Source organism: Populus trichocarpa, chromosome 17, assembly GCF_000002775.5.
Source record: "Populus trichocarpa isolate Nisqually-1 chromosome 17, P.trichocarpa_v4.1, whole genome shotgun sequence".
Taxonomy (NCBI): domain Eukaryota; kingdom Viridiplantae; phylum Streptophyta; class Magnoliopsida; order Malpighiales; family Salicaceae; genus Populus; species Populus trichocarpa.
This window is the reverse complement of record NC_037301.2, coordinates 12,830,905-12,971,073: the sequence shown is the minus strand read 5'-3', so window position 1 is coordinate 12,971,073 and position 140,169 is coordinate 12,830,905. Positions and strand designations below refer to the sequence as shown.

At 32.7% G+C, this 140,169-nt stretch overlaps 16 protein-coding genes, 1 long non-coding RNA gene and 1 pseudogene across 31 annotated transcripts; 11 read left to right on the top strand and 7 right to left on the bottom strand.

The window, feature by feature from the left end:
• Positions 1–1,592: 1,592 nt before the first annotated feature.
• LOC18099380 (transcription factor MYB1) lies at positions 1,593–4,445 on the bottom strand. Its single transcript, XM_024588956.2, has 3 exons — positions 4,231–4,445; positions 3,834–3,963; positions 1,593–2,222 (listed from the first exon to the last, which is right to left on the bottom strand). The coding sequence occupies exons 1-3, from the start codon at positions 4,346–4,348 to the stop codon at positions 1,634–1,636; spliced, it is 837 nt and encodes a 278-aa protein (XP_024444724.2). The 5' UTR covers positions 4,349–4,445; the 3' UTR covers positions 1,593–1,633.
• Positions 4,446–12,299: 7,854 nt separating this feature from the next.
• On the bottom strand, positions 12,300–15,085 carry LOC18099381 (protein C2-DOMAIN ABA-RELATED 4). 2 transcript variants are annotated; one of them, XM_006383260.3, is made up of 3 exons: positions 14,737–15,072; positions 13,558–13,653; positions 12,300–12,891 (listed from the first exon to the last, which is right to left on the bottom strand). In XM_006383260.3, the coding sequence occupies exons 1-3, from the start codon at positions 14,845–14,847 to the stop codon at positions 12,601–12,603; spliced, it is 498 nt and encodes a 165-aa protein (XP_006383322.3). In that variant the 5' UTR covers positions 14,848–15,072; the 3' UTR covers positions 12,300–12,600. The 2 variants fall into 2 exon arrangements, with proteins under 2 accessions (XP_006383322.3, XP_024444665.2); XM_024588897.2 differs by lacking the exon at positions 13,558–13,653 and having other exon boundaries at positions 14,737–15,085.
• Positions 15,086–20,063: 4,978 nt separating this feature from the next.
• Positions 20,064–26,645, top strand: LOC18099383 (protein PTST, chloroplastic). Of its 6 annotated transcripts, none has more exons than XM_024589415.2 (9): positions 20,064–20,194; positions 20,905–20,935; positions 21,421–21,730; positions 22,516–22,605; positions 24,633–24,701; positions 25,360–25,465; positions 25,869–25,957; positions 26,092–26,204; positions 26,302–26,645. In XM_024589415.2, the coding sequence occupies exons 2-9, from the start codon at positions 20,916–20,918 to the stop codon at positions 26,402–26,404; spliced, it is 900 nt and encodes a 299-aa protein (XP_024445183.1). In that variant the 5' UTR covers positions 20,064–20,194; positions 20,905–20,915; the 3' UTR covers positions 26,405–26,645. The 6 variants fall into 6 exon arrangements, with proteins under 6 accessions (XP_024445183.1, XP_006383327.2, XP_052304629.1 ...); XM_006383265.3 differs by having other exon boundaries at positions 20,152–20,286; XM_024589416.2 differs by having other exon boundaries at positions 20,164–20,258.
• Positions 26,646–28,336: 1,691 nt separating this feature from the next.
• On the top strand, positions 28,337–30,415 carry LOC18099384 (uncharacterized). 2 transcript variants are annotated; one of them, XM_024588947.2, is made up of 2 exons: positions 28,337–29,217; positions 30,168–30,415. In XM_024588947.2, the coding sequence occupies exons 1-2, from the start codon at positions 28,944–28,946 to the stop codon at positions 30,257–30,259; spliced, it is 366 nt and encodes a 121-aa protein (XP_024444715.2). In that variant the 5' UTR covers positions 28,337–28,943; the 3' UTR covers positions 30,260–30,415. The 2 variants fall into 2 exon arrangements, with proteins under 2 accessions (XP_024444715.2, XP_006383328.2); XM_006383266.3 differs by having other exon boundaries at positions 28,348–29,217; positions 30,103–30,415.
• A 6,859-nt stretch (positions 30,416–37,274) lies between these two features.
• LOC18099385 (DELLA protein GAI) lies at positions 37,275–39,701 on the bottom strand. Its single transcript, XM_006383267.3, has one exon. It carries the CDS (start codon positions 39,398–39,400, stop codon positions 37,541–37,543), a length of 1,860 nt encoding a protein of 619 aa, XP_006383329.1. The 5' UTR covers positions 39,401–39,701; the 3' UTR covers positions 37,275–37,540.
• Positions 39,702–59,491: 19,790 nt separating this feature from the next.
• LOC18099386 (glutathione S-transferase DHAR3, chloroplastic) lies at positions 59,492–64,046 on the top strand. The gene is made up of 6 exons (XM_006383268.3): positions 59,492–59,876; positions 59,963–60,053; positions 60,951–61,094; positions 62,126–62,243; positions 62,695–62,835; positions 63,667–64,046. Exons 1-6 carry the CDS (start codon positions 59,645–59,647, stop codon positions 63,751–63,753), a joined length of 813 nt encoding a protein of 270 aa, XP_006383330.2. The 5' UTR covers positions 59,492–59,644; the 3' UTR covers positions 63,754–64,046.
• Positions 64,047–65,816: 1,770 nt separating this feature from the next.
• On the top strand, positions 65,817–69,560 carry LOC18099387 (uncharacterized). Of its 3 annotated transcripts, none has more exons than XM_024589460.2 (6): positions 65,817–66,023; positions 66,162–66,247; positions 66,753–66,888; positions 66,962–67,693; positions 68,093–68,285; positions 69,044–69,560. In XM_024589460.2, exons 2-6 carry the CDS (start codon positions 66,171–66,173, stop codon positions 69,067–69,069), a joined length of 1,164 nt encoding a protein of 387 aa, XP_024445228.1. In that variant the 5' UTR covers positions 65,817–66,023; positions 66,162–66,170; the 3' UTR covers positions 69,070–69,560. The 3 variants fall into 3 exon arrangements, with proteins under 3 accessions (XP_024445228.1, XP_006383331.1, XP_024445227.1); XM_006383269.3 differs by having other exon boundaries at positions 65,817–66,027; XM_024589459.2 differs by having other exon boundaries at positions 65,817–66,247.
• Positions 69,561–69,735: 175 nt separating this feature from the next.
• Positions 69,736–71,722, bottom strand: LOC18099388 (uncharacterized). Of its 2 annotated transcripts, XR_002978800.2 has the most exons (3): positions 71,151–71,722; positions 70,867–70,953; positions 69,736–70,532 (listed from the first exon to the last, which is right to left on the bottom strand). It is a non-coding gene; the product is annotated as an uncharacterized LOC18099388 (long non-coding RNA). The 2 variants fall into 2 exon arrangements; XR_008057819.1 differs by lacking the exon at positions 69,736–70,532 and having other exon boundaries at positions 70,544–70,953; positions 71,151–71,714.
• A 2,254-nt stretch (positions 71,723–73,976) lies between these two features.
• LOC18099389 (1-(5-phosphoribosyl)-5-[(5-phosphoribosylamino)methylideneamino] imidazole-4-carboxamide isomerase, chloroplastic) lies at positions 73,977–78,823 on the top strand. Of its 2 annotated transcripts, XM_024588598.2 has the most exons (9): positions 73,977–74,176; positions 74,305–74,372; positions 74,816–75,026; positions 75,551–75,636; positions 76,296–76,397; positions 76,697–76,830; positions 77,523–77,571; positions 78,176–78,290; positions 78,490–78,823. In XM_024588598.2, the coding sequence occupies exons 1-9, from the start codon at positions 74,017–74,019 to the stop codon at positions 78,528–78,530; spliced, it is 966 nt and encodes a 321-aa protein (XP_024444366.1). In that variant the 5' UTR covers positions 73,977–74,016; the 3' UTR covers positions 78,531–78,823. The 2 variants fall into 2 exon arrangements, with proteins under 2 accessions (XP_024444366.1, XP_006383333.1); XM_006383271.3 differs by having other exon boundaries at positions 78,176–78,823.
• Positions 78,777–79,943, bottom strand: LOC18099390 (geranylgeranyl pyrophosphate synthase, chloroplastic). Its single transcript, XM_006383272.3, has one exon. The coding sequence runs from the start codon at positions 79,916–79,918 to the stop codon at positions 78,860–78,862; it is 1,059 nt and encodes a 352-aa protein (XP_006383334.2). The 5' UTR covers positions 79,919–79,943; the 3' UTR covers positions 78,777–78,859.
• A 938-nt stretch (positions 79,944–80,881) lies between these two features.
• Positions 80,882–82,256, bottom strand: LOC18099391 (geranylgeranyl pyrophosphate synthase, chloroplastic). Its single transcript, XM_006383273.3, has one exon. The coding sequence runs from the start codon at positions 82,053–82,055 to the stop codon at positions 80,961–80,963; it is 1,095 nt and encodes a 364-aa protein (XP_006383335.3). The 5' UTR covers positions 82,056–82,256; the 3' UTR covers positions 80,882–80,960.
• A 2,610-nt stretch (positions 82,257–84,866) lies between these two features.
• LOC18099392 (valine--tRNA ligase, chloroplastic/mitochondrial 2) lies at positions 84,867–98,385 on the top strand. Of its 3 annotated transcripts, XM_006383274.3 has the most exons (27): positions 84,867–85,105; positions 85,908–85,998; positions 86,154–86,280; positions 87,505–87,588; positions 87,949–88,043; positions 88,685–88,776; positions 89,049–89,102; positions 89,359–89,411; positions 89,502–89,563; positions 89,828–89,903; positions 90,595–90,678; positions 90,874–91,022; positions 91,116–91,233; positions 91,348–91,464; positions 91,828–92,048; positions 92,611–92,700; positions 93,644–93,755; positions 94,000–94,110; positions 94,256–94,393; positions 94,505–94,555; positions 94,632–94,744; positions 95,572–95,719; positions 96,041–96,145; positions 96,226–96,327; positions 97,109–97,181; positions 97,368–97,534; positions 97,797–98,385. In XM_006383274.3, exons 1-27 carry the CDS (start codon positions 84,949–84,951, stop codon positions 97,923–97,925), a joined length of 2,919 nt encoding a protein of 972 aa, XP_006383336.1. In that variant the 5' UTR covers positions 84,867–84,948; the 3' UTR covers positions 97,926–98,385. The 3 variants fall into 3 exon arrangements, with proteins under 3 accessions (XP_006383336.1, XP_024444974.1, XP_024444975.1); XM_024589206.2 differs by lacking the exons at positions 84,867–85,105; positions 85,908–85,998; positions 86,154–86,280 and having other exon boundaries at positions 88,685–88,768; XM_024589207.2 differs by lacking the exons at positions 84,867–85,105; positions 85,908–85,998; positions 86,154–86,280; ... (1 more) ...; positions 87,949–88,043; positions 88,685–88,776 and adding an exon at positions 88,836–88,854.
• LOC18099393 (5-oxoprolinase 1-like) lies at positions 98,046–102,059 on the top strand (annotated as a pseudogene).
• A 5,636-nt stretch (positions 102,060–107,695) lies between these two features.
• On the top strand, positions 107,696–112,767 carry LOC18099394 (uncharacterized). The gene is made up of 10 exons (XM_024589204.2): positions 107,696–108,330; positions 108,487–108,624; positions 109,031–109,219; positions 110,444–110,581; positions 110,661–110,782; positions 110,902–111,034; positions 111,116–111,245; positions 111,334–111,413; positions 111,524–111,658; positions 112,100–112,767. The coding sequence occupies exons 1-10, from the start codon at positions 107,806–107,808 to the stop codon at positions 112,325–112,327; spliced, it is 1,818 nt and encodes a 605-aa protein (XP_024444972.2). The 5' UTR covers positions 107,696–107,805; the 3' UTR covers positions 112,328–112,767.
• A 4,929-nt stretch (positions 112,768–117,696) lies between these two features.
• Positions 117,697–118,927, top strand: LOC18099395 (protein RSI-1). The gene is made up of 3 exons (XM_006383277.3): positions 117,697–117,849; positions 117,970–117,997; positions 118,353–118,927. Exons 1-3 carry the CDS (start codon positions 117,772–117,774, stop codon positions 118,532–118,534), a joined length of 288 nt encoding a protein of 95 aa, XP_006383339.3. The 5' UTR covers positions 117,697–117,771; the 3' UTR covers positions 118,535–118,927.
• Positions 118,928–121,882: 2,955 nt separating this feature from the next.
• Positions 121,883–123,523, bottom strand: LOC18099396 (putative UPF0481 protein At3g02645). The gene has a single exon (XM_006383278.1). It carries the CDS (start codon positions 123,521–123,523, stop codon positions 121,883–121,885), a length of 1,641 nt encoding a protein of 546 aa, XP_006383340.1.
• Positions 123,524–127,764: 4,241 nt separating this feature from the next.
• On the top strand, positions 127,765–128,708 carry LOC18099397 (agamous-like MADS-box protein AGL62). The gene has a single exon (XM_006383279.3). It carries the CDS (start codon positions 127,794–127,796, stop codon positions 128,706–128,708), a length of 915 nt encoding a protein of 304 aa, XP_006383341.3. The 5' UTR covers positions 127,765–127,793.
• A 2,443-nt stretch (positions 128,709–131,151) lies between these two features.
• Positions 131,152–137,550, top strand: LOC18099398 (uncharacterized). Of its 2 annotated transcripts, none has more exons than XM_006383280.3 (12): positions 131,152–131,392; positions 131,465–131,605; positions 131,730–131,789; positions 133,067–133,196; positions 133,761–133,990; positions 134,100–134,192; positions 134,270–134,341; positions 135,326–135,358; positions 135,988–136,128; positions 136,413–136,469; positions 137,037–137,132; positions 137,197–137,550. In XM_006383280.3, exons 1-12 carry the CDS (start codon positions 131,297–131,299, stop codon positions 137,254–137,256), a joined length of 1,209 nt encoding a protein of 402 aa, XP_006383342.3. In that variant the 5' UTR covers positions 131,152–131,296; the 3' UTR covers positions 137,257–137,550. The 2 variants fall into 2 exon arrangements, with proteins under 2 accessions (XP_006383342.3, XP_024444194.2); XM_024588426.2 differs by having other exon boundaries at positions 131,177–131,392; positions 131,475–131,605.
• Positions 137,551–140,169: the final 2,619 nt, after the last annotated feature.

Here is a 140,169-nt window from a genome sequence, read left to right as displayed (position 1 = left end):
ATTTTGTTATTGTTGTTGTTGTTGCGAGTTTAGGTTTTTTAAAAAATACATTTAGTATTATAACAACTAAACAACATAAAAACAAAGTGTGAAATGCCAATGAAATTGAAATTTCATCGGCAATGTTTGCTCTTATTTTGTCAAAAAGTTATTAAAGGTTTAGGCATTTTCGATGAAATTAGCGACGAAATAATCCATTAGAAATTAAGGTGCATTTTTGTTAGCAATGTTCATCAAAAGTGTCAATAGAATTGGTGACTAAATAGTCCATCAAAAGTTAAAGTTTCTAATGGATTTTTCGATGAAAATGGATGATAAAATCTAATTTTTTGACTTGAATATTTTGTCAACCATTCCATTAGCAAAAGAAGTTACTGGTAGAACCACCAACAGAACTCAAATCCTCGATAATCAACTTGTTAATGACATGTTTTCTTTGGCAATGCTATTGGTATTTAAAATGCTAATTTTTTTTTTTAAAATACCGATGAAATATTTTATTGGTGTTTTCTAATATTTTTATGGTTAATTATGGAAACAAAAAAAAAAACTATTCAAAATGAACAATAAATCCCATTGTGAGGGGATAAAGTGAAACCCATTTCATTTAGTATAGTATATATGTAGTAATATGATGCGGACCTTTCTCTATATTTTTTTATTTATTTTATTGATGGGTATTTGAGTTTTACTAAAACTGCACCAGCTCTTAACAAACAAACAACGTGTCAAATCTATTAAAAAGATATGCAACCCTTTAAATGCAAAGAAAGGACTAAATTCCATATCAAAAGCTTTGTGCATTTACATGGAGTTTGGGAGTGATTTTTAAATATTTATTTTTTTGTTAAAATTTAAAAATTGTTTTTCATCAAATTAATTTTTTTTGTATTTTAAAAATTTTAAAATGTATTAATATTAAAAATAAATTTTAAAAAATAAAAAAATTATTATTTTAATATTTTTCCAAACAAAAAAATACTTTAAAAAACAATCACAAATATTTTAAAATATTTTTTTAATAGACATGGCACAACAACCAAAGAAACAGGCCCACCGCAACAACTCTCCCCCTAGTCCACCTGCCATCAACTAAGCTGCTCGATCGCACAATGCCCATGCCACAGGCTTAGCAATGACCTCAGAAGGTCCCAGACGCAGAGAAGCCACCCAAGTAGCTCGGCCCACCACGCAAGAACCAAAAAACCCCCCCAAACAACGCACCCCAAAATGAAAAGAGCAAGAGAAGAAATTGATCAACAATGACAAAATCCATGGCGCCCAGTGTATTTATTAACTTAATTCTTTTCAAATATTTAATGTTCTTTTTCATTGTATTTTAAAAGATAGGAAATGTAAAAAATAAGTAAACTGAAGGAGAATTTAACTAGAATTATTGAATTATCCATGAGCAACATCATTTAAAAAACTAATTAATTATTTTTTATACTTAAAGAACTAATTAGTTATTTTCCTAAACTCTTTTCTTTTTCTCCTCTACTTGCATTTGGAATTCATAAAAAGAAAAAAATATAGTGTACAGAGAGTGACTAATATATCCTATTAGTTACTTTATCTACTTAAACTACAAGGAGAAGGAAGAATAATATATTAATGTGGCATGCACCAAATATTACAACATTATAGACTGAAGTCCTTCAGGTTGCTGTTGATCTAGTTCTGTATTGATTAGATTCCAAAGGTCTGCATCCAAAGAAATGTCACTCCAACAATTTTGTCCTTGTTCATAGAACACGTCCCCAGTTTTTATCCCTCTTGGTGCGTTGTTCTTTACAAAATGACTTTCGCTGGACTCTAGGTAAGCTGCTGCTGCTGAAACAGAACCCAGACAACTGCTGTTGATCGTTGGATTAATTTCTTTGTCATCTAACGAGCTTTCTAACGAGCTTTCCCACCATATACTTTCAACTTCATTAATGTCGGAAGGTGGCGATACTGTTGAATAACATGGCTTACAAAGATCGTCCCCATATTGAGAACCAACATTAATAAGTGGAGTACTTTTTCCTCTTAACCAGAATAAATTTCTGAACTTCCAAGGTTGAGGCTTTATTATGTTGTCTCTTGTGATTGATTTTGCTTTTGGTTTTGATTGAACTTCATCAGTGCTAGAAATCACCTTCTTACGCTGGTTTGAGTTCCAATAATTCTTTACATCATTCGCTGTTCTTCCTGAAAGTCTACCAGCTATCAATGACCACCTGAGTAACAAAAAACTAATTAAAATCAATATTCAAAAAATAGTTAATGATTTGAAATTAGCATAAAAAATATATCTTTAATAAAAAAATTTGACGCTTATTGAATATTTAAGGTTCGTATATAATATATTTTACAATCAATTGTTAATATTACAATAAGAAACAGTAATATTATTTGTAAATAATGGCATAATTGGATAACTATTTAAACATAATTTTAATAATCTCTTTTAAAATGGTTTAATTATAAAATACAAAAGAAAAAATTAATAAAATAAAAAATTGATGGGCTAATCATTCATGAGCTAGAAGTTTTTGACCTGTATGCCTCGTTGATAATTATAGCCCAAGCTTGCACCTGACTTTTTTATTTTTAAAAATGGATGATATATTATTTGCTTTTTATTTTATTTTTTTAAGTGAACGGGATGCATCACTGATGTAAAAAGATGACATGTTGTCTGTTTATAACTTTTATAATTGTTGAAAAATTAAGGTCTAACTTTTTAGTCATTAAAATCTAGATTTCAAGCATTTTCACCCAAAAAAACATCCTATGAACATTCAAGCCACGTGTTTTAGAACGAAACACATTCTAATCATCCTAAAAATAAAAATTCAAATCAATTAAACAAAAATGTTTAACCCCAATTTATTTTTTCAGCATCATTAAAAGTGAAAATCACCTTTATTAAATTGTTTTTTCAAAAACCAATCTATATATCCAAATTAAAGTTATTTGTGATTGAAATCTACCCACATAAGAACTTAAAATCTATTCACCCGAGAGTTTTTTTTCTTCTAAAATCTAAATCCCTTTTAATTTAGGAACTGAAATGAAGAACAAATTGGTACTGAATAAAAAAAATCCCAAATGTATAGGACCAAATATAGAATAAAAAAACTATTAGGATTAAAGTGTAATTTTATATGCATCTTGAATAGTATACATGGGGAAAGGCTTTTATGTTTTGTCAATGTCAATTTTAATCTCTATTTTTATTTTCTAAGAGGAGGAGAAATTAAATAGTGGAAAATTGACCTATGATTTAACTCCATAATAATATCCTGAATCATGATACCTATGATTTAACTCCATAATAATATCCTGAATCATGATAACATGCAACTTAATGAGAATAAGAGGTTCAAGAGCGACTAAATTGAAAAAAAATAAAGGTTAATGATCAAGTTAAAATACATAAAAAAAAATTGAGGGGCCTAGGAAGGAAATTTGCCCAACAAATAGTGCTATGAATGGTGAAATATGTTAATTTGTTAATAATGTTATAGCACAAAATCACCAATCTCTTTTACTTTATTTTTTAATAACGTTAATACTCTAATATGTTTAGGCTGGTGCAAGTAATGCAATATTGTTAATTAATTTGCAAAACTCTTGATAAAATATCTTTTTTTCTAATATAAATTCTTGAGAAAAGTTATTGGCATGCATATGCTCATTGATGTTAGAAGTATCTTTTTATTATTATTATTATTTTTTAATATGTTATCTGCTCATCATTTTGTCATATATATGTGCACGCCGTATATAGTATAAATGACCTCAGCCGACACCAATAGTTCTGAGAGAGAGACATTTTCACTTGCCTATTGCCAAGCAACTTGTGTAGTCTGATAATCAAGTCCACTTCGTCCACCGAAAACTGTCCTCTCTTGACATTTGGCTTAAGATAATTCAACCACCTCATTCTGCAGCTTTTCCTGCATCGATTCAAGCCTGCAAATGAAAATTAAGAATCAATGAATACTTTTTCGAAGCGTCCAGCTAGCTAGTTGACTATTCTCAAACACGAGAGATTATATATACTCGATATATACAGCATATAAACAAGAGAAAATCTCTCGTGATCAGAATGATCTCCCCATATGTTTGTCCAAGATGAGGGAGAGACTTAGAGACCTTGGACTAGAGGATGAGGATAGCCCTCTCCCGTCCCTACAAACCCACATTGATTTGGAAGCATGAACGAAGTCATTTAGTTACCTGCTCTGGAAGGAACTTCATGCCATCTTCCTTCACCATATTTCTCAACGCACTTCCTTAGAAGTATATCTTCCTCCTCCGTCCATGCACCTTTCCTTACTCCTAATGAGCCTACCATAGTGCCTCTTACGTAGTCTAAGCCCACCTAATTAGATCTAGCAAGTCTGCAAGATAGTAAATGCAATCAAGCGTACATTTGCATGTTGATCACTGACTCCAAAATATCATATATATACTGCTTTTGTCAGCTCAATTTTGTAGTTTCTAACTACATCGACGTGCATGGTTTGTAACCACGAGGTTTCACTTGAAAAGGTGTATGGTTCAAAAGATGGAAACGGTTAATTTTTGCATTCATCAGCTACCAATCCAACAATTCCGTACATTGATTGGAGTCTTCCATTTGGTTATGAGTGCTCAATAAATACTAGGAGAGAAAATTACGTGATCCTTTTATGTGTAAATTTGCATATTTGATTTAATGTTATGATTTTGTCTGTGGATTTTTTTGTTCATATTCTATATATATATATGGTTTTGTGATTTACTTTTTATGTTATAATCTTTCAAAAAAGGTTTTATTTTTAAAAGAAACTGGTAGAACTATTCAGAATAGGAGCCAGTAGTTTCTCATTCATCAGCTACCAGTCCAACTATTCCAAACCGTTAATTAACAACGTTTTCACTCCTCGACTGGAGTCTTCCATTTGGTTATCAGTACTGCTCAATGAAGACTAGGTCACAAAATTACAAGATCATTTGGGAGAACCCCACTTCCAATCAATTCTCTCTTATTATATCAAGCTTAAAATAATAATGGTTAAAGTATCAATTCAATACAAAAGTTTAAATTATTAGGTGAGGTTATAAAATATAATTTATATTATTCTCTAACACACTCCTTCAAGTGAAAGTTTTTTGGGTTAGAAATTAACTTGTTAAGACTCATTTTATCTTATGTTTAATTTTTATAAAATGAATAAGAATAGTAAAATTTGAACTCGTGACCGCTTGATTATCAAGGCTCTGATAACATGTAAAATAATCAATTCAACCAAAAAACATAAAATGTTAGATAAAATTGCAAAATATAATTTATATTATATTCTTTAACAATAGTGAATATATACAAGTTTTAAATCCAAATATAAAATTATTCATTGCAAATGGATATTGAAAAACAATGCCAAGTACCCATAAAAATGTTGGAATATCAATGTAAAACATTGCAAATTTGATGATTTTTTTTTCTAAATCTCACCATATTCGTGAAAGAACTAGGAAAAAAAAATCTGAATTCATTGTGCTTTATTCAGAATTGAAAATATGCGGACAACCGACATCAATGAAAATATGTCATCATCAAATTAATGGTGATTAAATTTTTCAGTCAGTGCCCATGCAATAAAAGCATGATATATATATATATATATATATATATAATCAGTATGCACTCGAGAATTCTGAGCTTATAGAATTTTCAAAATCATAAAAAAATCAGTATATAAAAAAATATCGAAATCTCACTAGCTAATAGTTTCATGCCAACTCTAATAGATCGATATAATTTGTATGGTCGAGCACTTGAGTTTGATTTCAAGGTATCATCACTCATCAAGATTACAGATGTGGACTTCCTGTTTTGTTAGCTTTTATTCACAATTGGAAAGCAAAAATAGTTTCTTTATGTGCTCTTTGTCCCCTTTTGTTTAATTTTTTTTTTTTGATTTACGTGGGTGTCCGGGCCAGCTTGCGCGCACCACGACTAATCCCACGGCCCACTGAACACCCTGCAAACCCAGTGGGCATGTAAGGCACCGCGGGGGTGACAGACGTGCACATGAGGACTCGAACCCAGGAGCAGCAGGAAGAGACAAGCCCCTCCTACCGCTAGGCCAAGACCCTCAGTGCAATTTTGTTTAATTTCTTTCTATTGTCTTGGCCTATTATAGGCATAATTTTGCATTGACTTTGACCCTCCTTCAGTAACTCTCAACTGAAAAAGAAAAGAAAGGGACAACAAACAACTGTGCCAGAGCAATAATGTTTCATCTCCCGAGAGGACCAGCCCCTGCTGACACACAAAAAAAACACTCATTCATGATTGACGGACCACGAAAGCTTCTGAGCTGTGCGGTGCAGAACCTATGGTGCAAATTGTCTAACGTTGTTGTATATGGAATTGCGGTTCATTTCAGTTTAAAGTTTTTTCTTTTATTTAAAAATATATTAAAATAATATTTTTTATTTTTAAATAATTATTTTAATATTAATATATCAAAACAATTTTAAAACATATAAAAAAATTAAAAAATATATAATTTTCAAATATCATGGGGTATTTAAGAGTGTGGTTGTAATTACTTTTAAAAATGTTTTTCACTTAAAAATATATCAAAATAATATTTTTTATTTTAAAAATTATTTTTTATATCAGCACATCAATATAAAAACACAAAAAATATTAATTTAAAATAATATTTTTTAAAAAATATTTTTAAATCACAAAAATAAACAAGATATTTCAAATAATATTACTGGAATCAATCGGTAGGATTATGAAAACATGGTTAAACAAAAAAGAAAAGACTTTATTGATACATTTGCATTTTGGTCTTTATGTTATAGTTTTTTTTTTATGATCACATTCTATAATATTGTGATTTCTTTTTTTTAAATATATAGTTTAACTTTGATTTTATATAACCTTTATCGGTGAATATTTAAGAAAATAAATTAAGGTTGAACTTAGTACTTACTGTGTGTCTGATATTTTGGTTTAAAATGTTTTTTGCTTAAATATACATTAAAATAATTTTTTTATTTTTTAACATAAACACATCAAAATTATAAAAAAACACTAAAAATAATAAATTTAATATTTTTTTCAAGTACAATACACTTTCAAAACACATTAAAATATATAAGTTACTGTATTCCCAAACATTTACTATATAGACAGTCCTTCACCAATCTGAACTAATCTAACAAGATGAAAGGATGTGCACTGGTTTTGGAGTTTGATTTTATATGAACTTTTTTATCATTAAGTAATTATTTTAATTCTTTATTTTAAATTATTAAATAAATCCTCATAAATGATTTTATAGGAACTTAGAATCTTGGAACTTAGGATGTGCACTGGTTTTTTTTTTTAATTTATTATGTTTTTTTCAGCTATTATTTGAATAGTTGATTTATTAATAAATCAATCGATTATTATAAGAGAAAAAATTGAATCCCAAATTAATAAAAGGACGTGGTTAAACATAACTTTAACAAACAGAACTCGGTTTGTTAAATTTCTACATGTCTACGTCAAATCTCTGGCGTGGAGTGCTGAAACACATGTTGCCACGTCACTTTTGTATCCTTTCCATCGAATATGGTCATGGCAAGCAGTGACACATACTGCCATGTCACTTTTGAAACCTATTCATATTAACTGTCTTTTGATATTACGAGGTAAAGTATTTTAAAAAAATATTTTTGTAATTAAAAATATATTATAATAATTTTTGTAATTTTCAATATTAATAAATAAAAATCATTAAAAGTATATAAAATTATTAAATTAATTTTTTTCATGAGAAAAATATTTTAAAATAAAAACTACATTAATACCAAACAATCTGAATGTAGTCTTTCAGCGGTTTTTAGTTGGTACTATTTCTTTCAAAACAAAATTTTAACCAATGCTATTTTTAAAAAACTTTCTTAAATGTCAGTTTGAAGAAACACTGATGTTTGGGTATAAATGCTCCACGTACACAACATGCACGTAAGAGGCAGCAATCCAAAATAGATATAATTAAAAGACAACATACATTTAAGATTCTTTCTTCTTCCATCGACAATACATATAAAAGACAGCGTACCAGGAGGTTTGCTCCCCTACGTTGTTAGAATTTTATAGAGGTTTATATATTGGTAATTGAAGATTTATATAATCATTAATTTTAAAATTTATAAAATTAATTAAAATACATATAAACTAGTTTGAATATTCATATTAATATAAAAAAATACGGTGCAACTATAAAATTATTTAAATCTTATTAGTTGGCTGGTGATGGCAAACGTGGTCACTCTTGATTATTTTTTTTTGAATTTTTTTTGTTCGAGCTGCTTATAAAAATAATTGAGATAGGAGCTATTGAAAGTTGAATTATACATATGTAGCCACAACATATTTTAAATTGATTTATTTTTTTCTAATTATTTGAGCCATTTGATTGCGGTTAGTTTTGTGAAATGATTCTGGATGTATTTGGAAATATAGTAGCGGTTCAAAGTGATTTTTACTTAAAAATATATTAAAATAATATTTTTTTTAAAAAAAATTATTTTTAATATCAACACATTAAAAAGATATGAAAATATTAAAAAATTCATTTAAAACAAAAAAACTTTTTGAAAGTGTTTGAGAATATGATAGCAGTTGCGGTTCAAAGTTATGCATTAAAATAATATTTATTTTTATTTTTTAAAGATTATTTTTAAAATCAGCAAATCAAAATGATTTTAAAATATTAAAAAAAATTAAAATTATATATAAAAAATTATCATTCAAACCATATTACCAAACAAACTATTGAAAGTTTGCAATCATTTGAGCCATTTGATTGCGGTTGGTTTCGTGAAATGATTTTATTTCTTGAAGCTACCAAACAAACTAGCCAACTAGACTCCCAACGTAGTAACTTTTCTTTTATGTTTTTGTTGGCCAGCCTGTCATGGGAATCTAGCAGATACAGGTTTACATCCAATACTTCAATGATTATACATCAATTCTAATATCTTTTTGTCTGACCTTTTTGTTGCCTAATTGAGACGTCCGAAATTATGTGACATACTCTCATCAACGATACAGATGGCTGTGTCCATTTGCCTAATTGCACGTCCACCAAGTCTTTTTGTGTGGTTTTAGATAATGCCGTGTGACCATATCCATGGAAAAACGAGGGCCTCATCTTACATTACATCATCCGAAGTTGGATCAACATAGCAATAAAACATTTTGTGATCCTTTATTATTGAATAAAAAAGTTATTTTGTTGATCAAATGTTAATATTATCAAAGAATCATCTTAATTTAATAACTTAAACTGTTAGGTGAGGTCTCAGGATATAATTTATATTATTTTTTAAAATTTGCACAGATTCACGTTACCTTGTGCTTAATTTTTATCAAATAAATAGAAGATGGTGAGATTCGAACTCGTGACTGCTTGGTCATCAAGGCTCTGATACCATGTCATCTCAACCTAATAGCTTAAGCTGTTAGGTGAGGTTTTAGAATATGATTTATATTATTCTTTAACAAACACTACAGCAAGCTCGATCATGTTTTTTCTACTATTTTTAATGACAAAATGAATTTATATGTGACGAAATTTGTTCTGAACAAAAACTTTCTTGCAAATCATTATGATTTGCAAAGCGAGAACATGATTTCAAATTATTCTCTATTTTCCTTTGTTTCAATCATTCGAGCTAATAAACCATAGATCATTGAAACCTCACGTGTTTCCTTTTTTTTTTTGAATTACGACCTCACATTTTTTAAAGCCTACCAGTCAGCACAACAAGTCACGCTAATATGATAATTTGTCAACATCAATATGTCTCCCCTTCAATAGACAACTAAACCCAATATAACAACCAATTATGTCGAACTTCAATACTCATATTAAAATTTATAATTGTTTTTTATTTTTTTAAATTTATTTTTGACATCAATATACTAAAATAATTAAAAAAACATTAATTTCAAACAAAAAAAAATTATTTAAAAAAAAAATATCACCGTAAAAACAAACACCATTTTATTCCGTGCATATAGGAAGCTTGGTACTTGTATATTTCAGTTCACTTTCAAGAAAATGTCTGATAACGATTTTGCAAACGACCAGCTGAGCGCAAGATCCACAAATAGCGTCCTGCCTCTTTGAGTTTTTTCCTTGTCAATGTGATTTCTCTTCAGTTCGAGCAATGCAGAAGATCTGTACTATTATACTTGTATGAGTAGTTAGTTTGATGCAGAAAGAAATAAAAGGTGTACCCTATCAAGCAATTATTGCTAAATTGTACCAGAAAAGCGCCTCTATCATTACGTTTTTGGCAAGTTTGAAAAAAAAAAATATGGTTTTTTATCGTTCTGTGCTTCAATGATAATTAGTCTCTTTCTTCTTGCTTTATGAAGAGTGGGACTTGCAGAAAGAGATAAGCGACAAACAATGGGGGCGTCCTCAAGCCGCAATAGAAAAACTGGTGAAAGTAAAATTTCCATGAAAAACAAGAAGATTATAATTATTTGTTTGGTTTGGTTTTTATTAAAAAAAAAATTATTAAACCGGTTTTTTTAAAAAAAAAACTGAAATTTGTTCAAACCGACCAGTTTTGTTTCGGTTATTTTAGAATAAAAATTGGTCTTTTCAGTTTGACTTGGTTTTTTTAGTTTGGCTCAGTTTTTTCCGGTTTGGTTTCGGTTCGGTTTTTTCCGGTTTGGGTTTGGTTTGGTTTTTTCAGTTTCAAACTTATATAACCGAAACCGAACCGATTTTTATTCTAAAAAATTGAATCCTCCATCACAATCAATTTTTTTCTTTTAATTTTAATATCTTTAGGCTTTGGAGCCTAAAAATATTTTTGACCCAATCAACTTTTTAGACCTCCTTTTCAAGGCTTTATTGCTACTATGTTATTCTATAACTTTTTAGAATATGTTTGATATGATTTATAAGAAGTAATTTTTGAGTTTGAGTTATAATTCAAAAATTATTTTTTTATAAATAATTTATAATAAATTAAGTTAAAGTAACAAAGTAATTTTGATAAAAATGATTCAAAAATACATTTTTAAGGATATTAGTATAAGAAAGAATACAATGTTAAAAGTAAAAAATTTAACTTTTGATTTAATTAAAAAATTAATTTTTTTAATAACTTGATAAAAAAATAATAACAATCGAGCAAGCAAGAACAACAAAATCACTCAATACAATTTTTCAATCAGTATTTGATATTAAAATATAATATCACTCTTCTACATGCACTAAGATTTATGGATAATTAAAAAAAAAAAATTATTTTAAAAAATATTACTCTGATCATTCTATAATTTAGCTATTTTTACTTTTATTCTTTGTGTTTTGAAAAATTACAATTTATATAAGAACTCATCAAGAATATTAACTGTAATTTTTCAAAACACAACGAGTAGAAATAAAAACAAATTGTCAGTTGATTTTTTCTATTTAGAATAACTGCATTACATAGATTAAAGGACAAGAACCATCCTTCTGCAACATCACCTCTTGGTTGATGGTTGATGGTTGATGATGAGGTTTCGAAGAAATCCAACTAAAGAACGGATCATTAAATCAATGATTCCAACAACAGTGGTCCAATTGGAGATTGCATAGGGCCATATAGATCTCTTTGGTCCACCTGAGTTATTGAGTTGCTCTTGAAAATAAACATGTGTTCGTAAGAGTCCAAGTCTGGCTTATCCTTGATCATTGGTTCGATTGAGCTAGGCCCTTGACAGGATTGCTTGAACTTGGAACTCATCGGTAAGTCGAGTACAGGCCATCTCTTAGGTGCCCCCTTCTCTCTCCACTCTTCTATCTGTTTTGTTTACAAAGAGAAGAGATGGATTGAAAGTTATGATCTCAGTGCAAAAAGTCGAAAAGAAAAAAGAAAAAACCTTAGCAGGCATGCTTCCACGTCTCCTAGAATACAGTATGCGAAAAAAAAATTCATTGCACTGTGTAAATTCATAGTAACAATAAGTCTATGTGAATGGTAAAATTCTGAGCAGTTTTAGTTTTTTTTTTTTTTTTTTATGTTAATGACTCTAAAATTTCTTGTAGTACTAGAATCCTTGGGCCTTTTCTCACGACAATAAAATTTGTTCTTCCTTTTGTATTTTTTGTTTTTACCTCTTGTTAAATTATGTAAATCTAGCAAGCTGTCATACTTGATCAGAATTCCCTCCCTGCATTAGCCCAGAGGAAAAGGATTAGATCAAATCTAGTCTAATTTAACACTATATGCACATAGCATGTCTCAAATGGATTTATTCATGAACCGTATGAGCTAGTACATTCTGCAACCACTGAAGAACATTCACTACATGCTTAGGAAATTCCTCATTTTCCCATGTGTTGCAAGAAAAATTCAGAATGGCACAAGCCGACATCTCTAGCAGAGTCAGATTAGCAAATACAAAAGATTTAAATAGCAAAATTTGACATTCAATCACCATGAATAGAATATGAACATCATCATAGAAACTTGTTTACGGCTGAACTATAGTGTTCTGAGCTTCAACTGTACACTATATAAAGCATACAGATGGGCAATCTACATGCCCCTTGAACCAGGAATATCAATCCACTCTAGCTGGAGTTCAACTTCGCCACTCTCAACATGTCGAAGTCTAAGAAACATGTTTTGAATCACTTTGCCATTAGCCCAGACAATGCAGCTCTCTTCAGCTAGGCAGTTTTCCCTGCTTGGTTGAATTTTGCTTATAATAGTTCCAGTAGGGAGGTTATCCAATTGCATCTTTACGACTTCTATGAATTGTCTGATGTCGAATTCTGCATCTCCCATCTTATCATCTAAGCTGAATGTGTCTTTGTCATACACTTTCTGCAGTTACAATAAACGAAGCACTTTGTCACAAAGAATTCAACCAGCAGCAGCATGTAACATAGTTAAATGTACGTAAATCTTGTCCTCATTACAACAATGAAATGCATTTCATTCTGCTAATCGGATGCATGTTGATGACAAACTACGTTTTCTTGTACCCTAAAATGCACCAACAATGAAATTCTTTTGTCTTGTTAAATAAATCCTCCTATAGCAGCCTAGAAAATATTGTGCCAAAGCACAGAATAATTCAGCATGAAGAAAGACGTGAAACTTTAAACATGTTGACTTTATATTTGCATTAATATTGCAACAAGATTTTGCTTAAAAAGGTTTCCCGGCAGGGGAATTTCAACCGGGTCACGCCTATGATAATGAGTGATTCTGAGCAGTCAAGTGTTAGTCTGCTATAACTAGATAAGAATCTGTCTTCGATAAATTACATGGATAGCATAGCAGATATATTTATAGATCAATACGATAGGTTTAGTTCCAAGAAAAGGTCTAGTAGCACCAAACCAAAATAAAATATTGTAACTTTTAATTTAAATCTAAATGCAGAAGCAAAGAAGCCTAGTTGATGCCTGCTAGACACATTGAAAATTAAGCAACTTAAAACATTCAGTTCTTCGGATGAAAAAAAATACTATTATATATACTCACTATCAAGACTGGAAGATTTGGATCCACAACGGAAAGAGTTAAATCATCATTCCACTCAGGATTGATATTTTGCTTTATAACACGAGTCTTCAGTTTCTGTAAGAGAACACATTGATAAAAATCAATTCAAGAAAACAAAATCACAGAGTATTCAAATTCTTGATGTTATGACAAGGCTTCGCAAGCACAAGAGAAGATTTTAACCACATCAAAATACAAGAGACCAGCATAACCATTTTCTTTCCATTTCCAGTCTTTTAAATTCCTTCTTGGGTTAGACTTTGTGGGTGTGGAGACCCAAAAAAATATAGTTGGATGGATTTTAGTGCAGGACACTCACTCTCAACTCTCATCATTCAACAACAACTTAAGCTAGTAGCTAGCCAACAACTAGTGCCAAGAATAAAATAGACAAACAACCAAACATTTTGTTTGTTAATTATCTTTCTATCTTGACGATGAAAGTCTGAAACATAAGTTTCTTATTGAAAGCAAGCCTTATATATCTTTAAAGGACAAGAGTAATTAAATAAGAAGAGCAACTTTTGAGAGAATAAATTTCAAAGTGGGAAATCAATTTGATAGCTCCCGTAAAAGAAATTGATCAGGGTGAGTCTAACAACAAGAACCCTACCTGCTTGGAGAGAATTTATAACGGAAGATAGGATTACAAATCAGTATTAATTTTGAAGGTGTGAAAACAGGACTTAAAAACTAAGGGGAACAGAGTCCACGTCAAGAAGACTTTTTTCATTTTTGGTTTTAACTGTTAGATATACCCAAGACTAAGTTCCTTGCTGGTTGAGTTTTCGGATTCAGCAGAAGAAATTCTCTTTTTCTGCATCCCCTTGAATTTGAATTAGAGATGATAACAACAAGATCAATAACAGCAATCCAAGGGTAACAACAACAGGACCAGTTCATGAGTTTTAAATACTGATTAATCCTAATAACAATCGATAAACCAATAATTAATGCCATGACACCACCACCGCACACAGGGGTAAAACAATTTGCACAGCAACACCTAAGTAACTCATAACATTAAAAATCACAGTAAACAAACTCCAAACCAATCCAAAAACAAGAAACAAAACTGAACAGAAGCAAAAAGTCAAAATGATGCAAGAAATGAAACAAAGATACACAAGAACCAGTACAAGAGAACATATGTAATACCTGTTTGCCCATCTTGACCACAACATAAGGGTCACTGCTGCGGATATCTCTGATAGCAAGGTCGATCCCTCTGGTCACATGAATTCTAAGCAAACCTAACAAGTTCTCCATGACTAGAAAAAGATGAAACAAAAGAAACCAAGAAAACTGATTGGTTTCAGAAACAGAACTGAGGAGAAGACAAGAGTTGTTACGTCTAAAGTTCTTGTGATTTCTTGTTTTTGCAAGAGGGGGGAAGTGTAGTGGATGGTCTCAAATGACAATTGGTCTTGTATTTATTGATTTAGAATAATATAAATAATTTCTCGTGATTTTATCTCATAGATTTTAAGTTATTGAGTTAAATTAGATTTTTAATATAGTAATATCAAAGTGGTGACCAAGTAATTATAACTTCAAATCTCATCATCCCAGTTTCCGCGTGAGAAGATTCTATGACATTTATCGTACGTGTCCAAAACATGAAGATCTTATTCTCGGAAGCTGCAATGCCATGTTAGATCATATTTCTTTCTGGGGTTTTAAGGTACAAAATGTGAGAAATATGTCAAATATTATATTTCTTTGTGAGATCATCTATAGCTCAAGTTTTTATGTAAGATGATTTTTTTTTACATTTATCATGTCCAAAACATGAAGGTTTTATTCTCGGCAGCTGCAATGCTATCGCTATTTTAGACTCATTCATTCAAATTTTCTCGTTTATCATGTCAAACTCTTAAATGATCTTCATGGAGAGGTTGACTTGGCCAATAAGGAGTTTTGGGGATTGGACCTTCCCATCCCCGTGTTCTTCAAGTTCTTAAACTTTTATATGGTCACTCATTTTAAAAATAGGGTTTACTTTGATGACAAAAAAAAAAAAAACTCTTTCGAGATTTTAATTATATTTAATTTTTATAATTAATGTTTTATTGAAACCCTATATATTTAAATATTATTTTCTCATGTGAAAATATTTTAATTTTGAATTATAATTATTAGATATGATTCAGGTTATAAATCATGGATCAACTTAAATTAATTTTTTTTATAAATCATTTAAAAAAAACAAAATTGGTGTTGATCAAGTCTAATTTATATTTGGGTTGACGTTAATCTATCGTGTTAATTGAATTTGATTGGACAATATCTTTGAACTCAATCCAAGCTTTAAAAAATAGATTCCGAGCTCAACTAACCCATGAATTTTATAACTATTTTTCCTTCTACGTGCAATTACAATGGGAATTTCGTTTGAAAACGTTATATTTTCTATAAGTGGGTTGTATTTTGTAGTTCTATCTATATAACCATATTGTTTTCGACAAAAAGAAAGGAAAAAATAATTTTTTTGTGACAGTGAGATTCGAATAATGAATTTTCACTATCTGCCAATGCGGTGTTAATGGCCGGACGATCATTGGAACATGGTGAGAATACCAAAGTCCAGATTTTTTTTTTTTTAGAAGATAAACCAAAGTCCAGATTGTTAATTTAAAGCAATATGGCTAAATTTCATTGAGAGGAATCGGAAAAGAAAAACGAGTCAGCATCGTAACGTGTATTTGAGAGATTGTCTCGGTGAAGAAGGGAATTGAGAGCATTGAAAGTGACGAAGAATTTACCCCAAGAGGTAAAGACACTCTATGCCAATCGAACAAAGTTTGAAGAGATCTTCGGATGGGGTCAGCTAGGATCGGAACTCTGCTAGCTTGACCTTACCGAGCTGATATGTGAGATAGTGCGGTTAAATCTGACTCGTAGTTAAGAAAGAGAAGTGTAGAGAAAACCATATCTGATCAGTTCATGTTAATTTATGTTCAACTCAGTAGTGATACACTTTTCATAAAATAAAGCAAGAGACGAGAGATTTATTTAATATGAGTCTTTCGAAATGTTGCATGGTAAATATATAGAGACTAGGAAAGAAAGGCCTGCTACTGAGAGTATGATTGATGACTTTTCTCGGTAGGGAAGTAGCTAGACCTAGATCGAAGTTGGATGGCCATTCACTAAAGAAAATGCCATTTCATCGGTTTGCATGTCTACTCAACAATTTTGTTGACAAAAAGCAGATGGATGGATGATCTCATTAGGAATTCATTGATATAATAGGGATCTAATTGAGATAAAAATAGGTTGAGAACCCAATCAATACTATCCTCAAAGGAGGAGGACTTCTCTCAAGTTTTTCCAGGTATTATCTTCTATGTTTTGATTTTATTTTTGGAGAGAAATATTGAGGCCATAAGCATATACGTAACTCGTGACAATGGATAAATCCTTCTCTAGTAAGAATTTCACCAGATGTAAATGTGGTTTAAGATGGACAGGAACCTAGTTGATCCTCTAGAAAGTCAACTAAATCCTCCATTTTCATGCTTGGTCAAGACGGACCATGTCATGATACAATAAAGAAATTAAGACCATATATTACGATTAATGCCCAATGAAAAGGGTATCTCCAAGATACAACAACACCTTAAAAAAATGTGGAGAAAGGAACAAAAACATCTGGTGAAAACAATTTAATGTAGCTGTTGGATTTGTGCACAAGTCTTTGACATTGTACATTATACCTTATCTCTTTATTTTATTTTTCACTCACCAACAGTGTCCTCTCCAGTCTCCGGTGACTTGTACTATGCTCGAACGGGGAGTGAATTACTATATATGGCGTCCTCTCCACTTACTTGTACTCCTGAAAGCAAGTCAAATAGCTTTACTATGCTTGAACAGAGAGTGAATTAATTTGGGTCGAATGTTCTGCTTTGTAACGATTACCCTGGCGAGTGATCTGCTCTGCAACCTAGAAGTTAGTTTTTTTTTTTAGAGTGTTTAGCACAATAACCATGAGGGATTTATTTAAGGGATTTATTTTAAGGGTAAAAAACAAATGACTACCGAGGACAAAAGATAGGCATTGCCTCGCGTGCGTGGGGGCAATTAAAAGGTTTTTTTTTACTTAATTCAATCTTATACGTGCAAACATATCATTTTTTTCCTTGTTAGTTATCAGTCCATATAAAAGTTTATTATATAAATATTAAAATAAAATTTTATTTTTAATATGAGATTGGAAATTCATCAATATATATATTTTATATTTACAAAAAAAAAGTTATATTTTTTCAATGCGGGATAAGAAAATTTTTTAGTTTAAATATTTTAATTTAAAAAAAGAATATAATATCTTTCTAATTTGAAATAAAAAAACATTTTAAAATAATCTTTTAAATTTTATTCTTTATAATATATACATAGAGGCTACATTTACATAAATTATTTTTTAACTTTTTTTATATAAGATATTAAAATCTCAAAAATAAACTTTTTTTTAATTTTTCTAAGTTAATCAAGTCAATCTATATATTCCACAAATCTGCCCCTTAACCAGGACAATTCCAAACCGAGTTTATCAACTATACAAAAAAAAGTTTCTTCAGGGAAGAAATATGAGAAATATATATATGTATACCCAGTCGTTACATTTGGGTCTCCTTTGATTGACGTAGGCATGCAGGCCGTGTTGATGGGAGGATCTGGTAACCGGCAAGAATGTAGACCAAGCTGAATTGATGAACACCGTTTCTTTTTCTTTTTCTTTTATGAAGATCTTTCCCTGAAAATTCCAGTGGACAAGGAATTCAGTGAGTTAAGATAGCGTTTGGCTCCATTTTTAATTATTTTAAATTGTTTTGTTACGGTAATATTAAAAATAAATCTTAAAAAATAAAAATATTTTTTTTTAATATATTTTTTTTTTTTTGGTAATGAACACCCACTAGTGAGAAAGTCACGTGCCTCTTTAGTGTACCTGTATTTAATATATGTACTATTTATTTTATTGGTAGATGAGGCAGAGATCTAGCTAGGTTGACCCACAAAGATATGCACAGGTTCGGCCCGTGGGTGGGTCTCCTTGGGGCCGCTTTTGAGGAGGGATGAGTCCTACTGCTCATCCTGGCACGAGAATCCTGCATGGTGTGACTGTGACTCTCTCCTGGTGTGTAAATGCATCAAATCCACAAGGTCCCAAAGTTGTTCACATGTGTACATCAAATGGGATCCAGAGACCAAATTATAATCACAATTACTTTTAGAAATGGGTCATGTGAATTCTCCTCTGAAATGTTGTGTTTGGTCTCTACTCTTGTAGAAATGACACCCGTTTTGATATGGATATCTCGTAAAACGACCACAACATTCCTTAAATGGGTCTAATCTACTTTGAATCGAAAGCATGATTGGCGGTCGTATATATCAATTATCAAGTGTATGCTTTCCTTTCATGTTATCTCTAACATGAGTACTGGAACTAATCAATGCCTTTCTTTTCTAGTGGCAGACATGGATTTAGCATTAAGGAGATTAATAAGTCTTGATATTTTGATTTAATAATTTGAATAGACCTTGTATTTGGTGATGAATTTGATTTTTTTTATTTCTTATTTGGTTTGCTTATTTTCTAGTTTCTTTAAGTTATATAAAAAAAGGAGAACCATATAAATGAATTATATAAATGAATGAAGAGGAGGTTAAAAATTAGAGCTTACATTGATAAATCCTAGTACCTTTTATGAGACTCTATATCATGAATAATGGCTATATTTAATGAAATTTTTCTTTTTCATTAAAAACAATCTCAAACATGATCTAAAATTATAATTGTCTAAGCAGTTTAAGATCTTATATAGTTTAAAATTTGGATTATCGGATTAACCAAAATTTATTATTTTTGTTCAAAATGATTTTGTTCTTTAATTTTAATCGAGTCACGACTGGACGAGATTTAATTAAGTCACCCAAATATAATCAGCATGTAAAAAATAATTCGAAATGAAATTTAGTCCGAGTCAAACTCTAATTTCGAATAAATTCAATCTTGCATGAGATTTTTTTCTCTTTAATTTTATTTAATTAATTTTATATGTATTTCTACTATCATTTGATTATCGAGCAAAGAAAAAGAAAGATATGATAGTGAAGAAAGTGCATGGAATATATAACAATTTGCATTGACGACAATAATAAATGAACAAGCTATGAGTTTAATTTATGTTTGTTTTCATCAAATTATGTGTTGAACTCATTTTAAAATTTCCGTTTAATCTTAATAATTATAAAAGAGATGCAATAAAAAAAAATTATACAAGGAATAATAAAAAGTATCCCACGTCAAAATGAAATTCTTTTGAATCTCAATGCATTTGACAAAGATTATAATAATTCAAGATCAAAGTGTGGAGATGCTACACAAGTAGCCAAATGATGATTTGTCAAAAACGAGACCAAAAGCCCATAAAAAGAATCCAGATGTTCATCAAGTGATTGGTGAATCAAAACCTCTAATCCCTTTTGACTTGAAACGTGGACTAATATTTTCATAACACGTGTCAAGATGCACGGTTTTCCCCCTCTCTCTGCCACCCAAAAATCCACACTTTCTATCCTCAAGACCGCTTTGCTTTGCTTAGTGAGCAGCCAACATTTTTTTTTTTTTTTCTACGTAGTACACTTCAATGCATTCATGTATTAATGTAAACCCATGATTTTTTCTGTTGAAAGGTTGAATCTTTATGCAAAATGTTACTATGATTCTATTGTTGTGTTCGCTTGATGTTTCCGCTCTATGTGTTTTGTTTTGAAATTTGCGACTCTGTGTAAATAGACTTGCTAGTTAATTCTAGTATTTTTGTGGTTTAGCAATACGTAGCACTTCTTGGATTTTGGAAAGTTGGTTTTTCTGCTCCTTTTCTGTTTTGGAAGATGGATAATTGTAGTCTTGAACTCCCTTTTGCTTCTCTTTGTGTCGGCCATTAGTTATATTTAATGTATGAGGTGAGAAATGTTTTGAAGCGCGCCGTGAGGATTCAAATGTTATGATCGAATCCAATGAATGTACCAAAGCATGGGGGTTCTTGGTATGAAAATGGGTTTTGTCTTGATGAGTTCAATAGAGTGTTTTTGAGGATTTTCATCAAATAGGATAGGTGCATATCCAGTGGATGTAGAAATGATTGTGTGGCCGTGCATCTTAAGTTTTTTATAGGTAACCATTTATTGTATGATTAAATAATGGGGAAGCATGATTTATTTTATTGCTTGTGCTATGATTTATTAATCTTTCAAGAAGAATGAAGTTCCTCCTAATGTTGGACTTTCTGTTCCCTTTCCTTACCACAGGACCCTTCAACATGGAGATAGGCACTACAAGGTAAGCATTCCTGATTGACCTTTTACAGTTATTTTACCTTTTCCTTTTCGGAAAAACTGATGTCATAAATTAAGCTGAGCTTATGATCATGGTATGATGGGCTTATAGTTTCTCGATAAGATGCTTTCTGCGATGCCCTTACCAAGATTACAATAGCATCTTTAAGTTGATACGGCAAAGAGGGGAGACAAAGCCAACTGTTATGTGTGGATAGGATCTTCCAATTCAAAAGGTTGAAACTGTTGGCAATTGCCCAAAAAGGATATTTCAGATTTGCTATGCCGAGAATGTTTTACATCGGCAACCTCTTCTCTTTGCTTTTAAACTGCAGAAAAGGACTCAAGTTTTTTCTGCCAGTTACCAATGTTTTTGTTCGCACCCCCTTTTGTTTGATTTTTCTGTAGCTGTCACCTCATTTCCCTATTGTTCAATGCATTAGTTTACCTCTTCCTGACCATGCTTAGCTTTGTTATGATTGGTGATAGGTGTTGTATTGGCAAACAAGTACCATGGTTTTCACGGAATTCACGAATGTTAGATGTGGAAAGCATCCATAAGCTTCCTTATCATGTGTTTGGCTGCACCATTAAACCAAGCAACCTAAGGTTTGCTCATTCTTATTGGGGCTCTGCTAGGAAAAATTGGATGAGCAATGTATTGTGGAGAACATATACCATGCCTGTTAGTTTGGAGGAATCTTCGTCAGAACAGCCAGAAGACTATTCAGATGATGAAGGGAGTTCATCCGAGGATTTACCAGAAGAGCCTCTTGATCAATCATTGAGCAGTGATGAGGTGAGCTCACATTTTCACTTCTGTTTGGTAAAGTATGATAATATCAGTTACAGAGTGCTGAAACAGCAAACAGGCATGGAGCAACTAGCATTCTCTTCCAATCGAGACCTTCTCTTTCTATACCCCTAGAATTCAATGATCAATACATTGAACCATAGATAAATAAATAGAGAGCGAATATCTTTCAAGGTTGGACTGGCATCTGTTCCTTAAAGACTTTTAATTGCATACTTCCTAGCAATGCAACAATTAAATGAAAACATGAGAAGCATATAAGCCAATAGCGTACACTTGCTGGCATCCTCATAAACATCGAGTGGAGTAAACTGCTTTTAATTATGTTCAGCATGTGATTGTGTGTTGACCTCAAATGGATTAGTAGCTTCCATTTTGATGTTTCTTTCTTTGGCTGGGTAAAATTATATTGGTATATTTGACATGAGCATTGATATTATTATTTTGTTTGTTCTGTCTCATTTGCCATATTCTTCAATTTACATGTGAAGTTCTATTTCTTGCTATAGCTCTGCTTCATTTGAAATTGGACGTTAGTTTTCATCAGGATGTGCTGGACATTAACCCCATTCCTGAAATTCTGGTGCTGCCAAAATTGAATGTGCCTGCTAAGGTCGTAGCTGTAATCTTTAGTACAGTATAACAATGAAATTGCCAAGTGTGGACTCTGTTAGGCCAATTGACATGCACTATAAGAAAAAAAAAATGTCTGGGTTGTGGTCTATCCTTTGAGAAAGAAACGTGGACTGATATTCTATAGTTTTTGACAGTTGAAGGCACTGCTGCTTGATTCTCAGAGAAAAAACCTTACAAAAAAACTAAGTGAAGCCAATCAGCAAAACCGGTTTCTCAAACGACAGGTTTGTATTTGTGGAAACTTGGGTATGTTTTGGAGGAAAACCTGATGTTATACATAAAAATTCCTTATGCATTTTGTTGGTGGTTTGCTTGCATTCTAGCTGCATATGATTTATATCTGATATCAGGACTATAACACATTCTTGGTCTGACTTTGATGGATGATTTGCCATCTTGTTGCAGTTTTTTTTTAATCAAGCCCCAATACTAGACACAAGTAAATCCCTGTCCCAAAAGTTTTGGGTCATTTGGATGGATCGTTTTTCTCCATTTAACTATCATAAAAAGTTGTTATTCTCAACTCACTTGCCCCCCGGCCCGCCCTTTGCATGATGACACTAGGTATTGAAAAATGTTAACTTTGACACCCCTGCTCCACACAGACACACAATCCCTTCAATATGTTGTGTATCTCTAAAGTTGCAATGCATATGCTAGATTTCTGCATATCCCAAGTACTCTGGAGTCTGGACTCCAGAATAGCTATCTGAAAACTTTCGGTATATACAACCTTTGGTTCCTTTGTCAGAATTACATCAACAAAGAGAGTGCAATTTGGAATATCATCGTGACATACATGGTAAATTCATCCATGCTATCAGAGGAAATATGGTCTCTGCAAATTATAGAAGTTGTTTAGAAATATAATAATACTCAAATTTTTAAAAAAACTGAAACTTATTTAAATACAATATTTTTTTGCATGTGGAAAACTAGGGGTGTGTTTAGTAACAAAAATATATTTTCTTTTTCCAATATTTCTTTTCCATTAAAAAATTGAAAAACATGTTCATTTATTGAAAACGAAGACAAATTTTTCATAAACAAATGCATCAAGATTACAAATATTTTTAATAAAAATCAAAGTTATAATTTATAATAGTAATGTTAATATTTTGTATTCATGATATTCTAATTATAGAATATTAATTTTATTTAATTCAAATTAAAAATTTTCTTGAAAATATTAAAAAAGTAATTTTAATCTTTTACTTTGCTAAAAAAAACATGTATATAAAAGAAAATAATTGTATTATTAACATCATTGTTTTTCATTTGAAAAATAGTGAAAACTTGTAAAAGAAAAATATTGAGAACCTTTAAAATGTGTTTTCCAAACTCAGTATAAATTTGAAAAACTGAAAAAATAGTTTTCTATTTTTCTGGATGGAGAAATGTTGTATTTGAATGGAAAGTTCCAGTTTTTCAGAAAATTAGAATGTACTTTGTTTCTGAATAGCTCATAAATTTTTAATTTTTTAAATTTGTACAGGGCAGAAATTATTCATTGCTTTTCACTATTTTCAATAAAGAAAAGACATGAGCAATACAATTTTTTCTTTTGTATAGAAGCGCTTTTTAGCAAAGTAAAAGATATATATTTTTAATATTTTCATATTTTGTTAATGTCATAAATTTAATTTCTCTTATATATAAAATAAAGATGTTTTTCAGTTAACAATACAATTTTTTATGATAATTTTTTATTTTTTTAAAAAATAAAAATTCTATAATTAGATTATCATGAATACAAAATATTAAAAATTAGATTATCATGAATTTAAAATATTAAGATAGCTATAACAAATTATGATTTTGAGTTTTATGAAAAACAGTTGTAATTGTGATATATTTCTTATATTTTTTGGTGAAAAAATTTGTTTTCTTTCTTAAAAAAATGAACACTTTCTCCAAATTTTCTTTGAAAAAAGAAAACAAGAAAACTGAAATAAAGGAAAATAGTTTTTTATTGGTGAAGTTCATATTACATGACTTGCTCGTTGAAACAATGTCACCATCAGATGCATATATCTGGTTTGGATTGTTTACATGGCAGATGTTCGCCTTGAAAAGATACACATAAAGTTTACGATGCCGTGTCTCAATTTTGAAAGAGCCCACACATCGAACTCTGATGCTATATGAAAGCTTCCAAAAGCTGTGTTTTTAGTGGGATGTCGTTGTACGAAGCCTTTGGTCTAACATCCTCTGTTTTTTTTTTTTTTTTTTTTAAATAATAAATTTGCAGCTGCATGTAATGGAGGATGCACTGGTAAACTTCAAAAGTGAACTTGCTGTGATGGAACTTGAAATTCAGGTTAACAGTGGACTATTTGAACAATTGTCTCGTTTTCTGAATCTCCCATTTTTCATATGAGAAATATCTCCTTTTTCTTCACCTGAAGCTTATTGAAGAACTGCTATGTTTTATTACCATGTATAGCATGAGTCAGTGTCCCCAGCAATAAAAAAGTGTCGCACTCCTCGAACTGTGGATGCGTGACACACCTGTCCCTCAAACCACTCTTGTATGGATGGCTCTGATCCAGGCAATTCAACAATCAGTGGTTAGGGATATGGCCCAGCCTTGGGTTAGCATTATGTTTTGTGTGCAAGTAGTCTAAGCCTCTATGGGCATTATTGCTCGAAAGCTCTATTATACATGTATTTTGTTAGTAATTCAAGCAGAAGTTCTTTAGGATCTTCTTTTACTTTGGAATGAGCAAAGGGCTTATTTTAGTAGTTTGGTTATTTATATTTGCAGAACCATAATTGTTTGCATTTTGTTGAATACAGATCAAAGCGTCTAATTGGTTGATCTAAAGGCTTTGTTGAATGGATTTAGGCAGAATTAGCTGCACGTGCTCCCTCTATAAATCAGATATTGTGAATCATAAAAGGCTCCATGTACCTTTTCCATATCTTGGTGATGTCAACCAAATATAAGTACTCTAATTTTTTCTTTCGATGGGCAGGCTTTGGTCACGCTGTCAGAAGAAATAGCTCAATATGAAATTCCAGAAGGGTCAAGAAAGATAAATGGGAAATACGTACAATCTCACCTGCTTTCACGCTTAAGAGGTACATAGCTTTTTGCATGCATGTTTTATGATTGTAATTTTGGTCCTTTTGAACAAGTAAATTTTGTGGCTTCTCCAAATGCATGGCAAGTGCAATGCAGCAGTCTTGCAAGCAAGGTCAAATTGCAAATCTTAAAAATTTAAGGTTTTCCTTTTATAATTTCGTCAGTTTCTTGTGGCTTGAGCACATGGTGCTAGGTGCATCATGCATGTTTTAAGATCAACTTTGTTGTGTTGCTTAGCATTGTGAACCAGCATGTAATTACGTCTCAAGACAGCCATCTTAGTTTTTTTTTTAACACAATGAATGTAGCTCTACTATTTCTTTTGATGCTTTTGCTTTACTGAGGCTTTTCCATCATTTTCCTCACAAAAGTTCAATTGGCGTTTGTGTTGCTGTAAAGTTCTCCAAGAAAAATTGAAGGAGCAAATAAAGGATGTGGATGCTGCAAAATCCAAGGAGGTATCCTTGTTCTGGTGTGGCATGGCAGAGGTGAGAATGCAAGAAACCACCTTCATATTCCTAAGAAATTGTACCGACAAATCTGGATTTCAAAATATTTTGAGTAATGTAAAGGAATTTGGTGGAGGGATAACCTCCTCTCATAAAGATTCATCTATTTTCAGAGTGTACAAGTAATGGGCTCCTTTGATGGCTGGAGTCAAGGGGAGCACTTATCACCAGAGTATGATGGTTCTTTTACTAAGTTCTCGGCAACATTAATGCTCAGACCTGGAAGGTGCGATTCTATTGAGCAAGCCGAATTCTATTTTGTTATCAAGTCTTCTTCTGTTTTCTTCGTGTGTCCTGACCCCCATTGTTTTTCAATGTTGAAGGTATGAAATCAAGTTCTTGGTGGATGGAGATTGGCAGCTGTCTCCTGAATATCCCACCATTGGCGAGGGACTGACAGAAAATAACTTGCTAATTGTTGAGTAGACTGAGGTACACTGTTCAGTTTGGTTCTCTAAAAATCCTAGTATGAGCTTCTTTAACTCGAGCTAGTTGCTCAAATGGAAAGGTATCTGAAAAAGGATTTCTGGAAAAAGTAGTTGAAGTACATAAGAATAAACGTGAAGGAATGCTTGAACCAGTCTCTGCTTTATTAATTCAATTTATGGATGCTTAGCTATAAGTTTGGACAACATTCATCAATGGAATATGATACCATTATTACAAATATACAGGATATAAACTTTCAGTATTTACTTGCTGAAAACTTTACCCGCAATTTTTACTTCAAATCCTCCAACGACGATGCCATACTCAAATATTCGGGTGTTTGATTATTGTTTCGGTACCCAAAAAACAAAATGAAGATAGAGATGGTAAGGATAGAAATGATATATTTTCATGTTGAAAGTATATAAATTCATTCTATAAATTTAGTTTAAAACTGTTTTATGAATATATTTATTTTTATATTTTTGTCAGTACCTTTTCAACTAAACAAATTTATCTCTTTTGCATCTGTCCATTATGTTATGCTCTAGGACATTAATCAGAAGATGCCAAGTGCAACACCCAATGGGCCGCATAAATTAAATAAATTTGTATTGTGTGTATTGTGTTGTGACATGTTTTTTAAAAATAATTTTTTATTTAAAAATATATTAAAATATATTTTTTTAATTTTTTTTTAATATCAGCATATTAAGATTATAAAAAAACACACTAAAAAAACTTTAATATAATATTTAAAAATAATTTTTTACTTGAAAAAATATTTTTTTTTAGATTTTATTTTTTTAAATATCAACACATCAAGATTATAAAAAAACACATTAAAAAAACTTTAATATAATATTTTTTAAATTTTAATATAATATTTAAAAATAATTTTTTACTTGAAAATATTTTTTTTTAGTTTTTTTTTCTTAATATCAACACAAAGATTATAAATAAAACCCATTAAAAAAACTTTAATATAATATTTTTTAAAGCCAAGCACAATTTTAAAATCTACTTAAACTCAGTTCCTAGTTCCAAGCTGTATTGGATTCGAAAAACAAACATATATATTAAGTATATATACAATTATAATGGATAATGGATAAGCAATCGTTATTGCTATTTTCAAATGGATATAGTTATGGTTATAATATTAAGCAACAGAAAAGATAATAAGACAGAAAAAAAAAATCAATTCCTATTAATTTTTTAAACTCGTGATTCATGTTATTAATTAGAAGCACTATACATAAAAAAATCATCAAATCCAATTTCTAAAAAATAAAATGTTAAAGAATTAAATAAAAAAAATTACACAAAAATAAAAAAAATTATAATTAAAATAATGAGAGTTAAAATTAAATAAAAAATAAATTAAAAGGCAATAATAAATTTTCAATTTGAAAGTTAAATTAAAAAAAACAAAAACATTAACAAAAGAAACAAAATAAAAAAAAACATACTATAAACTTGAATTGAAGAGTGAAATTAAAAACAATAAAATTTTTACAAAAGAGTTAGGAAAAATAATCAAAAATCAAAAATATAAAAAATAAAAATCAAATTAAAAATATTAATACATGATAAATAAATAAAAAATTAAACATGTCTCTAATTATTTCTTCTTATTTCCCTATTCTCTTAGTTCCTAATTCTCTTTTTCTTCTTATTTCACTCCCTAAATTCTTTATCTTTCTCTTATCATTTATATTATCATCATAAAAATAAAATTCAATAGGTAAAAATGGGGCATGGAAAACACAATTGAAGGAAAACAACAAGAAATAAACTCAATATGTTTTAATAGGAAAATTCCAAAATGTCTCTCTGTATTGTAATTGGAAGTAATTAAGAACAGCATTATCAAAAACAAGAAGAATCAACTCAATGTTAAAAAAAAAAATTGAAAAAAACTAAGAACTAAAGCACTGATACAGTTTACTAAACTACAAGAGTACTCATCGTGTAACTTCTTTGATTTCTTTCATGGGAAAGAGAGGAAAATGCAACCCTAACAGCCTGCAAAAGGCCACAAAAACAGATTCACGTAAAGCAGCAAACCATAGCGAAGCACGCTACCGATTCTTATAAAAAATTTGACAAAAAACAAAGAAAACTCTCTTGTCTCTCTAATAATAAACCCTACTCCTCCTTATTCCTCTGCTTATATTCTCTTCTAAAGGAAACCTCAATGTACACCACTCTTGTCTTCTTCATCTTTTATCAATTCCTTCTTGAATGGTTGAAATAAATTCTATAACTATATATTTTGATGCTCTTTCTCTCTACTCCTTCTTCTCAAAGAGCTTTTGCATGCTCTTCTCACGCGCTTATTTGCCACTTCGGCTCCAGCAAACTAGCCTGGTACAATCATTGCCTTGGCCTCGGCCTCGGCCTCGATCCCCGAAGAAAACCACACAAGATTAAATTACTTTATTTTTTTTCTTTTAATTTAATACCCTTAGCTTCTTTCTTCCTACTTTGAACCATCTTGTTTTCTTTTTTTTAATTAAAGGAAGGCTGAAAAATGGAAAAATCGAAGAGAAACGTGAGCGAGAAAATGTTGTTACAAAAGCAGAACAAGAACAATAAGAAAGGTGATGATAAAAAGAACAGGTTCTTGATAAGTATCAGTTTTCTTGGTAGTGCAGGGCCTATAAGGGTTGTGGTTAATGGCGATGATCTTGTTTCTGGGATCATTAGCACTGCTCTAAAGATTTATGCTCGTGAAGGCCGGCTACCAGTTCTTGGCTTTGATGCCAGTAACTTCCTTCTGTACTGTGTAAATGCAGCTTCAGATGGTATTTTCACTTACCCTTTCTTTAAAATCTTATCACTCGAAAAAAAATATATCATTTCACGTTCATTAGAAGTAGATAGTTTTATTTAGAGGGAGGGTGTTCTTTCGTTGTTCTTTTATAAATTTGTTCTTTCTTTTTTCTGCCTTGAATCCAGTCTTATTATCTTTTTAATTATTATTTGATATTACTTGGATATCTTCTCATGCATAAGAAAGAGGAACTAATTAATTTGTATGAATTCGAATATTGGTTCTATGATCATGAGTTACGAAATCAATAGTGTTACATTGTGTTCCTCTTTTTTTTTTTTTTACAGTTTTGCTCTCTTTTTTCTACGGCAAAATCTACTCCAAAAATAATTATTAAACCCAGCCTATTTGGAAACTCGTTGACTTAAAGCACGAGTTAGTTTGAGTTTCATTTCAAACCAATTTAAAAACTAACCCAATGTAAAATATTCTCCAACAATACTTATTTAATCCAATCTTCTTTGAAATCCGTTGACCCGGAGCATATTTCAGGTTGAATTTCATTTCAAACCAATTTGAAGATTAATACGGTCAAATCAAACAAAACCCTGGTTAAACCATGTTGGGTCAGCTCTAATGACTTTTTTTATTATTATTCAAAACAACTTTATTTTATTTTAAAAAATTAAAACAATGTTGTTTTTGAGACCGAATCACGACCATAATCTGATATGTATGGCTTCAACCGTAAAATATATTCATCATTCTTATAATTTGGTGTTTCGTGGATTTAATTTCACTTATATGCCAGTGTTTTTTTTTTAATTTAATCAGGTTGACAAACTAATGGGTGGGATCTAATTATTTATATATATATCATTATGATATATAATTCATTGGTGTTCGTTTCATTTAGCGTTGAATCCATGGGAACCAATAGGTTCTCACGAGGGAAGGAATTTTGTGCTGTGCAAGAAACAGGTGCAGCAAGAAACAACAGAAGTGAGGGCCGAGATCATAGCCAAAAAACCATCTGGCTGGAAGGCATGGATCATGGCTCAACAAGTCCTTAAATTCTAAAATATTGTCTCCTAAACTAAATTAATTCATTTTCAATATTGCAATTAAGAACAAGCACGAACCAAGCATCTTGTAAGCTTATAATAAATGCCTGGAGTCAATATGATTTGTGGCCAGGTGTGAGCTCTCCTGCCATACCCTAATTAATTTATATTTTGATGCTTCTCTGGGGCATATGCTAAAGACAATTCTGCCACAATATTGAAAGCTTTTGTTCTCTTTATACAATTCAAATAATGTATGTCTTAATAGTTTAATTACAACGAATGGCATCTTTGGCATATATATGTTAGTTTTTATATTTAATATTCTTGATTCTTTAATTTTGTTTGCTGGTGATCTTAAGCGGGCCTTTATCTAATGGGACGGTTGTAAGAATACTAGTTAATTACCTCACCAGCAATTTGTTACGGGTTGAATCAAGAATTTTTTTTAATGTTAATGTAAGTTTCTAGCAACAAGAAAAATATTGATTTAAAATTAAATAAAGTTTATATGTGCCAATAAATATCAACATTAGCATAATGCTATTTTTTAAATCAAATACCAAGTTGAGAATCTAAGAAATAGATGAGACAAGACATGATCATCTTCTATATAAGGAGCTATATAAGTTTTATTTATTTATTTATGTTGTAATATTTTTCATATATAAGAAGATTAATAATTTAAATTTTAAAAATACAAAAAAATTTGCTAGTATAATATCTTTTTATAAATATTAACACAACAACACTCTAGATGGATAAGTCTTTAGATGTGGCTCAGTTAACTTGGTTAATCGAGTCAAAATCCTATTTGCTTTAAATAAAAATTAAAATAGAATCGATCTAATGTTATCTTTATAAAAAAAAAATACTAAAACAATGATATTCTGGATAGATCTGGGTTAAACTAGATTAACCTGTTCAACCCGTAATCTAAGTCATATCCCTTATGAGTTTAATAACCTTGTCTTTTTACATCTATTTTTTATTTAACTGAACTGAACGATTAATAATCTAAAAATAGAAGGAGTTTTATTCAAAATTTTAAAAAAATGCAAATAAGTCATAGCCCTTATGGGCCTTGCTTACTTTTGGGTCCCCATGCCTGAGTTGATTTCATTTTCTTTTATACAGGAGAACATAAAATGTCATCCGTTTTTTTTAAAAAAAAAATTAATAAAACAATGCGTCATTTAGATACTTAGTTTTTGAAAGCCATGGTGATGGTTGAGAAATTAGGGTCTAATTTTTAAGATCTAAAAAATCTCATTTTCTAGAAAACTTTTCATCTAAAAACACGTAAGAGACACTTTAGCTTAAACTTGGAAAAATCAGTCCTATAATGCAAAATCAACCCGACTCTAAAAAACTTTCCAAACCCAAAAAATTTTTTAGGCAAGATGAAGGTCAAATAACACCTTAATAGAACTCTTCTCTTAAAAAGAAACTCGTTGACACCAATAAAATCAAATAGATGTTTGCAAAATTAAAAACCATTCCAATGACAGGTTGTTTTGTCAAGACTATGTTAATCCCGTAGAAATTAAGAAGGAATAAATTATGAAGATTAATTTTTAATAAAAAGAGCATGTTCCATTAAACAATGCTTCATGAGGTCGACTAATTTAATTAAATTAGCTTGTGATAAGTGTTAAATTATGAAGAAAATCATGGTCTCCTTAAAGGCATTAGGGTCGACCAGGAGAGAACAAGCTAGTATGGAATAAAATTATGTTTGTTTAAAAAAAATTATGAGATAGAAAATATACAATGTTGTGTAGAAAATGAATTTTAAATGAGTGTGGTTATCTTATTTTGCCAATATAGGCTTTCTTTCTTGTAGATGTCAACATATAATTTTATTTTTATTTTTAAAAAACAATTGTTGATCAGGAGACCGGGGAAAGATGGCGTGATGTTATTTAGCTAAAATGAAAAAAAAAATGATTAAACCTAACAAGAAAACAATTGAGAAGTTCAAATGTATCTAACAAAAACAAACTCTAACCATAGATTATATTTTCTGTTTTGGTGGAGTTAAATAATATCGAAGAGGTTTATGATTATTAAACTGTAATAATGTTTTCGTAGTTATTGTATTAAAATCCACATCATATAGAAAATATAATTTTTTTTATTTATGGAAAAAAATACCTTATTTTGGAAGATGAGTTTTAAATTACTTGGAAATAAGATTTAAAGATACTAACACCAAATCAGAATTGGGCTAATAACATTTAAAACATCTATCCCGAAAGCCCATGAAGGCCCATTAAAAAGAATAGTGACATTAAAAAGCCCATGGAGGTGTTCAAATTCCGGGAGCCTGTTATCCACACATCCTTCCCACCGATTTATAGGATTCATGTCCGGCCCCAACTAGAAATCATAAGAATTTTCTAGAAAGCTATTTTTAAAGTTTTCTCTCTCTATTTTCTTTCTCTTCGTATTTATCTTTAATATATTGTAAATATCATAACGTGTAAATATTTAGCTTTCGGCAGTGCATATGTAAGGAGGTCACGAATGGTTTAATGTATATATTCTTAAGAAATGTAGTAAGGATATAATATTATTTTTATTTTCTTTCAGTTTAACTTATATATAATCTCTATATATTTAAATTAAATCTATTTTTTCAATGCAATATTAATAAAATCTTAGCTTTCTCCTCTTTTAATTTTATATTTTTAATACATATAACAACTCTCTTGAAATATATATATATATATATATATATATATACCAGCACTTGTAACTCTTAAAGCACTAACACCAAGGTGATATGGAACACAGAGTCCTAAAAACTATAATTGCCTATACGTTTGCTGTTTATTTTTATTTTATATAAACACACGTGTAAAGGTGATCATAAACTTCATGTATTAATTTTTAAATAATTAGTTTTATTAATTTAGATATTTAAACCAGTTTGTGTGTATCTCAATTAATCTTATAGGTCCTAAAATTAATAACCATTTAAATTTTTAATGGTCTTAAAATTTATAAAACTCCAACTAGTAAATTAATTCTTGAATTTTTAACCATTGACGCTGGAAAGAGTCACATTCCACACAATTATATCTTTTCATTGTTACCATAGAAGCTTGAAACTTTATTGATACCACTTCATTTGTATTTGACTAGTAGCTGTTAATTGTCTAATCCAGGCTCTTGCGCAACCAAAGAGTTGCCAATAGTCGTAATCAACCACCATCACCATTCCCTTTTCTCTTAATTAATCATGGATTCCTACATGGCATGGCATGTTTAGAGTCTCATGGCATAATAGTAATGATTACTAGCTTTCCAATAGTAGAGGAGGAGGATTCGTATTTATATTAAAGCTAATCCCATCTTCTGATCAAGGTGGGCATTCCCTGCAAAGATTGGTGAAAAGTGTTCTCAACACTAAAGGGAAAAAAGAGAAGATTTTACATGTAAGTTGTTGAAAAGCCATGGCACTTGATGTGTGGAGGTGTAAAGGTGGTTTCATGCAGTGAGGGGGGCCCTTATGCTGGCCTTAGGAGGTGGAGTAGTGCTCGTTGGTGGAGGTTGTCAAAATCACACATGGAACCTCTAGTCAACATCAAACGCCCAGCACCATAAATTTGTTTGCTGATCCTGCTAGAAAGAGATAGGGACCCCATGCCCGCTTAATTGCGAGTTCTGTAGAATTAGATTCAGATAAAAGTTGAAAATGGCTAGTGCTGGTACGATTTCCCATTAACTAATCATGGTGTCAAAGGCTTCAATGCGAAAAAGGTTATCAAAGCCACCATCTTATGTTGACTTGGCTTCGTCTTAATGGTGCAAGAAATCACCCATGATTGAAAGTTAGCCAACTGGTCTTTAGCCATTTGCTGTGCCCCGATGGGAACAGGGATAGTAACTTTTATGTCAAACACATTTCATTGGCAAGTCAAATGGTTCGATTAATTCGTAGGTTTTTTCTTTTGTCTTAAAACTCGTTTTTTAAATTGTTTAAAAACACCAGTAACGACATCGTTTCGGTTCTTTTAAAATATCAAAACAATGATATTTTAGTTTTTTTTTTTTTAAATCCAATATCAACCTGGTAAGGCATGGTTTTTATAACTAAGTTTTTCTAAGATGTTTTTGCTAATTAACCTCTCATTTAAGAGATCGAAGCTTTGATAAAGGTTACCTGGACTTGATCATTGAACTAGCTAGCTAAGCACCTTTGACGAGAGCAAAATTTAAAGACATATCATATGTATCATCTTGTCTGTACAGCACATTGCCCTGAGTTAATGCTTGCCAGGTCAAGGTTCACGCTAACTTCGGCCTCTAAAAAAAAAAGGCACCAGGAATTCTTATAACATTAATTAGCTTTACATAGTTATAAATACCAGATCAAAAATTAAGAAGAGAAATGTTGGTATGAAGTCAAATCATATAATATGCAGGTACAGTCTAGCAAGGGAATATGCATTGGATTTTAATACTTGTAATTAATTTTCAATATGATAAAGAATGTGGGTTCTTGTAATTAATTCTTTTTTTTTTTTTCAAATATTTGGTGTTTAATACTTTTTTTACCTGAGAGCAATTCGAGTTGATCAAATGGTTATCTCAACTGATTATAACTATGCCAAGTTACAGTGGCAAGTTATTATCTTAGGATCGACTTAAGCTCGTCCCTACACATCTTCATAAAATGATAAACCTAACCCAAAACCCTATGATCTGTTATTTTCCCTGCTGCTTACTCATTTTAACGATAGCTTTTCCCCTACTGCTGTCCATAATAATTGGTTATCGGATAACCTTAACACCAACTACATTTACTTTTTCCCATCTTCATAATGAAGCTAGCTAGAGATTACCTCAACATGTCCTCACGCTCCCTTTTGATGCTAGCAGTAGACCAAATGGCATCTTTAACTTTTTGATTTCAGATCTAACCCTAGTTTCCTAGCACGACTGGAACATGTTTTTCATACCTAGCTAGGGATGGTGAAGTTTCTTAACTAAGTGGAGTCATTCCTGCTTGGATTTTAGGGTCTTCGTGAGCTGTGTGTGTGTGTGTGTGTGTCTATATATATATATATGGGTAGCTAGATTCCATGTGAGCACAATTTTTAATAAATTCATGTTGAGAAATGTCTGTCCAGATTCAGAATGTTGATGGTTCTAACACAATTTATTTTTTCTAATTTTTCTTCGATTTATACCCGTTGAGATCACAAATCGGTTGATTTATCAAGCCATTTCAAGTTTTAAAGCAATGTTATATTAAAAGAAACTCATTTCCCAACTAAACGTATCATTCCAAGCACTACAATGCTCATTTAGTTCATCATAGAATAGCAACAGCTTGGGAATAATTCTCTTGTATGAGTAATTAAAGACCTAATATAGTAGGCAGGGAAAACTAGCCATTGTCTTGGTGTCTAGGCACCCTCAAAAAATTTTGAAATTTGTTATTTGACCTTAGGTTAGTCACCGAAGGTGGTCCATATGTAGTTTATTATTCTTGTAGTGTCCCCATCTAATTATACTCCTGTAAACAGGCTTTTGTATGAATAAAAAGAAATAGAAAGAGAGAGAGAGAGAGATAGAGAACGATAATAACAAAGAATAAGACATTCACTTCAAAAGGTTAAAAGGACGTAGTAATTAATATCCACCCAAGAAGTCAGGTACCAATCCCACCAATTCAATCCACAAACAGGGAAACTATGGAAAAATATTAGCCCAAACTATATATTAAAATAAATAACAATATTATATCGAAGGAAAATTACAATTTTATGATTTTTTTATGTTAATTTTTAGTTTTCTTAGTACAAATAGTCATGTAATAAAGACTAATTTTTACTTTTAAATTAAAAGGCTGAAAAAAAACTGGAAGGATACTTACCAGTCCCATTATCCAATAATAGAAAATCTTCAATCTCTACTCAATTTCCATCCTATAAGAATTCTAGACAACTCTACAGTCAATATATATCCACATTGGGTTGGCGCGCCGTCTATAGACCGTGGCTATGAATATGAAAGATCCATTTAGAAAATTCGTAATTCCCTTCTTCATGTCGCATTCAAAATAATATTTAAGAAGAGAAAAAGAAAATTATCTACGTCATCTAATGATAAAAGTTTGGAATTAAATTTTTTTTTTTTTATGGTTTCAGGTTCGAATCCTATGATTGCTAATATAATGGTCACTAGAGATTTACATGATTGTTAATTTCAAAGTCTGTGATATTAGTCAAAGTACGCTCAAGCTGACCACGTTAATTAAAAAAAAAATATATCTCTTGACATATCACCAACTTGACCGAAATTGATTTCATTGCTAATAAATTTCTTAGATGAATAATTATTATTCTTTACATTGGTTTCAAGGTTTGAATTTCAAAAATCAAAGAATTAATCATTAAGCCACTTCTTTGAGTTACTTTTAATAAAAATATATTATATCAATAGGCTTCGACCTTAAAAAAATAAAGAAATGGAAGAGTATTTCTTTATCTATGATTAGCGGCAAACTCAGAATGTCATGGTCATGCGACTCCCTTGTTCCACTAACGACTAATCATTCATGTTTAGAATATATTTTTTTATTCTTTCAAAGGCATGGTTGGTATATTTATCAAGCAATTTTGATGATTTATTTACATTTATTGCAAAGAAATATCACTATTACAATTATAATTAGAAGTAGATAGAATCAATATACAGCGAATTAGATAAGGTGTCCATGTCAAGAAAATAAAAATAAAAAGGTATCCTCGGCATAATTAATCTAGCTGCGAGAAACCTTTGCATCAATAAATTGAACGGTTCAAGATCACTCCAAAAGTCATGACAAGCTAGGGCGTTGGGGATTTTCTTTATGCAGAGGTGGTGACGAAGGAGAAGGATGCCAACGTTTCCAAACTAGAAATATCAGAAGCTAGTCCAAAGAAAATGCAGGCCGAGAGGAATCGAGGGCATCCAAGCAAAAGAAGATAGAAAAAGGACTCTTGATCCAATTGAGAATCTTTGCCAATTATATAAAAAGAAGTACCCATTTTATTCAAAGGTTGACAAATAGATACACATCTCGATTCTTAAAAAAAGAGAGAAAAAAAATCTAAGAAACTACATGGAAGAGGTCTTCGAAGCAAATGAAATAAAAAAAAAAAAATTAAAAATTGACCGAGAGGTGTTGGATTCTCACTTTTACCTTTTAACCTCCAAGTCTAAAGTCTCACTCGCACCCTCATCAACTCACAACCATTTCACTCCACTAAATTCACAAGGGTTCCTGAGTTTTCATTGACTCGGTAGCTCGAACTCAGCTGAGTTTACTCGTAATCTTGAATCTCCTGCGGCAAGCTGCCATGCGGAGGTGGCAATTAGTGGCCTAGTATGCCACCCAAGCATGAGACACCCGTTGTTCTCCTCTACCCTATACCCATCACCCCCAGCAAAGAGGGCCAACAACATGCTAGCTTGTTTAAAGGCATTCGACCCGAGATGAACCGGGTCGAACCCAGCCGAATCGAACCGAGTTCTCCACTGAGCCAACGTTTCATGTCGCTCAACTCGGTCAGCCCCTTCGCAGGCCACCACATTACATATCTGCCTCCCCAAGTACAACTCAGACATAACCAGGTCCTGACTCGTCGGAGTCACCCCAGACCCTTCGAGTGAGTCAAACAAGCTTGAATAGTAATGCAAGGCCTCGGTGAACCGGTCTAGAAAAACCGGACCGTTGTGGTTTGCTTCTTGCTCAACAATCGTCACGATTTTAGGCCTCATGGCCTTAATAGACCCAAGAACCTTATCGATGCCACCCGGCCGATCCAACAAGCGATGCAACTCAAAAACTGAGTTAACAGCCACTGCCTCCACCTCTGGAGGACGGAGGTCAAGCATCTCCGCCTCAAGATCTGCCAAAGAACTTGCTACGAACCCACGAAACTCGAATTCTACCCCAATAGTTTGAGCCAATTGTGCTAGCTTCCACCCCACTTGCTGCAAAGCATCAGTATTATCAGGCTGCGGCGGTCCAATTCCCGTCAGCCGAAATGCTGGCGGACCGCCAGGCCTTAATGCAAGCGCTTGCATTAAAGCCGGCCATTGCATTCCTTGTTTTAAGCCAAAATCGATAACGTGGACTCGACTTGCATTAGCGAAAGCTTCAAGAATGGCTTGATTGGCAGTAAAATGTGCGAATTTGAGATAAGGGCAAGTCTCGTAGAAATGCATCTCTAACGTATCTGAATATGAAGAATCAAGACAGTGATCTTGAGGGAAAATCTTGTAAATTCGACGAGCTAAAGCTTCAGCAAAGTACGTGGCAACCTTTCTCATAGCACCAGCTTGAGATGCTGCAAGTACTCCAATATGCTTAACAAGGGCATCAGCAAGTTTAAGATTTTCTTGCTGTATTGCCTCTGCACAAGCCAAAAGGGTATGAACAAGACGGACCCCAGTTTCCTGTGAGTCAATCAGGACTACAGGTCTCGTGGGCTCCGATAAAGTACCTGAAACTGCCATTATTGCTTGTGGAGAAGAAGGAGTACAAGACGAGTTGGAAGATTGTAAGGAATTCACAGCTAGCGTCGGCGCGGTATTGGACCCAACTAGGGTGAGCTTCATTCGCTTCCTATCGTTGCTCTTATCGAATTCTTGTTGAGGATAGGCAGCTACGCCGGGAATTGCTCTGAGATCATATTCAGAGTCGTCAACAAATGCTTTAGATTGAGAATTATTGGGGAAATCTAAAGAGGTCATTGTGGAAGGATTTGAATCTTGATTATTGGAAAGAAGAGTAGATGAATCAAGATCAGAAGAAGGTAGATTGTTGAGCTCAGAAAGCATGCTTTGAACCCAACCAGAGAGATCTGAAGGGTTGTAATGGACAGTATCAGAAGCAAGATGAGAGATTCCATCCTCTGAACCCAAAACCATCTCTAGTTGTTCAAGTTTTTGAGCTACATCAGCCATTTCCGAAGACTTAATTTTGTAACCCAAAACAGCAAGTAATTCATCCATGCCACCTGCATCTTGATCATCTTCAACCCATAATTTCCCTTTCCCGGTTGCCATTGACGAAGAAGAAGATTCAGCTTTGTTGCCAATAGAATTCCCAGCACCACCAATGGTTTCTTGATGATCTCTCTTCATTTTTGGTGTTTTTTCTTGATTGCAAAAGAAAGGGTTCAAGAAAGAGAGGGAGGGTTTCTTTATGGTTTCATTTCATAGCTTGGTGTTATGGTTGTGACATGGGAGATGAATTATGAGTTTATTTGCTTTGTTTTTTCTTTTTTCTTTTCTTAAAAAAAAGAAAAGTTTGTGAAGAAATGATAGGCAGCTGGTGTGATGGATGAGAGGTCCAACCACAGAACAAGAGGGGGCTGAAAGTGGAAGGGATGAGGAACAACAGAGATGGCCATTATTTTTCCCTGTCCTTTATTTTATTTATTTATTTATTTATTTATTTTTGGGTTTGTGAAAGTGATGGTAAATCTATTCTTCTCTTTCCTTTCTATCTCTAGTAATTAATTAAATTAATTTCTTGTTTTAGTAGAAGTTTAGATTTTGCATCAATAATTAATTATTGAAACATGGCATGAGCATTACCCCTGGATATTCAACCCCACGTATGCACAAATGATAGAATTTTTTTATTTTTTTTAACATAATAAAAATAATTATAACAGATATGACATGTTTGTTTATTTTTTTTATTTGATTTAAAAAACATTGAAAATCATTTTAAAATTATCTCGAGCATAAATTTATTTTATGTAAACGTACCATTTATTTAACCAAAAACATTCATGTTTCCTCCAATCTTCAAGCTACTAAATAAAATAACAAATTCATGATTTTATAATACATATAATTAACAACAGATTAATTACAGTATAAAAAATTCATTAAGATTACTTCTTTTATTTCGTGTGATGATCCGAGGATACTTCTGGAACAACCTATTATTGCTGAAACCACTCACATCAGAAATAGAAAAATTGTGAAGAATTAACTCAAGATTATCCCCTGATTTTAGAGCATTAATGCTGAGTTGAGTGTGAACTCAGAATACCTATCCACAAAGCAATTATTCCACTCCACTGACCCCTTCAAATTAATCAAAAGCTCAAACACCAAAATATCCAAAAATTCAATTAGAAAAAACCCAAAAAGAGGGTAAAACCCTTGCTTTGAATTATATAAGTGGTCAGTGGAGTATATTTTTCTCTAATTATCAAAGTGTGAGGAAGAAAGAGCCGTGGGAGCACCGCAAGCTCAAAAAGATGGAGGTGGTGATGGGTCAAAGTGCGCACACACTCGTGCGATGATTATATACATACGCTTACACAACTCAGGTGGCCGTACGCTTTTAAAATATTACTCTCTTTCTGCTTCTTGCTTGCTTACAAACCCACGAACGGGAACTCCTCCTTCATCACCCTTTTCAACCTTGCGTGGTTACATGCTTTTTATTTTATTTTATTATTATTATTATTACTTTTGTTGGGAAAAAATATATCTTTTTTTTTTCGATTCCCTCCCTTTCGATTAATTTACAATTACGAGAACGCTTGTTGGGCATCTAGAGAACGATACTTTTTTCTGTTTTTTCACTCTTTAAAGGATGGATTTTGATTAAGATTTATTTTATCAAAATCAATAGATATGGATTTGTTTGGATAATTTTCTATAAAGTTAATACATTAATACAAAAATAATAAAACAAAACAATTCGAAGCCAATAGGAAAAAAATATATATATAAAATAGATCTCTTAATACATGGATTCAGGCTTGCTTATTATTAAATACAAAATACTTATAAAATGCAATAAAAAATCAGTTTTAATTCTGGAAAAACAACTTCACGTATCAGAAAAAAATTTATTATTAAAATGTTTAAAGTAGCAGTAAAATAACTAGAAGGGAATACGTCTAAGAACTTGAATTCTAAATAACACAAAATAGAACAAATAAAAATAAAATCAATATTTTGATAATTTTAATATTTATCGAGAGTTTTATATAGTAATTAAGTATTGCCCGTGTAATTCATTATTTTAATCTCTGGCAATTATAAAAAAAAGACAATTCAGTTCTTTTATTTTGAATGGATGAATTAAAATATTTATTATTATTTAGATGAGTATAAAAACTTTAAAAAAAAATAGAGAAAAGTAAAAATTAGCAGAAACAATGAAATATTGTGTCATATTCCATAAAAAGAGAATCACCCACGCACCACCTGAATCAAGTGGGGGAAGACCCATCTTTTACTACATGACCACATGAATATTATCAATGGTCAACTTTTGGACCGAACACAGCAACACAGCAAGTGGTCGTCAGAGGCCAATCACTGAAAGCTTAGTGTCGCTCAGTTGCCAAGTGGCTCTCTGTTAAGGCAAGTGTACTTCACGTCAAAGACATGATGACTAGGAAGGCTACTTGATGCATACTATAATTTTTTTTAGTTTTGGTAAAGGGACCCACAAGATAACTGGAAAGATTAGATCGAAGGGTGAAGGATTCAGACGTCGACATCGAATTTTGGACCACCACACACCACCACCCTCTCCCTAGTCCCCTCCCCTGCTCCTCCTCTTGTGGGACCCATTTCTCAAAGTTACGGAAATTTAGGTATCAAAGCTGACGGCGTTTACGTAACGTGCCGTCTTTTGATCTTTCTTTCAAGCAATGTTTGTTTGTTCCTCATGGGAGATAGAATGCAATTTAATCATCCTTTAAAACCCTAATTCATGATTATCAAACATAATTGCTAAAATTAACAGATAATCTAATATCTGCACTGGTTTATGTCATAGTAAAACCCAATAGGACAATTGCTCAGATTATGCATGATGATGTTCCGGAATACACCATGCAAGAGAACTTGAATTTTTAATTTTTAAATGTTTAGATAATGGATCATCATTCATTCATATTAACCTTTTATTTTCCGAGTTGATGACAAATGTTCGAGTCTCTGCAAAATAGTTCTTTTATGAGATTTAGATACCTTTCAATAATTAAATCAATAATTTTTAAATGAGAAGTTGTAGTAAATGGACATTAAATTCTAAAAACAAGAATATTTGTTCTTAGTTTACATATAATAAATGTTAAAGATATATTATAAGAGAGTGAAGATTGTAAACATTTTACCTGGGTTATTCATAGAGTATTTATAACCTTTGTACCTTGAACTTTCTTTCTCTTATTCGAGAAATCATAAGTTTCTTCCTTCTTCATATCCAGGTGGGGAGGGAAACCCTTACATCAACATTAATGTTGATAGAAGTACTATATACCTATAGAAGACGATCATACGTCATTCTACATATGATATTAATGTCAATGAGATCAACCCTTATAATCAACATTAATATTGATTGACGTATGAACGAATGTTATAGGATTTTTTTGCACAGTTAAGATGTAGGGAGATGATGATCTTAGATTTTCATATTGGGTGCTTGGATCCGAATAATCCTAGGCTCAAGCATGTTGAATCTGACATCTTACAAGACCAATAAGAAATTGGGTCTGGCATGTACCTGAGCTCAAGAAAATTAGGTTTGACATCTTGTCGGATACACAGACCCTTGGTCTTGATGCGTAGTCGAGCCCAAGAAAGTTGGGTCTGACCTTTTATCACACCCTTTTTTTTACAAGTTTTGATTTCTGCTAAGTCTTTATATTGACTCTTCTTTCTTTTTATCCCTTTAACCATGGACTTTAAAATAAGTATTTCAATATGGAATGCATTGATCCATCAATAGATTAGACAAGTTGATTCAGATTAATCAAAATAATATCATTCTCAATAAAAATCCATAAAAAAAATCAAATCAGGTACGGGTCAATCAGATCATGATTGACCTACCAGGTTAGTTGTTACATCCAGTTTAGGTTAAAGGCAAGTCAACTAGCCAAGCCAAACCATGTTTAATGATGGTTTATATATAAATAATATATTTAAATTAAGAAGAAATTCATTCTCTTTATGAGAAATTAATATGCATTTCTAGGTAAAAAGATTAATAAAAATAATTATAATTATTGTTGTTTGAAATTAATGTTAAAATGCATAATTCTAATATGGAGTAATCATAAATCATATTACATAAATATTTATGAAAATTTATTCAAGATATCATAAATCAGTTTATACTTATCTATATATCAATTCCATCTAAAATAAAACTTAATTGTGCACTAACTATAAAAACAATATTAGAAACATGTAAAGTTATATATAAATGTGTCTTTGATTTGAATTTTAATGATATCATTAACTTAAGTGAAATACCCATGCTAAGTCTACAATCAATTATTAATTTTTATTGAATTTTAATTATGTATAAAAAAGGTAATGGCCCAATGATAAATAAAAGAATTTTCCATTCCTTGCATTTTTTAACTAAAAATAGTAATAGTTAGTAAAATTATTAAATACAGTTATATCATAATAAGATTTTTATTATAAGTTTGATGATTTAACTCGAGTTAATTTAAAATAATATTTTAAAAAAATTAAAAAATTAAATTAAATATTAACCAAATTACTCGGATTTTGACTACACCAAATCCCAATTTTTTTTAAAAGAAAACACAATCTAAATTAAATTCTGGATTGATGAGTTTCGAATCAATCGTTGTGCGGAGATAAATTTTGGAAAAATAATTAAACGTAGTTCTTGCTTGGCCGTTTGTTTGTTGGAGAGTGGCGTTTATGTAACGGAGTGGAAACGTGGAGGTAGGATGCCGTTATGGCAATTTTGGCTTTTTATTTCTTTCCTTCTTTATTTTTTAATTTTCCAAAATTTAAAATAAAAATCAGTGTAAAGCAGAGAAAAAGAAAAGAAAAAAACATTGAAACAAGGGGAGCAGTACTGATTACTGACACCTTCAACTCTCATGTTGGTCCATTACCATGTGATTCTGCCACGTTACCTAGATTCTCATCTCATGATGGTCCCCACCCATCCCTCACCTCAAAGTTTGTTACTTCCAAATTACACTTTTTCACTACTACTTTTTTCTTAGAAAATACATTTGAAACCTAATTTATTTTTTTATTTTAAAATATAATTGAAATAAAAAATTATTACCCCAGTTAAATTTCTAACGTTACTCCGGGTTTAAGTTTCAAATTAGATAAATTAACTCTGAATTAATTTAAAATTATATTATTTTAATATTAAAACAAAATTAAAATAATATTATTATAATATATATATATATATATATATATATATATATGTTTAAGTTAAATTAGGTTTTAACCAAGCCGAGTGTAATTATCAATTGAACTATTAAGCTATTTATGTTACTCAAGTCAACTCTTAATTTATTTTAATTTAAAACTTGATTTAATTAAAAATTAAATTAACAACTTATCAAGTTAACTCACCGAGTCACACTAAATTTAATTACAATATTCAAAATACTTTCATTTTAATTAAAATTCATATATATATATATATATATGTCATACTTATCTCTGAGAAGTGGACAGCCTATTTTCCCCGCATCAATTAAGAAAACGACTTAATTTAAGCAATTTTCGAAAGTGGATTATACCCTTTTGCTGTGGGAATCTTCCTTAAATTCGACTTTTTCTGATGCGCTGATAAAGACTGGATATGTTTTCTTAGCAGCTAATTTTCTTTGATTTACTGTTTTGTATATAAAAGCAAAATTATATATATAGTCGTTTAGATGTGCTAATTTTACAATATATTATTATAAACAAAAACCCAGAAGCAAATTGATATTTTTTTAGCAAGCAATTCCATAAATAAATTTAAAAATAATTAGAAAAACCCAGAAGGAAGATGCTTTTTTTTTTCTTTTAATGAAAAAGGATGGTATGAAATTGATGAAATAGAATAACTCCCTCGCGGATTTCAATCATATATGTATACAATTACTGAGGTACAAAGTAGGTGAGAGGAACTAAAATGCTAAGAGACAAAAGATTAATTCCCAATTAATTGAATTCTGAATTTCTGGCATTGAAATTTAAAAAGAAATAATAATAATAAAGTCATATGAAACCTCGCGAAAGCTTTATAGCTAGGTTCATAAGGTACATAAAATTAAATCGTGGAGTACAAGGACATTAATGAAATGAAACAAATGTATTGTACAGTGTTAGCTTTCAAGTTTCTCTGAGCTAGCCACATCAATGTAATTAGGCAAATTGTCTACTCTTGGCGTCAATAATTCAATATATATAGTTCTTTATAATCTTTAGTTTTCACCCATTACATTATTATCCTGAGCTGATTGTTTTTTCTCTATCGTACACTTTCCAACCTTTTCCTTTTATGAGCATTCTAGTACTAGGGTTAGGGTTCAGCTCTTTGCTCAAATCAACCACAGCCTACACTAACCTACCTATATCAATTATCATCCATCGCCATTCAGTACTTTGCAGGCCTTTTCCTGTAGTTTTGAGCCTCGACCTACTGCAAAATAATCCTCCCGGAGCTGCGTGTGGTGGGCTAGTTAGACGATATTTAACAACCATGCTCGCCTGCTTGTAATCCTTTTCCGATCTTATCCCTTACTCCTTAACTTATCAACGGAGAGTTATGGTCCGTGGAGCTATGATTACTTCAAGATGTTGCATCCCCTGTTTCATCACAGGCTTAAGAAAAAAAAATTATCCAGAATAGTTATGTGGATCATATCAATCTCAATCGTGCATATAGACATGCATAGCAAGAACTTGTTATTGACATTTTATGCGTATAATTTTGCATAAAACTAGTTTTGACCACGCACCGCACCTTTTTCTTTTTTTCTTGTGATAATTAAGAGAGTTTTTTTTTTATATATTTTTTCCACTTTTTTTCTCTCCTACGCCCACAAAATTCTCTTGAAGATTCTTAGGATATTTGTGTAGCATAGATTTTATTATCTTCTCTGGCTGTGAATTCTCTCAAGGGTATTTTTCTTTTCATATTCCCCGGCCATATGCAAGACACTGTGCAAGAGTCTTTGATGTTTGTGTCTTAATCCTCGGTTAGAGCTAATTTATTCTTACTGGCTGTAGAATGACAGAATAAACACAACTAATCTCGAAAACTTATTCAAAACAAAGATTAAAAAAGGGTAATCGAAGAGAATTATTCAAACTCGCTAGGTGGTCAGGATCAAAAACTCCAGCACTTGTCCACCTCAATCCAAACCATGATCACATGGCTGTCCATATCATGTGTTACCATGTCCAGATTTTCCCATTTGTCATTGCATCGTCGATCCAAGTAGAAAATAGCAGAACAATTCCTCGTTCAAATAGAAGTCAATAAGATTCCTTCACTCTGAATTAAGATCTGATCAATAGCTAGATACCATGTTAAGTTGTCACATTACGTTAAACCCCACAAATTATTTGATAATGATATGCATTAGGATTTCTTTCGTTGATCTCGGCGCATAAGATTATTATTATTATATGTTAATATGAGATGTTAATCTTTGTTAATTCCACTTTCTTAGATTATTGTTCCCTGAGCATTCACGCCGGCAGTGCTAATTAGGGATACAAACAAAGCACATACAACCAATTGATTAAAAATTAAGTAACATTGCATCTCAATCCAAAAACCAATTAAGTATTACCTCTTGTTCTCTAACAGGTGATTAGAGTATTATTAGTTTCAATGAATATGAGCCAATAAAGTATGCATTTAATTGCAAAGTTGATGATGTAAAGTGATAGGAGACTTGTTCTAAAAGCAATTATTAATTAATGGTGAACGAGTAGAATCTTTTTAATTAAGTTATTCACTGAGTTAGACACTCACTTATTTTAAAAGCAGTATTATATTTTTTTCATCGATATTATACCTTTTAACAGACATTATATTATAGGTATTGTAGACACATATATAGCCATTTAATTATTTCGATCAAGAAAAAATATAATTTGAACCCTATGATTCAGATAATAATATTATTCAGTCACTCTTTGTTACTTAGCTTTGTATTCATTTATAATTATTCCTGCAGTCGTTGTATCATCCCTAGGTTGTTTTTGCTATCACCATTTACTATATTTGTTTCAAAATGCCTCTCACGCTTCCTCTTGCTAGCTATTGTAGAGTATAATGAAAAAAAAATAGTGAAATCAAGATCTGAGTTTACCCATGAATTAATTTTCAGAAACCACATGGATTAGTGTTCAATTTTATATATATATAGACACACACACACACCGATTTTGTTTAGAAAACCGACTACAAACCAATTCCTCTTATTCTGCCAACAAAATATTTGTCATCCATCCATAAATTATATGAAGTAAGCAGCTAAATAATTCAAGTATACAATTTCTTATACAAGATTTAGAGCTGATGAATAATAGAATTAATGAAAGCCAAGGCAACAAGCTGTCAATGAAATTAACCATTCTATGAAACTAAAATCGGCTATAGTTTTGGTTCGGTTGTGATGGCATTAAGGATAAATGAAAATTTGGATAATTTTTGGTGGCTTTGGAGACTCTTGAGTGCTTAAGTGAATATTTATTTAGAGAGAGTGCAATGATATTTTAGAGAGAACAATGCTCTTAGAGTATGTATGCATCAAAGAATTAGGATCGTGTCCTCTACGTTTGAAGGATTCATAAGGTATACATAGCTCAAGAGTCTTGTGATTTTATGAAAATAAAGTACTGGAAAGTAATTTCCTTCTGATAGTATCAATGACAGAAAAATATCCCTTATATACCATTAAAATTGATGGAAAAGTAGTAGATCCTTAGAATACTTTTATACACATAGGGTGTTGAGAGATGAGTATCATTCACCTTAACATTATATGTTAAGGGTCATATGAATTAAAAAAATAATAATCTTGTGGCCCAATATGGGGTCTAGAAAGGTCATTAGTTCTATATTTATTTGGGCTTGACATGATGTTGAGCCTAGAGATATTGGGTCCGACAGCTCGTCAGACTCTCATATATTTAGGCTCAGTGTGTAGCTGAGCCCAGAGATATTAGGTTTGGTAGCTCACTGAGCTCAAGGATGTTGGGTCTAGTAGCCCGCCAGACCCACATGTATTTTGGCTATGCGCGCAGCTAAACCCGATGATGTTAGGTTATCACCCTGCCTTTTCCTTTTTAAACTTGGATCTGGGAAAAAATAATATATATAAAACACGTTGATCCATCAATAGCCTCTTAAGTCTTTGTGTATTAAATATGCAAAGATTTGATAGGTTATCAACTTTAATGAAAGTCTTTTTACCTAAGAGTTGTATGTTCCATCAATGTAAGACTTTTTACCTTCCTCATAAGATTTATTTGTCCATGTAGAATTGTTGGGATTCATCATGGCCAAGTGACTTGTCCTCGTTAAAAAGGGTGTCTCTTGGGGAACAAAACAATAGTGTACATTCAATGCAGTATTTAAGCAGATTTATGGAGATTTGAGATGACATGAAAGGTCATTCATCCAACGATAATGATGGAAAGTTGGTTTTTTTATACCTTAGTCATCTTGCTTTCATTTTTTTTTTTTATTCTCTGTAACTTCTAAAGAGTAGTTTTGTTGAAGAACCCTAAGCTAGTTTTTCCCCAATATGAGAAGAAATCATGTTTCTAGGTATTTACCACCAAAAGGTTCTTTTTTAACAACAAAATGGACCCAAAAAGAATCAGATCTTATCCTAGAAATAGAGATGTTGCTGCCTCCGATGAGGAGTTTAGGTTCCAACCTGAAACTAGATAAAGTAACAGGGGATGGGGGGTCTATCAAATTGAGCCCCATAATTAGAAGGATGGAACCCCAGCGTGAACACCTTTAGTAGAGGAGAAAGTAGTTCTCCCCGTCAGAGAAGTTCTTCTCCGGTTATTACCAGGGAATCTCAATGGAGAGAAAGGCTACCTTAAACCCATGAGGATGATGCTCTTAGTATACTAGGTCCAGAGAACTTGTTGTTTGTTAACGGTTGGTAGTTAGAAGAGTACATATCTCTAATGCCTGACAGAACTATATGTATAAGTCTATTGACCTTGAGCTCTACCCAGGGTCAATTTAAAATTACAACTCTTTTTACATGTATGTGTTAGGGTATCCCTTTTGTCTTTAAGGATGATTCTATCCGTCTTTGATAAGTTTCTTAGCATCATCAAAATCGAGCCTACAATTAACATCTTTAGAACTTGTTATTATCTGGTTGTTGACACCGATGATGGTAATGGCATGTGTTAGTTCTTCATCTTCGCCAACAGACCCACAAGAGCTATGAAAGGAACCTTGCAGGACAAGTTGTAAGTCTTTAAAAGACTTTTATATATATAGAGGTGTTGAGAGATGAGTATCTTTGATCTTAACATTTTATGTTAAGGGTCATAAGAATAAACAACGAAATCTTGTGGTTCAATATAGGGCATGGAAAGGTTGTTAGTTCTATATCTATTTAAGCTTGACATCTAAAGATTTTGGGTCTGGCAGGTCACTAGACCAACATGTGTTTGGGCTCAGCGCGTAGTTGAGTCCAAGTATGTGAGGCTCAGTGCATAGCTGGACTCAATGATATTGAGTATGGTAGCTTGTCAAACTCACGTGAATTTGAGTTCAGCGCGTAATTGAGTCCCAAGACGTTGGTTTATCACTCTGTCTTTACCCTTTTTAAACTTGAATCCAGACAAAAATAACACACACACACACACACACATATATATATATATATATTGATTCATCAATTATAATGCCCTCAACCAAAACATAAAATTATCAAATTTAAATGAAAAAATCTGAAGTCCCCTCCACATGATTCAAACACGTATTTTAACAAACAGGGGATGATGTTTTTTTTTTATCTTCTCGAGGAAAAGGATACAATAAAAGTAAACCAATTTTGGAATTCATAGCATAGTTACATGCTAGTGGCAGTGCTAGTGCTATCAATAATATCATGGTACTGGTTAGCTATTGAATGGATTCTTACCTGTTGCACATTTCCATCCATGGAACAAGAAAAAAAGTTGTAATGTTCATCCACTTCCTTCACTCTTTGGGTACAACAAAGCAATATTGTACACTAGTCTCGTCAACCTCTTTGAAGGACTTGGCCCGGCGACGAATCGTGGGCAGATGCCAAAATATGGTGTCAAATCACTTCGCCTTATTATCCGGTTGAAACAAGCATTGCCTCTTTTTTTTTTTTTTTTTACCGTATACTACATTTTTCCTGTACATGAGAGTTTTGATTCATCAGGAGTTTCATTGAATCTTGAATAATGGAATAAAAATGAGTAATAAAAATGACTTTGGAGCAACTGGCAGTGGCGAAACCAGTTCTGGGAAAAACTAGCTAGCCAGTGGTTCTTTCCGACTCTATGACTTCAATCTGTTACTTGAACAGTCCTTTCGGAAAACTGGACTGGTTTAGTGGCTGGTTTGCTGTTCTCATGTTCAACCTATCATGTTTGTTGTTTATGATGATGTAGTACCGTTACTGCCATGGAACTTGAAAGACAATGCAGGGCCCTTCCTCCATCATGTGGCTCCCATGCCTCTAAAATCACTGCCACCATCCATCCGTACATCTGGGACCCTCCATCATGTGATGTGAGCTGTGTGTTTTCTGCACTACCTCGATGGTTTTGTTTGTGATTATGCGTCATGATTTGGGTGCAAAGTGGCTCATGAACCAGTGCTCGAAGGTGTACAGTTTTTGGGAGAGGGATGGACCTGACTTCAAAATATCCAAGTGGGATCCTCTAAGCAAGCAAATGCAGGGCATCGGATGCTTTTAATCTGTACAAGTTCATGTTTTGTTTGTGCTACCAAGAAAAACCTGAGATTTGGATTTTAAGCCGATTTCCTATTCAATTCTTTTAAGGATCCTAACTCCTAATATATATATATATATATATATATATATATATATATATATATATTCTAGTTTAACATAGTCAAAAAGATGTGAATCTAAAAAAATAAAAAGTTAAAAAATTAATTTGATATTTTTTTTAAAATCAAACATATTTTTAAAATATACTCAAATACATTTCTAAATACAAAAAGTGTTAGATTCTTGTGCTTACATGATAAGGGTGTTTGTTTGGGTGGTTGAGTTTTATGTATAAGGTCCATAAAAAAAAACAAGAAAAATTATCTTTTATGATTGAGTTTTGTGTATAATTAAATTGTATCTAAACTCAACCTTAACCATAATCACGAAAACAAATACACAAAAAGTGCAGTATAGTTGAGTTCCAAGATCAAATTACAATTCTTGTGTAGCAAATTATTTAATTTTATATATTATTTTTATAAAATAAAAATAATTTACATTTCATCTTGGAACTTCTAAATATTTTTTTGGGAATAGCCGGAACCTTCATGTTCTTGAAGATTAATCTTGATCAAGTGTCTTTAAATTAGAAAGTATTTAAAAATATAGTAATAATTACTTTTCAAAGTGTTTTTTACTCGAAATACATTAAAATAATATTTTTTTAATTTTTAAAAATTTATTTTTTACATCAACACCTCATAACAATTTAAAAACACTAAAAAAAATTTAAAAAAATAAATTTGCATGAAAAAAGGATCAACCCGCCCTAAAGTATGTTTACAATTATGTATCATGACAATATTCAGGTTTTACTTCTCATGTCAGATATAACATCAAATAGGTTTACAAATTATTCACATTTATGTTCACAAGAATTGCTTTTTTGGTGTCATCACTAATTAATAATACTTCTTTATTAATAATTTGCAATAATATTTGAGATGGAGAACTCCATTATTAATTTCAAACAAAAGCAATATTACATGAACAAAATCAACATTTTGTTGCTTAAGAACACACGTAAAAGTAATTGCTTTCTCTCTTTTACATGCTGGTTGATTTTTCACAAGAAAAAGAAAGAAAGTGGAAGGATGATTGAGAAAGCATATAATAATTCCTCTTCAAGATTGCCCAGAGATGGGATTCAGGCACCCGCACCGAACATGGACTAGCTTGTCACCCATCTGCCAAGCCTCTCAAAAACCATATGTACATGCTTTTGGTAGGACCATAGGACAAAGAACACAATCTAGCCCATGTGCGTCATGTTCCTCCATTACATTCTCTTAGTACGTACAAGCATCAAATGAAATCTGAAACCCAGTTTTTTGCCCTTTCTGATGCCAATAATTCTGAGGTCCTAAATGAAAGGCCGTCGACATTGTGCTACAGTTGGCTGAGGCAACTTGGCCTGGCAAATGGGAAGAGAAATGAATGGCGGGCACTTTTTTTAGGTAAATTGTTGCTCCTCCTGAGCAACCCTTCACATGGGTTTTCATGTGATTTCAAGCAATGCTGTCCACTGAAAACCCATACAGGGCTTTGAAGGCCTGAAGGCAAAATCACCTGTTAAGTACCCACATGAGAGGACTAGACGTATTGATGGGTCTGAAAACATTCAACCCTTGTTCATGACCACCCCACCATGACTGCCTTTGCCTTCTATAACGTGCAGTAGGTTTGTAAGAATATTTTTTATGGCCTCAGGAACTTGATTTTACACTCCTTTTCATGCAGATTGAATAAGCTCTGAGTATACATTGGATAGCTTGTATGATTGTCAGTTGAAAGAGAAGACTTGGATCCTTGTTGAGTAGATTAATCTTATCCAAATCCTTCTACCACCAAGCCATCTTTGCGGGTTCGTAACATTGAAAAGCATTGAGATCGTGTTATTATATTCATGGTTGAACATTTTTTTCCTGTTTCGATACGTTTTGAGCACATCAATTGTTGAAAAAAACAAATTTAGAGATATAAAATAAATTTGTTTTTGAAATGATTTTAAAATAAATTTATGTATTTCTAAAATAACAAATATATATATAAATATATTTTATCTATTTTATTATTTTTTATCTTTATTTTCTCTATCCCATATTTTTTTAGTTAACCTAAACTTACTTTTGAGGGTGGTGATTCCGTACAATGTCGTGATCAAAGTTGTGGTCAAAGGACGGTCAGGAGAGTATTGTGAGCTTTCATGTACAAATGAACAAAACAAAGGGATTTCATGTCAATGTATAGTGCTGAAGGACATGTTTTTTAAAACATTTTGGACAAAATACTCAGTAAAGGTATTCAAATCTGAAGGGCTGTCCACGCCATTACATTCATCTGTCAGTTAACGGATAGCACTTGCTTATGAAAATATGGGATTATCAAAATAAAAAAAATGTGAAATGTGAGTGATGTGCTATAATTTTTATAGAAAATGTATTTTGGTTCTTGAATTTTAAAAATTATATAATTTGAGTATCTTAATATATTTCTAATTTAATTTTGATATAAAAATTTATTTTTATTATTTTTTAGTTCTTGATTGAAAGACGAGAGAGAGAAGTTGTTGGATTTCAACGACAAAGAAAAAAAGTCTCATTGATGTTAATTTAAACCACCAAAACAGACTATATATATGTCATTTGATCATGGAAGTTCATATTAGATTTTTTTATACTTTTAAAGTTCATAAAAAAGTATATTTGAGCTCGTAAAATAATAAAGGATGTGGGTTTTTTTTACTATGCATACACTATTGTTCATCTTCTTATATTTTACTGTGAATCTACTGTTTAAATTTTTGTTTTTTTATAAATTAGATCCTCAAATTTTTTTTTTTCCACACTTGCATCCTTTTTGTGACAAATTCAAGGGTAGTTAAATCAAATTTGTTGACTAAGAACCAAATTAAAAGACATGGACCAAAGTAGAAAAGGAGCTACAAATTGGTGATGGTTTCAAAGTTCATACAGAAAGTTTAATTAAATTCTCACAATTTAAAAATTATACATATCCGGTCCCTCAATATTTTTTCAATTCAATTTTGATATAAAAGCTCATTTTAATTATTTTTTAATCCCTAGTTTAGAAGGAGAGAGAGAGAGAGAGAGGTCGCCGGATTCCAGTTGTAAAGAGAGAAAGATGTTGTTGACATCAATTTCAGCCGCAAAAATGGTTGACTTTGTATCAAATGATTCCATTTGATGAGGTGAGTTTATATTAAGTGATTTTTTTTTATCTTGAAAAGGCCTAAAAAACATATCTGAACTCGAAAAGATTTTTGATTTCGGGTTTTGGGACGGGTTTTTTAGATTTTTTGAGGTCGTGAGTAGGTTTATTAAGATTCCTAGAGTGTTGTATAAGTGTTTTGGGTAAAAGATGAGATGAAAAATGATTTTTTGGTCAAAAACATTCATCCTAAATTTTATAGTCACCACAATAGCTGAAATCTAGGCAAAATCAGACGACACGTCATGTGATTTATTTTTTTAAAAAAAATTAGGGCGAACGACATGTCTACAATAAAAAAAAATAAGGGCCCAAGTGTGTAGACCCTAACGAAATTGGTCAGGGAGGCTAGCTTGGATTCCGGACCTAGTAGTGCTTGCCCGCCTGACCTTTTTTTCTATTTTTTTAAATTAATGTTTTTTTATATGTTTTTTTTAAATTATTTTTTATTTATATTTAAATTAATACTTCTCTATTTTATTTTGTTTATGTAGCCTTTTTTTTAAATACCCGTTATGTTTTAGTTATTTTATATGTATTTAGTTTTTGAAGAGATTTTTCTGATTCATTTATAGTTTTTTGTTTTATTTTTTTTGTAGATGAACTTTATTTTTTTAAATAAAAATATTTATTTTCAATTAAAATTTCTAATATGTGCATTATCCTTGTATACTATTTTTTTCTCTTTTATTTTATTCAATCAATTTAATATATATGTCTATTTTTATTATCGTTTGATTGAATAAAAAATTTATTTTAATAAAAAAATTTAGAAAAAACACAATCAGGTAAACATCCCGTCTTACGAGACTAAATGTCTTAATCTACACTTGTCTCTTGATTTTTCCAGTTTTATTTTCAGTTTATCATTTACGAATATATTTATTAACTAGCACAATTTTTTATTCATTTGATTTCATGTATGCATAAAATTTTTTATTTTCAATTATAATTTTTTTAACTATAAAAACAAGTTTAAAAAAATGTTTATATAATTTTCTTATAGGAAAAAAAATCAAACCCGCAGCAAAACACTGGTCAAACAACTAATAAAAAAATTGGTTTCATTGTGCAAATTTCAAGACTAGATTTAGAAGCTTTATAAGAAATAACTAGAATAAGCCTGGAAGATTAGAATATCTGATTTAAGGAGTTCTGAGTTCTGAATTAAATTAAGTATCTTAGATATATCATAATATAGATTGTAATTATTTTTATTAGTTTTTCTTTTATTAAAACACTAGTTAAGCTGTGATATTTGACTATAAATGGCGAATGTATGATGAAGATTCAAATCAAACACTTTTAGAAACTTTTGTAAGACCTTCTTTTCCTAGTTTCATAAAGTTATTTTAAAAAATTAAAAACCTGTGAATAAATCCATAGATTTTACAAAGTTTTTTTATCCCAATATCTAAGGATAAAATTTAAAAAAAATTAAAAAATGTTTCTTTAAAAAAATTAAACTTGTCAAACTTGCGAACCAAGTTAACCATTCAAACTTGTGAATAGATCAATGGATTTTATAAAGTTTAATAATATAATTTTTCTCTCAAATTATTTTTTTTAACTACATGAGAAAAAATAGATGATAAAAAAAAAATCAAATTCAATAATAATAATAAAAAAGCACTCCACCAAACCCGTAAACTAGGACAACCTGAGTTACTAAGAAACCCGCAAACCACACTAACCTAATAGAAAGAAAAATAAAAAGAAACAAACTATGAGGTCAAATTTTCAACCATCTCAATATTAAAAAATAAAATCGACAAAAACAAATTTGAAAAAAAAATTCATAACAAAAATTCAAAAAAAAAAAAAAAAAAAAGCAAAACACTGTGGATTACTATTATAATCTATAGTACAATGGGTGTAAGTAAACAATAGTTTCCTTATACCCTTTAGTTTTTGTTACTTTATAAAATTTAATAATATAGATTTTCTCTAAAACTAATTTTTTTTAACTATATGATAAAAACATCACGTTCAATTACAAAAAAAAAAAAAACATCCACCAAACTCATAAATCAGGGCACCCTGAATTATCTTGTCAAACCTGTAAACCACATTAACTTTATAGAAAAAAAAATTATAAAGCTAAATTATCAACCATCCAAATATTAAAAAATAAAATCAACAAAAAAAATTTTGAAAAAAAAATTCATAACAAAATTTAATAAAAAAAACGAAAGAAAAAGGAAAAAAAACCACGTGTTCAAGATATAGCTTTAAAACTCGGCTTGACAAGCCAACATGGGATCGAAACAAGGCCATGTTTAAGAAAAAATAGGGGAATATAGAAACTCGGGTTAATCCAGCAAGACTCGGTTAAAAACTCAATTTCAACATGTTAATTATTTTATTTTATTTTTAACAAAAACAACGTTGTTTTACTTAATAAAAAAAATTGGGGTTACAAAGCTAAATTCTCAACCATCCTAATATTAAAAATAAAATTGACAAAAAATATTTTGAAAACAAATCATAAAAAAATATAATAACAAAAAAAAAAGGAAAAAGGAAAAAGGAAAAAAAAAACCATGTTCAAGCCAAAGTTTTAAAACTCAGCCTGACCCGATAGGTCAACCTGGGACTCAGATGACCTGGGGCCAGAACCTGGATAGGTTTAAGAAGAAAAGAGGGAAGGTAGAAACACGAGTGACCCGGTCAAAATCTCAGGTTGACCCTATAAGACTCGGTCGGAAACCTGATTAAAACTCGTTGACTGTTAAATTTTTATAACAAAAATAACATTGTTTTGCTTTATAAAAAAAAAAAATTGACCTAGAATGACCCGGTCAAAATATGTAACCTGAGTCTAGGGCCAGGTATTCTACCGGAATGAGTTTAAAAACTATGGTTCAAGCAAAACAAAAGAGAAGAAGGAAAAAAGGCCACTTATTCTAGCTATTTATCAATGTTAATTATCAAAACTAAATGAATGGATAGAAATATTGTAGTAATTTTTAATGTTTTGTAAGGAAAGTTACAATACTTTCTCCATATGCTTTAGTTTCTTTTAATAATTAATAATAATAATAATACTATTAATATATATTTATATAATAATAATAAATAAATAAAAACACAGCTGGAAGCAAGTATTTTTCCCTCACAATGAAATTTCATAATATTTTGAATACTATAAACAAACCATAACTTAATTTTATTTCATATGCTAGGTGGTCAAAGGACTGTCAGGAGTTTATTATAAGCTTTCAAGTACAAATGAACAAAACAAAGTGACTTCATGTCAATCTATAGTGCTGAAGGACATGAAAGAACAAAAACAATTGGACAAAATACTAAGTAAAATATTCAAATCTGAAGATCTGTCAACCCAATTACATGCATCTGTCAATTAACGCATATCACGTGTAAATACGAGGCTTGGCTACTTTGGCTAGTAGGTTTGTCATTCACATTATCATTTTGGATTTAAAACAATAATAAAATTCTTTTATTCTTTCTTTTTCATGATAATATATTTAAAATCTGGCCTTTAGAAGAATATAAAATAAGAAAATGTAGTCGATGGTGCAAATTTCAAGGCGATTAAAAAGCTTTTAAAATCCTTGATTCTAATTTCTGAACTTCGAAGTAACTCAATACAGTTGTTGTTGAGAAATATGCAAGTAACAGCTGCTATATAATCTATTTTTGGTGAAGTATTTACCGATCTACAGAATCTGTTGATAGAAAATAATATAAATAATATATTAGAACTTTATCTAATAGCTTAAGTTATTAAGTTGAGATGGTTTTTTGACATGATATCAGAGCCTTGATGACCAAGCGGTCACGAGTTCGAATTTCACCATTCTTATTTATTTGATAAAAATTAAACACAAGGTAATGTGAACATGTGCAAGTTTCAACCCCAAAAAACTTTCATTTAAAAATATATTAAAAAATAATATAAATCATATATTAAAACATTATCTAATATCTACCAGGTTTACAGCATAGCATAAGAAGTTCGTATTTTGTCAGATTTTCGGATAATATGCGCAGCAAGAAAATGAGTGCAGAAACTTTAGATGCTCAAGACACGTTTTCGTGACAAGAAAAGATGTTGAAATGATTCAACCAAGGGAAATACGAGACCCAGCAGGCTCTCGTCCAGCACAAGAATTCTATGTTCTGAACTTTTGGTACAAGCCCAGTTCTGAATAGTTCGAAGATCAGGCCTGATCTTGGAACCTACCATTAGCAAGAACTAGACTATGCATTTTTTCTACAACTATGATAATCAATAAATTACGGAAAAAGATCAAATTACAGCCATAACCAAGGCCACTATTTTTTTAAAAATAATAATTTCATTTAATAATCTCCAGCAAACTATATCTGTCACTACAATGAAAAGCTTCCTCGCTGTATATTTTGTTCAATGTGTTGTTTGCTTCAAATAGAAACCCGACTTGCACCAGCCCACTAGACTATGCATTTTTTAACAATTATGATAATCATTATACATAATTTTTACGTATTTTCCAAAAATCCTTTTGACTTTTCCAAACCCACATTTGACCTCCCGTCAAGGTTTCTTTGTAAATTTGGGCGAGGAAGAAGCATGAAATCACTTGAACGATTCATCATTCACTCATGGAAAGAACAGTTCACAGACTTCGACGGGCTCACAATCTGGCAAAATTTATTCAAAAATAGGCCATGGCCCGGTCCATGAACAAGCCCATTCAAGGTCAATTCTTCGAGCTAACTTGACACGATACACTCTCGATAATTAGTTGCTCTACCCGCCTTGAAGGTTTTCTCGGAGCTGGTTTAAAAATAGAAAATAGGGTAGAAATTAACTTTTATAATACTTTTTTTTTATTAAAAATATATTAAAATAATATATATATATATTTTCAAAATTTTATTTTTTATATTATTATATTATCTAAAAATAATCAAAAAATTAATTTAAATTTTTTTAATAAAAAACCGGTTCTACTATAGCTTTAAACAAGTCCTTAGAGCCCTATATTATTGCGGTAAAAATTATTTTTTAAAGTAATTATTTTTATTTTTATTTAAAAATATATTAAAATAATATATTTTTTAATTTTTTTAAAATTAATATATTAAAATAATTTAAGAATACTAAAAATATATATATTTTTTAAAAAAATTCAAAATTTATACAATTTTTTTTTATCTGCAATGTCAAACAAACACCTCATAGAACAGTACGGCCAGAATCTAGTCGCTTCCATAGGGATAGTTCCCACCTGTAGAGAGTAGAGAGTATAGAGCCTCATCTCTTTCACGCTCTCAATTTTTCGACAGACAGCCACGCAATCAAGCAAAGCACAAAAACATTAAAAAAAAAATGTCGACTGCAAGAATCCAACCAACAGTAACAGCAGCTTGTGTTCTGTCTTCCACAATCAAACACCACTTCGGTTTAACCTCTCTCCGACTCCCTACGAACCACTCTGCTGCTTTTAGACGCCAAAGAATCAAAAGAAACCTCACTGTTTCAATGTCCGCTACTTCAGTTTCTGAACCTCTTGAAATCTGTGTCAAAGCTTCTCTTACTGTCCCTGATAAACTTGGTGACTGTGAGTGAAACGTGTTTTCTTTCTTTTCTTTTGTTGGGTCATTTGGAAATGGCAATTGATGGGTCTTTTTTTTAATGCTTTGTTAGGTCCTTTTTGTCAAAGGGTATTGCTTACTTTGGAGGAAAAGAATCTGCCTTATGACATGAAGTTTGTTGATTTGGGGAACAAACCTGAATGGTAAGTTACTTTAAGCCATTTGCCCGTGTTCTTTTCTACAATGCCTTGAAGAAATTACGATATTAATGCGCTTTTCATAAAATGTTTCACGGCGTTTCGACTTCTTGACTCAGTTGACATGAATCCAGCTCCTTTGTTAGAATTCTGTAAACAAAACATCGTACTATAGTTCCATAAATTTACTAGTATGTTTTATGGTTGATAATTTCGTGGATTTCTACTGTAATGTTAGGGAAGGCTGGAGCAAAGTCGCAAAATGTTATGTAAAAAACACTGTCCATATTGTAAACAAGGCATTGTAGAGGGCACTGGCGAAATTGTGGGTGCTATCCAAAAGTTTTTGGATTATACAGAAAACTCCTAGAAGTTTCCAATTTTTAACTGAATGTTGGCGGAGCTCCCATGTGAGAATTGAATAGCGAGTAGATAATGATTTTGTTCATCTATTTGGAAATTTTTATAGATCTTCCAATTTGGGCCAACCCTTTACGTGCTTGGTGTTATTTACACTTATTTCAGAATATAAGTTGATTGTATTGGACTTTGAATAGATATCCTGATGGAAAAAAATACTTCTTGCTGCTGTAGCAAATAGTCGAATTCTATAATGACTTTGGGTGAAAAACGAATGCACTGAGCATGATTTGATCAACATTTTTGTCTAATCATAATAGTGTCGACTATACTAACCATCAAGAAAGAACCGCAGTACTGCCTATTGATGGAATTTTGAATTCAACCCACATTGGTCAAAATAAAGGCAGTTCCATGGTTTTAATCAAAGGCATTGAAGAAGAAGAAAAGCAAGTGATGGTGGATAACTATATTACTCTGTTTTGTCTACTTGGTTTGTATTTGACCATTTGTTTTATCAGTTATGTTTCTTCTTTGATATAGGTTCTTGAAACTAAACCCAGATGGTAAAGTTCCTGTGATAAAGTTTGAGGAGAACTGGGTTTCAGATTCAGATGTTATCACACAAGCATTGGAAGAAAAGTTTCCAGATCCACCATTGGCAATTCCACCTGAAAAGGCTTCAGTGTATGTTTTACATTCAGTGCTACAGAAATTACCACTGTCACTTTTACTTTCTGACCTAATAATGTTTTTGGTGCTTCCATTTTATGTGATAACTTTAAATTTACTGATTTATTTGTGAGAAGGAGGAGGAGGGGATTGCGGGGGATTGATGGTGGTGGAAACATAAAATTCCACTTATAAAAATCAAAATCATTTAAAAATTATTTTCTTCTGGTAAAGAAAATCTGGGACTGTCGTCATGTTTGAACTTCTGATTAAGTCAGATGCAACTATAGTGAATGGTTTGTTTAGAGTCAATGTTTGTTGAATTGCCACCTTTGAGGTTTTTGGAGAGTATTATATTTTACTAGAGTTTTCTAGCTTGAACTTTCCATATTGGAATGCTGAAATTGCTGACTCCACCAGACTACCTATCTACTTGTTCACAACCTTTTCGAGGGTGCAAAAAGTGTTTCTTATGCCTAGATGCAGAATCCTTTATATTTCCCTTCCCCCTTTATCATTCTCAGCTTCCAATGTAGAAGGCATTGCATTTGAGGTTGTTTGCTCAAGTAATTGCTATATTTCATTATCAATACAAGTCTTGGTCATTGGTTCTGTTGCTAATGAGGTGGATTCCATTGCAAATGAGGCTGAGTTCATTTTTAGTCCAAATCTTATTGATCAGAACCAGATCCCTTGGTTTTATTTTTGATTGCACTGATACTTTTGACAATCCACAGTTGGTGTTATGAATAGTAGTAGCCAGAAATATCAAAGGTACACCAAAGTGATGTTGTGGAAGTGGCAAAAACTGATCTACTGTTAAAACAGCTTGCAAAAAGTTTGGGATAAATGATAAAAATTTGAGAGGAAGAATTCTCTGACTACTACTTAGGGAATAAAGTTTAGTTAGACTGAGTTGAGTATGTTCGGCGTTTTTACTTTGAATGTTATTTTTGCTAGAAGTCCACAACAACATAGTAGATCCCAAGTTTCATATCTTAGTTGAGGTTTTATGTTATTGATTTTATTTATCTATTTCAATGCAGTGGCTCAAAGATCTTCTCCACATTTATTGGATTTCTTAAAAGCAAAGACCCTGGTGATGGAACAGAGCAGGCATTGCTCGATGAGCTTAGTGCTTTTAACGATCATATCAAAGAGAATGTATGTCCTTATCTACCTTGAAGTTCTGGTGGTCAGCTAACCTTGTGACACTGAAGAAAAAAGGAAAAAAGAAAAGAAAAAAAGAACTGCAATGATGTCATCCTTTTAATGTTATAATCAGCTTAAGCATGTGAAGGATTAATCTGATTGCAACGGAGATGCCTATTCATATTTTTATAGCAATGTAAATTGCTTTGGATTCTCATATTTCCTGAACATAGAAATTCTTCTTGAGTTCTGAAGTCGTAAATGACAGTGTTGGTGCTGCTTTCAAGACTTTAAAATGCATTTGTTTGAAACAATTGGTTGAGCAATGACATTTTATCTGTAGGCCTCTGTTGCTTCGATCTAATACTTTGTTTTTCAAAAATTTCTTTATGCATTGTCCAATTTGGAATCTGATGGTTCTTTTTACTGATTTATATGATTGTTTGTCTTCTCTCCTTTGAAGGGCCCTTTTATCAACGGGGAAAAAGTTTCTGCAGCTGATTTGGCCCTTGGACCGAAGCTGTACCATCTAGAGATTGCTCTTGGGCATTATAAGAACTGGTCAGTTCCAGAGTCACTTCCCTACGTCAAATCCTACTTGAAGGTATCTCCTATAAGCTAATCCTCTGATATGGTGTGTTACATATGTGAACATGTTTTGTGCAGCCAATGAATGCAGACTTTGTCCATGGTCTTTTACCCGTAACATTTGCTATTGCACCACTGTTACATAGGCATCTTCCCCTCCCTCACTCCTCTTCCTCGGTTGAAGTTGCTTGTTTCGCCTTTATGACTTCCATCATGCTCCATTTTTTTTTGGGGGCTTTGTTTCATAGCTTAGGTTCATTTGGGAGTGCTTTTCATGGAGCTGCTGTCCTATCACTACATTGTTCATTCGTTACAAAGAATAAATAAGTATATTACTTGGGAAAAGACCATAGAATATGAATTTTGAAGATAAGTATAGGTTTCATGTCAAAGTCCACAGTTGGCCTTGCAAATTCTGCTTCTAATGAATCAATAAGCTTGCCTCAGAACTCACTGTAATCATGCAGTGTTGTCTTCATGACTTCAAGTTCTTACCCCTATTTGGTTAAGAGGTGTACTGTTTCCTTGGGAACATATATAAACAATGTCATGTAGTTTAGGTACTTTTCCTCTTGCTACCTGCCAGATACTTAACGAGTAAACTTGAATGTCACATTACCAAGTACATGCAAAATCCTATTCTCCGAATGAGCAACTGGCATAGACATTGGACTCAATATGCTTGAGCAACTGGTTATTTTGATGCATGGTTTATGACGTTAATTCTGTGTTTAAACTATCGATAGAAGTATAGTTCTGCGGATTACTGGTTTAGTATAATCATAGCCATCTTGTATTCTGTATAATGATGTCTGGTTTTTGACAATGCTAAATTTCTGTTATTCAGGAAATCTTCTCCAGGGATTCATTTGTTAACACACGTGCTTTGCCAGAGGATGTCATTGCCGGTTGGCGCCCAAAAGTCATGGGTTAAAATTTCTTAAACATTCCTTTGAATAATTCTTTTGACATCCGTTCTTATCTTCTATAGTTAATGCGAGGTTGCAAGGTCCATCAGATTTACCTCCTCCGTGTGTACTTGGCCTTGAAACTAAATATAATTTTTCTTTCAGTTAACAGATGCAATTCTGTCACCACATTGTGGGGACGAGAAAAATCTTCCTATGTATATTTCATGAGTATGTCAGTGTGATGGTATAAATGCCTTGCTAAATGCTTCATGTGCATACTTACACTTCCCAGTGTTCCAAGTTGCACTCTTTTTTATGATTTGTTGTCTTGGTAAGTATAGTTCTTTGCCTAGTGCTCATATGAAAGAATGTTACACAGAAGTACTGAACTACCAAGCACTTCCGCTTAACTGCCTCGGTACTCTAGTGTCAACCCTATACGCCCACTGCCATACACATTCCTAGAGGCAGACAGAGCTCTTACAAAATCTTTGAAATTCTGAGGGCACAGGGCCTTTTATTCTTGGAGGTGATTCAACTTCTTTATGCCAAGGAAGATGGAAGCCTCTTCATCCATCGATCTCTTGAAGAACCATGGATATGTGTATCAAGCTTTCCTCCATGAATTCAACATGTCCAAGGGCACAAAAGCAAACATGACATCTACTGTGACATGGTTGTCCATGTTCATCAAAACAAGGATTTACTTACAGAACTTAAAAGTATTAATAGATTCTACATCGAATCCCATGCCAGAATACATGAATGCTGATGCTTAGAATTATGGATAGCGTAGCACACGATAACTTTTAACCTTCTCTTTTCCCATCTCTTTCTTGTCCTAATATTTCTAGTATAATGAATAATTGTTCTACTATCTTAGTTAAAGCTCTTGATGTTTGATACCTGAATTCATCAAGTGTTCTCCTCTTTTTCTCTTTTATGTCCTTGTAGGATAATCTTAATTTCGGGTGTGCTTTCTTTCTTGGTACGAGATTCTGAATATATATATTCAATTTTATGTTTGAAGGACTGGCTTCATTGTTGCTATACAAACAAGAGGCATGATTTATGGCATGAAGTACCTCATAGGCTGAGCTTGTCCTATACAATATACATGGTTAGGTTATATGCTGACAAAAATCACTTGAGTTGATTCAGAAAGGGGAGCGAAAAAAAGGCAGATTGACCATCCCACACTTTGGGAGAAAAGTGACAATTTTTCAGCTTCATGTAATATAAGAACCCCACGTCACACACTAAAACACTTTTTGTTAGCAATTGAAGACAATGGTTAATTGGTACGATTTTAATAGACCTAGTATTGAACCTCCATGATCATATAATAATAATAATCTTTGATTAGTGTTTTAGCCTTTAGGATAGAAAATGTAGATATAAAAGGGATATAAATATATTTAGTTAAAGAAATTGAGACAATGACAGAAATATAAAATAAATTTGTTTTTTAAATAGTTTTTAAGTGAACTTTTTACGTTTAAGAAAAATTATATAGGAAAATATGTTTCTCTGTCTCTACTAGTACAATATTAAAAATTTATTTTTAATTTCTTTGATATTTCTTTATTTTCATTTTAAATTCAATTTGATTGAAGCAAAGATCAGGAATTTATTGAATTATTAAATGATACAAAATGCAATATCATAAAAACAAAATTGTATAATATAAAAAGAATAAATACCTTGAAAATAGTTTAACTTACCAACAAACCCTCTATCCTTTTTTTTTTCATTTAATTGGTTTATGTTCAATATAGGGTAATAGATAACTAGAAATCATTTACCTTTTCAATTCGATCACTCTCCGTTTATAATTCTAAAAAAAACACTTAAAAATTAATAAGGAAAAAAAGTTGGAAAAAAGAAAATTAACAATTTTAAGTTATTTTTGTCTTCTTGTACCTGACCCCTTCCAAGCAGAAATTTCTAATTTCATCCGTGGTTTTAAATTTGAAAATAGTCTGCTGTACTTTGATTCTAATAAAATATCATCACAAGAGCAACAAATAAAAAAAAAAACAGTAAAAATGGTTAATCCAATAAAAGAAACTCACAGATAGACAATCTATCTGTAAATTAAAATGACCAAAAGACCTCAAATCTATGCTTTCCCTTACCTTTCCTTCTTTTTGCTCTGCCTTTTTGCACCACCATCTTCATCCTCTGTGAAACCTAAATCTTACCATACAAACTCATAAGTATCTCTCTCTCTCTCTACAGAAAGAGAAACCCATTTCCATTTTAACTTCAAAGAGAGAGAGAGAGAGAGAGAGTAAGTTTGCAAAAACCCATTTCTATTCTCCATTTGTATCATGTCTTTCACTTTCTTCATTTGTTAAAGATCATCATTATTTAAAGGTGCAGCCTTTAAGCTTTTTTATGTGAACTTTTGTTGGGTTTTTTTTCTTAGGCTCAATAAATGGCATCAAGTTTTCATGAATGGGAATCTGACCCCTTATTCTCAGCTGCTGAGGTGGTTCAAGACTCTGCTGACAGGTTAGATTCCATCATTTATTTCCATTTTCCTTTGGTTTCTATTTAAAGTTAGGAACTTTGGCTTGATTTTTGAATGTGCTTGATTAGAGGGCTAACGAAAAGATTTCATTTTTATTGATTATTAAGCTGTTTTTGAAGATTTAGTTTCTGGGTTCTTTGTAAACTTTATCTTTGATGGATTGGATTTCTTTTAGTTGTGTTTTTTTAGCCTTACTTCTATTGTTAGTACATCATGTTATGTAAGATTAGGTTTGGCCTATCCTTTTATTGCTAGTTCAAAGCACATAGCACATTGTGGTAATATTACCGATGTCTAGAAAAATTTAAAATAACCATTTTGCTAGCATTTCGTTGATTATTAAACTTAATTGTGGTACTGCCTGTGTTAGGCTCTCGTTCGGGGTTGAATTATTTTGTTCTAACGTGTTAACGTGGGAAGATGCATATGTAGGGTAGATTTTAATGTTGCTTTGAACTTAAGATTGCTGTTGCTGTTAATGTTTAGGATGGAGTCGCTTTTTCGCCTTCTATTGCATGAGCAGAATCTTGTTCGGAGTGAACATCCCGACCCAAGATTGCTTTCATCAATAGAATATCATAAGCGCGATCTAGCTACCATACTTGGAACTGCGAAATGGCAGGTATTTGCTGATGAGAAGCTTACTTTCCATTTTGTGGTTTTAGTTGTCTGATTCTGTTTATTTTCCCTAACAGCTGGAAGATTTTGAAAGAGCTGTTAATTCATCAAGCATAGCGAACAAATCTCAAGCCAGAGAAGATGTGATTTCCAGGCACAGGCAGTTTATTATAGCCATTAGAGAACATATAAATGAAGTGGAGAAAAGTGTGAAGGGCCGTTCAATGGATGATTCCATGAGAAACTCTGAATGGGTTAATTTAAATGACCAAGACAGAGATGTATTAGCATCATTTCTTACAGGAGGAAATCCCACTGAAAATATGCATCCTTATGAAATGGAAGAAAGTAGCATTTTGAGAAGATTCCTTGATCCAAACTCAGGTGTTAGTTTAAAGGATAATGAAATTGTTGAGCATGACAGCAGAGAATTTGAGAGGGTAAAAATGACTGGAGTTGGGCATGCTGATCATTATCTTGACTCTGCAAATGAGGATAAGAGAAATGTTGCTTCACATAACTCCACCGGATTAGGCTCAGATATGATGAACTCTCGGCAAGAGATCCATCATGACAGGCATGTTGGTGATGATCACTGGGACCTGGAAGCTAATGAAGCCAAATCGAGGAGCTTCTTCCATGAGATCAAGTCAAGAGGTATCTACAGCATCATGATCTTCTTTGGTTTCTTGAGCAACCTATGGACTGCTCATAGGAACAGAGTTGGTAGGAACTATACAAAGAGGTTGAAAGATGGAGAAGAATATAGGCATTCGCCTACTTACACTGAATCGTCTCATTCTGCACAGGTACCTAGATGATCCATGTTAAGGCTACTCTTAACTAAAATTTTGTTACCAGAAAGTCTGTTTATAGCCTTTTTTCTGGTAAAGGAAAAATCCACTTCTCAGGTATTGAAGCATGACAGCTATATGAAAAGTTCTGCCCAATCAAGGACTTTTTGTTGTTTTTTCATATTCACGGATCATTCAACTTTTTGTTGTTTCTTGGTGCTTTAAGAGTTGGAAGTTGGAAATTACTTGCATGTCTGGAAGATACACTAGATGCTATAAGAAAGTCTGATATCCCATATTTACAAAAAACATATTTAAGCATGATAGGATGACTTGGGATGCTAGTGAAAATGGTTCTTCCCTATCAATCATGTAAAAGCAGTAGATGCTTATCAGTTTGCTTCTCTATTACAGGGCCATTGTCTAGGACAAATGCTAGGATCTGGATACAGAAGCCTCCAAGGAATATGCTTTAGATTGCAATCAGAAGTAATGCACCTGGGCAGCAGCCTTGGGGCAAGATATCAAAGATTTCCCATTCATTTCGAATTTAATCAACATTCAATGAAAATGATATTGACAGCAATTCTTACCCTCATATTTTTGGGTAAGTCAACTTTGCATTATGAATTTCCATTACCTTTTTTCTTTCTTGATTTCAACTTGCAATTATTTACCACATCAAACTAGAGTAAGGTAGTGCATGAAACCTTTGGTCCCTTAAAATTTGATATCATTATGTAAAACCAAAATTAGAGTGAGTTTGTGTGATCCAATAGAAGGCCACATGATGATATATATTCCCTGTTTACTTATAGATGTTAGGTATGATTCAGAGGTGGTAGAACATTTTTTACTTTTAAGATCTTCTTGAATCAGAATTTTGTTTTGCATTTTCAAAACAGGGATGCTTTAACTAGCAGTTTTTTTTAAAGAAATTGAGCAAGCAGAAATATGATTTCATTATTTATAACCAAGAGTCATGAGGGTTCTACTTGTATTTATGCAATAAAATGCCATGCGAGGATATGATGCCCCCTTAGATGCTAGATGTGCTGCAAAGATGATGGAAAATGTCCATGTTTAACAATCAATTTTCAGTAGATACAAAATAAAGCTACAGTGCTTGCCTTGCTTCCTTCTCTAGCATGAGTTTCTTAGCACCCTAGATTTTCTACCTGAAAAGGTGGAACTTGCAGTAATTAGAGATCGCTATGTTGAAACATTCTCTTTGTTTCTATTGTAGCGCATTACTCTAGATATTTACTATAACTGTTCTACACAGACATCTGGGAGATAGACAATCAGCAACAATGACAGGATTCTTTTGAAATTAAATTATCTTGAATTGTGCGCTTGGTACAGGTATATTGGTGTCCAGAATTGCTTGAAGATGGTAAGTTGCTGCTAAAATCTGCAAGCAGCTAAGTGTTCTGACCGAAAGTTAGTTGGTCGCAACTACTACCTTGCTGAGGGGAAATGTGTAGCTGCTAATGAATGATGAAAAGATGAATTTGCTGGTCATGTCATGACTATTGGTCTCCACTGGTAATGCATTTTGAAAGTGTAACTGTGGATTCGGCGGACAGAATCCAGATTTTTCTTTTTTTGGCTGTTTGTGATGGCTTTTTATTAGCATTTCATGATAGCATAGTGGCATTGGTGAGTGACAGAAGATTATAATTTTATTTGTATAGTTACGTCAGTAAGCCAAGGCGTTATTGAGTATGTATATATTCTTTGAGTGGCAAAAGATGCTGGTCATATCTTCACTCGTTCACCCGCTTTATTGGCCGAAGGATCCATGTTATCCTCTAGGACCTCTACATGCATATTCTTTGAGTACATAATGGAACTTGCACGCTACTGACTATTTATGATTTGGCCATTCTCAGACAAAAGCAGAATAGGTTTTTTTTTTTTACCATATATTTTCCATGGTTAATGTATGATTTCAAATGTTGTTTGATATAGCATAACATAATATAATGAAAATAGATTATTTCTTCTATTTATATTGAGTGTACAACTAGGACGTGAACCATGAACCATACGAAGAGAGGCAATCTGTATTCCAGTAACTTGTATAATTTGATCACTATAAAGAAAAGATTGTAGTGACAAACTTGAATTAGTTAACTAATAGTAAAGTGCTAGAAATTTTCAATAATGCTAGTATGATATGATCACAAACAAGTTTATCATATAACAAGGACATTATGGTAGGCAACATCTTGCTTTTGAAGGGAGCTCTTCTCATAAGCAAGTTGGTTTGTGAGCGGAAGTTGAAAGCCAACTTCCCCTTCATGGTTCATAGATATTATTTGGGTTTGGGATTAGGATGACTCAAGGAGATGTTTTAAGGACCCTGTTGCCCAGGTATTTGAATAGAATGAGATTCACAAATCCCAGTAACGGCTACCATACGGCAATAATGATGAGATTGGATAGTTTCCCGTTGTCTGCCACCACAAATTTTCAAAACTTCTATTCCATCCCTATTGAGGGTTCCTTGTCTTTCAATTTGTATGCCCTTATTCTCATGTTATCTTCTTTAATTCAAACGGCACCAGCTGGCAACATTAGGCTTCCAATTTATTTCCACTGTCGATCCAAAAGTTTTTGGATCGACTTCCACTTGGAGGTTATGCAAGGCGCGGACACTTCCAAGCAATCTGATAGTATTACAGCAAGCTCAAGCCCTGGAGACATGAATACTTTCAGTACTTGGCAAAAGCATAATTGGATGTGCCCTCCCTTCAATTTTTAAATCTTGATTTCCAGACCACCTCTCAGATTCTTGTAACAACGCAAAGCATCCAAAATGGTTGAAAGATCCATGTGGTATAATGAGCTAGAAATAGAAGCAGAAAAACAAGATTTTACTTTCCATGAAACAAAGATAAAATAATGACACCAAGGTACACATGCCTCTCCAGGGAAGAGGGTTGGAGTTGGGGAGTTGAAATTGTAATCAGCATACAAGGCTATTTCTGGTTCTTTCCCTAACTTCTGAATAGATAAGCACCTAGCTCATAACTTCCAACTGATAGTGGTCAATCCCAGGTATGAATTCGAGAGAAAATAACCATTGCGAATTCAAGAGCAGAAAAGGCAGGTTTTAGCAACTAAAGAAGAGTAACTACATCATCATACAAGGTAGATAAAATAAACATGTCTATGCATACCATGTCCTCGGTAGTTTTCACATCAAGAAATGGTGCTAGTTCTTCAGCAGCGACAACACCGCCATTAGAGGAAATATATTGCCCAATCTGCAAATACATTCCAGAACAAAACAATATCTGTAAATTCCCACAGTAATTTACTGTCTTCCTCAAGAATGAACCATTAAGACTATGATACTAGTTCGAAGACAATGAGGGAATGATCCTGCAACTAAAAAACATGATAAATCCCCATAAAAGGATTGCTAACACAAGTCAAAATCATGTCGATTCAGAGAACATACCAAAATAGATCGGTAGGGCTAAAGTAAAAGGTAAATCCAGAATCAAAGGATCTGCTTCTTCGTCTTCCACGATCACACCACTAAAAGTTTCAATCCATATGTTACTTGGACATTTTCTACAATGTTGTGCGCCTAATCCAACGCCATTGCTGCTCTTTTGCAAGTGCTTATTCACTATCATTGAAAATTCAACTTGCTTGAAAAAACAGCAACTGAGGCGACAAATTTTTGCAACATTTTGGACCGGATATTGCAAAGTTCTCAAGCATGGATTGTAAAAGCCAGCTTGCAAAAGAATGGCAATGTCATCGAAAGCACAAGCATTCAAACCCTAACTTAACTCTCAAACCAACTACCCTTAACATATAACTAGAAAAGGAGATAAAAGAGAGTGCTTTTTTGATACCTCTAAAAACCCATCAGTATCAGAAGCAAGAGCTTGAAGATTAGTACCCAAATTATAACTCAAATTTTTATCAAGTACTCAAAGAATTTTTCATCTACGATATCAGAAGATTTGGTATTGCTTCACTAAGTTCTATCTGATGATCTTATCCATTCTAATCTTAGTTATTAAATCAAATATATTGATTTAGTAACGGGTGATCTTAAAACCTATAAGTCAATCTATAATTCCGTTAAAATCCATTAAATTTTAAAAAAATTAAGAAAATATGGTTTTAGCTTTAAAAAATTAAAACAACGTCATTTATTGATTCGAATTAATTTGATCAATTTATGACTTGATTTTGTGTCTGATCCAGCTTTCATAACTATGTTATTACCAAGGACCAAACCCAAAATAATATATACTAGTTATTTGATTTGTGCTTTGCCGCAGACCGTAACTTTTTTTAAAAAAATCTAGGTAGACCAGCTATTTCCATATGCTTTTTTACATAAATTAAAAAGTTTATCTAAACATATAATCAAACAAATCGATAATCATCAATGTAAATAAAAAAAATAGTTGTTAGCAATAACTAAAAGAAAAACTGGAAAAAAGTGAGAGATAGATGTAGATCAAGATATTTAATCTCGCAAAATAAGATATTTACCCATTCATGCTTACAAAATTTATTTATTAAAATCAATAAAAGATAATAAAAAAACACATATAAATCTGAGTGAATAAAATAAAAGAAAAAAAAATATTATGTAAGGCTTGACATATCAAAAATATTATTTCAAAATAAATATTTTTTTATAAAATAAAACTTATCCGCATCAAATAAAATAAAAATAAAAATAATTCAAAAACTAAATATAAAACAAAACATTTTTTAAAACAAATCTATTCAAAAAAGACCTGAAAAATATGTGGCCTAGGCTATAAGACTAAGATAAACTGATAGAAAATGAATTGAAAATAACCACAAAACCAATCGTTTTTTGGGAGCCAAGGAAAAAAATCCGAAATCAAAAGAATAAGGAACGAATAAAAAAATAATAATACATGACAAATTATAATTTAAGGATGGAATTGAAAACATCAAAAACTTTTCTAAAAGGTCCACGGACTAAAATTGAGAAATGAAAAAAGAGAGGATGGATGTGCACTTTTGTTGGGGGAAAGAGAAAAGCAGGAAGAAAAAAAAACCACCAAAAACAAATTGTCCATCAATCACCACCACGTACCGCACCTTAAGAAAAAGGACGAGGCGGCTCTTTCAATGATATGGTAGAACAATAGACTTGACCATAGAGATACGCCGCACACATTTCCTAAAGAAAGCAAGCCCATCCCACATGCTAACATTTGATTGTCACACATGTTGCTTTTTTATTTAAAAATTAATTAATTATAGCGAAAAAGTTCAAAACATTTATCATGATTCTAGTATTCACAAAAAAAAACCCGTGAGATGATGAAATCACAAATGTACTCTTTTTTTTTATTGTAAAGATATGGCAGAACAATAGACTTGACCATGGAGATACGCTGCACGCATTTCCTAAAGAAAGCAAGCCCGTCCCACATGCTAACGTTTGAGGGTCACACATGTTGCTTTTTTATTTAAAAATTGATTAATTATAGTGAAAAAGGTCAAAACATTCCTCATGATTCTAGCATTCACAAAAACAACCCGTGAAAAGATGAAATCACACATGTACTCTTTTCTTTCTTTTCTTTGATTGTAAAGATATGGCGGAACAACAGACTTGACCATGGAGATACGCCGCACGCATTTCCTAAAGAAAGCAAGTCCGTCCCACATGCTAACGTTTGAGGGTCATCCATGTTGCTTTTTTATTTAAAAATTAATTAATTATAGCGAAAAAGTTCAAAACATTTATCATGATTCTAGTATTCACAAAAAAAAAACCCGTGAAAAGATGAAATCACACATGTACTCTTTTCTTTCTTTTTTTCTATTGTAAAGGTATAAAAAGCCTTTTATAATCTTGCAAAAAAATATAAAGACATAAATATCCTTGGCTAGCAATTCAATTTTATTTTTTTGAGCTTGGAGGCAAATAAATAACTATACTATTTTAAAAAATTAAAAAGACAAAAATAACTCTTGGCTATCCTTTAATGATCATTTGGTGTAAAAAAAAGACAAAATTACCATCCAAAATTCTCTTTGATAATAACTTTTTTTTAAAAATAAAAAATATCATCTTCAAGTAAAATAAGAACCAAACCTTTAACACACTTGCACTTAGGCTTGATTTATTTTTGCGTTTCAAAAATGTTTTTAAAAAATTTTAATTTTTTTTTATATTTTAATTTTAAATTAATATTTTTTTTAGATTTTTGATATATTAATATTAAAAATATTATTTTAATACTTTTTTTTTTAAAAAAATATTCACACTCTTAGTCAGTTCTGTCTTCGCAGTTTCTTCATCAAAACCAAGAATGGCAACTAGCAGCAGCAGCCTACACGCCTCCGCTTCATCCTCTTTCAAGTTTTTTGCATCAAGAAAGGTCTTCAGCTCCTCTTCATTCTTTCATGGTTTTCAAAGACACCACGGAAACAGATTCATTACATCCTTCCCTTCTTTGCATGCCTCCTCTCGTATGCTCCTGCTTCGTTGCTTTCACTCTTTTTTTTATCTCACTCTTTTGCAAAAGTTCTATTTTCTCTGAGATTCAGTCCTTTTTAACCTGTTCTGACTTGAAATTATAATCTTTTTGTTCTTGTAGAATCTTCTTCTTCTTGCTTGTCTATAAAATGTGCAGTTCGTTTTCGACCCTGCATTGATATACACAAGGTATTTGATTCAATGTATTGTAATTCTCTTCATGGTTCTCACTGATAATCTTTTCAATTTTTGGGTTTTCTTTTCTTTCGTTCTCTCTTTCTTTGTTTAATCCTGTAAGATTTACTAAGTTGAATGCTTGAGGGAATTGCTTAAAAAGTGTGCAAACTGTAATAGATAATTTCATGAATGAGAGTGTGATATGACTGCTGTTTTAAGTACCCTTTTTGATTTTATATATCAAATTATCAATCGTCAAGTAGGTGATTTGGTGGCTTATGCTTTCACTTATAGAGTCAAGAAGTCACATTTTAGCAAAATTCAGTTTTTATTGCCTATTCTATTATTGAATTGAGTTTTCGGATTGGGTTTTAAATTTCAAATATCGGCGCTATTTCTATGTTAGGTTAAAGAGTGGGTTTAGTTTCGTGTTTAAATCATGATTTGTTTTTCAGGGCAAGGTGAAACAAATTGTTGGGTCTACCCTTCGAGATTCGAAGGAAGAGGATGGTTCAGCTCTTGTGACAAATTTTGAATCAGATAAGTCGGCAGCGGAGTTTGCAAATTTGTATAAAGAAGATGGGCTGATGGGTGGTCATGTGATCATGCTCGGAGCTGATGATTTGAGCAAAGCTGCAGCTGTTGAAGCTCTGCGTGCCTATCCTGGTAGGTCTATGTTTTTTTGTTTCGGGTGGATTGGATTTTTTCTTTACTTTTGTAATGTTAGTTTTTTCCATATTTGTGGTTCTTTAAGAAAACTATTCCAGCAAATACAAATTTGCCTATCCCACAAATAATTCACTTTTGGTTGATGGTATGGTATGGTTCATGGAATTTCTCTGTTTAATGATAAACCCTCATATAGAACAAAGATGATTTTATTTGGATTATTCTGTTATTGACTTGTATTTGTGTTGAGTGTAAAAAACCCTTTGTTTTGCTGGAGATATTCTGACTCTATTGGTATATTTGGGGTAATTTTACAATTGAGATGCTGTTTAAAATACAACATGTGTGGGTGTTAATTTCCTCTAACGCAAAAGGGTTTGTGTTATTGTTTATACTGAGATTTTGAAAAGGGGTCAATTGTATAGTGAATATGCTCTTTTACTTCTGTATGGTTGATGGGATGTTTAAAACTTACAGATTTTTCCTCTGCTGAACTTACTGCGAGGATTTGAAAAATCTAGGCGGCTTGCAAGTTGGAGGTGGTATCAATGTAAACAACGCTTTGAACTACATAGAGGAAGGAGCCAGCCATGTTATTGTTACTTCAGTATGTCATGTACTTTGTGCTCACATTTTGCCATGCATTTGTCTCTTGGGCATTTTTGTAGTTCCTGCTACAAGGTTGCATATATTCATAGTTGACGGAGGGTGAGAAGAATAAAACAGTATAAAACAGCAATGGCAGCAGAATAATGGCTAAAATATGAATAAAATGGAAGCTGGAACAAGATAATAAGGTTTAGGGTTCATCAAGAAACCTTTAAAATCTGAATGGATTGATAACTAACGAAGAAAGTTCATTAAAATAATCCTTGCAACCTATATATACTAGCTGGTTACCTATTTATACTAGTTAAAGCCCTAGATCCTTGTATGAAAAGTATTCGCTAGTCTTAGTCACCATGTACAACAACTTAACCTCCAAGGAAATACTCTAAAAGGTCAGATGCTTATCATGTGACACGTAAAATCTAAAACGAGCTCTTGCATCAATAGTGCTCTATGTTTGTTAAGAAATGCTCATAGGAGTGCTAAGTCCATGTCATGGTGGTTAATATTTTGAGTCCAGTGTTTAATGTGATTGGAACAGGCATGTTGAGTACCCTCAAGAAAGTATCCCTGGAAGACCTTTGTTTTCATTTATCCCTTTCTTTCTTTTTTTTGTGATTACATGTTCTTTAAACAGTTCGTTTGTGTCTCTCACAGTATGTCTTTAACAATGGTCAAATGGACCTAGAAAGGCTGAAAGATCTTGTTCGTGTTGTTGGAAAGCAGAAGCTTGTTTTAGACCTTAGCTGCAGAAAGAAGGTATGAAATCAGTAATCACACATCTGTTTTTGTAGACATTGAGTACAACTTACGGTGATATCCAACTTGAAAGATTATGACTGAACTTCCGACATTTTCTGCAACTTAATTTTTAATGACCTGCTGGTATTTCAAGTTTTACATGGTAACATATTAGAACTGATAGCATGTCTCAAGTATTGTAGCCTAAACAAAGTATCTGTGAAAACATCTAGCGTTATCTCCTTTCACAAATTAAAGTTACTGTATTTTCTACTTCTACCTTTTATGACCTTGGATGTGCTGTTTCTGATGTGCAGGATGGTAGATATGCAATTGTCACTGATAGATGGCAGAAGTTCAGTGATGTATATCTTGACGAGGAAGTATTAGAATTTCTCGCTCACTATGCTGATGAGTTTTTAGTTCATGGTGTTGATGTTGAAGGGAAAAGGTTAATTCTGAGTGTTTCTTCATTGCCTTCAATTTTCTAGGTTCTTTTTTTCCTGTAGGTTTTGCCATCTAGTTTCTATTAGATATATAATAGTGGCGGATAATGATTGTGTATTTCAATTTAGGAGAAATTTACCTTTCATCAACCTTATCTTTTCTTCTCCCAAAACAACCTGTCACTGCATGCTCTCTGCTCACTTTTCTGTTATTTCCATTGTGAGTAATATGGTTATTCCATTAGATGTCTCTGAATACTGTGCTATGAGTTCTTGTTGGAGGATTGATCTCTGATTGGTCTGCTGTTTATATCCTGCCTCTACTTTTATTTAATAACCTTTGGTTTTATTAAACAATACCGCCTTGTGTTGGTAATGAATTCATGATTATGGCAATACATCACAGCTACATATCATACAACACTTTGGAGTTGAAGTAATCAGTAAAGCCCGGATTAGATTGAATGTATTCAGGAAGCAGGAATGTGTTTAATCATTACTATACCCACAACTGTGATGCTTTTAATATAGAATCTAAAACCTCGTGAAATTTCTTCAATCTGCTCTGTAATTTTAGGCACTTAACATGATAGGATATTCTATCCAAGATTTCCTTTTCTGGGAAGAAAAAGTTAATCCTATAAAACTCCTTTTCATTATATTTACATCACCTGCACCAAACTACTGTTTATTGCAGGTTGGGAATTGATGAAGCGCTTGTGGCATTGCTTGGCAGGCACTCACCAGTAAGTGACTTAGGAGTATCATTTTGCATACCATGACTTTTCTGTTTTCTCTTGCCTGTCTTAGCTATCTTGTTAAGCTCTTATTCATTATTGATATTCTGTTATGAAATGCCTGAGCACCGATGTCATTGATACAGTTTATCCACATCACACCAAAAACTGTTGCTATTATATTGCTATTAATAATAGCTTCTTCTTTTTTGAGATCTTCGATGATAATATCTGTGTGTTACATGGTAGAAAGCAAAAGAAACCATCTACCTCTAGTGACAGGTCCTATCAGGATGACTGCTATAAACTAACCAAGAAATGTTTTATGTATGCCTAAAGTTAAAATTGCCATAAATTGATACCCTCTTTAGCTGTTGATGTGGAGGAGTCTGTGGTGTGCAAGTGGTTGTGAACCATTGGTTAGTAGTTTCTGATGGACATGGAACTGATCTTCGGAGTTCTAACTGAATCCAGGACTAGCAGTTTTTAATTGCAATGCTAGCTTTTTTCAATAGAACACAGCACATCAGGTCATTATCCATTAATATGTGGCTGTCTTTATGTACTGTTTTAATGTATGAATTGCTAATGAATTGCGGTTTGGGTGGGTCAGATTCCTGTGACTTATGCTGGCGGTGTGACAATAATGATTGATTTGGAAAGAATAAAGGTGGCAGGAGACGGATGTGTGGATCTTACAGTGGGCAGTGCTCTTGATATATTTGGGGGTAACTTACCATACAAAGATGTTGTCGCTTGGCATACACAGCAGGAGACTGTGATGGTTTAGTTCCTTCTAATTGTTGTGTTTGTCTGATCCCACTCTGAAAAGAGTTTCAATTAGTTTTTGAGGTTGCGTAGATCTTTATAGATGACAAAAATCTAGACCGCGGAGGAATCCTAGTTGTTTCGTGTTTCTTCCTGCAGGCTTGGCAATTGTTTGCGACTCACTCTCAATGATGGAGTGAAGTATGTTGAACGCTGTCTTGCATTGGTGGAATTAAAGAAAATTTGCAACAAAAAACAAGTATCTCCATGGTGCCTTCTGAAGATACGGAGGAGCCCTTCTCCATGAAACAAACTCTTACTGTTTGATACAGCATTGAAGCAACATTCAAACTCCATCCTCACTGAAGGCAGGCAATTTGAACCAATTTGAGAATGAATGTAGTGTTTGTTGAAAATAATAAAATATTATCTATTGCAATGGGACGTGAAAAAATAATTGAAAGGGCATATTATGTGTATCTCTTTATACAAACCCTGCAAAAATCATGGATGTTTTAGAGTAACCTTGCTAACTCTGTCGCCTAGCAATGTAGTCAGCTAAATGGAACAATGGGACAGCCTTGGCAGAATCAAAGCTAGCAATTTCTTTTTTGGCTTGCTCAACCAACTCAGCAGCAAATTTCTTGGCCTCATCTATGCCCATCAACTTGGGATATGTAGCCTTGTTACTTGCCAAATCCTTCCCGGCTGTCTTTCCTAGCTCCTCTGAGGACTTGGTTGCATCTAATATATCATCCACCACCTGATACAACAACCCAATAGACCTAGCATATTTTCTAAGCCTTTCAATGCTTGCATCATCTGCCCCTCCCATTATTGCCCCACAAACAGCAGATGCCTCTAGAAGCTTTGCTGTTTTATGGACATGAATATACTCTAGCGTCTTCATGCTTACTTCTTTTCCTTCACTATCAATGTCCACAATCTGGCCTGCTACTACACCTCTTGACCCAATAGCTGAACCAAGCTCCGCAATGGCTCGAACCACGCAGTCTGGCGAAACGTTCTTGGTCTTGCTAGCTATGTGCTCAAAAGCAAGTGATAGGAGTGCATCACCTGCAAGAATTGCAATACATTCACCAAATACTTTATGGTTTGTGGGTTTGCCTCGTCTAAGATCATCATTGTCCATGCAAGGAAGATCATCGTGGATTAGTGACATGGCATGCACCATCTCTAGAGCACATGCCAATGGCATCGCTAGTTCTTCATCCCCTCCGACCAACTCACATGAAGCAATGCATAAAATCGGACACATTCGTTTTCCATTACCAAGGAGAGAATATCTCATTGCTTCATGGATTTTAATGGGGTGTTGCAAGGGCACTGCCTCTTCTAGTGCTTCGTTCACTTGCTTCAACTTGGTGAGCATGTATTCTTTGAACTGAAATGCAAGTGAAGGGACCTCTTGGGCTTGATTCGTTTGCTTCAGATTCGAGCTTGCAAATTTCATGGTGGAAAGATAGAGGTGGCCTCGTGGGGTTTTTGGTGGATTTTTAAGGTGATTGATGGAGTTTTTGAGAAAAAATGAACTGTTAAAGCTCCGGAATATTGCAGAGAAGGCCATGATTGATTGAGATGGGATCTTGGTGGGGGGAGACTTCTTTCAGAATAAAAAAAAGAAGAGAGAGACTGTTGATGAGGGTTTTGGCCCCTGCAGTTTAAAGATCAAGTCATATTGAACCTTGTAGTTCGATAAAAAGCAGCTAGGTCCTTATGTTTTCAATTTTAGGACAATGCAATACCCCAACAAATTCTATTACCAATTTTCGATAAAGTTTCAGTGATCAATAGTCAAACTTTGACTCCAATTTAGCGGATAAGAGTTGTGACGTGTGTCCCTCTTAAGATAATAATTATGATTTTAAAGGAAATTTCTAACAAATTTGAAGAGAGGGACTATCTTTGCAGAAATCCAAAATATCAAGGACTCAATTACTTTTGTGGAAATCACAGGCTGCAATGTCATTGAGGTTAGGATTTAAAAATCATTTGCTTGATTTGACTTTTCCACTCTAATTTCTATAAAGATAATTTATAAATTAAATTAAATTTTAAGAATATACTTATAAAATCCACATAGATCTGAGATCTAGATTTATTCTAATTAAAGAAAAAAAAAGTAGTGACTGAATCTTACTTAATTAAAGATAAAATCTAATAAAAACTCAGCTCTCAAGGTGTTAATTTTTTTATAAAATAATTTTTTTATAAATTAATGTAATTAATGGCAGGCAAATACATAGTTATCTACTTTTATCCTAGATCAAGAATTTTTCAAGTTATTCTATATTATTTTAAAATAATATTATTTTAATTTTTTTTAAATAAAACAATAGTATTTTTAGATAAAAAAAAATTAAAACACAGTTTAATTAAATCAATTAAATTTGATATAATTAATATTCAAACTAGTTTGAAATAAAACTTATCATGTTCAAGATTACCTGTTTAAACAAATTTAGAGTTTTATATTTTAAAAATGTTTTTTTTTTTAATTTCTCTCATCGTTATCATACAATAACAAGAATTTACTGAGAAGCAAGACATCTTATTGTATCCTTAAACAAACAAGGTGAAATCATGAACATGTATAATTGAAAACCCAGTTAATTTTGTCGACTAGCAATATAGCTAGCCAAATGGTACAATGGGGCAGCCTTAACAGGATCATAGAAACCAAGTTCTTGATTAGCTTGATCAGTCAACTGGGCAGCAAATTTCTTGGCCTCATCTATGCCGATCAGCTTAGGGTATGTAGCCTTGTCACTGGTCAAATCCTTGCCGGCGGTCTTTCCTAGCTCCTCGGAGGACTTGGTCATATCCAATATATCATCCACCACCTGAAACAACAATCCGATAGATCTAGCATACTTTCTAAGTCTTTCAACGCTTGTAGCATCTGCCCCTCCCATTATTGCCCCACAAACAACTGCTGCCTCTAAAAGCTTTGCTGTTTTATGGACATGAATGTACTCCAGTGTGCTCAAACTCACTTCTTTACCCTCACTTTCAATGTCCACAACCTGACCTGCCACAAGACCTTTCGATCCAACAGCGGATCCAAGCTCAGCAAGGGCTTGGACCATGCGGTCCGACGAGACATTCTTGGTATTTCTAGCTACGTGCTCAAAGGCAAGTGCTAGGAGTGCATCACCAGCAAGAACTGCTGTATCTTCACCAAAAACTTTATGGCTTGTGGGCATACCTCGTCTAAGATCATCATTGTCCATACAAGGAAGATCATCATGGATTAGCGACATGGTGTGAATCATCTCCAGTGCACAAGCCGTTGGCATTGCTAATTCCTCATCTCCTCCCACTAATTCACACGAAGCAATGCATAAAATTGGACGTACACGCTTTCCACCTGCAAGGAGAGAATATCTCATGGCTTCATGGATTTTTCTGGGATGTTGCAAGGGCACTGCCTCATCTAGTGCTTTGTTCACTTGATTTCCCTTCCGGATCATGTACTCCTTAAATCCGAATGGCGGTAAAGGGACCTTTTGTGGCTTGTTGTTTTCTTCGTGGGCTCTAAACGATTGCTCGAAAGATGGGTTTGCAGCATAGGTTGCTTGAGTTTTCATGGGAAAAAACTTGATGTGGTCTAATGAGGCTCTAGGTTGGGTGTATAGGCCATTGATGGATTTTTTCAGAAGTAAATTGTCGTAGCAAGAAATTGTTACAGAGAAGAAGGCCATGACTGAAATGGGTTTTTGGGAGAAGGTATAGAAGCACTACTACTGAGATGGGATCTTGTAAGAGGATTCTTAATGATGAGATTTGCTACTTGTACATGGCATGTATTTACATGGTAGAAGATGATAGGAAAATATACAGATTTTCTTCCTGAGAGTATGGTTTTGAAGTTATGATTATAATTCCCTTTTACATGGCTTTGGACCCTTGTGTGATTATTGGCTTTCTAGGACAACTTATAAGAAAAAAAATATTTTCTTATAAATAAATTTAATTTAGATATAGATGATTTATTAAAATCTAAAAAAGATTTAGTTTCAGTATATATAGAAATAAAATCCAAGCAAAGCAAACTCTTATGTTTTTTTTATTGATAATTTAATTAAAAAAAAACTTTAAAAATCTATTTCCGTTTTGATTTAAAATTTTAAAAATCAAACAAAACAAACTAGAAGAAACCCATTATGAACAAAATACCTTTTATAAACTAAACTATTATTAAATCAAAGCCTAAAAAAACAACCAAACTAAAAACCACTAATTTATATTGAAATTATTTTATTTTAACACTCATATATAATTGAACCGAACCAATCATATTGATTTTTTCATTCAATTTAATTCGGTTCAAAATCTTTTAAAAAATTGTTATTAAGCAAATTAATTAATAAAAATCAAAGTCGAGACATTAAATTGCAAGAATATTTGAAAACCATTGAATAATTAATAAATCATTATCTCAAGGAATCAAATTGCACATGAGCCGGCTAGATTAGATATTCATTTAGGCAAGCTATTAAAATGGTGCATGTTACCAAACCCCAAGCCAAATACAGCAAATTAACACATCTCTCCAATATTCATTTTTTTTCTTTAATTTGAAAAAAATAAATATATGTTATTATATATATTAGGGTTGAGATCGTGATCCACTTCTTACGAGGCTACTTCCATTGAATTGTGGAAGTTGATAATTATTTATAATTAAGATCTAGATCACTAATTAAGGGACAGGCTTTAATTACAATTTATTTTTTTCTTTTTAAAGTTGCTCTAGCTAGGTTAGTTGATCCTCTGAATAAATGCCCAAAATCATATTAATTGTTAACAAATGCATGGATGGATTTTGTTTGAGAATACCTTCCCTTTCTGTTGCTGTGTGACTCGCCCAGTGCTGGGAGACGAGATTCCCAGGTGAAGAACAGCCAAATATAGGGAGGCTGGTAGCATCGTCCGTCTCCATGAACTGTGGTTTTCTGTCAAAATCTTCATTGGATTTGTTTTATATACCAAGCTAACCGAAATAAATTATAAAATTTAATTTTAAATTATTATAATATAAAATAATAAAATCAAATAAAAAACTAATAACAAAAAAATCAAATGATAAAAAAAAAAAAACTCACAAAGCACTATTACACCCCCGGTGCATTGTAAGTATTGTTACAGAAAACCCACTATATCTTTTAATTTAATAAAAACTATACTATATAAATCATACTATTTGTGATTTAGATAAATTATTTTATTTTTTTTAGTTTAACGTGGGTGTCCGGACCAGCTTGCGCGTACATCGACTAATTTCACGGGCCCTGAAGTTAATGACCATGTAAGTCTCCAGTTGCCATCATATAAGCAACCACATGGCTCGAACCTGAGACCATAAATGGAGTAAATCTCTTGGTCTCAAGCTATTACCACTGCATCACTATCTACATGATGATGATTTAGATAAATTATTAGTTACGTTGGTGAATTGCTTTTGTCCCCACTAAACAAAGGAACACATCATCATAATTATCGGTTCGTCTCATTTGTATACATGCTTTCAATTACTTCTTTAAATTTCTTATGTATTTATCAACAGAGTCATTCTAGCCTGCTATTAGTCATCAACATTACATTACTAAATATACTACAAGGGTTACGCATTTCATCGCAACAATTCATTCTAACTATATATATATATTTTTTAATTTTATTCTCTTTTTTTAATTACATTTTTTTTATAATCAATTTAATGACTAATTTATTAAAATTTATTTCAAAAAAAAAATTCAACCAAAAAGAACCAATATATAAAACAAGAAGAAACCTTACAGCCAATCACACATTTAGGTGAAAAAGTACTTTTTGATCCATCAACTTTGCTTTTTTTTATCTTTTTATAATCCTTATAATTTTTGTAATTATTGTTTTGATTTAAAAGTTTATTTTATTTATTTTTTAGTTTTTAAATTTAAAAAATGAGAAACAAACTCGTTAGATAACAGTGAATGAGAAAGAAAATTGTTGGTTAATCATCCTGATATTAATGAATTTCATTAAATAAAAGAAGTTTAATGTAGATGTTTTTAAACTTTTAACTTGTCTGGGAACTTAGATCAGAGTCGAGAAATAAATTTTGTTTTCAAATTAAATTTGTGTTTTCAAGCCAGAGTGTTTTTTAGTTGAAATATTAATTTATTGAGATATTAAGCATGTTTGTTAGATATTTTTTAAAATTTAAGAGTGTTTTTTAGTTGAAAGATTAATTTATTGAGATATTAAGCATGTTTGTTAGATATTTTTTAATAAAAATAAATGAAAAATATATTTTTCAGATAAAAACTCCAACCAGCTGAAATACGAGCAAGTATTTTTTTCAAAAAAATATTAGGATGTTGTCTCCCCATTAAAAAAAAAGGGACCAGCTGTGCGGGCTGGACCTTGACTCTTGTGGGTGTTTTTCGTTTTTATTTTTTTTTGTTAATTCTTTTATTTAGATTTCAAATGCAATATTAAAAAAAATAACATTATATTTCAATTATTATTCAATTACAGCCCTTCACAGGGTTTATCCCTTCCCTTCCCTTCTCCAAAACCCACCATCTTTTTTCACATTCCCATCAAAACATGATACTTCAAATGACACTCTCTTCTCCATTTCTCCTCTCTTCCTGTTCCTCTGCTCACAGACTCAACCCTCTTCTCTTCTCTAAACGACGCCATTGTCCCATCAAGTTCTCTCACTTCCCTTTCCATCTACTCACCAAACCCAGATTCCTTTCAGGTAATCCCATCATCATTAAATCTTTTTAAAGTTTGAAACTTTAAATTACACAATCTTTTAATCCTCTAATTTGGGATCATAAAGTTTGATACTTTGGATTATGTGAAGCTTGGAGCTTCAAATTTGTGGGTAATAGAAAATGGGTTTCTTCTTTTGTTAATTAATATTTGATTTTAAATGGGTTTTACTTCTGTCCGAGAGAAATTGAAATCGCAAAGCCTTAACCTTTTGATATTGTTAGCAGCTTGATGCGATCAACTGCTGATAATAATTGACTGCGTTGAGTGTTAATGTGGGTTAGTAGTATGTTAGCATATCAATACAGTTAGTTGATTAGTTGTGAAAGATAGCTGGTTGGTTTCTTCCCGCCAAAACTGGTAGTGTATAAAGGAGTGATTGCTGTAACAGAATTTGCAAAGTAGAATACAATTCAGAATTTACTTGTCTCTCTCTCTAGTTTTTTTCTGTCATAATCATAACTGTCGAGGGTTAAATTCCTAAGTTCTTGACAAATTGGTATCGAAGAGAGGATCAAAGGGTGAATTGAAGTTGCAAAAATGGTAAAAAATACAAGACCGAGGGTCATCAAGTGAAACAGACTGGAGCCTGTTATAGCATTTCCTATCACTTTAGATCACTAAAAGTATCAGATAACTAACAATGTAAAGAACTGAAAATGGAAATTACGTATAAAAATGTATGTTTTATCTCTTGGTTTGTGAATTTGTTGAAGAGAAAAATTGGGATTTAAGCAACTAGTACTTGTTTTGGGAGCTTATTCACATTTCTTATTGCTTTTCAGTTGCTGCTGCTGCAACAGAAAATGGTGTATTTACTTCTCCAGAAAATGCAAAGTCGTTTGATTTTTCTTCAGAAGAACGAATATACAATTGGTACTGTTCTTTTGAACATACTCTTAATTTAATCTTACATTTTGTAAATGTTTTACTTGATGGTATTTTCATATGCAAATGGTGCTGTGCTACTTCTTAATGTGTCTTAGCATATGTTCATTCAGCGGTAACGTCATCTAATTGTTGGATGCTAGGTGGGAATCTCAAGGATTTTTTAAGCCAACTTTTGACCGGGGGAGTGATCCTTTTGTGGTATCAATGCCACCTCCAAATGTTACTGGTTCGTTGCACATGGGGCATGCAATGTTTGTGACTCTTGAGGTTGTGGAACTGAATTTAAACTAATTGATTTATGACTTGAGTTTTCATTTATCTTTCCTGTACACCATAGTAGGACCACACTACAGCTTTTGAGCCACCACTTAGTTCAGGTGTTTGGTAATGGTCTTGCTGACTTCCCATCATTCAACAACAGTGTTTAGATCAGGTTAGGAAAAGGGGGCATGTGTGTTGGTGGGGGGCTTTGCCTCATGTAGTGTTTTCCCCTCCAAAGAACAACGAATATCAACTACATGCAGCGTGCAAGCACCTAGTTTGTCTCCGTACGCCATCCTTCTAAATGATAGATGGAAATGATATCTCACTATGGGCATTACACCCTTGTTGATGTACTTATCCATTATTTGATCATTGAATCGTGCTTATGTAGTCATTAATTATATAACACATTGTCTGACTCTCCTCATTTATGAAGAAAATTGAGCACTTTGTGTTTCAGGGTGAAAATGGGTTAATGAATCAGTTATAGTAAAAAATCTTAGAGGTAGTTGCTGGTTATATGGCATGCAGAAAAGATAGTTGAAGCATTGTTAAAAAAATAAAAAATAAAAGAAGCAAATATCATATCTTTATGGTTCTAATATTGGGATTCAAGGGCTAAATGAATGAGCTAGATTTTGATAGTAAGATATGAGTGATGTAACATGGAATGATTCTGTCTGAATTTTATCATCTAAAGTTAATAGCAAAAGTAGATGATATAAAGGCACCTAAACTGCTGACGTTTATTGTGAATGATGCTAGAAGAATGTGGAAAAAGGTGCTTGTCTTAAGGAAAGAAAATGTTAAAACCCACTAATAAAGTTAAGGTTCGTGGATGGAGTATGTTTATGCATAAGAACACTAGTTTATCAAACCCTTTCATTCACTTTTCTGTGAACTTTTCTCTTTAAACCTTCCTTTAATATTTTGCATCAATTATTTGATAGGCTTTTTTGGCCATCTCATCCTGTGTCATCAACACCAATTTAAATTTCTCGATACACAGTATATGCAGAGGACACTTACCATTTTACAGACATTTCAGCGTGATATTATGCTCTTGATTCTTTTTAATCAATCTGGAGAACTGAGTTTGATAAATATTAAGTGGTGTGCTTTTTGTATATCATGATTACATTTACATTTTCCCTGCAGTATGTCGTGCAAGTATCATTGCCTTTTGAATTTTCTTCCTTTGATTAACTTGGTGTCCTTTTTGGTTAGGATATCATGGTTAGATACAATCGTATGAAGGGAAGACCAACACTGTGGCTTCCTGGTACTGATCATGCCGGTATTGCAACTCAGGTTTGTCTATGGACTGACTATTTTACTGATATTAGTGCATTGATTGATTCTCCTAGTGGGGAATTTTAACAGAAAAAAATCCATTTTTCACTTATTCTTCCATAAAAATATTGTTAGTGTTGGAGTTTCTCCTTAACTTTGTTTCCTTAACTCTTTAGCTGTATTTCTTGGTGAAATGAGGCCTCCCTCTTAAACTGTTTCTATAGGGATCTTACTAAATCATATTTGACGTGCTTTTAGGGTATTTATTTTCAGTCTTTCCATTACTTTTCTTGTTACTTGTGATTTTGGCTATAAGTTTCTGATGTAATGTTGCTTGAATTGCTTGTATGTTTTGAATAAATGCACTTCTTTTCTCAGTTGGTTGTTGAAAAAATGCTTGCATCTGAAGGAATCAAAAGGACTGATCTGAGCAGAGATGAGTTCACAAAACGAGTTTGGGAGTGGAAAGAGAAGTATATATCCCAAACTTACTCCTGTTTTTATTCTTTATGTGACCTATGTTTTCTGATTGAGCACGGCATTACCTTCTTCTGTGTTGGACACCTTTTTTTCTTTTTTCCAGCTTTCAATTTTTGGCTATGTGTTTCTGATTCCAAAAATATTTATAGACCATGTGTAATCAAAAGAATCAAAGGGAACTTCTGAGGAATGGGGGCATAAAAATTGAAGTGGTAATGACATTTAATAGAAATTAAGCTATTAGGTGACAAGGAATGTGTTGTTGGAGATCAAATTTAGGCAGTGTTCTGCATGTTTTTGTGGTATGAATGCTTTTGTTGATTAATATGTTTTTAATACATTTGTTTTGAGATATGAAAAACAAACCACACCCTTCTATAGATTCTAAAATTAAAGTTTGCTAATTGTTGCTCAGCTTCTTTCTTTCTTATGACTGCCTCCTTTCTTCTTTCGTCTTTAATTTCTTCAGTAGGTCCTTGTCCCAGTGACAAAAAAAAAAAAAAAAGTTGAAATTTGAAGGTTGCCTATCCAACTTCAGATTACTTCTACTGCTAAGTTTGCTGTTGTTTCAGTTTTCAGGGCACCCCACCTCCTATGGTTTTTTTTTTCCTTACTTGGCTTGTTATGATTTCAGATATGGTGGAACTATTACAAATCAGATTAAGAGACTCGGTGCTTCCTGTGATTGGACTAGAGAGCGTTTCACCCTTGATGAGCAGCTAAGTCGTAAGGCAGTTTTCTTACTGGCAGAAGTAGAACAGTGACCAATCTAGAAAACTGTATCTGATTGGGGATAGTTTATGGGTAGTGTTAAAGTGCTAGGGTGCCATCTATCTCTTTTTTTTTTTACTCTGCTCGTTATTTGACTTTCATTTGAAAAGGGACTCCTCATGCTTTTGTACCTGACAAGCACCTCTTATGTGCCTCTCAATGTGCCTTCTAAAGCTGCGTTTATCAGATATTCCCTTATTCTCACACCATTTTTTCTAATTTTGCAGAATCTGTGATTGAGGCTTTTATCAAGCTTCATGAGAAAGGCCTAATCTATCAAGGTATCATACTTTTATTAGTTGAACTCTTTTTTTTTTTCCACTAAAGGGGAAAGGGGTTGGGGGATCCACATTCTTGCAGTCTGATCCCGTTTACAAGATTAAACCAGCTCATTGGTGCTAAAGAGGAGGGGGCTACTTTCTGCTTCCTGTTTTCAGTTTGTGTATTTAACTGTGCAGGGTATTCTACTATTTAGGATATTAAACAGTCGATTGGTTACCTTGATAAATAGTTCACTAAATTTGTACTTTCTTCCAGGCTCGTATTTGGTTAACTGGTCTCCTAATCTACAGACTGCTGTTTCAGACTTGGTATGCTATTTTTCGGTTACAGCTTCAATTGATTGCTGTTATTGTGACAAATAATATAGTTTGACATAAGTTCTTTTTGTCTGTGCTTAGGAAGTAGAATATTCTGAGGAACCTGGCACTTTATATCACATCAAGTATCGAGTTGCTGGACAGTAAGTATCAGAGATTTCACTTGTACTATTTCTTCATTTCCTCTGTAAGTAAATGATGTCTAACAGCTCATCAATAAAAGTAAGTACCGCTTTGTTTTTGCTCTTATAACATATTTTTTACTATCTGGGTACTGTGTCGGTGATTTGATCTGCTTGCATTCTTGTACTTCTGGAATTACTGCTTCATGAACTTGACTATGTTGCCACAGCTTCTAGTAGATTGCTACAGTATGCAAATTGGAATTTTTATACTTCCTTTTGTAGGAGTGACTTCTTGACAGTTGCAACAACACGGCCTGAGACTTTATTTGGTGATGTAGCTATTGCTGTGAATCCCAAGGTAGGGGCATATTTATGCAATCTACATTAACTATTTAAACTATCATACTAGGACACAAAGTAACATAGTTATTCAATCGATTATTTAGATCCTAAATTTAAGGAGCATACCTTATCGTTGCATAGGTTAATAAGTACCAACATGGTGATAAGCTGTCCAAAAGTTTGTCAATCCTCCTCATTAGAAGCTTGTGAAACATTGACAATAATTTCGTTGCCATTATCACAGGAAAAAGGAAGAAAAAAATAACAATCAACCAATTCTTATTATTATTCAAGATTTTTGAGGATCTGACAGTATAATGGTCATTCTGATTGTGATAAAGTGTGCAAGCCCTCTAACTAAACCTCGGGGTTTTATTTCCATAATTTCAGTGTGGATATTATTTATTGAACAATTTTGTGGTAACACATATCCATGCATTCTTTAGTCATACACATATCCTAGCTTTTTAATCTGAAACAAAGATGAAATAGATGTACCAGTATTCTCTTTCTTGTGGTAAAACTGAAGCACTTGCACAGATAAGCTACTTGTAGTATTTACAGTTTGGAGGTGGCTCAGATATCATAAAATGTCCTGTGATTTAGTTAGTTGTTTCATACGCTCTCTTATATACAGTTTTATGAGACTCAGGGCAACATAAATTCTGATAACTCAATATATATTATTAAATATATTTGTTATGCAGGATGACCGCTATTCTAAGTTTATTGGGAAGATGGCAATTGTACCCATGACATATGGCCGCCATGTACCTATCATCGCTGACAGGGTAAAAGCATGCTTTCTGATACTTGGTGCATTATGCTTTGTTTTAGCTGTTTTTCATGATATATTTTTCTTGGTAATTCCCCTAGTGTTCTGTAATTATTGAATCTTGTGTCAACCATGCACCTATAACCTGGACTTGTGTTCTTTCAAGCAAGATGAAAGTTTCTGGAAAATAACCCGATTGCTATTTTGGCAGCATGTTGATAAAGACTTTGGGACTGGTGTGTTGAAGATAAGCCCGGGACATGATCATAATGATTACTATCTTGCTAGAAAGCTTGGTCTCCCTATTCTTAACGTGATGAATAAGGATGGGACCCTTAATGAGGTTGCTGGATTGTACTGGTGAGACATGAAATAATTATCTTGTGTTGAAGAATTTATGTGCTGGAGAATTTATGTTTGCCTAACATGCGGAAACAAATCTTGGAATGTTAGTGGTCTCGATCGATTTGAGGCACGGAAAAAACTGTGGTCAGAACTTGAGGAGACCGGGTTAGCTATCAAAAAGGAGCCGCACACTTTAAGGGTTCCTAGATCCCAACGTGGAGGAGAAGTGCGTTAGTACTGTATTTACATATGCCCTTCCAAATATTGAGGATTGAAATTTGGTGAAAAAATGCTTTAACTGGCAGTTTTAATGTCATGATGTTTGTTTCCCCTCTTATAGATAATTGAGCCATTGGTAAGTAAACAGTGGTTTGTTACCATGGAGCCCTTGGCTGAGAAGGCTCTTCGTGCTGTTGAAAAAGGAGAGTTAACCATAATGCCTGAAAGATTTGAGAAGGTATGCAAGATTAAGACAAATTCTTTGTCATGTTTGTCTGCATTTGATTCGTATGTTGATCAGCTAGACTTACTCTCATGCTTGCTTAAATTGACTCTTTCTGAGCCTTCTATCCCAGTAGTTTCCAATTTGTGTAAAGTTGCTATCCTGCTTGATATTAGTTTCTCTATGTGGCCTATCTTGTCCTCCATAACCATGTAAATTGTTATTAATCTTGAAGCAATATACATCAACCTGGGTATCATTGTGTCATGAGTTTCCTTTTATTCTGTCAGCCTGTGATTATATATTTGAAGCCAATTTACTATTTACTATACTCGGTGTCAAGTGATTTTTTTACAACTTTCTTTTTGCTGATGACAGATTTATAATCATTGGCTGTCAAACATCAAGGATTGGTGTATAAGCAGACAACTGTGGTGGGGGCACCGCATACCTGTGTGGTACATTGTAGGAAAAAACTGTGAAGAAGATTACATAGTTGCAAGGAATGCTGATGAAGCTCTTGAGAAAGCTCGTGAGAAGTATGGGAAAAATGTTGAAATTTATCAAGATCCAGATGTTCTGGATACTTGGTTTTCAAGGTCTGTTTTTCAATGAGTCACAATCCTTTATCTCTTGTTATTAATACTTAAATTCTATACTAAAAGATAGAAGAGTTTAAGCGATCAATGACTTTCTCTTGGAAATGTCTAGAGCAGCAAATGGTTTTGACTCGGAGTCTAGAAGTGACAACAGCGAAGAATAAGCAGCAAACTTTCTTTTGCATGGGCTTTTCTTCTTTCAGTCAATCCCACTTCCCCCAAACAGTTTTTCTCTTAGATAATCTAGCTGGTTAGATACAGGGATAAAGATTGCAAAAAAAGATAGTTACCTCAGATTATGCGTGGATAATAAATCTGTGCCATTTCTGTATATTGTGGAAGCCTGATGATTATTCCTATCTCCTGCATGCTTTAATCAATCTCTTATCAATCATTTAATTTTTGTTTGAGGGAATTTTGGATCTTTCATCACTTTCTAATAATTTCATAAGAACCCATGGGTAACTGGAATTACCTTTTCCGCATAACCCATGGAATTATCATTGTAAAATGAAGTGAATTTCCTTCTCCTTAGCCTCATTTATTCAACTTCCATCTTCAGTGCTCTATGGCCATTCAGTACTCTTGGTTGGCCAGATGTTTCAGCAGAGGATTTTAAGAAGTTTTATCCTACAACAATGCTTGAAACTGGGTATGTTCTTCTCTTGCTGACTCTTGCTGCTTTGGTTTGTTTTTGTCCTTTTATCTTGGCTGTAGTTTAATCATTTTTGAAACATTGAAGTTGGATTGATACTTTTTAACCAGTTTGGCTGAGTGGGGAGTTCAAAACTTTGTATTAACCTGGCCAGTTTTAAAAGAATATTCAGAGTGCTTGGCAGCCAAGCCTCGATCTATGACACGCTGAATATGGAGCAAAATAGCTTCCGGTGTTTTGGGTTGTATATTGTGCCCTTACTCTTTCCTTATAGAGTGAACATGGACAGTGAGCAAGAGAGTGTTCAAAATTGCATCTTTTCATCACAGGATTAGTCATGGTTTTCTTGTTAGTGTATTGCTGCTATGATTTGGCTTTTGCTGATAATTTTCTGCCAACTCTGATGGAATATATATTCTGCATCATAATTATGACTATGGGTTCTGACTTCGTTGGTATAAGATAGGCTGGAAACAATTTGCAGCATTAAAGAAGTGAATAATAATCAGTTATTTTCTTGACACAACGGTAAAAACACCATAAAAGTTTTGGCTTGCAGTAACTAGTGCTCTTTTTTTCTTTTCGACTAACCACATCATGGGAAAATGTTCAAGGGCAGAACTTTTTCAGAACCTTTACTTCTGGCACCCATCTTGGTAGAACCATGCCCGAGTCATATCACAGTCAGTTTTATCTATGGGACGATGTTAAGAGTTTTGGTGATTTACCTGCCTTCTGCCTTCATAACGAGATGACTGTCTTTCCTGTTGCGGGGAACCATCTTGAATACCATTGAATTCCTTTTTTTTTTTTCTCATTTGATAATATGGCTTTTATTGTCACTGTTTGCCTTTTCATTGTTTTCAGATTTCCTCCTCCATGGGCTTATCTGTTACTTGTAGATTGCTGCCATTGACACTTGTTTCTGTTGTTTGAACAGGCATGACATTTTGTTCTTTTGGGTGGCAAGGATGGTCATGATGGGAATTGAGTTTACTGGGACTGTTCCATTCTCATATGTTTATCTTCATGGGCTTATCCGGGACTCGCAGGTTAGTAGAGTGTGTGTAGTTTTGTTCATATGCATGTATTGGTTCATAAATCCTTGTACAGTTTCATGGATATGTACAGCATCTCATGTCTTATGAAGACAATGGAAAAATAATTACTGCAAGGATTACTGACCAACTTTGGCTTTTCTATTGTGATTATTAGCATTTTACTCGGTTGTTGTTCCAATAGTTTAGCTTGCACGTATTATCCTCACTTTTACCTCTAAGTCCTATTGTCTTTCAGGGACGGAAAATGTCCAAAACACTTGGTAACGTAATAGATCCCCTTGATACAATCAAAGAGTTTGGCACTGATGCTCTGCGATTCACTATTTCTCTAGGAACTGCTGGCCAGGTTGCTTTCTTTTCTTATAATCCTTGAAACTGCTCCTTCAAGAATTAGTGATATATATATGAAGCCTATCTACCTCCCTTTTCAGTGGATGGTTTGAAGCTTACATCAGATGCTGTTTGTTTACTAATACTTACTTTTGACCCAGGACCTTAATTTGTCTACTGAGAGGTTGACTGCCAACAAGGCCTTCACCAACAAACTGTGGAATGCGGGCAAGTTTGTGCTACAGAACATGCCTAGTCAAACTGATGTATCTGCTTGGGAAGCTATTAGGAATTGTAAGGTCTGTTTGCCCTCTATGAGAGGACGTGGTTTTTTTTTTGGTCACGTTTTCTATGCTTACTGTAGGAATTGCTCTGTTCAGTAAACTGAACCAATTTTATTTCTCTTGCAGTTTGACAAAGAGGAGTCTGTTCTCAGGCTACCTTTACCAGAATGTTGGGTGGTAAGAAAATTGCTATGAAGCATCGTGTCCGTTGTCAAATACCTATAGTTAAACTAATGACCTCGTTTAATTTCAGGTGTCAGAACTTCATGTTCTTATTGACATGGTCACAGCGAGCTATGATAAGTTTTTCTTTGGAGATGTTGGGAGGGAAATATATGATTTCTTCTGGAGTGATTTTGCTGATTGGTACATTAAATCTATCTAGTTTTTCATTGGAAAATATTTATCTTTATTTGAATAGAGGTACTGTAGATGAATAAATTTCCTGATCCTGGAATCTTAAACATGAGCCTTCAATTTAAACATCACAACAGAAAGCATTTGATGCAAGGGAGAGGCTGCACTTTTGATGAAATATATTGCCTATTTGGGATTGTGATAGTGGTGGCGGTTTAAAGTGTTTTTTTACTTAGAAATGCATCAAAATGAAGTTTTTTCATTTTTTAAAAATTATTTTTAATATCAGCACATCAAAACGATCTGAAAACATAAAAAAAAAATTCATTTTAAAAAAAAAAAAAAAATCAAAATTTTTGGGAACGCGGTTTGCACCGCGTTCCCAAACACTTTCATAGTGGTTGAGATTTAGTGCATGTATGTATGATCTATGTCACATGGTTGTCAGCGTTATAATTTTTCTGTTTTGAAGAAAAAGATTTTCATTAATTATCCAGCTAGTTTTCAGAACAAATGTTTTAAATAAAGTGACAATTGATCCCTTAAAATGTTGGATTCACAAAGTGGGCAACTGTCAGCAGTTCTTTGTTTTGTTTTGTCATTCTTTATTGGTGAAACTCATAGTTTTTTCCTATTTGGCGCATATCCATATGATGCAAAAACATGTGCATACATTCATACTTGTGCATCATTTATATTTGTGATAATACCAGGGGAATCCTTGGAATCTTGTTTGCCACATTATGTGCACTAGGTGTGGAACTCTAGGTATATGCGGTGCTTGTTATCTTAATTTATAATCCATAATTAGCTTTCTTTTGATGTACTTTGGCCAGGTATATCGAAGCCAGTAAAGCTCGCCTTTACCAGTCTGGAGCCAATTCAGCTTGTTCAGAGGCACAGGCAGTTCTATTGTATGTTTTCAAAAATGTATTGAAATTGCTACATCCATTCATGCCATTTGTCACTGAAGAACTATGGCAGGTAACAATTTTGTAGCATATAAATCATTTCAACTCTGCTCAAAACTTTATTGGTTAGAGGTTAAATCAATATCTCTTCTCAATCCATCTTTTATTTTAACTCAACTGGACTCATTTGAGTGACTGTGTTGAGATTTGAGTTTAAAGATCACTGCATTTATTTTAGAAGTTGATATTATGTGTTTGAGTTTAAAAGATCATTTCTTTGAGTTTGAAACTGATACAATATGTTCCTTGTGATGTCACTTTGTTAACTTGGCACAGATGCCACAATTGTATGATGCATTTTTTTGTTTCTTGACATCCTCCAATTTATATACAGGCACTCCCCGACCCGAAAGAAGCACTTATAGTATCTCCTTGGCCCCAGACTTCACTTCCACGGTTTCCCAACTCCATAAAAAAATTTGAAAATTTCCAAGCTTTGGTGAGTACACAACTACTTTCATTTCTTGCACACTCAATTGTCATACAAGCATAATGATTTCATCTTCACATATGAATTAGACTAGAGCAATCCGCAATGCTCGAGCAGAATACTCAGTTGAGCCAGCCAAGCGTATATCTGCATCTATAGTTGCAAGTGAAGAAGTCATCCAATACATATCTGTAAGTGCACTCCATTTTCTTAACCTGTCTTTTAGGTGGGCATTAGTGTGCTGTTCTAAGTAGAGCTTTAGCTGCATATACAAGCAGGGATATAAACATTCTTTCTTGGTCCTTGATTTTCATTGGATTGGCAAAGTAACATTTGAACCTTTTACATTTCAACTCCAATAGGCTCATATGCTGTCTCTGTTCCCCACCTCTACAAGCACCTACTGAGCTCATGGCCAGGGTCCCCCCTGGCTAAAAGAAATCTTTGTGCAGTAGAGATGTTAAAAATTCTGAAAAGAGAGGACTACAGATAAAACATGCAGCAACATGCTGGCCTTTTGTTCAGTAAAGCTAGGAAGAACTCTTGCATGTATAGATTCTCAAACTTCTGCTGCCCAAACTGATTATAACTTGTAAATGCCCTTTCATATCATGAAAACTAATTCAAGTTTTATTCTGAAACTTGAAATGGTCCTCTCTCAACCATTCATATAATTTGCTGTGAATGATAGAGATATATGCTCTCATTATCTGTTTAGCTCTGTTTCTTTCATCAATATCATGTTTTCTATTTGATAAAAGGAAAAGTAATATGCCCACTGATCATCTTACTGTTTCTTAACACACTGTTTATACACACTTCCTTGCTATATCATTCTTCACTTGCAATCTACAGATGTTTAGGCAAGGTGATTGAATAGTAGCCTTGTTTATCAAGACACTTCATAGCTGCGTTATTTGTTAAATCTGTGCATGTGCACACTAAGCGTGGTATAATAACCTGTCATTGCAGAACGAGAAGGAAGTCTTAGCTCTTCTTTCCAGGCTAGATCTACAAAATATCCATTTCACAGATTCTCCTCCAGGCATGTTTATTTCCCAATCAATTTTTCTTGTTTGTGCATTGTTTCTGCCTTTTGTATTCTTTCTTGTCAATGGGACAGATATAAATCGTGTATAGTATTTTTGCTTCTTTAATTGTTTTTTCACTTCACTAATGACTGGCCTTTGAACTTTATATTCTAATGGATGTAAATTCTATTGTGCTTTAGGGGATGCAAACCAGTCGGTACATCTGGTTGCTAGCGAGGGACTGGAAGCTTACCTTCCTCTTGCAGATATGGTCAATATATCTGCTGAAGTCGAACGCCTTTCAAAGCGCCTCTCCAAGATGCAAGTGGAGTATGACGGACTTGCTGCTCGTCTCAGTTCCCGGAAAGTATAAACTTCTGCTCTTACATATACTTGCATGTCCAAAGATCTCGCTCCCCCCCCCCCCCCCAAAATAAATAAATAAATATATATAATAATAATAATAATAAGGGATTACTGAACCATACTCATTATGGATTATGCATTATCTAAGGTTATAATTTCTAGGCCGTAGCACATCTTAATGTTAATTAAAAACTGTTATGACATTTCATAGCTCTTGACATGTGGACTTGTGCAATATGCTTACAATCTGCCTCACTCTCCAGTTTGTAGAGAAAGCTCCTGAGGATGTTGTCCGTGGGGTTCGAGAAAAGGCAGCAGAAGCAGAGGAGAAGATAAAACTCACCAAGAACCGGTTAGCTTTCCTAAAATCCTCTAGTCTGGTGTCACAATAGGTTGTCTGGGGTAGACTTCATTTGTTCTCAATGTATCCACAAAATTGGATTCACCTCATTGCAAGACCAGTGCTCCATACAACAATCTGACGTCCACACCATCTACTTTCTGGTGGGACAATGGCAATTATGGATGACCATTTGGAGAAGAAGTTGGACAGGATAGTGAACAGTCCGATATCTGGAAGTTCTGCATAAATTGAGTCTTGCTTTGCCTTGCTTCATCGTAGAGATTGAAGTATTTGACAAATTGCTTATGAGATCGTGCTACTATCCATGATTATTTTTGTGCGAGAGGTCACTGATAGAATTCTTGGCCATCTAAATGTACAGCTATTCGTTTAGCAGCAGCAGTTCTGTCATTTTGGCCTGCCGTTACCTTTTGACATTGTACAATTAACATTAATTCTTGCATAGATTTTACCTTTTATGTGGATGTATCTGCCATTTTGCCTCGTCATGATCAGGTAGTCTTTTCAGCTTTGATGACTTGAAACCTAGTAAGAGTATTGCCGATGGCTATTTTAATGCATTTGAAGAATGTTCTCCCTGATCAATGTTAAATATATCAAGAACGAGGCAAAATTCACTGAAGCACTATCAGATGATTCCAAATAGTTGGTGGATAGCTACTTGGCTGACAGTTCTTTCTTGTTAAATTCCTAACTCTTACTGTCTAATAAAATCATCTCGTCCAATTCATAAAAAGAAAGAAACGAGACCAATCAAACACATTTTGATAGGTATTTTAAGTGTTTGAGGATTATTTATACAAGAGTCGAGCAAAAAACTGCGAAGTTAGTTTGACACTCTGGACTTGAAAGCTCACACCAGATTTCTCAAATCCGGCAACAAAAGCACGTCAAGGCGATCAACTAGGCTTCAATGATTTTACATCCTTCTGTAAGTAGTTTTATGTGATTGATTAAGGGAAACTTAAGGTAATGAGAGTCAATTTATTCCTATCCTATAATTGTGCTAGTTGTAGTTGATAATTTCTTTTTTCCCCTCTTGTCTGGATGAATTGCCTTATTTTGTTCTTCTCTGTTGATTAATTATCTTGTGCTATAGGGGTTCATGTCAATTTCACAAGTTTTACAATTAGTTCGAAATCTTGTCTTAATAAATGCAATTATTATAAAATATAAACTAGATATTAGGTATTGTGTTTTTTTTATATATAAAATAATGTTATTTTTTATTAAAAAAATTACATCATTTCATGTTTGTTTTTTAAAAATATAAATTGATTTGTTAACCCGCGTCTACTTTTCTAGTCTACTTTTCTAATCCATTACTCGAGCCTTGAGTTAAACAAACTCTTGAATCGACTCTTATAATTAATATAATAAATCATCATTATCTAATAACATAAAATTAAGTGAAAAACTATAATAACATGATGACTATTTCATGTTATTGACATTCAATGGACGTTTTTTTTTCTCAAGAGTCGATACCAAACATTTCAAGGAAATTTAACTTGGGGGCAAACTTTCAATACTAACAAGAGATTGTTTCAATCAAAGCTTTCTATCAAACCAATGACCCTTTTAGATAATCAAATGTAAGAATTAGGAGGATGGCATTCAAACCAATGTACAAAAAACCTTCAAAAGTGGTAAGAAACTAATTGCTTTACTGTTTGAAAACATCGACAAGCCTTTCCTCCTCCTTCTTCTTCTTCTTTTTTTTGTTTGGAAGTATTCGCTGTACTTTTCTGATTCATCGTCATTAATTTAATGAATTTTCAAATTTTGTTATAGTGCAAGTAAATCTAATCTTCAAGCCAACAGTTTGAGTGTCGGTGCCATTCTTGAGAGCAAGGATGCTTGGTACCCTAGTTATATTACCTGTCCTAAGACCTAACCCACGTATAGTCAGTAAAAAAAAAACTAGTCTAATGAAGGTGATGTTTTGGTCAGCAATCATCCTAGTGCTGGAGGTAGCCATCTTCCTGACATAACTGTCATCACACCTGTTTTTGATAATGAGAAACTGGTTTTTTTCGTTGCATGTAGAGGGCATCATGCAGAGATTGGGGGTACTACTCCTGGAAGCATGCCTCACTTTTCAAAGTCAATAGAAGAAGAAGGAGCTGCAATTAAAGCATTTAAGCTTGTAGAGTAGGGGGTTTTTCAGGAAGAAGGAATTTTTACCTTCTCCTATTTCCCGGTTCTGATGAATCGACACATAAAATCCCTGGAACTCGCCTGCCTGAAGACAATTTACTAGATCTACATGCACAAGTGGCTGCGAAACAGAGTGGTATTTCCCTTATCAAAGAATTGATTGAGCAGTATGGTTTGGAAATTGTGCAGGCCTATATGACCTATGTGCTGCTCAATGCGGTAGAAGCAGCGAGGCAAATGCTCAAATCAGTTGCTTCTAGAGTTTCATCTCAGTCAGCTAAGTTCGGTGAGAATGATAATATAGCTATGGAAGAAGAGGATAGCATGGATGATGGCTCTATCACACATCTGAAACTTAATATTCATTCTAATAAAGGCGGGGAAGCATTTTTCGATTATAGAGGGACCAGCCCTGAGGTGCGTGGAAATTGGAATGCACTAGAAGCAGTAATAGCTGCCGCAGTCATATACTGCCTTCGCTGTTTGGTGGATGTTGATATTCCTCTCAACCAAGGTTGTTTAGCCCCGGTTGGAATCCATGTTCCTAAAGGCTTATTCCTTTCTCCAAGTGACAAGGCTGCATTTGTTGGAGGTAATGTTCTCACGTCTCATAGTCATAGAGTAACTGATGTTGTACTTACTGCCTTTCAGGCCTGTGCTTGTCCTCAGGGTTGCATGAATAATCTTACTTTTGGGGATTATACTTTCAGCTATTATGAAACAATTGGCGGTGGAAGTGGGGCTGGTCCGCACTGGCATGGGACAAGTGGAGTCCAGTGCCATATGACCAATGCTCGAATGACTGATCCAGAGATTTTTGATCCGAGGAATCCAGTTCTTTTGCACAGGTTTGAACTGAGAGAACAGTGGAGGGTCGATCTGGGCTTCATAAAGGGGGTTATGGCCTTGTACGAGATAGAGTTCAGTCGGCCATTTGTAGTGAGTATCCTTTCAGAAAGGCGTGTGCATGCACCAAGAGGTTTGAAGAGGGGAAAAGACGGGGCTCGTGGAGCCAACCATCTGACTACAAAAGATAAACGAAGAGTTTACCTTGGAGGTAAGAAAACAGTTGAGGTGCAGGCAGGGGAAATTCTTCAGATTTTGACTCCTAGAGACGATGTGTGGGGTTCATGTTGATTTTTCTGGTGCAAACTGCTGCATTGCTGTGGCGGTGGTGGTAGGTGGATTAGTTTTTGGTGCTTCTCCAACGCTGCATTGAGATGACTGTTCTCGTTGCTATTTACGTACCAAGAGTATATGTTGTGGCTGAAACTTGCTCTATTTGCTGTATCTGCTGATGCTGCATTGCTTGCAGTTCTGAAACCCAGATTGCCGCAAGTTGTTTCATTGTTGTTAATGCTATGATCCCAGTTCTTCAGCTCCATTGCTCTTGCAGAATCTTGGCAAAAAGAAAAAAAAAATGTTGCATCAGGAGTTTCTTATCTCTCTCTTTTTTTCCTTTCTCAGAACGAGTTTGTTTTTTCTTGAATTTGCTATTGTGCCCTCCTAGATGGTAAAACATCCATCACTGTTGTATTGGGTTGTTATGTTGTACCCAAGAAACGTTCTCATATTGTGGCAGGTAACAATTTCCTAGCCTATAAACCATGTCAACTCTGCCCCAAACTTCATTGCTCAGAGGTTACATCAGCATTTTCTTATCAACCCATCTTTACTTTAACTGAGCTGTACTCCTCACTTGAGTGAGGAGTCTTGGGTTTTGAGTTGATAATCAATATGTGTTCGAGTTCAAAAGATCACTTCAATGAGATTAAAGCTGATACAACATTTTCCCTGTGATGTCCCTTTGAGGGAAAACTCAGTTGGGATTCAACAATTGTATGATGCAGTTCTATTGATTCTTGAATTCCTCCAATTTATATACAGGCACTCCCTAAACGGAAAGCAGCACTTACAGTATCTTCTCTGCCCCCATACTTCCACTTCCACGGCTTCCTGACCCTGTATTGTAGAAGGCTACACAACTACTCTGACGACGGGATGTAGATTATCCTAAATAAGGAAGTAGTAAATAAAAATTTCTTATTTCAAGTTGTTTTTTATCTATTTTTTAGATTTTGATTTGCTTGATGAACCCAACAGAGCATCTTATGGCTCTCTTCTCTTCTATGATTTCAAGGTGTTTTGGCCATTTGGAGAGATTAGAAAAGATTACAAGCTTTTTCCTCCTCCTTTCATGATGATAGCCACGTCTTAGACGGATGGCTGGGCTTAGACTCCACACAGTGTGGAAAGGGGCTTCTGTTACTACTTGTTAAGTCTGTCATGGATTTGAATCATGTTTATTTAATTCTATCTGGGACAAGATATAGGTCATCATGAATTAACCTAATTTAAATAAAAATTAAAATAATGCTGCTTTGAATTTTTCTTAAAACCGATAATCTTTCAACCGGATTACGGGTTAACTGGGATTTTTAAAGGATCAACTCTTATTTTATTGTAAAACCTTGCCAGCACCAGGACAACCGGAGGGTATGACGGAGGTAGGTGGTTGGTGGGTGAGTTGCAGAAGGAAATAAAAGCAAGAAAACTTCCGAATTCCAAACTACAATTTACTAGAAGAGATGACTCTTTTTTCGTTAAAAGAAAAGGAAGATAAAAACAGAGAAAGATGGGTTTTCTTTTAAACAAAAAAAGAAGGTTCTCTGCAAGGTTGTTGCAGATTTTTGGACATCATCATCATCTACTGGCTCCGGTAGCCCCATGAATTGAAATTTCTCACCACACAATAAATCACACGTTATATTTTGTTTGCTGTAAAGGTTGTCGAGATAGTTAACGTGAAACAGGTTGCTGGAATTCGTACAAGGCAGCTTTAAATGTGTGTTTGGAAAAGTGAAATATCGTGTTTTTGTAAGAATATGTTTAATTATTTGTTTTACATTAAAATATTAAGATTGTTAAAAAAGAAATATTAATTTTATATTTTTAAAATAAAAAAAAATTTAAAATTACTTTTGAAAATAGATGATTCATAGGTGAATCCTATGGGTTATCGTAATATAGATTTAGAAAATATTTGAAAAATAGTATAGTTTGAACATAGATATATTTTAAAATATCATTTTTATACATGTCTTGTAATTTATACACGTCTTGTAATAAATTTTTCTACACAATCATTATTTGAAATAACGATGGTTTAGTGGATATTTCAAAACATCTTCTATTTATAAATCAATTAACCTCAACAAAAATCAACTAAATATTTTATGAAGATTTAATACCTAAAAGATTACATTAAAGATCCAATAGCCAGGAAAGAAAAAAGAGATAAGGTGATGTGATAGAAAAAAAAATATAAAAAAAAAATGAAAGAGAAAATACATCATCCAAGACACACCAAACTATGTTTTTTACATATTCAATATTGTTAGAAAAATCTCGATGAAATAATTTTAATTATATCTTGAAAGAACACCAAAGAAGATTATAATTAACCTTAAATTAGCTACAAACAAAACTTTTAACAAATTACAGCCATGTTTGGTGGTCTTTCAAGGTCTAGCTAGAATCATCTTATCAAGATCTTTCTAGCAGTACTAGATATATAAAAAATAAAGCTCTGATATATTCATGATAACTTATCTATTGGATCTTGAATTTTATTTTTCATAAGATTTTAAGTTAAATTTTTATTTATATTAATTGAATTGAAAGAGATATAATTTTTAAAATAACCTTATTTTCAATAACAATTATGTCAACTACTATTCTTGACTGTCACTATATTCAAACCATACTATTTCTCTAATACTATTAAATAAATGTTATTTTCTTGAAACTTTTATAAAACTGTGATGGAATTCTAAAATAGCCGAAGGGGATAGAATTTAGTGGGGGCCACGAAAGTAAGTAAGGTGTTCTTAGTGAGAGAATGAAGGCTGATATGGTGAGACTAATAAATTGCCGAGTAGTAGAGAGTAGAGACAACCCTAAATGAAGGGGTGGGGTCTCTCTACGTGGTGCTGATGGCCCCACACTAAAAGTCTAAAACAGTCAGAGATATATTTAAAAAATAAAACAATAACAGACCCTCGTTCATATCGGATCTTTTAGTTTCCCTATTTACCCTTGCATCTTCCTCAAATTACAAAGATGGGACTACAGATATTTGATCACGGCCAAAAACACATAGAGAAGGAATTTTCCTTTTTTATATATATATATTTAATTTGTTCCTCTAGCTGGGATCATTTTAGAGCTGTCAACACGTGCGAACTTGGGTAGGTGGGTGCACCAAGGACGAACGCTCGATGCTGTTAATCATCCTTTTTTTATATAAAAAAAAATGTCTCACTACCAATTTTTTTCATCGTAATCTTAATTAGGTCTCTAATTTATTTTTCATCTTAATTAGGAATTTTCAATCAGATCAAGTGATTTGTTTTATTACATTAAAACCATATGGGTTTAATAAAATCCCACCAATCACATGATTAAACACATTAAATAAAGAAATGTAATTATATAAAAGTTTTGTGTTTCTTTATATAGTTTGGTCGTTCACGTGAGTTCTCTCGTGAATCAAAGTTAAGATCTCAATCAATTCACTAGTTATTATTATTATTATTAAAAATATTATTAAAAATTTATGAGACTATTTAAGTAATTTTTTTGATTAAAGGTGATTGTAAAAAAATATTTTTTATTTGAAAATATTTTTTTAAAAAATTATTTTTGACATCAACACATTAAAATAATAAAAAAACACAAAAACATATTTTAAAGCTAAAAAATTAAATTAAAAGCAAGTTGGACAGCTAAAAAAAATTATTTTGCATTGTTTGGTAAACTAATTGTATTATGATGATAAATTGATAATTTTAAATTTATCTTTTTAACAAGAGTTCAAACAAAAAAAAAGTCATATAGTTAATAGTATTTTCTTAAAAACATTTCCAGGCTGTAAAAAGGTTTCTTCAATCGTATATTGCGGTTGACTATATGATTTTGAAACTTGAGCTCTATTTCAAAGTTGAAATACGAGGAAGATGACACCAATTTATTTGAATTCTGCACGTCCCTTTGATTAAATTGACCATTGTATTATATATATATGTATATATATATATATGTATATATATATATATAAACAATTATTGCCACGACAAGTGGCATGGGAATTCAAGATTGGTAAATTTCAAATAGTATCAATTATTAGAAAGAAGGATAAAACACTGATTATTTTCGTGTTTTAAATTATATTTAAATATATTTTAAAAATATATTTTATTTGAAAATATATTAAATTAATGTTATTTTTTGATAATTTTGATATATTAATATTTAAAAAAATTAATAAATATTTTTAAATAAAAAATACTTTTAAAATATATCATGCATCACGATAACCACCACTTAATTTTGTCAAATTAATCAAATATTTTAAGAGAGACAACAATTCAGCATGTTGTGGCACGATATATAGTTTTAAAGCCAAAGTTCAAAGGATTGTCACAAGAACACAGCTAGTGGAGGAGAACAAGACCATCCGCGTTGATCTGGACCAGATCCAATGCATGGGAAAGCATAGTGATCTCTTCATTTTTTTTTTTAGTTTAATGTGGGTGTCCGGACCAGCTTGCGCGTACCTCAACTAATCCCACGGACCCTGAAGTTAACGACCATGTAAGCCTCCAGTTACCATCATATAAGCAACCACAAGGCTCGAACCTGAGACCACAGAGGGAGCAAATCTCTTGGTCCCAAGCTCTTACCACTGGGCCACCACCTAGATAGTTATGATCTCTCCATTTTCATTTTACATGTGAATGAGCATGGAATATTAAAATATTTTTCCATAATGCCAATAAATTTATTTTTATAACATCCCTTTAAATTTGATTGAATCTTGAATAATAGTATGAAAAAAAAAACCCCACGTATAAATAAACAATGTTGTCCCAATACACGAAGTTAGTGTATGAAATTAAAATAATAATATTAATAACATATTAACAACAACAAGCACTAATTCATTTAATTTGAATACTGTGAATTCCCCTATGTTATATTATTAAAATCTAGCAATCTATCTTATAATATCAACACGTGATTACAATCCATTTGAAAGTGAATTTTAACCTTTTTTTTATTAAATTTTAAATTTTTTTCTTTCAAATTAATTTTATTTTATTGTTTTGAAATTGTTTTGATGTTCTATGTTAATAATGAATTTTTAAAAATAAAAAATATTTTTTTAATACCTTTTCAAATAAAAATTATTTTAAAAAACAAAGAATTCACCTAAAAAAAATAGAGCATACTTTGACTGATGCACATAGAAATTATAAACTATGCGCTGTGGTTAGCCAACGAAGATCGGAATAAACCATGATTAAAATATTTGAAAGTTGGAAAGTCAAGCTTGTCTCCATTGCAATGACATGCAAGCAATCAAAGTCGACTTAAGAAAACCAAGACTTTATGGAGTTATTTGAATGATCACAAAGAGTAGAGAAGTTTGAAGATTTCAATGAGGGCTCCATTGTAATTAAAGAAGCATGGATCGTGGTAAACGACTAGTCATTGTTTATGTAGCTATATGGTTGCGTAACAGTAAACCGTGATTAAAACACATTGATAATTTTTTTTATACGATAAATGACATACATGTTGTTTGTGTATTTTTATTTTTTTATAAAAATGAAAAAATATTAGTTCAAATAACTCCCTTATAATAAAATAATAAAATTAATTCGATATAATAAAATTCATAACTCGAGTTGTAAATTTAGAAGATTTACTGGGGTTAATATAATTTGTTTTTTTTTAACATTTTTAATTGACAAGATCACGTCAAGGCAATTTCTATATAATTTAAATTTAAAACTCAGGTTGATCAAAAAGTTAAGTTGTACATTTGAACTATTATACAAAATTTAATAGCAATGTTATATAATTTTTTATAATATAAATATTTTTTTTATATTCAAAATAATTTTGGTTCAAGCCTCATTGATAACACAAGAAATAAACTACTTAAACCTAAACAAGTTTAATTTTATTTTATATCGATATGATTTTTGAATGATAATATATATATTGGAAACCCTAGATTTTTAATGGTTTACATATATATGAATTCTCTATAATAACACCTTGGCTTCTTTTTTAGAATGATTCATTATTTTTTTTTAAAAAAAAAAGAAAATGAAAGATTCCTCTTAGTAAAGAAAAATGAAAATTTAAATCAATTGGGACTATCTTTTGTCCGTCTTTAAAGTTATTTAAATGAAAATTTAAATTAATCCAAAAAAATGAAAATTTTAACCACTAGTTTGCTTTTAACGATTCCTCTTAATAATAATAAAAAAGTTTCAAATGCATAAGTTTTACTAGCTTATTAAATTACAAAAGAAAAAACTTTGATAAAAAAGGATGAAATTGATAAATTGCTCAAATTATAGGGACTAATCGTGCTAAAAATCCAATAATTCTGCATGGGACACAAGTTAAATAAGTTAATCCGACTCTCCATTTAATGCACACAGATTTTAAAACAGTAAATCAAGATGTGTTAATAATGGCATTCGCGTAAATTCGTTTCCAAAAAAGCCCAAATACATAGCCGGAAATATCCACGTGTCCTTTGACACTAGTGACTCCCTCTCTGATCCTCTCCTTCAAAAACCCAACCCGCCTTCTTCTCCCTCCTCACTCGCCGTTGAAAACTCAACCTCCGTTTCTGTCGCTCCGTTGAAACCGCAGCCCTTTCAATCATGGACGAGAATTCAGCTCTTATAGCACAACTTCTCATGGAAGACGAAATTGAAATGAGAAACAGTAGCGGCAAAGGCAACGTTAACGTTAACGTCGTTAACGTTAAAGATCAGAGCGACGGCGGATGGAAAACAGTTACGTATTCAAAGCGGAACAAGAAACAACAACTCCCGAAAGTTTCGAATTTGCCGGAGAATTCTTCCTCCGATCACCGACGATCTAACGGTGTCGGCGGTGGGGAAGCTGATGTGTTTCGTTCAATTGAGCAACATTCTGAGGATCGGAGACGGAGGATTGCGGAGGAGAGCCGGAGGAGAGAGGAGGAGGAGAGTGGCGAGAGAGATGGATCGAAGCGGCATTCTGATGAGGATGATGGCGAGAGTGACGATGGAGACCGTGGTGGTGCTGGAGAACAAGTGAAGAAGGTAAAGAAGCCGAAGGCGAAGAAACCAAAAGTGACGGTGGCGGAGGCGGCTGCGAAGATCGATGCCGGTGATTTAGGCGCCTTTCTTGTTGACATCACTGTAAGCATTTAATTAATAATTATAATTAATATCCTCGTTTTTTTTTAATTTAGTTTCTCTGATCTTACTTTTTTATTTTTAATTAATTTGAATCCGTACATTTTTAAAAAAATTTAATTTAATTTTTTTTTTGTGATGTCGTTTTGGCGGATTTAGGTCTCGTATGAGACACAGCAGGATATACTATTAATGAGATTTGCTGATTACTTTGGAAGAGCATTTTCATCAGTGAGTTCAGCTCAGTTTCCTTGGTTGAAGATCTTCAAGGAGTCCTCTGTTGGCAAATTGGTTGATGTAAGTGTTTTTTTTTTAAAAAAATTTATTTATCATTTTAATTGTAATTAGGAAATAGTAATTTTGATTACATAAAAAATAATATATATATATTTTTTTTAACATAGCATTGTTTTCTTTAAAGATTTGATTTTTATGGAAAAAGTAATAACGGGTGTGAATGATTTGGGATATAATGGTGTAGTTAAGTCTTTGCTTGTTCGTTCTGATTTTTGTATTTGTGTTAAGATGGTAAGGTACCGACATCGTGTAATTCGTTTATGTGATGATCTAAGATGGATCGATCTGAATTGATCCACTTACATTGTTCTATGAGAAGCTTAAGTTGCTTGATGTGATTTGAATGAATTTTTTATGTTATTACCATTTCTAACATCTTATTTTTAATTAATCCTTTCCTGAGCAGATTCCTCTCGGACACATCTCTCAAGATGTTTACAAGACGGCAGTTGACTGGCTTGGCCAGCGATCTCTTGAAGCACTTGGGTCCTTTGTGTTATGGTCAGTGGACAGCATTTTCGCTGACCTTGCAAGTCATCAAGGAGTTACCAAGGGATCCAAAAAGGTGGTCCAGCAATCGCCATCCAAGTCTCTGGTAGCTTTCAGGAATATCTCTTTATATATGATTTCTAAGTACTTCAATGCTAGTCAATACTTTCTTTTAAAAGTGGTTTTTTTTTTGACCTATTATCATGTATGGTTTGTACTTGCATGCCAGTGCTTTAATTTCTGTATTATAGGTGAGAATTTAGAAGTTGTTATGAGTCATATGTTTGCAAAGAGCTTTGATTAATAGACGCTCATTTACGGGAACGCGGGTATTAGCTGTTCAAATCCTCTAATTTGGCCATCCTGTCACTACATGTCTATATTGTGTCCTTGGGTTCCAATGTTCTTTAATGTGGAAATTGGTGCTCCTAGAACTACTAAGACTAGCAAAAATTGAATTTTGGATATGCTTATTAACCATGTCAAAAGAATTTGTAGTGTTCAAAATTTGGTAGTGAGTGTTCTCAGATATATTATCAGAGCTAATTATTGTTTTGGAGAGAACTCCGTAAGACTTGAAAGAAAGCAGGGATTGATATAGTATTTGACTGATTCACATCATTTCAATCTTATGTTGCTTCTGTATCGCTCACATGCATGCTTGGTCACTTGTTAAAAAATCTGTAGTTCATTAGGTTGCTTGAGTTAAATGCTCAAAATCTGTTACTCCACTAAATAAAATAATAAATTCAGAAACAATAATGTAGCTGTCAATTGGAATTTGCAAAATTATCATAAACTGAAAAGTTTAGTTTTGGTACACTACCAAACCTGTAAAATAATAAAAAATCTGCCGCTTCCCCTGTGCACTTTTAAGTTTTCTTGTGGTTAAGGAGAATCTCTGCTCTCAATTTGTTATAGTCTTATTTTCCCTTTCTTATTCTTTTTCTCAGCAAAACCATAACAACTCCTGCATGTTAAAAAAGCAACAAACCATGAAATACTACCGCTTTTCTTTGTAAAAATAGATCATTCTTCAGAATACATTATGCAATACTTGTTATCAGATACTGCTTCAGTTCACAGGCTTGGATTAGTATTGTGTATGAATACCTTATAGATAAGTATTTTTCCCTAGAGTAAGTCAGATGCCTCTATCCTGTTTGAAGAATGTTAGGAACTGTGCTTATTTTAAGGCATTGTCTATGGTTAGCACACCAGCATCAACACTAAAGGTTTTCCGGGACACTTTATGTTCATTTTCACAAATTTTTCTCATGGCTGTTGTAATAGTGCCTGACCATTCTATCAATATACTGTTGGGTTCCAGGTTGCCATATTTGTGGTTTTGGCAATGGCATTACAACGCAAGCCTGACGTGTTGATCAATTTATTGCCGGTAATCAGTGAAAATCCAAAATATCAAGGACAAGACAAGCTTCCAGTCACTGTATGGATGATTGCTCAGGTAACCTGACCTTCCCAAATATGTGAATTCTTCTCTTAGGAAAATAGATTTTGATATTCGGAACTGTATCTTGATTTAGGCTTCTCAAGGAGATTTGGTTGTGGGATTGTACATGTGGATTCGTGTTCTCTTCCCTATGCTGAGTGGAAAATCAAGCAGTAATCCTCAATCCAGAGACTTGATCTTGCAGTTGATTGAGAGGTACCATTGGGATTCAAATTCATTTCACACCTTCCTATTTGATGCTTGTGTCATTTAGATCTTTGACATTATTGTGTAGCTCATATTTTCTGATCCCCCCCCCCCTTTCTTTGGATTAGAATCTTATCATCCCCCAAAGCTCGTACAATTTTATTAAATGGTGCTGTTAAAAAGGGTGAGCGCTTAGTACCACCTTCTGCTCTTGAGCTTTTGATGAGAGTAACCTTCCCAGTTCCTTCAGCTAGAGTTAAGGTGGGTATTCTGGTGCAGCTTTCTAGATTTTGTTGGGTATTTTAGGTCTGAGGCAAGTTTTGATTTGGTTTCTTTCCTTAGGCAACCGAGAGGTTTGAAGCTGTTTATCCAACCTTAAAGGAGGTTGCTCTCGCTGGTTCCTCTGGAAGCAAAGCAATGAAGCAAGTTACGCAGCAGATTTTGAACATTTCAGTCAAAGCTATTGGAGAAGGTAGTCTAAACTCAAATGGGCTGCTTGTCATCAATTGATTGCTGTCTATAAGTGTGCATCACAACCTGATTATCAATGCTTACTGCAGGTAACTCTGAACTATCAAAGGAAGCAAGTGACATTTTCATTTGGTGCTTGACACAGAACCCTGAGTGTTACAAACAATGGGTAGGTGTTTTCTGATGTAATTATGATTTAGATTGTAAATTTGAGACCGGTTGCTGTTGTTATATACATCGTTGACGTTGGTTGCCTGTACATGAACTACTTGGAAACAGGACATGTTTTATCTGGATAATCTCAAAGCGAGTGTCATGGTTTTGAGACAGCTTTCAGATGAATGGAAGGACCACTCTGTCAAACATTCTTGTCTTGACCAAGTGAGGGAAACTCTAAAGAGTTTCAGGCAGAAGGTAACATATTTTTCATATTTATCTGCATATTTACTTACAGAAATGTATACAGTATTAAAATAAAGGTTTTGAGTCAATAGAACCATCATTAATTCTTTAGGTTATTCTCTTAGACAGATCATGAACTGAAAATATTTACTATTAGGCATCTTAGCTTGGTTGTTTGTGAATTCTGTAAACATCACTTGAATTTTCTGAATTACGACACGGTTAATGTTCCTCTTCTTCCTAACAAGGGAGGAAGATAAACAAGGGGCCTTGTGTTTTTCTTCTCATTGCTCCAGGCATTCATAATTTTACATTTATGATTGGGACACAGGTAATATGCCTTAGTTGCCGGTGCCACCTAGTCTAACTTGCTGCTCCACCTTGTACTGAAGATGTTATGCCTGTCAGTGTCTTGTTATATATAACTTGTTTTATGCTTTGTTTTTTTTATAGAATGAGGAAGTATTGGCAAAGGCAGAGAATTCAGGCGACCATGCATCCTTGAAAGAAGCAGACAAGTACTGCAAGGCAATTCTGGGACGATTTTCACGAGGCCTTGGATGCATAAGAAGCACGTTTATTGTGTCTGCTGCTCTGGCTGTGGGAGCTGTTATCATGTCCCAGAAAGAATTTTGGGACTTGCAAAAACTCTCTGCAATGCTCAACTTACCAACCTCATAAGTTTGTCAGGGAGTTTCCCCAGCAGCGAATGACTTTCATCATCGCGATTACTTGTTATATCAGGCTTAGTTCAGTTGTTCCTTCGCAAGATGGACAGAGAATGAGGGCTTTGTGATTGCAAATTGGAGCAGCAATAGCAATAGTGGCCAAAAGGAGTTGGTTGACATATCACAGAATGTTGATCTGTCTAGTTTTCGTCATCAATCCCGTTTCGTCGTAATAACTAATTTATAATCGATTGTGTATGTAAGAAAGTAAAGCTATGTGATGCAATCTGTGTGTTCTTGAAAACAGTCTAGTCAAATTGTTTCTGTTTTCTTGGGTGGACTGAATCAAGATTCATAGAATTTGGTAGGTCAGCTCTTGGCCACTGATGATTTAGGTGCTTGGTGGGATTTTTCTGATCAAAATAATGAGGATGGTGAATATTGTTCCAATAAGTGACAGTTGCATGTCCTGGATCTTAAGACTGGGAGCTTCATTTTATTTTAATATTTTTTTTTTTTGAAGCTTCATGATGTTTGAAACTCAAAGCAAGTGTAGCTTGTTTCTTGCCTTCTCTTAGATGGGTAACATGTGATGTGGAGCTGATGCTTTCTTTTTCTTCAGACATCAACGAATTCAAAACTTAGGCATGTTCAACCACATGTGACATGTCCTGTCTACTGTTTGTCACTCCCTCGCAGATAGGGAGCTTTTTGTATCCTCTTTATAGGGCTACTTTAGGGAAAAAGGAGAAGACAAGGCACAGGGTTTAACTAATTTTTCTAAATCCGGTGATTTTTTTAAATAAAATATTCCCTCATACTTGTTTCGGAGACTTACTGATCAGGGACCGTTTGGCAATGCAAGTTTTGAGAACACGGTGCAATTTATGTTATTAAAAGTTTTGAATTTTTTTTTATTTAAAATTAATATTTTTAGATTGTTTTGATATGTTGGTTATCAAAAATAATTTTTTTTTTAAAAAAAATATATTTTAATGTATTTATAAATAAAAAACACTATAACGAGAAAATTTGACGGTGCACAATAATATTTAGTGATTTTTAATTAGTTATTTTTTAGATATATTTTTTTTAAAAATAGACAAAATGATTATAGTGAAAATAAAATTGTTGTCTCACTAAAAATAATAAAATTTGATTTGAGAATTGATATAAAAAAAGATTTAAGTTATCAGATCAATTTGCAAGTCATTAGATCAATCCAGATCAATTTGTTTTTTTTAAATAACCATATCTTATTTTTTTTAATTTTTGTTTGTCTAATTAAATTAAAACCTTCAATCAAAGTCAGACTTTAAAACCTAAATTTCTCGAGTTAACCTACCAAATTTTCCTCAAACTAGTCTAGGTATTATCGATAATTTTGGATGGCTGATTGCCAATTTGCAATTTCAGACCCATACAGCATTACACAATCAAACAACAAAGAAAGGCATGTTGTCTCACATGTCCTTACCACCTTAATTACCGCGTCACTCGTCAGGATATCCACAAAAGTATGCCTTCCTCATTCCCTTTCCTTTTTAATAGTTAAATCCCAAAACTTTCGTGTTTTTTTTATTCTGAAAACATTCACGAGACTGGATTTATGAAACGCAATTTTTTTTATCAATTTAAATTGAATAATAAAATTAAAAAAATTAATCTAAAAAATAGATTCAAAGCCAAAAAAAAAAAAAACCAATTAAAATAACGAGGATAAAATTTTATATAAAAAAAATTAAAATAAAATAAAATAAAATAAAATGATATAAAAACCCTGAGCTAATATGAGTTAGCATGATAAATTCATGACCGGGTCGTGAGACTGAGTTATCCTCAAAGAAAGCAAATTAAAAAAAAACAAAACTCAATCTTTAATAAGCTTAATATTGAATGGTGAAATTAAAAAAAAAATATTAGTGTAAAAAAAAGACCAATATCAATCTAGGTTAACATTTCATACTTGTGATCTGAATAATGAGATTATGATCACTATACCAAAAAAAAACTTAGAAGCTTAATTCTCAACCAATCCAATGTTGAATGATAAAATTAAAAAATAAAACCAATTTCAAAAAAAGGATCCAAAGCAATAAATAAATAAATTAAAATAATAAGAACCAAATTTGACATAAAAATAAAATGAATTCAAATGACGAGGGACAAAATTGAAAAACAAATTCAATTAAAAAAATAGCAATCAAAAGAATAATGACCATATTTGATATAAAAATCAAATAAAATCAAATGATAAGGGATGAAATTGAATAAAAAACTATTAAAAAATAATTCCAAATAAATAAAGAGTAATCAAAAGAATAAGAATTACAATTGAAATAAAAACAAATGGAAGACAACCTTTTATTTTGGCTAGACCAATGCGAATACCAAGGAGATGAGAGAAATGGTGGATAAAAAAAAACTTCCACCGCACACCAAACCGCCACTCGTAAAGCCATATACGCTAACCTATTAAGAGCGTGTTTGGCAGTGTGGTTGCGGGTGCTTTTCAAATAACTTTTCGTGCCAAAATGCACGCCAATGATGTTTTTTTATTTTTTAAAAATCATTTTTGACATCAGCACATCAAAACGATCCAAAACATACAAACCATATTAAATTTTAGTAAAAATAAAAAAATTCAAATTTTTTGGGAACGCAGCCGCAGCCGCGTTCCCAAACGAGCCATAAATGCGTTTCCACTTGCCTCTTTGGATGACATGGCTGTTGAATGTTTTTTGCCACTAGAAAAGGTTGCACATGCTGCTCAAAATACATGAACAATCCCCACTCAGCCAGTCATCTTTTTTAAAATAATATTTTATATTTGCTAAAATACTTCAACAATCTTTTTTTTATAAATAATATTTTATATTTATTAAAATAATAAATCATCCCATAGTTAACATGATTATAACAAAAATAACCTTAAGGAAAAGATGAAAAAGCCCATTGTAGTCACTTTTAAAAAATTGTGATTCCAAGAGTGATTAATTCATTTAATTGTGTATAGAATAATAAAAAGATGAAAAAGTCCCTGAAGGACATGTTTATACGTTTTTTCTTTTAAAGATAAATAAATCATTTTAATTTGAAAAAAAAGTATAAAGACTAATTTTTCTCGATCAATTTGATAATAACCAGTAAACCATGAGAGAAAAACAATATTACCCCTAAAAAGAATTAATGGATTTTGTTTTAGAAGAGAAAATGTTCATTTTCAATGTGTAAATACACAGTAAAATATGAGATGTATGTATAGTGAAAAAAAGAGCTCTTTTAGTTTTTGTTTTTTTTTTTTTTTTACTAAATACTAGGAGTAGTGCTATTATTCAAGGTAAGGGTGAGAAAAACAATCAAATTATCAAATTATCTAAACAAACCAACTTGAAATATCAAATAAAAAATCAATTACAAAATAAATAAATAAAGTAGTTTGGTTTCGGTTTCATATTTGAAAAACTAAAAAAACCAAACTGAACCGTATAAAACTAAACTGAACCAAACTAAATTTTTTAAATAAAAAACCCAAAAAGGCCACCAAATTACATCAAAGCCTATAAAAATAGCTCAAAACCCCCAATTAAAAGATCTATGAACTATTTTTTTTAATAGAAAACAAAACCGAACCAAACTGCTAGATTTGAACTAGTTGCTGGTTCAATTCAAAATTTGGAATAAAAATCAATTCTATTGATTTTTCTTGTCTAAATTAAACCAACCCAACTGATGCCTGCCCTTAGTTTCATAACCGGTTTTTGGCCCTTTATTTTCCAACACACTTTCAAATAATAATAATAATAATAATAAAAGAAGTAGACCAAAAAAATAAAAAAGAAAATCAAGAATTGATAAATTGGGAAGTGAAATGGCGATCAAGAAAAAAAAAAGAGGGATCAAATTTAAACATAATAAGAGAGAGAAAGGAGAAAGGAGAAAAAAATATCACTGCAACCAAACCGTCGTCCTTCTACTGACATGTGTTGCCTCTTCAAAACATAGTCAACAAGCCGCTTCCAACTACACCAAGGAAGCCAATGATTAACCACCAGAAGAAGTTGTATGCGTTCTAGAACGCATAGGGCTTCTTCCACAAACGCTAACTTAGTTGTCTTGCTTGTCTATCCTAACCCATCATATTTGTTTTACGTTCAATTTTGTTCTTTTAAGCTTTAATTATTTTTATATCACCATAATTTTATTTTATTTTGCCAAACCGGGGATCAACCAAGTGTCGAAATGTTTCCTTAACATTTTGGGAACCCCATATCTAGGCAACCAACATAAACCTCAAAGTTAGATCCTAAATAAATGGGACGTGAAATGATCAAATTGAAAAATAAAGTTAAATGACAAAAAAAGACATGAGTTCTTTAATTGATCGTGCAAATTAGTCTTTGATTTTATATATAAAAAAGGGATTGAACACTTGTTCAAGCTTCGAATTCGGTCTTCAAAGCTTTAATTCTTTTAAATTAATAAAATTAAATTTTATTTCACTAGACGTAGCATCAACCGAGTGACAAAACATTTCTTCGACAACGCGAGATCTGCATGCAATGGCATAAAAACAAATCACCAAGACTAATTCCAAATCAATATAATATTAAAAGACCAAACAGAAAAAAAAAACCAAGAACCAAAATAATAAAAAAAAAAAATTACAAAGACAAAAATAAAAGAGAGCAATCACTACAAGTATCCATAATGATTCCTATCATATGCATTTGACATAGTAAATCACTAGCCCTCTTACTTTTTTTTTAATAATAATTATAAAACTAAGGCACGTTTCTCCTTGTCGTGCCAAACTACTTAACCTAAACATTTGAGTTCTTTAAGTAACATTCCATTAAAACACCATATATCTTTGATAATTATACAAAAAGTGTATAAAATATCCATGACATATATCTGTTTTCAACCACATAGTGAAAAGCATGTGAGAGTTGCTTGTAATAATTATTAAATTTGGTTTGCCATGTTCTATATATAGCTTGATGTATCGAAGTTAGGTTTCAAATTAAACTAAAAAAAGTATCGTTATATAAAACTTAGTTGATTTAGTCGAGTTTTAGCAATGTAGTTGATTCGATCAAACTCATTAAAATAAACTTAAAAAAATTAAAAATAAAAAACAAAATACCAATCAATCCAAATTCAATACGGCAACATTATTGCTACCTATAGCATTACAAAACAAAGTTGACAAAAGCGAAGAAAAACCGAAACCACAAACTACGGCGCTTTCGTTGCTCACTTTTGCATGTGACAATGAGACCCATTTTTTTTGGATTTAATGCCTGATCCCAGCATTCACGCCTTAATGTCATCCCAAAGAAATCCCTATAAATAAAAACCCACAAACCCCATGGAAAATAAGAATCTCTGTCAAAGAAAAAGAAAACCCTATTAGAATATAGTAAGAGAGAGAGAGAGAGATAACAGAGCACCATGGCTAGCCTCAGTCGCAATTCCCTCTTGGTTGTCCTTTCTCTCTGTCTTCTAATTACATTTTCTAACGTGGCTGAGGTATGTAAATTTACATATATGTATAAATGTGCTAGCTTTCTCTGCTTACAAAAGTTGTTACCAGTACTCTTGTAAAAGAGCTAGCTCTAATCTCCTTCTTCTTTCTGAATCTTTTAACAGATCCATGGTGCCAAGCTCCGTCCTTCAGGTATATATATATATTATGCTTGCTCTCTTGGGTTTTTTCTTTCCTTTTAAACAAGACTATAACCTAAGAGAAATGTGGATTCTAACTAGTTTAGTTGGTAAAAACATTTGAAGTTGTAAGGAATAATGTCTATTAATCACTCGATAATTGTTCATAAATATCGAAAGGAAAAAGAAGCTACTTCACTCATCTCCCCGGCAAGCACCAGGTAGATGAGTCACTAAATTGACCTGCTTAAATTCTCGAGTCGGATTTGAAATCTGTGTTTTTCTTGGGAAATTACATTACATTACATACGTAGCAAATCATCAAGAGTGTGAAATTAATTATTAATTTACTTATTTTGACATTACAGAATGCAAACCAAGATGTAATTACCGCTGCTCAGCAACATCACACAAGAAGCCATGCATGTTCTTCTGTCTGAAATGCTGTGCGACATGCCTCTGTGTTCCTCCTGGGACTTATGGCAACAAGGAAACATGCCCTTGCTATAATAACTGGAAGACCAAGGAAGGAAGACCCAAGTGCCCTTGACCTCGAGGCTTAGCTAGTTAGCTACCTTCGATCAAAAACTAAAGACAATAAAAATAGACGCCTAGAATCCCATTCTCATTTTCTTAATCACTTTGGCAGGCATGGATTATTTCTCTCTTTAGGCAATCTATTCTTTAGATGCCATATTTCTCAAGCCCGGGCTACCACATTGATGCAAACTCCTCCTCTTTAGAGAAAGTGGGCATTATAATCTACGGGTAATTTTGTTCCAAGGGAGAGGCAAAATAGCTTGTAAACTCCTTTTAGTCCGTACAATGGTCAAGGTTAGGGAATCAATTTGATTTTATCAAGCCAACTTTCCTTAAATATGCTCATAATATAAATGTAAGCAATGATTTGTTCAAGAAAATTATAAAAATTAAGTTATCTCAATGTGTGAGTATGATGCATGTATCCATAGTTATTAAACCTTATTCGATGCAAGATACAGGTTGGATAGGTTAATATTCGGGTTGATTCAAGTGAACTTGAATTTTTTTTTGAAGTCGAAATAATATTTTTTAACCATATTACACTAAATCCTAAAAAATAAATTACCAAGACTAATCCCAAATCAATACAAAGTTAAAGAACCAAACAAAAAAATATTGAAAAATCAAATGAAAAAGTCCTTAGAAAAAAGAAAGAAAGAAATCACTGCTGGAATCTATAGTGATTCTTCCCCAAGAACACATTGAATCACTTAGCGCCCTCTTAGGTTCTGTTTGTGTGTGTGTGTAACTACGTACCAAGTGGAAAACAACAAGAGAATTGCCAAAGTTCACTTGAGAAATTTAAGATCTAGAATTTAATCTGAGTTAAATTTCAAGTTAAATTATTAAAGAAATTGATAAAGTAAAAATTAATTGATCTAGTGGAGTTTTAGTGATTTAGTTGACAGGATCAAACTCAATGAAATCAATTCTAAAAAGTAAAATAAAAAAATAATATTTTAATAAAAATAATTAATTCAATAACTCCCAAGTTTGTTCTAAAAGCTAAGCACAACATGACAACGTTCTTGCTAGCTACAGCATTACAAAACAACAGGAGCGATAAAAACCATGATAACTAACATAACGAAAGCAAACAAAAAACCAAACCACAAACCACAACGCTTTCATTGCTCGCTTTTTCATGTGAAATTGAGACCCATTTTTTGGATTTAATGCATGATACCAACATTCATGCATCTAAAATATATTTTTTAAGCACTCGAGGGTCTAGCTGCTGTGGTCAACCGTGTGACTTGTTCCGCCCCCGTCCCGGGTTCGACCCTCTATGTGCACGCCTGTCACCCCCGCGGTGCCTTACCTGCTCCTGGGCTTGCAGGATGTCCAGTGGGCCGTGGGGAATAGTCGTGGTGCGCGTAAGTTGGCCCGGACACCCCACGTAAATCAAAAAAAAAATATATATATATATATATATATATATTTTTAAAATTAATTATGTATCCAAGATCACTTTTTCACGGTTCCTTGAGATTCTTATCTCCACCGGTTGACATGTTAATTTTGTAATTTATCTTTACATATCTTCTATCATCAATTTCTAAACGTTTCATTCTCAAAAAAAAAAACACGTCATCCTATTCAACAAGAGCATATCTTGTTTTACGACCCTCTCTTTCATCTATAGTAGTTCAACATTACACAACAACTAATAATTAGAATTTGATACCAACTGACAGACAAAAATAACACAAGAAAGACAACAATAACAAACATCATAAAATTTTACTAAATAGAGTAATTATATAAAAATCCTAATTTAAAATTTTATTTCTCAATAATTCACCACACCTGGTAGTTTTATTTTTTAAGAAGTTTACAACTCTTTAAATAAATTCAAAAAACAACCTAAACAAACTAGAAAAAATAAATTCACAAATTTCAATATTTGATTTTTATACTAAATAGGAAAAGCAAATAAAAACACCATAAAAAATATTTTTCTAAATTAAATAAATAATAAATAATTTTTATTTATCTAACTAAGAAAAATATGGATTCTAACTAGTTTAGTTGTTGGTAAAGTCATTAGAGGTGGTAACAGAATAATATCTGTTTATCCTTGGCTAATTGTTTATGAACATTGAAAGGAATTATGGGGGGAAAATATTCTATTAAAAAATTTATTGGAATTAGTAGCTTTAAAACGAGTTTATATGTTAGATAATAATATAAATTATATTTTATGATCTTACCTAATAACCTAAACTATTAGATTGAGATGATTCTTTGATATGATATCAAAATCTTGATAACCAAGCGATTACGAGTTCAAATTTCATCATTTTTATTTATATGATAAAAATTAAGTACAAAATAGTGTAAATTTAAACAAATTTCAAGCCCAAAGAATTTTTATCACCCTCCACACCTCCGCACTTGAAGCAATGTTCTGCCTTATGCTCTGTATTCCCGAAAGATTTTGCCATGGAGAAGGACCTGCTAATAGCACTATGGATGGCAAAAGGCTTTATTTCTCACAAAGGGAAAATGGTTTTGCATGACAAAGGCAACGAGATTTTTGGTGACGTAGTTGGGAGGTTATTTTTTCAAGACGTTGAGGATGATGGGCTGGTCAACATAACATGTAAAATGCACGATCTCGCACGAATCATTATGATGCATGAAGTTTGTTTGATTGGGCAAAATATACTCTGAAACACTAAATAAGAACTAGGAAAACCCTACAAGAAATGAGAATTGGCTACAGATATTAGCGACAGACTTATTCCATCACTAAATACGGACATAATTAGCGACGAAATTATATCCATTGCTATTTTCCGGAGTGTCATTTAGAATTCAATTGCTCCTATCAAGAGAATTCATAGACAAAATAAACTTTGCTAACCAATCTGTTGCTTGATTTGCCTCGCGGTAGACATATTGGACTTTGATCTTCCACTCACGATCTAGCAGCTCCTTTGGTTTGGCGATGAGTGAGTAATTTGCTTCCACTGTAATAGACACCTGCATGATGAGCTGAACCACCAGTTTGGAGTCAGATTCTAGGATAACCTTTAGAAATCCCAACATCCATGCCGATTCGAGACCTGGTACCACCGCACATAGCTCTGCTATAACTGAAGAATATAGTCCCGAATTAATTGCAAATTCTTTTATTCAAGACCCAAATTCATCCCGGATTAAACCCCCTGCCCCAGCTTGACCTGGATTCCCCTTGCTCATCCATCCACATTCAATTTAACCCATCCTTGAGTCAAGAATTTCCACCCCACCTGGTGGACCTGCTTCTGAATGTGATCAAGTCAATCACAAATTTGCAGTAGATTTAGATTCTTGAATTTGTTTAGCCACTACATTACCATAACTATGACTAGTTTCTAGGTGGTCTCATATGAAGTATTCGAGTGTATCTATAGACAGTGCAAAAGACTTCCAATGTCATCAAGAGCAAAAGAAAAATGGCAGCCAGCAATGTAAGAAACTGCCAAGAACTAAACACATATTGCCTCATAAATCTACCACCTTTTACTGTCCATCGTCCATTGTAATACTTGTTAACATCTTCAATCACTTTGTCTAAGAAAGGAACCTTAGTAAGTCTAATAGATTTGCTCATCCCATTCCACAAGTTGGCAACCTCCTCATCACTCTTTAACCGGTTCAAAATTATGCCTTTTTCTCTAAGCAGCTTCACATCCTCTTCGGTATCAATTATCCCATTCATTAATTCAGTATAACGCGTAAAAACCAATGGTCCTGACGCGTTTGAAGCCTCATATGCTACTAAGTTTCTTAGGACCACCTCTGTGTTCACTTCTAAACTGATAATCGGAAGGTAAAATGTATCGGTCTTGGCATCAAAACTAATGCTTAGGATGTTACCTGTTGTCGGTGCAAAACGGATTCCGGATCTGAACAGTTCGGCGACACAAGGAATTGCAATCTCCTCTGCCAATGGAGGCTTGTTATGTTCATTGTTCAGGTTCTCATTCTCTGGTTTGACTTCTCTGTCTTGTGAGAAGAAAAGGTATTCAACAGGTTGTTTCAAGATTGAACATCCAGGAAGGTTAGAGACGATTGTCCAAGGCAATTTAAGCATGGCCTTAACATGTCTAGAAAATAGCAATATTTTGAGAAGACGCACCAGACCTTCGCTTAGCCTTGAGATTAGGTTTGAATTCTCGGATGACAGACATTTGCCTTGCATTGCATCAAGCTGATCGTCAGCCTCATTTATCTCTTCTGGTGCTTCAATATTGGGCACAATAATGTCATACAAATAGTCTAGCAAGTGGGCACATTGAGAAATATTGATCTTGGGAATGTCCTCCAACGTCTTAAATGGGGAAATCTCCTTATAAAATCCAACCAGCATTGAGAGTAGCGTATCATCAGCCATCTCTAACGATGACAATTGAACTTCAAGAATTTTTCTCAACACAAATAATGGGATTTGGTTCTCAAGCATTACCATATCTCTGAGAATTGCGTTGTGGCCTGATTTTCTCCCTGCATAATCAACCAAATGTGACATTCTTGAGGAGACTCTAGTGAAAGCGATCCCTTCTTTGATGGCATAAATTTGTAGGAATTCAAGCAAGAATGACGCATCAATGGCCATCATCCAGGCTAAAGTCTCATTACTAAAATCTAAGAACTTATGATAACAAGCTCGGATCTTCAACTCAAGGTTGATCAAGTTATCAACAATGTGTGAAAACTTGAGGCTTTCGAGGCGTTTCTGAGCTCGTTTTGCCGCGGCGAGCTTGTACCTCTCCATCTCATAGAGCTCCGGACGCCAGTAATGGTATGGACCTATTGCAACTTGCTGTGGAACATAGCAATCTGGGCAACTTGTCATTAGAATTTTAAGGACATTGAAAATACAGACAGGAATTTCAGTGTCATCTTCAAGCTCCTCGTCGAGTGTTCGACGAATGTTAATCATCCATCGATGTTCATCAAAGTTTGGATTTGCATTGGAGGGCATGGTGGATTGGCAAGAAGACATGTTCGTGCTCTAGAAAAAAAGATTTTTGTTCTGGCAGTTCAAGTAATGTGCATTTAGTGATAAAGAAGTAATTAAGTGAGGTTTTATAGTCACAGGCCAATAAATTAGACCTTCAATATTGGTTTTTTCTTTTGCTTTAATTTTTTGTCTGAAGCATTCACTATCATTAAAGGGGGCATTAATTATATGGTTTATTATTTAACATTGAAAAGCAAAACGTTTCTCTTACTTAGTTTATACTAAACATTTATTTAACACTTTATATATTTTTTCACATTAAAATAAGGTGCCATTTCATGACGAGGAGAACACTTTTATATATTTTTTTTTCCAACAATGAAGAGTATTTTTGGATCTTATGCATGAATTAAGATTATTTAAAAAAATATTAAAAACACATCTCTATTATTAATGGGGTCATGGTTTCCTAAAACCTCCCCCATTTAAAAATCAACACACGAAAGTCACGCTTTAAAATGAGGTTATGTCTTTTTCAGTGTCCAACTCCATGTTAGACCATGGTATACCCGCGTCCAACTCTAAATTGGGTAGGAGCACGTCCCCGCCCAGCTCCAAGTCAGGCCAGGACGTGTTCACACCCAACTCCAAGCATGATGATATTTTTTTCTTCTTGAATTTTTTTTCTTTTCTCTTATTGATTTTTTTCATACCGTAAATAGAAAATAAATTAATGTGTTTTTTTATATTATAAAAAAGTTGGGTGATAATAAATTTTTTTCATTTCAGGTTGGGTTTAATTTTCTTATTAAAGCATGTTTTTACGTTTCAAAAATACTTTGAAAAAATTTTGAAATTTTTTTTATTGTTTTTCTACTTCAAATTAATATTTTTGATTTTATTTTTAAATATATTGAGATTGAGTCTGGCTGTGCAGTCAGACTCAAGGAGAATATATTAAATTAGATCTTGCCCCGCAGGACCCATTCGAGGTGGGTCCTTTCTTTAGAAGGACCCAAAATAGCTTTGGGTCCAGCCGCAGCTGGACCCATCAGCTTTGGGTCCTGCTATTGCTGGACCCATCAACCTTGGATTCTGCCGCTAACAGGACCCAATGCTTTTAATTTTTTTTTCTCATGTAATTTTTTCCCATACAGTAAATAAAAAATAAATCGATGGGAGTTTTTTTTTATATTGTTTAAAAGTTGGGTGAACATAATTTTTTTTCATTTGAGGTTGTGTTGAATTTTGTTATTAAAGTATGTTTGTTTTTGTGTTTCAAAAATTATTTGAAAAAATTTGCAACTTTTTAATTTTTTTCTCTAATATTATTGTATTAAAGTTGGTGGAGCTCTCCATAAATTTTTTATTCATATTATATACTTTATACATTTGTATTATATAAGAGAACTTTTGGACAATAAAATCCATTAAAAAATAGTTTATAAATATTATAATATAATATTATTTTGTGTAATAAAAGATATTTTAATTTTATAACATGAGATTCAAAGTTCAATGTTTTATTGTCTTTATATTTTTTTATTTAGTAGTTTTGAATTATAAGTATTATTAAAGACATGAATAAATTATGTGTTGAGTCCTGCCCTCAGCAGGACCCATTAGAGTTAGGTTCTGTTGGGGGGCAGGACCCAAAATAGCTTTGGGTCCTGCTGCACAATAGGACCCAATAAGTTTGGGGACCCAAAAGCACTAGGTCCAGACCCAATTTTTTTGGGTCCCGCGTCAAGACCTAACTCGCTTGGGTCCGGCGTAAGGACCTAATTTTCTTGGGTCTTGCATTAGGATCCAAGACTAATGGGTCTTTAGTCCGGACCCAATTCTAGTCCTGCATTAGGACCCAAGGGTAATAGGTCATAAAACAAGACCCAAGGTTAATGAGTCTTGCATCAGGACTCATTTCACTTTGGTCCTGCCCCGAACCCAATTCTCTTGGGTTCTGCGTCAGGATCCAATTCTTTTAGGTCGAGTGTCAGGATCCAAGGGTGATGGCTCATGCATCAGGGCCCAAGGTTAATGGGCCGTGTATCAGGACCCATTTTGCTTGGGTCCTGTCTCCGGACCCAATTCTCTTAGGTCCTGAGTCATGACCCAATTCTCTTGGGTCCAGCGTCAGGACTCAAGGTTCTTGGTCTTAGATTTCTAAATATTATTATTTGTGTTATAAATATTGTTATTTTTTTATAATTAAAAGTATTAATATAAAAATATTTTTTTATTATAATTAATAGTATTAATATTAAAAATATTATTATTTGTATTAAAAATATTATTTTTTTTATTATAATTAATATTATTTATAAAATAATTAATAAATTTGGAAAAACAATTATTATCAATATTGAAAAACAACCTTAGATTTGATTTGAATGGTAAAATTAAAAATTATTATTCTTATTGTTATTATTATAATTAATAAAAAAAATTTAAAATACTATTATTAGTATTGAAGAAAAACCATTTTTTTTAAAAAAAATTAAAAAATATTAGAATTTGAGCAAACAAGTTAAATATTATTATTTATATTATAAATATTATTGTTGGGTCTGGTGTTACAGCCAAATTCGAAGCTCTTGGATCTGATGTTGCAACCAAACCCAACACTTTTTGACTTATATTTTTTTATATGTTTTATGAAAATAAAAAGTTGGCCCGCGGTGTAGCACATGCCACCTAGCTAGTACTAACTAAAAGCAGGGGTGTTAAGCCTAACCCATCAAAGTCAGATTATATATATATATATATATTAGGTTAAAAATTCTAAGAAATAAATGTTATAGGTCAAGATTTTTAAAACCTGATTAACTCGACTCAACCCATATATCCTATGGTCATTTTAACTTTATATTCGATAATTTATGATTTGAACATTTATCTTTATTTTATTTTGAAATTGTAGACTCCAAATTCTTGTTAATAAACTTTATATTAGATGTTTTTGATATAATAAAAGGATTCATCCTGACAAATGACCTAATATTCTTAGAGCCTGATGCAGAACCTAAGAAAAATATAATAAAAACAATAATATCTACAACATAAATAATACTATTTTTAATATTAATACTATTAATTATAATAAAAATAATAATATTTATAACACAAATAATAATATTTTTGATATGAATACTCTGAATTATAAGAAAAATAATAATATTTATAACACAAATAATTATATTAAGAAACCTATGAACCTTGGGTCCTGACATCAGACCCAACAGAGTTTTTAAACCCGGTCTGGTCCAAGGCCCGGGTTCCGGGTTTTGACCAGGTCACCGAGTCGCTCGGGTCAATTTTGATTTTTTTTAAAATCAAAACGATGTTGTTTTAGTAAAAAAAAAAGTCAAAGGGTTGCAATTAGGTTTTTGACTGGGTCTTTCCGGGTCAACCAGGTCGCCAGGTTACCCCGGGTTTTGACTTTCTCTATTTTTTCTTAAACCCGACCTGATTCTAGCTCCGGGTAGGCTGGGTCCCGAGACGATCCATTGAGCTAGATTTTAAAACTATGCCCAACACAATTGGGTTTAAATACAATAAAAAAATAATATTTAATTATATTAAGAAATTTAAAAACTGTTGTGAGAAGTCTTGTTGAATTTTTTTTTTAGTGTTGAGAGTGTGTCTAACGATGTTGTGAGTAGTCTTGTCACATTTGTTTAAGAAATTGAATAATTCTAAAAAATTAGGTGAGAAAAATAATAACCAGTCAACATTAATTGTAAATTATTTTATTTAATTTGTATGTTTCAGTATTAATATCATATATATATATATATATATATATATATATATATATTTAATTATTTAATTTAAATACATTTATAAATATTTTTTACCTTGATAAATAAAAAAATACGCAACCGATCCTCTGCTTGAGCAATCAATATTGAAAAATAGTCATTATTTTTTTATTATTTATAAAAAATACAAAAACACCGATTATTTCGAAAAAACAATATTAAGAAAATAATGAAAAATGAAAAAAAGAAAGAAAGCTTTACCGTGTAAGGGCTGGACTTGTGCAGCCTAAGAGTTTTAATAAAGAAAATCGAACCGAATTAGTCGATTGCATGTACAATAACAGCTAGGGTTGACTAGTTATATAGCTAGGGTTTTATACTTTTATCCCCTCTCTTCAAGGAAGGAAGAAGTCCTCTACTTCCAAGGATAAGGGCTCCACTCCGCCTAGTCTCCATTTTCCTTCTATATATAAGGAGACACGTTCTTACAAGAAAAGAACGTACTCTGCTGTAAGAGAAGAACCCATCAAGGCTAGCTGCAGTAGTTTACCATGGGGAGAACAAGAAAAATTCCAATGGCAAAGCGAGAAACAGCAGAGCAAAGGTCTGTTACTTTTACTAAAAGACGTCAAGGTCTTTTCAACAAAGCAGCAGATTTGTGCAGGATTTGTGATGCTCAAATTGCCATTATGGTCTCCTCAACTGGGTCCAAAGAAAAAGTTTATACCTTTGGCCACTCTTCCATTGATGCTGTCTTCGACAGGTTCCTCGACAATTTTACAGCAGCCCCGGAAGCGGTAGCATACGAAGCAGGAATCAAGTCAGCCAGTAATTCCCTCTATGAAGAAATCAAGGCATTGGAGGGTGATGTTAATACTCTAATGCAAAACAAGAAGAGAAACGTTGGAGGGGTTTTATGGGATTCTTTAGAGGAGATTGAGCAGTCTAGTACTTCAGTTGAAGAGTTACAGGATGTTGTAGATACCCTGGAAAGTTTGTTGGGTCAGGCCAAGAATAAGCTGATGAATAACGCAACCGAGAATCTTGGTATAAGCATAGCTGTTGAGCCAAAGTCTGATGATTTTTTGGCTTTAGAGCCTAAACCCCGAGATGATTCTTCATCTAGCTTGGGTGGTGATCAAATCGGTCAGAATTCTGCCATTATAGGAGATAATGGTGCTAATTATTCTGATTCATATTGGAATGCTGATGGTTCAACTACTGATAGTGGTATGGAATTTCCAGTCGAAGTCGATTTGGATCTTATATGGAATCTCCTTGAGTCTTCTGATTTCAGCTCGTGTTCTGACAAAGTTATTTCCATTAACAACAGTAGTGACTGCACTACTTCAGGGACTGCTTCTGAATCAGCTTCAGGCTATTGCTTGACTGATCAGCTGGGACTTCCATTGCTCACTGCAGGTGCGAATCAGTTTGAAGATTGGACAAACTATTATCAATGTTGATTTTCTTTTTTGAGAATTGCAACTGTCAATCATCATTGACAGTTGCAACGTACTATTCAAGATTCTTTGTAAGTTGTTAACCATGTCTGGGGAAGTTTAAAATTTTGGGGAGGTTATGATTTTAACATAGATAATGACAAGGCATTCAATTTTGTTTTTCTTAATCAGAGTAGTCTCTAATTTTCGATTAAATTTTAGATTATCAACAGGATTCCTGTTATGGCTGATTAAGGTTAGCCCCACGAATCTGGTGTGTATGTATAATGAAATTGCTGACAGCAGCAATATATATTATAAATAATAATGGGTTAAAAATTCTAAGAAATAAATGTTAAAAATTCCTGTTTTGCAACTTGCTGTGGAACATAGCAATCTGGGCAGCTTGTCATTAGAATTTTAAGGACATTGAAAATACAGACAGGAATTTCAGCGTCATCTTCAAGCTCCTCGTCGAGTGTTCGACGAAAGTTAATTATCCATCGACATTCATCAAAGTTTGGATTTGCATTGGAAGGCATGGTGGATTGGCAAGAAGACATGTTTGTGCTCTAGAAAAAAAGATTTTTGTTCTGGCAGTTCAAGTAATGTGCATTTAGTGATAAAGAAGTTAAGTAAGTGAGGTTTTATAGTCACAGGCCAGTAAATTAGACCTTCAATATTGGGTTTTTCTTTTGTTTCAATTTTTGGTCTGAAGCATTCACTATCATTAAAGGGGGCATTAATTATATGGTTTATTATTTAATATTGAAAAGCAAAACGTTTCTCTTACTTAGTTTATACTAAACATTTATTTCACACACATTTTTTCCACATTAAAATTAGGTGTAATTTCATGACGAGACGAAACGTTTTTTTTTTTCCAATAATAAAGAGTATTTTTGGATCATATATATGCATGAATTAAGATTATTTTTTAAAAAATAATATTAAAAACACATCTCTATTATCAATTTGATATATACATTTAAGAGAAGTTATGAATGTTGACATTAAGTCCAAAAAATTAAGTAAAAGAGCAAAAATCTTTCATTAAAATACCACTATTCTCTTAAAATTGCGATTTATTTGTATATAGATAGACTCGTGCAATTATGAGAAATTTTTCTCATTTTTTTTTGGAATCAACGGGCTTATAGTTGAAAATTTTAAAAGAAATTTTCATTAAAAACTTTTGGAGTAGTAATTCTAATTTTGCAATGTATTTTTAGTTTGTTTTTAAGTAATTGAAGTTTTCGGTTACTATCTCAAGATAAAAAAAATAAAAACATAGAAATTCATTTTAAAAATTATCTAAATTGATATATATATATATATATATATATATATATTTGATTAACGTGGGTATTCAGGCCAGTTTGCGCGTACCTCGACTAATTTTACTGGCCCTGAAATTAACGACCATGTAAGCCTCCAGTAGCTATCATATTACCAACCACAAGGCTCGAATCTGAGACCACAGGGAAAGCAAACTCCTTGATCCCAAACTCTTACCACTTGCCACCTACTTAGACATATTTACTTAATATCTATTAAGCCAAACTCTTTTGTTTATGTTATTCATGTCATGATACACTAACTAAAAGGAGGGGTGTTAAGAAAACCCGATTTATATATAATATTTGCATTATCTAAACTGACTCAATCCATCAAAATTAAATAATATAAATATTACAAATGGTAATAAGTTAAAAAATCTAATGAATAGATATTACTGGTTGAGATTTTTAAAACATGATTAACTTAATCTAGCACCTATACCTTATAGTTATTTTGACTTTATATTTGATAATTTATGAATTAAATATTTATTTTTATTTTATTTAGAAATTTTAGATTTGAAAGTTCTTGTTAATGTGGTTTTTATTAGATTTTTTTGATGTAATAAAAAAATTATTTTTTAATTAAAGAGAAATAAAAGATATCAAGAATTTAATAAAGAAGTAAGATATGAAAATTAAACCTAATAATGCGTACATTATACTCACCTCTAAATATAATTCCATGAAAATTAATCTTTTAAATCTATCTATCCCGTAAATATTTATAATATAGAAAAAATTAGCTAAATTTAATATATTTAACCTTCTCAAATCCAATTATTCGAGTTTAGTAGTGGAGTTGGATTCAATTATAAAGATGCACTTGAAGGTCTAGCTGCTGTGGTTAATTGTGTGACTTGTTCCGCCCCCGTCCCGGGTTCGACCCTCTATGTGCATGTCTGTCACCCCTGCGATGCCTTACCTGCTCCTGGGCTTGCAGGATGTCCAGTGAGCCGTGGGGAATAGTTGTGGTGCGCGTAAACTGGCCCGGACACCCCACATAAATAAAAAAAAAAAAAAATCAACCAAAGATTGCCATTTGCTACCCGTAAGTCGTTGAAATTACAATTACAAACCCAAAGATTCCTAAACTCACCAAACACAAACTATTTAAAACCCCGAAACGGCCCTCGATGTTTCTGGATTCTACTTCTACCACAGCAAAGCGACCGCCTGGTCCGTCTCTCACTCTTTCACTCTCTCTTCTTCCTTCCTTTCTCTTAAACCGAAACCAGAAAACTAAAAACAATCTCTTAAACATAGGTAGCCATGGATCCAGAGACGGCGTTAGAGCTGGTAAAGCAAGGAGCCACACTCCTCCTCCTCGATGTCCCTCAGTACACTCTTGTCGGCATTGACACTCAGGTACTAGAGATTTTCTCCGTTTAGTTGAATTTCAAAATTTATGCTATCGTGACTGACTCTGACAAATTGCAGATGTTTACAGTGGGACCAGCATTTAAAGGCATCAAAATGATACCTCCTGGTCCTCATTTTGTTTACTACAGTTCTTCTAGTAAAGACGGCAAGCAATTCTCCCCTATCGTTGGCTTCTTCGTTGATGCGGATCCGTCTGAGGTAGGGTTTCTTTTTATTTAATTGAATTTTTATTGTTATTAATTTCTGTTTCGAATGCTAAATTTTGAAATTTGTTCTTATTATGACTGCTTTTTTGCTTTTCATTTTTTTGGTTAATGAACAGGTTATTGTTCGTAAATGGAATCAACAAGAGGAAAGGCTGGTGAAGGTTCCAGAAGACGAGGTTTGTGTTTATTTATCTTTTTGAATATGTATGTTCTTACTGTATTTTTTGAGTTACTTGTTGTGAAAATAGAATTAGTGATGCTGGTAACTTTGTGGTGATTTTTTCTTTTCTTGTTTAGTTTGCGGTACATTTGTAACACAAGCCTTGTTAATTGGAAGAATGTATTGCTCTTTACATTTTTTTTTCTTCCATCTAATATCAAGAGGGGAAAAGGAAAAACTGTCCAAATTATGATTACCTGAGTCAAACTTTTTCGCTAATGAGTCGCAATCGCTTTAACAGTTGGATGGTTTAGTCGAGTTGTAGTGTAGTTGGCTGGCTTTCCTTTCTAGAACTCTTTGATGATCATTCTCTTGGAGCTGAGGATTATATTTTTCCTTCTAGTGGTTACAGTGGGCCATTTCTTATTTCCACCCAATTTACTTGGACAGTGTCCTTTGATCTGTTCCTTCAAATTTTTGGTACTTGTCTACTGCAAGAGAAAAAAGTGTCGTGGTTTTGGTCCTCAGCTTACATTAGTTGTCTTGGTTAGTTTCTTCTTTTATAAAGGTGTCCTGGGATATGAAAACTTTGGACAAGACAAGGCAAGTTATTCTAGAAGCTGGTCCAAGGAAATCTGTACGTTGATAAGTGGCTGGGAATTGTAGAATTCCAATTTGAAGGTTTTTGCTGCTTGCTGAGGGGAACATTTAAGGGCTTTTTTATTTGCAAGTGTACTTGCTTTATGCATGTATAGTTAAACAATGTCAGATCAACGTTCATTTAAACCAAGATATAATATATTGAACTGGTTAATGCTTTAACATGTAAATTATTGACTAATTGGGTTGACTATATGATTTCCCCATCACGAGATAATGTCCTAACTTGTGTTTGGTTTTGCAATAACGTTAATGCTTGTGCTTTCTCAATAACTTTAACGAAAACTTAATGATCTATTACTAGCAAGGAGAATCAATTCTACATGGTTATAGGAACTGAGAGCTTTTGCATGGTTTAGTTTCCTACAAGGATCTTACTTGTTTACCCATACCTGCACAGTTTCAACCCTGCCTTTAATTTGATAGATACATGAATATTTATAGCTATACTTTTCAGTTCACTCTAACCCATGGATAGACAACAAGAATTCCGGACCTGGGTTTTCTTTTTTGGAAGTTCCTGTTCAAAACTTTACTTTTTGGAGGAAAGTATTCAATCTATACATTTGCTTGGTGTGCATAGTGCTGGCTTCATTTTGGTTTATGTTTTTTCTCTCCTTTTTTGCTGCACAGGAAGAAAGATTTTGCCAAGCAGTTAAAAGTTTAGAGTTTGACAGATATCTTGGTCCTTATAACCTAAGCCAGTATGGAGAATGGAAGCGATTGTCTAGTTACCTCACAAAGACCATCATCAAACGAATTGGTATTTTAGCTACTAGGAGTGCTATTTATTTTAAACAGCTCTGTTGTTAGCTCTTATTAGGATTTCTCCATGATTGCTTTCTCATGGTTGAGTGCTTGGTGCTTTTAACACTTCATTTTCATCTTCTATAATTGCTGCTGTTTTCTCATTTTACATTTGGTTCTTCTACTTTTTTAAATTTGCTTTTGAGAATCCACATAGATATATACTTTATATTAATTTAAGTATTTTTTTTCTTGTAGATATATTATGTTCATTGACTGGTCAGATCACATTTCCTTTTTTTTTTTTTAAATTTAGATAGGAAAAGTTCAGCACTGGATATGGGTATTGGTTGATGTGAATGTTAGTTTTAGCTTCTTGGCTAGTAATTGATGTAGAGAGCTTGAAGCATGTAAATCATGTAAGAATATGCATTAGTCACTTATTTTTAATAGAACAAAGGTTTTCATCGGTCTATGAAATACTATGACTCTGCTAGCATATTTGAAATACATAGTGTGCCTCTCCTGATAGTGAGTTCCTCACAACTTGTTTATGTTGAATTGCTCGTTCAATTCACAGAACCCATTGGGGGAGAAATTACAGTTGCATGTGAATCTGAAATGGATAAAAACAGTCCTAAAACATCAATCGAGAGAGCTCTACATGCACAATTGGGGACTGGTAAGTTCTCAGCATCTACATCAGTTGATCGGTCCAAGAAGAGAGGATGTTATTACACTACAATCCCACGTGTTATTAAACGCAGAGGAATGGAGGGGAAAGAACTTACTTCTTTGAATCTTGACAAGGTAAAGTATTGGTATGTATGGCTTCTGAATTATCTTTGACATTTTATAATTTAGATTAACTTGTTTCTTTCTTTTTTTCTTCTTCTTCTTCTTGTTTTCCTGTTATCAGACTGAATTACTAGAAAGTGTTTTGATTAAAGACTACGGAGGTTCCGAAGACTTACTTCTAGGGGAGCTGCAATTTGCTTATATTGCATTTTTGGTATGCACAGATGAATCCTGCATTTCGCACATTGATCGATGGTATCATATCTTTATGGCATTCAAAAAACTCTGCAGATGGGGCAATCACTTGAAGCATTTTTTCAGTGGAAATCTTTAGTTAGCCTTCTACTGAGTTGCATTGAAGCTGTAAGTAATGATTTGTTTCAGTTTCCCTTGATAGTAAAATATTAGTTTGAGATATAATTTGCTCTCAATACTTTGAAACTTAGAAAACCAATGCTTTATTTAATTATGCATGTGGCACTTTCTCATCCACATATTAAGATCATGATGTTTTTCACCACTAATCTTCCCACTGTGCCTTTATGTTATTCTTCTTTGTGCGCACATGTTCTCCTCTGAACTTTCTTTGACACTGTTCTTTCTTCTGCTCCATATCATATCCTGTGAACTGAATCCAATGATTGTATTCTTTCATGAACGAAGTTTTTCTTGCTATGTTTTTGCTTTCAATAATTGAAAATTATGGCTTGTGCCCAAATTCAAAGAGGTGTTGATTAGATTGAACAAGGCATATATTCAAGAGCAATAGCAGAACAATATATACACACTCATAGTTTGTGCATTTAAACGTCTCCCTAGATGCTAATCTTCTACAGTAGGTGCTCATATATAGTGATTTATTGCATCACAATACATTGAGTGGCTGTCACATGAAAATGAAACAAGTATCGCACATGCTTTGGTGTTTGGTTCAGCACTGCAAGCAGCAATATATTCTGAGCATTTCTCATTTAAAATCACTTTTTTTAACCATTTTTTCCTTTGTATTTTATAGTTTCTTGCTGATTTAGTATGATATTCTACTCCCCATTCCTTAATACAATTAAGGTCGTTAATTTATGGTGAAAGTGCACCGGTCGCTCAGTACTGAAAATGTTTCTTTTCATTTTTTTTCTGTCTCCTTATCTTCTCTAATGTTATAGTATGTTATTCTTTTAAAAGCACTTTTTTCTTTCTTTTTTCACTTTTGGTGCTCTATAAGTGTTTGGTTATCTTGTAGTTCATCCTGTGCATGGTTTACACATATCACCTCAATGATGTTCATTCCAGCTTTGGATTTTGTATTATTTATCTTCTAGTGACAGTGCTCTTTTGTTCTTTTTACAGCCTTTTCGTACAAGGAGTCATCTTTTTACTAAGGTAATATTCTGACAGTAATTGTTTTGAGTGTTTCTTTATATTATTACATGATCATGGTGGTTTTAAAATTTAGGTAACTGAATACCACCGCAAAAAGAAAAGGTTAACTGAAGGTGATGTTATTAGCAGATAAACCCAGCTAAAGAGGCCTTAACATCTGGGTTTCAGATTCCTGAATCTTTTTCTGTGATCTTATCTGAAATTCTTTTTTTTATTATCACATGGGTTTTTATGCTCCTTGGTACCTTAATTTTTATCCCCTTCCTTATAATGATAGTGGCTGGACTTTCTAATCATTTGCTTGCTTGACTCTGGAAACCTGATGCCTTGACCTTTTTATCATTGCTTCCCCCAACTCCTTACTCTTAATACCATTTTGAAGCTCTCTAGTCAACTTTACCAATTATTTAACTATATCCACTCGGCAAGCTTGGTTTACTGGATAAAACTTGTTGGTATATCTGGGTTTTTTTTTGTTGATCCTGGTGTTTATCCTTTTCTGGTGTTGATATTTTGATGCCTGAGTTTTTATGCATTATTGTGTGGTTGAAAGCTAATACATTATACATGCACCTTTGGTTCTGTAGATTTTGTTCTAACTGGTACTGGCTCATATGAATTTCACACAGTTCATCAAGGTCATCTTCTATCAACTGAAATATGGACTTCAGAAAGATAGGAAAGAAAGTAATGGTGCAGGAATAGCAGTATCATCATTGCTGGACGAGTCATGGTTTTCTGCTGATAGCTTTTTGCACCGACTTTGCAAGGTAGTTCGTTGCACCAAAATTATCAACTGATGAGGCTCAATTGCCACTTAAAAGAGACTTTTCACATTTGAATTAGATTGTGGTGATTTAAATTTGCTTGTCTCCTTATTAAGTTCCTAGGCATTACATATAATTGGTTGCCTGCCATGCAACTTCTTATACAACTAGGCCGCGGAAAGAAAAAGGAAACTTTATAGCAATTTCAAATCACTCGTGTTGCAAAGATTACATATTGATTCTTGTGTTAGGATCAAGTGATTGATTTATGGCTAAATGGGTTGCAGGATTTCTTTTTGTTGGTGCAAGATGCCACTGTGGTGGATGGAGATCTTTTGACATGGGTTTGTACATTAAAGTCATCTTTTCATAGTCAATTTGCTCTTTTCTTTTACATGTAAATTGCATATTTTATATCTCAAAGTTTTATTTTGAAACATTTTTTTCAGAAAAACCAAATTGGTCTTCTTTATTTTAGAAACTTCTTATAGTTGTGATTCTTGGTTATTGACTGCAAACCTCTCTTTTTATGAGAGTTGTGAAAGCCACAGACTCACATGCTCATGCTTGCAGTTCTATTCTGTTCTTCTCCCACTAATATAAGGATGGTGTCCATCACAAATTCTTTACTTTTTTCTGTGATGTTTAATTGTCATGCATATTTGGCATGAAAAAAGCACTATATCATATCTTTTTTGACCATCTGCTAGAATGTTTCAGATCTTTACTTATGGATTGGAATCTTAGATTAATGTGTGCTCCTGGATAGGCTTCATTTGATTAGAAATCAATTTATTGCAGTCTATAGTTTCATTTAGTATTCACCACTTCTAAATTTCATTGAAATGGATGATCTGGTGTTGGATGAATGAATGGAAGATGTTTGCACTTTAATGTTCCAACTCTTGCAGACTAGGAAACTGAAAGAACTACTTGAGAATATTCTGGGATGGGAGTTCCAGCAGAATAGCGCAGTTGATGGCATATACTTCGAAGAGGATGATGAGGTCAGTTTATATGTTTATGAACACTTGGTTAGTCTCTCTCTTTCTTACTTTTCTTCCTGTGCAGTTTGCTCCTGTAGTTGAGATGTTGGATGAGTCGAGCTTCAATGGAGTTCCAGCTGCTTAGACCAGAAACATATTCCTTTTTTAACTCTTATCAGCTAAGTCATGCCTAAGCATATCTGTCATCTTTGTTTTCAACATTAATTGCCTGCAAATCAGTAGATGGTCTTATGAAATCAGTCAATTTCATGTCAAAATATTAGCTAACATGTTTGTCAGACAGTTCAAAATTTCTCCATAAATTAGTTACGAAAATCTGTAAGACTAGGAAACAAGGACCTTGTACAGTTACATTTCGAGGATGGTCTTCAGCGATGAATTTCATAAAGTTATATATGTTCTTAAACTGATTTTAGAATGTGATGTAAATTATCTTGAAAGGCTGGAAATTGTTACGAATATGGTCGGGAAAACAGAAGATCAGATTGGATTGTGACAATGAAATATCACTAGTTAGCACAACATGAGTTACCGTTTGTTACTTTTCAAAACTCATACATTTAAGACTGATGCCAGGGGCAAGATGATGGAATATACATAAATTTTGTTCCTATTCCTGTTTGGTATTGGGGAACAAAACAAAATATAGATAACGTTTGATTTACACTTATTTATTGTATTCCAAATGTAACATTTAGGATATGGTTTTGAAGACCTTCATTTTTACTTGGTAATTTCACTACGTTATAACTTAGAAAGTGATGAAATCTCTGAAAAACTTCAGATGAATTTGGGCTATTCGGATTGGCTGATGAGGGCAGGTTGGTGTCATCTGTAAAACAGACTTTCTAAAAGTCAGGGAGTTGTTGACGTTGTTTTTTAAAATATAATTTTAATTGTTTTTTAAAATGTTTTTTTTTAGAAATATATTAAATTAATGTTTTTTTATTTTTTAAATTTATTTTTGATAATTCAAAAATATAGAAAAAATGAATTTTAAACAAAAAAAAAAAAAAAGAATTTTCGCCAACATCTGTCTGTGTTGCACTTCTAGGACGGCGTTTGAATTTTGAAATGCATGCATTGGTAACTTGAAAATTAAGGTAAGCGTGTAGGCATTTGGTCGGTGGACTCCCCCCTTTCCTCTTATATGTTTTTCAACTGGGTTGGACTTGACATTGAAGGTTCAGTTGGGTTTTGTGTTAGAGGTCTGATCACTGATGGACTAGGAGAAGAGAGTTTTGGTTGGGCCAGGGAGAGGTTCGGTCGACAGCGTCCACTTATTCTCTTTTTCATTTTGGGCCTATTTGGCAGGCATTTGTTTTGTTATTTTTAAATTTTTTTAAAAAAATTATATATATATTATTATTATTTTGATGTATTTTTTAAAAAAAAAAACATTTTAAAATATAACATCTACCATATTTAAAAAAGCAAGTAATTTCTCTTTTCTAACCTTCGGTTGGGCGACACCTCTTTCCCTCCTCTTTTATTCTCCCCACCTTCTGCTAGGTTGACAGCCACCTTCGGTTGGGTCATGGGTGTTTTCATCTCCTTCTCTCTCTCTTTTTATCTTCCCCTCGCAGAGCAACTACAACCTTCATTTATGCCTTAGCATATTTAAAAAATATATATGATGAAAGATGTGTCATCTTCAAATAAGACTAATAGTCTTGTGTGTTCTTTCTTGTTTTGTGAGGTGGGGTTTCACATTATAGTAGAGGTTCTTTTTAAAATATTTTTTTATTTTTTAAATTTTATTTTTAATATGAGCTTGAAATTTTTTTTATTTTTTTTAAAGTATGATACCACTACAAAAACAAACACAGATTTGGACAAAAATTTTGAAAATCTAGCCAAAAAATACATCCAGACAACCCTTTGGACTTCTCAAACACAAATAAGATAAAAAAAAAATTCAATGTAAAATCCGAGTTTAATTTTTTTGTTATAAAAATTCAAATTGATATACCCAAGATGAAATCATTCAAGTATTGGTATAAGTTTACATTGGATTCCGTTAACAAAAATTTTCCTTCTCCCCTCTCTTTGTTTTAGCTTTCATATTTTTGGCGAATTTTTAATGGATGATCTATTCTTAAGTATTTGGTTTAGCGTTAATTTCTTTTTATAATTGGTTTAGGCTGTGTTTGTTTCTGAAAAGTAATTTTAAAAAAATTAATTTTCAAACTTTCATGTGTTTGTTTGTCATTAGAAAAGTTGATCAACGGAAAACACTTTCTAATCAAAGAAAAATTTGGTTTGGTTTCCAAAAAAGTGTTTTCTTGAAAAATTTAGACGAAAAATATTTTTCAAAAGTTGTGAAAAATTTAAAAATATCATATTATTTGCTGATTTTATCAAATTTGGTCCTCAAACTTTTGATTGCTATATATATTTTGTTTTGAATATTTATTTTTCAATTTCATCTCTTAAAATTTAATTTTTATATTAACTTTGGTCCTCATTTTAATAATTATTATTTGTTTTTCTCTTATCATTTTTTTATTGAAATTTTTTATCTATAAAATTTGATCCTCCTTCTTTTGATTGTTACTTATTTTATTTGAAATAATTTATAAAATATTAATTATTATTATTTTAATTTCTTCATCTTTCATTTTTTTTATTTTTTAGATTTGATCTCTATTATTTTGATTATTATTTATTTTATTTGAGATAATTTATGAAATTATATTTTTTTTTCAATTTCATTCTCATTCAACTTTTTAATATGTAAGATTTGTTCCTCATTATTTTAATAAACTTGAGAAAAATAAAACATTAATAAGTTATTTTTCAGCTTATTTTCCATGACATAACCAAACAATGAAAAATATTTTCCAACTTATTTTTCATTACACTACCAAATATCAGAAAATAATTCACTTTCCCGTAATTTATTTTCAAAAAAAAAATTACTTTCCAGCAAACAAATGGAACCTTAATGTTAATTAAGATAAAATAAAATAACAAATCAGATTTAAAACATAATTTATTTTTAAAAAATAAATTAACACAACTACATAGCTGTACT

What these genes read in the sequence shown, in the direction of transcription:
- LOC18099394 (XM_024589204.2), top strand. Translation starts at nt 107,806, where the DNA reads ATGGACGAGAATTCAGCTCTTATAGCACAACTTCTCATGGAAGACGAA. An exon ending in AGTCAAAGCTATTGGAGAAG is followed by an intron (nt 111,246 to 111,333) that starts GTAGTCTAAACT and finishes TGCTTACTGCAG; the next exon opens with GTAACTCTGAACTATCAAAG. An exon ending in CTGAGTGTTACAAACAATGG is followed by an intron (nt 111,414 to 111,523) that starts GTAGGTGTTTTC and finishes ACTTGGAAACAG; the next exon opens with GACATGTTTTATCTGGATAA.
- LOC18099395 (XM_006383277.3), top strand. Translation starts at nt 117,772, where the DNA reads ATGGCTAGCCTCAGTCGCAATTCCCTCTTGGTTGTCCTTTCTCTCTGT. An exon ending in CATTTTCTAACGTGGCTGAG is followed by an intron (nt 117,850 to 117,969) that starts GTATGTAAATTT and finishes ATCTTTTAACAG; the next exon opens with ATCCATGGTGCCAAGCTCCG. An exon ending in TGCCAAGCTCCGTCCTTCAG is followed by an intron (nt 117,998 to 118,352) that starts GTATATATATAT and finishes TTGACATTACAG; the next exon opens with AATGCAAACCAAGATGTAAT.
- LOC18099384 (XM_006383266.3), top strand. Translation starts at nt 28,944, where the DNA reads ATGGAAAAATCGAAGAGAAACGTGAGCGAGAAAATGTTGTTACAAAAG. An exon ending in TGTAAATGCAGCTTCAGATG is followed by an intron (nt 29,218 to 30,102) that starts GTATTTTCACTT and finishes CGTTTCATTTAG; the next exon opens with CGTTGAATCCATGGGAACCA.
- LOC18099391 (XM_006383273.3), bottom strand. Translation starts at nt 82,055, where the DNA reads ATGGCCTTCTTCTCTGTAACAATTTCTTGCTACGACAATTTACTTCTG.
- LOC18099386 (XM_006383268.3), top strand. Translation starts at nt 59,645, where the DNA reads ATGTCGACTGCAAGAATCCAACCAACAGTAACAGCAGCTTGTGTTCTG. An exon ending in CCCTGATAAACTTGGTGACT is followed by an intron (nt 59,877 to 59,962) that starts GTGAGTGAAACG and finishes ATGCTTTGTTAG; the next exon opens with GTCCTTTTTGTCAAAGGGTA. An exon ending in CCACCTGAAAAGGCTTCAGT is followed by an intron (nt 61,095 to 62,125) that starts GTATGTTTTACA and finishes ATTTCAATGCAG; the next exon opens with TGGCTCAAAGATCTTCTCCA.
- LOC18099390 (XM_006383272.3), bottom strand. Translation starts at nt 79,918, where the DNA reads ATGGCCTTCTCTGCAATATTCCGGAGCTTTAACAGTTCATTTTTTCTC.
- LOC18099387 (XM_024589460.2), top strand. Translation starts at nt 66,171, where the DNA reads ATGGCATCAAGTTTTCATGAATGGGAATCTGACCCCTTATTCTCAGCT. An exon ending in GTTCAAGACTCTGCTGACAG is followed by an intron (nt 66,248 to 66,752) that starts GTTAGATTCCAT and finishes GTTAATGTTTAG; the next exon opens with GATGGAGTCGCTTTTTCGCC. An exon ending in AATCGTCTCATTCTGCACAG is followed by an intron (nt 67,694 to 68,092) that starts GTACCTAGATGA and finishes TCTCTATTACAG; the next exon opens with GGCCATTGTCTAGGACAAAT.
- LOC18099380 (XM_024588956.2), bottom strand. Translation starts at nt 4,348, where the DNA reads ATGGTAGGCTCATTAGGAGTAAGGAAAGGTGCATGGACGGAGGAGGAA. An exon ending in TGAAGTTCCTTCCAGAGCAG is followed by an intron (nt 3,964 to 4,230) that starts GTAACTAAATGA and finishes TTTCATTTGCAG; the next exon opens with GCTTGAATCGATGCAGGAAA. An exon ending in CACAAGTTGCTTGGCAATAG is followed by an intron (nt 2,223 to 3,833) that starts GCAAGTGAAAAT and finishes TTTGTTACTCAG; the next exon opens with GTGGTCATTGATAGCTGGTA.
- LOC18099383 (XM_024589415.2), top strand. Translation starts at nt 20,916, where the DNA reads ATGGAGATAGGCACTACAAG. An exon ending in TGATGGAACTTGAAATTCAG is followed by an intron (nt 24,702 to 25,359) that starts GTTAACAGTGGA and finishes TTCGATGGGCAG; the next exon opens with GCTTTGGTCACGCTGTCAGA. An exon ending in CCTGCTTTCACGCTTAAGAG is followed by an intron (nt 25,466 to 25,868) that starts GTACATAGCTTT and finishes GTTGCTGTAAAG; the next exon opens with TTCTCCAAGAAAAATTGAAG.
- LOC18099381 (XM_006383260.3), bottom strand. Translation starts at nt 14,847, where the DNA reads ATGGAGAACTTGTTAGGTTTGCTTAGAATTCATGTGACCAGAGGGATC. An exon ending in TGGTCAAGATGGGCAAACAG is followed by an intron (nt 13,654 to 14,736) that starts GTATTACATATG and finishes GTTCTCTTACAG; the next exon opens with AAACTGAAGACTCGTGTTAT. An exon ending in CAAATCTTCCAGTCTTGATA is followed by an intron (nt 12,892 to 13,557) that starts GTGAGTATATAT and finishes TTGTAACTGCAG; the next exon opens with AAAGTGTATGACAAAGACAC.
- LOC18099396 (XM_006383278.1), bottom strand. Translation starts at nt 123,523, where the DNA reads ATGTCTTCTTGCCAATCCACCATGCCCTCCAATGCAAATCCAAACTTT.
- LOC18099398 (XM_006383280.3), top strand. Translation starts at nt 131,297, where the DNA reads ATGGATCCAGAGACGGCGTTAGAGCTGGTAAAGCAAGGAGCCACACTC. An exon ending in TTGATGCGGATCCGTCTGAG is followed by an intron (nt 131,606 to 131,729) that starts GTAGGGTTTCTT and finishes GTTAATGAACAG; the next exon opens with GTTATTGTTCGTAAATGGAA. An exon ending in GACCATCATCAAACGAATTG is followed by an intron (nt 133,197 to 133,760) that starts GTATTTTAGCTA and finishes TTCAATTCACAG; the next exon opens with AACCCATTGGGGGAGAAATT.
- LOC18099397 (XM_006383279.3), top strand. Translation starts at nt 127,794, where the DNA reads ATGGGGAGAACAAGAAAAATTCCAATGGCAAAGCGAGAAACAGCAGAG.
- LOC18099392 (XM_006383274.3), top strand. Translation starts at nt 84,949, where the DNA reads ATGATACTTCAAATGACACTCTCTTCTCCATTTCTCCTCTCTTCCTGT. An exon ending in TCACTGAAGAACTATGGCAG is followed by an intron (nt 95,720 to 96,040) that starts GTAACAATTTTG and finishes ATTTATATACAG; the next exon opens with GCACTCCCCGACCCGAAAGA. An exon ending in CTCGTCTCAGTTCCCGGAAA is followed by an intron (nt 97,535 to 97,796) that starts GTATAAACTTCT and finishes CTCACTCTCCAG; the next exon opens with TTTGTAGAGAAAGCTCCTGA.
- LOC18099389 (XM_006383271.3), top strand. Translation starts at nt 74,017, where the DNA reads ATGGCAACTAGCAGCAGCAGCCTACACGCCTCCGCTTCATCCTCTTTC. An exon ending in TTCTTTGCATGCCTCCTCTC is followed by an intron (nt 74,177 to 74,304) that starts GTATGCTCCTGC and finishes TTGTTCTTGTAG; the next exon opens with AATCTTCTTCTTCTTGCTTG. An exon ending in GTTGATGTTGAAGGGAAAAG is followed by an intron (nt 76,831 to 77,522) that starts GTTAATTCTGAG and finishes TGTTTATTGCAG; the next exon opens with GTTGGGAATTGATGAAGCGC.
- LOC18099385 (XM_006383267.3), bottom strand. Translation starts at nt 39,400, where the DNA reads ATGAAGAGAGATCATCAAGAAACCATTGGTGGTGCTGGGAATTCTATT.